Source organism: Solanum stenotomum, chromosome 7, assembly GCF_019186545.1.
Source record: "Solanum stenotomum isolate F172 chromosome 7, ASM1918654v1, whole genome shotgun sequence".
Classification (NCBI taxonomy): domain Eukaryota; kingdom Viridiplantae; phylum Streptophyta; class Magnoliopsida; order Solanales; family Solanaceae; genus Solanum; species Solanum stenotomum.
In genome coordinates this window covers 57,069,988-57,214,166 of record NC_064288.1, presented here as the reverse complement: position 1 = coordinate 57,214,166, position 144,179 = coordinate 57,069,988, and the positions used below count along the sequence as shown (strand labels likewise).

Sequence of the window (144,179 nt, the reverse complement as noted above, 5' to 3'; positions counted from 1 at the left end):
GAATATCATTACCATGGTCAATTGAACTGTGCCAGCTCAAAAATTATATTGTGTACCACGATAAATATTAGGAGTACTTAATATTTATGTATATCAAATTTTGAACACCCTTTATTAATAATATTTTTAGTGAAATTCTTGATTTTATCACGGTTCGATATATCATTATTATATGCATGTGTGAACTACACTACCAACTAGTATCAAGCAAGATCTTTTTATCGTAACAAATATAGTGATATTCAACATACATATACTAATTTAAAATCCTAAATCTTCCTTTGGAATCTAGCATGCAACATACAACTTATGTCCCTAAACAACAAAAATTTCACGTATAATCCTATCTAACGACATATTATCAAAAAAAAAAACATGTTAGATATAGATATAGATTATTGAATAATTTAGCGACAAATTAACGACAAACCTGTAAGTTTTGAGTAAGCCAAGGCCTCTATAGAGTTCAACAAAAGCACCTCTAATCATTTTTTCAGCACATTGTATTTTCTTTTTGTTGATATATTCTCTAGGTCCATCTTTTTTAGGATTATTCACTAAATCTTCCCACAACATAGATGTAACAGCAGCAATTGTACGTGTTGGTGTTGTTGCTGGAATATCAATCCTCATGGCAACTTTTGGTTTTCCACCTTTTTTTGTCTTAGCTCTTGTGCTTGCTGAATTTACAAAATTTATCCCATTTTTCTCTAGTGCTGCTATCACTTCTTCTGTTTGTGATATTGTTTCTGTCCCTCTTGGACTACCACAATCACTTGGTGTTTCTATATACAAAAAAAAATGGCATGTTATTTCGAAGTTTCGAGCTATATATGTTGGTCTGATCATTCAATAATAAAGTCAGACACATGTTGAATCTTCAGAATATGTATAGATATTGTTATTCTTTGTTTAGTTACTATGTTGATCGGACCCTTCTTGTGTTGCAATTACGGAGGTGGGGTATCAATAAGGGGGTTTATATGTTGGTTGGATCATTCAAAAATGAAGTCAGACACATGTTGATTAATCTTCAGAATATGTATAGATTTTGTTGTTGTTTTTTAGTGACTATATTGATTGAATCCTTCAAAAATATTGTCCTACGTACTTGTGTCATGGTAGTGGAGATTGGATAACTATAAGGGGGTTTATATATGTTGGTCGGATCATTCAAAAATGAAGTCACACATATACGTCGAATATTCAGAAAATGCATAGATTTTGTTGTTGTTTATTAGTCACTATATTGATTGGACCCTTCAAAATATTGTCCCACTTGTGTCGGAGTAGCGGAGGTAGGATATCAATAAGGAGTTTTATCATTTAATACATATAAATTGACCTTATATATACAGTGTATTTTCTAGCAAAAAAGATTTAGATGAACATAATTTTGCCCCAACTGTCGTGTTTGATCCTCAAAAAGTACATATTTTTTAGAGGATTATCTGGCAGACATCGAACAATACTTTGAAGAGTTTATCGATTAAACAACATCTATAGATTTCATAAAGAAATAATTAAGTTGATATTCTAGAAAGAAAGAAAAAACTTTTTGATTTTTTAAAGTTTTATGCCTAAGTAGTTGGGAAAGTAAGACTTACACAATTGAATCACTTAATTATATGTGGATTTCTGTAATAAGCTTTAATTGATAATATGATAAGACTTGATGATACGCTTAACAAACATCTTGTTAATAGTTGAACAATATAGTACTAATTAATAATGTATAAGAAATTATATAATCAACATATATAACTTATATTCTTTAGATACGTATTACGTGTCAAGTTTAAAATCTTTATAGAGTTTGAATTTCTTAGGGTGGACATTTTTATATGAAAAATGTTGTGGAATCCACTAGTATATTATCAAATAAGAATTGATTATTTTGTTGGAAGAAAAATAAAATGCAATCTTTGTATTTTGGGACCACCATAATTCATATAAATGGAGGAAACTATTCACACATATCAATCTTATTATAACCATATTATTTTTTGATAATTCATTAAAATTAGGGAAATGTGTCTTGTATCAATTCGGGATGTTTTATGCACTCAAACTATTTTTAAAAAAAATTTCAGACATTAAACCCAAGCTAATTGGACAAGCATTCCCAATAACAAACTTTAACGTGTTTAATTGAACTATTCTAAAATTGCCCTTAAATTATGCAAACATCACATGAAGTCTATTAAGAAAAAATTAACATGTGTTACTAACTTATCACATGATATGTTTAATTAGAATTGTTGTAATCAAAGGATGAAAAATTGGACAACTCACCAGAAAAATCAGAGTTTCGACCAGACGACGAGTGGGACCGACTGAAAAACCCGGTTCCGGATCCGGACCTTGACCCAAGAGTTTTCCGGCGACGGTCACTGAGAACTTGCTTGAGGTCCAATAATATTTCAAGCTGCTTATTGAGAATATCGCCTCTTTCAAGAAACTCACTCTCTTTCGTCTTATAAAACTCATTCACTTTTTTTAGCTCTTCATCCAACATCTCAAAAAATAGCCTCACCTACCCATGCAAAAAAAAAAGTTATGAAAATTTTCAATACCCCTCTTTGTAATTTCACAAAAAAAAATAAAAATCAGCAACGAACAATTTCTATCGCTAATAACAAAAGTCTATAGGATGATCATTAGCGATAGATTATCCAAAATGTTATATAAGTCAAGTGTTACCTAGTACGCGATGATTTTCGTAGCTAATTTCAGTTTTTTTAAAAATATATATATAATTTTTTAATATTATATTTGTTATTATTACCTCATCTTCTTCAGAAAACAATTGAACAAGCTCATTTTCAGTTTCATAAATTTCTTCTTGCTCTTCTTGTTCCTCTACATTTTCTCCTTCTTTAATTATACTCTTCACCTACAATAAACAAAACAAAAAATAAAAAAAAAATTAATACCAATATGGAAAGTAATATCAATAACTTTACAAATTCTAACAAAATTCCCAAATAATAACTAAATTGTCATTTTCATTTTGACCCCTTTTTTATGGTTGTTGTACTTGTTTCAACTCTTCACGATAGTTTCATGATACAAACATAAAAAATTTTAAAAAACCGTTTCATTTTATTGCCTCCATGCTAAACCACACACCCCTTGAAATCTTCTTGATTAATATCGAAACTAACGAATAATCTGGAGATGATGGGATGTATGCAGACCTTACCTTTCTGTTTCCGATATTAGAATGTATGCAGACCTTATCCTTTTGATTCCGATATTAGTATTAATATATATATATATATATATATATAAAACACAACATTTTCATGAAGGAGAAGAAAAGGTGGCAAAAAGCAAGAATATACATTTGATACTATTGATACTAGTGGTGTTGCCTAGCCATATACTATATTTTAAATTAAATATTTTTATAACTTTTACCTCAAAATAACATCGCCTTTCCCTTTCTTTTTTCAAACAATATGACAAAAACAAACTACAATATAATTACAAAAGAAAAAAAAAAGACATACTTGAGAAACTTCATGAGATTTATGAAACTTCATTTGAGATGTCATAGTGAATGAACGAATCGAGTCGAATATGGATCGACCAAAATCATGAATAAGAGAAGAGTTTCCATCATGAACATGATGAGGTTTTTTTGATATCTTGATTTTCTTAACTTGTTTTTTAAGTTGCCAATAATTTACAAAAGCATCTTTCCATTCTGGAATTAGTTGTGCTTCAAGTTCTTTAGAAAACTTCACCATTTTTTTCTTTTGAGGAAAAAAGAAAAAAAAAAGAGAGGAAAAGGAGGGAAAAATAATTATTTTTTAGAGATGAGAGACAATAAGAGGAAGTTTACAAAGATTATATAGAGGGGTACGGAATGGAGGGTGTTTGAAAAAAGAGACAAAAGTTAGTAGTACTCCACCTTTCTCCGTCTCATAATATTTATCACGTTTCATTTTTCGAGAGTTAAACCAGATTAATTATGATCAAGATATAATTTTTTTTATCATGTTAATATAATAAGAATTAACTACTAAAAATAATGTAAAAATCGATCGATGGATCTGTCCCGTCCCATAATATTTGTCATACTTCATTTTTCCAGAGTTAGACTAGATTAATCTTGATCAAGATATAGTTTTTTATCATGTTAATATGATAAGAATTAACTACTAAAAACAATACAAAAAACGATCAACAGATCTGTCTTATCACATAATATTTGTCATGTTTCATTTTTCGAGAGTCGAATTAGATCGATTTTGATCATGATATAGTTTTTCATTATGTTAATATGAGAAGAATCAACTACTAAAAACAATGAAAAAATGGATCGATGGGTCTGTCCAAAAATTCAAGAAAAAATCAATCATGTCCGTCGATTTTATTTTTTTAAAAAAAAATTAATGAAAAATTGACGGACGGACGTTGGTGGATTTCTTTTCACGTAAAAATGTGCAGAAATTATAATTTTTTAAAATTATTCTTAAAAATAAAACTGACGTAGTCCCTCAATTTTGTATTATATCTTTACAAAAAGAAGACGGACATGATCAATTTTTGAAGTGTAAAATTGTAGTTGAAATCTTGAAGAGTATGAATAAAAATGATGGAAAATATTTTATCAAAGAACATGTACGATTGAGTGATAGAATTGTCCAAAATCATAAAAAATATCTGAATTTGATTTACATAGCTATAATTTTTAATGTATTTTTGAAAAATTAGCCATTTCCATAGATTTTGGCCCTCAATTTGACTAATGTTTTAGTAGTAAGTCTACAAGTAATTATAGTATTTTTGTGTAATTTTTAAATATTTAAATTATAATTTTAAATACTGAATTTAACTCGGAAAATTAATAAATTAATTCTTAAAAAGAAAAATATATCAGTAGACAGTAAATAGTGGCTGCCTTGTTTCTTATTTTAATTATAATTAATTTTTAGAAGCATATATAATGGTTACCTTTTGACACCAGAAAAAGGGTGAATCAACTATAGATAGAATGACTCATTCAAGATGTTTGTTACACTAGTTGATCGATCAAATAGATTAATTTTTGGGATTTTCAATTTTTTTCAAAAAATACTACTCTTAATAGATACTGGTCAAAATTTTAAAATAATGTAGTTATAAAGATAAAATATGGGCGTGAGTATATATTTATAAATAATTTGAGGAAAATAGACTATTCAACAAATTGTAATAGCACGTTTACTTTTTATCAAGTTCATAAAGTAAGCATCGTGTTCGATCATAAAATTTGATTCATTAATTACCAAAGTTTTGCTATAAACAAAATTTTGACGTTATCATACAACTAAATTGATGTTGAAAATTTAAGATGGATAAAGAAAAAGTATTTTCTTTGTCTATTTTTACTTGTCTACTATATTAAAAATAAATATTTATTTTTACTTGTTTACTTTAAAAAATTAAGAGATATTCCCATAGTTCCTAATTTATCCTTGTTAATAATTAATTATAGTTATTCTCCTAAATCCTAATGTATTTCCCAAAAGATTAAATTTATTATATTTAAAAAGTGATATAATAAAGTATTTCTTTTATTTGTTTTTCTTTATATAATGTGACAAAAGACAAGTAAAAATGAACGATGATAAAAAATGGTGCACTCAAGGGTTTTAATTGAATGTCTTTCTTCTTAAATGGATATATACATATAAATTGTTGAATTTTCTTAATATAAGAAAATATTTAAATTAGGTTGTAGTTTTTTTTTTTTTAAATTCATTTGATATCTCGTATTTGTGTTTGGATTTGATTAATCTAAATTAGCATATTATAAGGTCTATTTTTGTGAAAATTCAACAAAAAAAAATTTCATTCACATAGGCTCGAACTCAAAATTTTTTACTCGTCTATTAGAAAAATGTTTTCAAGTTCTTAGATTTTTTTTTTGTTTTTTGGGAAAAAATAATTATTTAGACTAGTGTGTCTCCTTTTTCCTTATTTGTTCTTGCACTTGTTTTCCTTTACTTATGTAAATTAAAAAGAGAAAATGGAATATTATATTTAAAAAAAGGAATTTCTGTTTGTTACGTTTTGTTTCAACTTTTTTTTTGCCTTTTTGCGCAAATATAGTTTGATTTATAATTAAAAAACAATTGTTGAAGAAACCTTATGTGGAATAAAGTTGCTAATATACAAATGCTTTATCGGTGGAAGTAAACAAAAAGTCTTCATATTTTATGGAGCTTTAATTTAAAAGTTTATAATCTATAACCATATATAAACTTGAAAACCTATAAAATAAAGTTTTATGGTTTAAAGTTAGTTATTTTTTCTTTAATTGGATTTTGAGTATCCAAACATTTTCATAAAAAATAGTCATGGTAATTTCTAGATTATTAAATTAAACTTTCTCTATTATTTAGGTGAATAGTATTTTTTGGTTCTTTAAACATATTAGACCTTCAATTAATTGAATATCATATTTTTGACTCATCTGCTTGTGAAATATTAGAGGTGGCAAAATCAAACTCAGTTCATTCAATTCATCAAATCCGTACTTAAGTTTGGACGGGTTAATAAGTTCAACCCATTAAAAATTGGGTTAATATGTAACCCGAATTGGCTAATGAGAAATCTTGTCAAAATATTGTAATTTCTTTTCAATTTGATATATCATATATAGTCATATTAAAGAAAAATATTTTTATTAGGTACTAAAACATTTTAAAAGACCAAGTAAAATAGTTAATCTTAGTAAAAAAAATTAGCTGGGTTGAGTCTTGACTCGTTATAGAAATTCATTACCTAACTCATTTTGGCCCAATCTGTTTTGACTTAATAAGCAAATTAGATTGAATTGAGTCTTGACTCAATAATTATCCTAACCCATTATGACCCATCCAAATTTGACTCAACCCGCTCAATTATCACCCCTACGAAATATCATAATTATTCCTTTGGGGAATTATAACAAACATCGATCTTATTGTAAACAACCATCACTTTTCCCTTAATTTCTTGCTTTATATTTGTAAACACAAAAAAGTTAATGATATTTGAGTATTTAGGTAACTAATTACTATTCCCTCCCGTACCATATTAGTTGGGCATTTTACTAAAAAAAATTGTCTCTTATTACTTGATCACTTATTGAAGTATCATAAAATCAATGAAAATTTTCCTATTTTATCCCTACAATTAATATGACTTTAGAAGTTTAAACAAACTTTGAAGACCCGAGATTCAAGAATTTTTCAAGAGGCTAATTAATATGAACAAAGAGAAAAATAGTAAAATTGATCAATCTATTAATGATTTCTTAATTAATTATTGTATAGAATAGAAAGTGTTCATATAATATGAGACATACAGAGTAATTAGCAAAACAAACTTCTCGTCTTAATCTTCTTATGTAATAAAAATAAAATCAATCAAACTTGTGAATTTTGATCAAATGATTCGGATCTCTTCACCTTTGATCAAAGATCTCATGCTTGAGCCTTCTAAAAATGAAAAAAAAAAAAAAAACATGTTGGAAGCACCGCTCCTTTAAAATAAAAATAAAACTTACGCTCCATAACAGCCCAATAAAGCCCCAAAATTAATTCTAATCTTTATGTTTTAATGATTTTTAAATATATTATTAATTTGTATAAAATATACATTGATTATACATGTCAATGTTAAACTCCGAATATGAATTTTAGTATGTATATAAAATAAATGCAAGATTTAGAATTGAATATTTATACAAGATTTACCTTTCAATTCCAAGATTAAACCCTGAAAATTTATGAAACTTCATAATTATTGGCATCAAGTTTTAAATATCACAAATAAAACTACAGAATACTGTCATGAAATTTCATTTGTAGAATTTGAAACTTCATAATAATGACAATATTTTTTTAATTACTGAAGTTAAAAAGTGATTATTTGTGAAATTTATTTTAAGGTTTCTTAATTATTAATTTTTTTTGTTAATTTGTATATTAATTGTTGACTATGGTCCCTCTACCTACATGTAATGAAGTTGGTCAAATACATTTAATTTTATTGATTAAATTCACTTCTCAGAATATTACCATTTTTAGCCATATAATTAATTGAAGAATTGTGATTCTTCTATATACACTGTATCATTTAGCTTTAATAAAACTATCATGTGACTGTTCTAACATATTACAGTATTTTTATTATATTATTTAAGTCAAAATCAAACGTGTTGAAAATAATGGAGGAATTTCAGTCTTATGATTGTTTGAATAATTAACTTGTCTACCACTTCCCTCTAAATATTTAATTTGATTTTAAATCAAGATTATATCTTTCATCGTCCTCATTATTTTTACGAGGTAATGACAAAATTTATATAGATTTTTTTAATTCATATTTCATTTGCGGAATTGCAGTTATTGTTTATTGTGAATTTCAGGGATATTATGTTATTTTTGTTACTTAGATTTACCTTTTTCTATAAATAATGTAAATTTATACCTGCCTGTAATAATTTGACCAATTAATGATTTTCTTACACCATAAATATATATATAGTTGAAGAGGTAAAATTTTGTGTTTATTCTTTTAAACTATTTCAAGTAGTTTCAATCAATGTTCTTTATATTGATTGTATTTCGACCAAATAAATTTGTAGAGTCTTTGAGGATAATAACATATAAGCTAATGAAAATAAAATTGAAGCAACAAATTCAGATATAATATCAAGATGAGATTAAAATATGTAAATGTATACATAAAATAATTCAAAGAAAATTATCAGTGTTACTCCCTTTGTCCCAATTCCTTGTCCAATTTCCTCTTTTATTTGTTTCATTTTACTTGTTCATTTTGACGAATCAAGAAAGGATAAAATTGTTTTACCTATTATACCCTTAATTAAGTAATTTTGAAAAAGGCAGAACTTCTTAAAAATATTAAATTTTTAATTCATCCACTTCTTGATTAATAGGGGTAAAATGGTAAAGTCACTATGTCAATAATTATTTTCTTAATAAGTGTGTCAATTCAAAAGTGGACAAGTAATTAGGGATAGAAAGAATATTAAGCTAATCTTTGTCTATCAATAGCTAAAATATTTAACAGATTATACGCAAACCTTATTCTTATTTTTGCAACCAATTGTACACAAACCTTACATATATGAAAGTAAAAACAGAAAATGCAAGAGAAAACATTACTCAAAGTATGATTGGAAAAAATAAATTAAAAGGTAGTTTCCACGTTTTTATTATTTCTTTAAATCTATTTAATTTTGTTTATTGGTAACTTTAAAAATCTTTAAAAGTTACCTGCCGTGTGAAATAAAATTAATTAAATATAGGATAACTACCCACCTCGTGCTATGGTTGAAATTTACGTAGACGCATTATATATATATTTATTTATTTATTTTCCTATCTTTTTTATAACTTTAATACTTTGATTAATTATACCTTTTTAATTTGAAATTGCCCATTAGTGACAAAATGCAAATGTTATAGTCAAAATTAATGATAACCTTATCCTTATTTTGGCTATGAAATGATTTGAGTCATATCTTTTTAACATTTCGTGTATAAAATTTACAACATCCAGTAGAAAAAATTAAGTAAAATATCTCCAAATTAAAAGATATCGTTTCTATTCCATTTTTGTCCCTTGCCATATTCACTAATCAACTTCATATTTACCAAGGACATGACTCCAGTCTCTAGATCAGAAGGAGTGGAGATCACGTATCACGGTAGAAGATTAGTAAAGGGTAAGTGTTGTCTTATCTTGTGACGGATTGTGTGTAGTACTAGTCGTACCTTTGTAGTTATTGTCATATATATGTTGTTTATTGTGTTTCAATTATCACATTATATTTGTTGACGTTACTATTCTTTCTTGTAGCTTCATTGCTTTCTTCTACTCGTACTTGTGCTTGATGTACTAGAATTGAGGGTTTATCGATAATAGTCTCTCTACTTCCTCGAGGTAATAGAAGATCTGCATACACTCTTCCTTCTTCAGACCTCAGCGGAATTTTACTTGATGTCAACTCTTGAAATGTTTGTGACCAATTATTACAAAGAAACGATCCAAATAAAAGTTGAAGAATAAGTGTATGAGAAAAAGAAAAAAAACTTAGGACCAATAACAAAAAAGGAAGCATTTTTATTATATTTTATTTATTTATGATGATTGATAATACTCATTAAGAAAACCAATTTGGTGGGAATATTGAAAGGCATATAATAAAAATATTCAATTCTAGTCATGTCAGTGTTATTGAACAGATCCCACTAAAGAGGCACAAGAAAAGAATCAAGGAATTATTCTTTTATGTTAAAGTTTCTGCAAAACAGAATATTCCAATTTAAGAAATATATATTAAACTTTTTTGACATTATAATAATTGGAAATATATAGGAAAGCACTTATACATTTTCTTATTGGTCTTGTGATCCTAAGTTAATGGATTTTCATCATACAGTCTTCTACACATGATCTCCCAACTAATTGTAATCTATGTCTCTTACAAATTCAAAGTGCCATATTAGATTCATCTCAATTCATACTCAAAGGTATTTTATAAATATAGTATCGAATTCATCTAAATTCATTTTTTTATTGGTGTCATTGTAAGTTAACATATTTTCATACAATCTTTCACACATCTTTTAACTTGTAATCTTTGTGTCTTACAAAATCAAAGTTATAATACAATATTAGATTCATCTGAACGCATACTCAAAAGTATTTTATATGTGAGAATTCATACTTTAAATATAAATTATAAATTTATGTATAAAAATGAACTAAAATTGCAATAAATATAGTAAATTTTAATTCATAATTTTAAAATTACAATAAGTTTAATATTAATAATCTTAAAAATTGATGAACTTAAATTCTAGATCCATTTCTACTTGCTATTAAATCGAGTGTATGAATTGAAATAAAAACTTGACAGTTGGACTAATCACGATATGAGATATGACAGTCGAAGTTCAATCAGATTCAACTCAACAAGAAAAAGATCATTATACTATAAATGTAGATTTATCAGCGATTATATTATATGTCACTATCAAAGTTCTTCATGTGTTAGAAAGTTAAATATAGTTAATTTCATTTGCTACGTAAAAACTTACTCTACTCGTGACTCGACTTGATCTAGTATATATTGATCTATAAAATTAATTAAATTTGGTTAAGCCCAAATTTCTATGACAAGGATGTCCAACAATTTTCAAATCCTAGTATTTGGCAGGTGAATCAGAAAAAAAAATCACAACCAGTAGTAAAATATGTTAGTGCACCTAGCTAAATTAAAATTGATAACTACTTGACCAGTCACAAAATCACTAATAAATAAGTGGCCACCCAAGAATTTTAATCTTTCGGTGCATGCGAACAAGTGTACCGATTCCTGGCCATAACGTAACACTATACTCTCTGTTCTACGTTACAATTTATGTAACATTTTTTAAATTTCGAGAACGTGAAATAAATTGAGAGATTTTTTGAACATGGTGCAACGCTAAAGGAATTTATATGTAGTCTTTTAGGTAAATTACTCGATCTTCAATCAAGTGCATCATTTAATCTTCTTGAGGGTATGATGTTAACCAACACCCCTTTGCTAGAAAATTATATTGTGTAACTAGGTAAAAATATTGTTATATATAATATATTGATATCCCTTAGTTTCTATGTGATTTTATATTTTTATATTTTGACACCTCCCTTAGTAGAAATTATGACTCCATTACTGCATATGAGAGTCAACAGGTAGTATTACACTAATTTTAAAAATCATATACATATTAACATATCTAATTTTATAAAAGGATCACGAATTCACCTGCCTCAATTTTTACTTATAAATTCACTCAAGCAATCGGAGCTTTATGCCTAATCATTTTGGATAACGCTTGTATTCTCTGTATTACCGAAGCTATTGGCATAGAATTAGCAGATATTTATTTCTCAAATACCGTCATTAAATTCTCGTTCTCTAAAACTTCTTCAAATGTAAATAATGTACGATCTATATTATTAAGAAATTTCAAAGCTTAAATTTGAGATCTGCTAGAAAAAATACAAGAATTTTGACCATGTTAACATAACTTTTGGTGATAGTTACAGTTGACTGTTAATAAGAAGTTGTTTGGCACTGTGAAAATGGCATGTAAAAGAAAGTAAAAGGCTGGATGTATTCTAGTGGGGGATTTGCTGATGTTGCATTGGGGCCAAAGGTAGAAAATAAAATAAATACATACTATCTTATTGACTAATAATAATACAAAATCTATTTAGAATAGTGAAAATATATATTGTATGGTCCACCAGTAATATTATCCGCTTTAGGCTTAGATTCGCACGAATTTAAAATACATCATGAGTCTATAAGGTCTGGTTACTTATATACTCAACATCCCTTACATATTTTGTCGATGTGAGTCTTCTTATCTTAAGTTGGGACATCACATATATAAACATAAAAAAATTATTTTACATCATATATAAATAGTATAGTTTTTCACCGAAGAAACTAGACTCATTGACACTACATAACTCCGCCCCAGTATATGTGATACATCAGCTGAGAGTCTTTTAGAAATAATTTTTCTACCTTCATGAGGTAAGGATCAGATCTGTGTATACTCTATCTTTTTCATGTCCCACCTTTGAGATTTTACTGAATTTTATTATTAATAATATTGTTGATTTGTTGTTATTGTATAAAATCCATATTGCTGAATACTGACCATATATAACTTTTTGAACTAGTTTTTGGTAATGAATTTTTGGTGCTAAAAATGTTTTTTTACAAGCAAATGACAGTCCACTTAGCTATGTGTTTAAGAAAATTATTACTCCTACATTAACTTTATGTCTAAAATACAAAGTACTTTCTAGGTCATTTTGCATTTGATATGTAATGATGATTTGGATTCTCACTATTAAATACTCCTTTTTTTTCTAATAAAAAATTAAAGCAGTTTCGTGTTAACTTAGTTGTACTAACTAGTCTATAATTATTTATTTAATTAATTAATCCTAATAGGTGATCTGAATTAGCCAAATTGTATATCACTAGATGCTGTGTGTAATCCATTATATGAACTCTGCCACAAATTAAAGCTGATTAATTAGTGGTTGTGATCATCTTTTTACATCATCACCCTAGCTAAATTACAATTCTATACTTAGGAAATTTAATTATACAAAAACCCATAATCTTGTGACACCATTTTCAGGCAGGATTAACACACTTTTTTTAAAAAAAAATCTCAATCTTCACACTTTGAGAAGTGGTGCAGCGGATGGGGTTGTTCCCCTTAACCAAAAATTCCGGATTCGAGTCCTATATCTGAAAAATAAATCTTGCTAGAGAGAATCTCCTCCCCCCCCCNCCCCCCCCCCCCCCCCCCACACACACCTGGAATGGGGCCCTATGCGGCAAAAATTTAAATCAGTCCGACTCTTATACGAATACTAGACATCGGAGAAATTTTTTTTAGAGCATTTTGAGGCAACCAAAAATCAAAATATATATATATATACACTCATTTCTCATTTGAAAGAAGAAAAAATAACTTCCATAATTAATAGGATAATTGTCAATTACCTACCATAATAGTTTAATCATTTTATGCTAATTCTAAGTCAAATCCTAATCTTAACGATTTTATCTATATGCAAACCGATCCAAATTTGGATGATAAGAGAATATATTTTATATTTTTTAATATAAGTAAACAAAATCATGATGATTATGAAGAGTACTTAATTAGACTAATAAGATTTAAATATTTAAAAGTCAAATCAATAAATGGCCAAAGCTCCCAATACAGCTCTATATTTTATTGTTGCTTAATCAAAACTAAGGTGCTACTAGCCTACTAGTTATCTTTAATTAAACCAATGCGATTTAATGTTGAGTTGGAAAAGCACATATTCAAGGTAGATTTTGTATTTTTTTTCCAATTCTATGTACTCATGTATAATTTTTTTGGATAATCAGATCATTTATTAAGTACAATTACATATATATCTTGACAAATATTACCCTATTGGTAAGTTGGTAAAAATATTAACTGATAAATAAATTTATATTGTTAATTCATATACCTCCGATCAGTAGTATTAACTATTCAATTCTAAAGTAAAACAATTTATTCTTAATTAGAGGTTTCGAGTTTGAGCTTTAGAAAATGAAATTCTTTTATTGAGAGCGTCGACCTGATAAATAAACCATGCAATAAGTAAATCTTAATTTAATCGATTCCAATACACATATCGAACGACGAATTAAAAAAATAAAATAGAACAATCCCCTTACTTGTAAATGTTCCGTTGTTGGCTAAGCAACCCAAGTTAGGTGCATTTCCAATTTCCCCCAAATGTGTCACATGACAACTCATTTAATTGTCATTAAATTGCGTGATGCAGCGAATGAGATTGCTTCTCTTTTAATCAGAGGTCTTGAATTTGATTGTTGAATGTCGAAAATATTTTTGATAGGGAGCGCTACCCCCATAATGGGCCCTATGAGGCGTGAATATGAATTGGTCGAACTCTAATATAAATATCGGACACAATATAAGAAACCAAAAAGAGACAACTAATTTAATTTTCCCTTTAGCTATAAATAAATATTAATTTTAAAGTATTCAACCACCCTTGGAAAAAGGGGGGAAAAAAGAGGAGACCTTAAAAATCAAGTCAAAATTATTAATTTATTCTTAATTAATTTTTTATTTTCTTGAATGTTACATGACGATATATAGGTGTCATTGTGCTAAAAAAATGTGAATCAAAAAAGAAAAAATTGATGGTGGCTTGAAGCAAAGCAAAGTTGGTACAGAGCACTGTTAGGGAATTTAATTAATTTAATTAACATATAATTAAATAATTAATTACTTTATAAAAATAATTAGTTTTAAACCCCACCATTGTATCTATTACGTCATCTCTTTTTTGTCCTTAATACTAAAACGGTAATGGTGTTTTGAAGCTGTAAATCTTTCTGATTTAAGTGGAGACATCTTTGGCCATAATTGAAATTTATTTAATTAATTTTTTATTAAAAATTAAATTAATCATGTATTTAACATATTATAAATAAACCAGCTGGCAAATATTATAATATAATTATTTTGGTAGCTTTACTGTTCACAAAATAATGTAGCACATAGCATAGAATTTTTTGGACACATTTGCAAGATTTGATTATATATAAGTACTTTTTTGTAAAGATCTAACAATATTCTTCCAATTAAGATGTGATAATTAATTAAAAGGTAATAAACGTGATTAACTAATTATTCCATATATAAATAAATTATATTCATGTTCGACATATATAATCCTAGTTTCATGCCAAATAAGAGACCAATTTTGTCTCCCACAACGGATGTGGGATTTTAACATTTTTCATATGCTCAGTACTTGACATTTAGAGTGTGAGTAAAATAAAATGAACTCAAACATCGAATAAATGAAGAACTAGGAATGGTTAGACTTTAATACTATATACGATAAAAAACTTACCTAAATTTTTTATTTTTGGATTAAACATAGTGTTGATGTTCATAGACCAAAGAATGTGATGTCAAACACTACTACATGTTCATGAATCATGATAATGATTTTATGTTGTACACTTAGCCTTTGTAACTCACCAAAGGGCAATATTTTTTAGTTATATATCGACCTTGGCTAAACAAATTATACTAATATTTCATATGTATATATTTTATTAATTTATTTTGGGATCTTGCACTTCTGAGATATAAGATATAGTAGTAGTTCGAACACTAAATAAATTATTAATCTACACTTTTAAAGTAAATTATTAATTAATTCGAATGATCCATAAGTAGTGGGCACAAAACCTTAGGGTTATTGAGCCATAGAAAGATATATTCATAAGCAAAACAAAGTATTATTATCTTGGTTTGCACTAAGTTTGATCATCGCAATTATTGGTTGATCAAAAAATCCAATTGACAACTACGTTGATATTTAGGTAAAGAATATATATGGGGTTTGGATCGAGACTACTGAATTCTGCATAACTCAGATTGTAAATATGTTGATATTTAGGAAAAAAATGAATATATATATGGGGTTTGGATCAAGACTACTGAATTCTGCATAACTCATATTGTAAATGTTACATTCATCCCCGAGTGAAAATACCTTGCGTTTTCTATGGAAAAAAAGGTGTTAAGTGTATTAATCTAAACTTGTGTATTCAAACAACTAATTTATTTTAAATTGGGGATTGGAGAGGGATTATAAGGTGGAGAATCGAAGTCTCACCAACAAGATGAAAGATCAGATAGTTATTAATCAATTGAACTACTAAGATTTTTCAGAAACAACTATATGTGTTGCTCGGGCTCTTACGAAGATGGATGAATGTGTGTCGGATCATCCAAAATAATGTATTTTTGGAGAGTCCTAAAAAGTAACATAGTTAGAAACCTTTAATCTTCTTATAGGTTTGTCGAAATTTCTAAAAATTAATGAACTGCTTATTGGTTGGAAAGAGATATATCATAAGCACTTATGTATCTCCTTCTTATATATTATTATATCCACTAATATACTGTTTCAATCTCTCCCTTAGCTCAGGAGCACCAAACCCTAATTTCATTTGCCACACCCACCCACCCTCCACCTCTAAAGATTCTCAATAATTCTTCTATTCCTTTCCACTTGTACAAATTGTTCTTGATTCAATGGACTTCATTAGGTTAATTTGTTGAAGATGAAATACGGATTCAGAATTTGAAGTTTACGTGTTCTGAATCTGAAGTATAAGTGCAGTGGTGGAGGCAAGATTTGAAGTTAATTTAGGGTTTTGAATTTAAAGTTTAGGGGGTCAGGATTTGAAGTTAATTTATGAGTTGTGAATATAAAGTTTAAGGATAGAGGCAAAATCAGAATTTGAAGTAAATTTATAGGCAAAGGCGGAGTTAAAATTTCAAATTTATACGTTCGAAATTCTAATCCTTTTTAAGTTAGTTGGTTCTAAATTACTAATTTATATGCATTCATGGAATTTCTTAAGAAAAATATAGAATGTGGATCAAATTCACTGACTTTGACCGAACATATAATCAAAATCATTATTTATGAGTTTCTAAAGTTTATTATATATACAATATACTCGATAAATTTCTCATAAATATACAGAATTCCTCCTACTCTATCATCTTCATATATCGATAAAAATTGAACAACTTAACTTAAACACAATATAAAGGATCCTCTTGATAGTACTAGTCCCTATAATATTATCTACTTTACACATGATGTTGCACAAATTTAAAATTTAAAATGCAATAGTATAATTTAAGGCGTGTTGATTAATTTATAACTAATATAAATTATCAGGACATTAAGTGGGGAACATTGAAATTGAATTTACGGTTGTTTATAAGGCTAATAAGGAAAAGCTAAAAACAAAAAAAAAGGCATTTTGAGTATATATGTTTTAGTGGTTGCTTTTCGATAGGGACATTGGACATTAGACATTACCACAAAGCCAAAAACATTGATGAAAATTAAAATAGTGAGACCACTTCAATAATATTATAAGTATAATATAGTCAATTAAATATATCCACGCATTGGTTTTTGGTGGGTGGTTCTATTTATTTAAAAATATAATACGTTTCTTAAAAGACTCAATGATTTGAGAATACATTTTTATGATTTTTCGATTTCCTTTTTCGACTCCTATATATATATTGAATATGATGTTGTTGTTGCTATTCTTACGATTTTGAAATATGTTTGGTACTTGATTTCATGTAGATCTTAAAATCATATTGTATACTTGTATTAGTAGCATTTTTTGTTCATTAGTTTTGGGTAAATTCATACTATTTATTACATATATTATATATATGGATTAGCTTGCATCATTACTTGGTAATTTGACGATAATATAGTTCTATAAATAATCAATTATAACATCGCTTTATGGTCTGAATTCAACGAATCTCAAATCATCCATTTCTATGCTTCAAGCCTTGCAAGCTTTCAAAGTCTTGCATTCATTGTTGTCTCATTTATAGGTAGAGTGTACCTGACCCCGACATGGAGGAGCATCAAAAACACACATTTTAATTAATTAACTAAAAATTAAACATGTTGAGTCGTATATCACATAGATCAAGATAGAATCTATCAATAATTTAGGGACCAAAACTTCTATTGTCCCCATATAATTTATTATTACATATAGTATTATAGTTTAATTAATCAAATAAAGTTTATATCAAGATATAAGAAAAATATTCAAAATAGGGACCCACCCTTTGAATCTTTGACCAATGGTTTGGAGTATATATGGACTTAATGAATCATAAGCCACATACTATATTAATAATGAACCATTCTCCAATTACAGAAATAGAAACCACTAAAGAATTTTTTTTGTTATTTAAAATAATAATAAAAAAGGACACATAGTGTAAACACTAATATTGCTGAAGTCATACAATTAGTTAAAGCATATATATAGAGAGAGAGAAAAAAAATTATTGTCAGGTCCCAACTCATGATATATAATAATGTTGCAAGAGGTCAACCAAATTTAATTTCAATATTTGAATCATATTATAACAGCATACTCATTATAATATGACGAGTGAAATCTAAAAAGGATAAAGGATATGCAGATCTTGAAAGTACAAGTTACATTAATCATATAATCTCACGAGTAAAATCTGAAAAATCGTCTCCAATAGACCCTCGACTTCAAAATCATATTAGCAGTTGTAAAATATGTGTAGCAAATTATGGGCCGGGCAAAAACGGTGGAGGTTTATTTGGAGCAATCCATCAAGCTTTAATGGACTTGGTAGACACCGACCTGTTATCCTTCCACTGCACGGAGCGGGTTGTAAAATATGTGTAGCAAATTATGGGCCGGGCAAAAAAGGTGGAGGTTTGTTTGGAGCAATCCGTCAAGCTTTAATGGACTTGGTAGACACCGACCTGTTATCCTTCCACTGCACAGAGCGGGAGCTGTTCACTGCTCTGTGAAGCCAGCCTCATGCGGTCCACCCCACTTTAGGAATCAAGAAGCCCATACTTTCATTTGGGCCTCGTGATTCAACTCTGTGCTTGGATAGGGCAGGCCAAGAATAAGCCCACCAAGCCCAACAATCTGGTAAAGCCCAATATTCAACCACCTTAATGCCCCCACTTGGGTTACAAGCCCACGTTACTAAGCTCGACGTATAGCAAAGTGTCATAGATTATTATAGATGCATTAAATTCATTAACAAATGGCGATGTGGGAAAAATTGTTAATTCCATGAGAGGCAATAGAGAGAATAATATTTAGTTTAATGTTGCACCATTTCTTACTTTTATTTTACCTTGTACAACATTCGTGATGTTTAGTATGATTGCTTCTTTGCTGTATTTTTCTTTCCTACTTAATTTTGTTGTGTTATCCTTGAGTTGAGGATTTATCGAAAAGAGTCTTTTTGCCCTCACAAAATAAAGGCAAGGTTGCGTATACATTACTATTACCAGACTTCACTTGTGAAATTACATTGAAAGTGTTGTTGTTGTATTTTATTTTGTACGTCAATGATATGAGTTGAGTTTAATGAAGTGATGAGAATTCATATTGCCGATCCCAACTTATTTAAGATTGACGCATTGAAGGACCGAATTCCATTAATATTTTTCCCATTTCATTCGTGTTATGAATTATTTCTTGCTTCATTGTAAAAAGAAGAAAAAATATATATTTGTTTTTGCGATTTTGAGGCATAAGATCTTATAACATATAATATTAACTTCTTTCAAATGACAATTCTTTTGTTGTACTTCATGATTTACATCCCAACAAGCTATGTGGGTTTGATAAATCAGTTTCTTCATTCTTAATCAAATATTTCAAGTTTGAGTCACGAATACGAAAAAAAAATCGAATTGATCAGGGCTTCTATAAGAGTCTTCGCACTCAATATCTACTATATACGTGCATACAAAAAGATTAAAATCTTATACTTATAGTATAATTTTTCATCGAACAAGATTTAAATAAAGGCAAAAAAAAAGTGGTTGTTTATTTGGAGCAGCCCATCTGGCGTTACTGAACTTGACAAACACTGACCCGTTATCCTTCCACTGCATAGAGCGGGAGCTGTTCACTGCTCTGTGAAGCCAGCCTCATGCGGTCCGCCCCACTTTAGGAATCAAGAAGCCCATATATTTTCATGGGGGCCTCGTGACCCAACTCTATGCTTGGACAGGGCAGGCCAGAAATAAGCCCACCAAGCCCAACCTTCTGGTAAGGCCCAATATTCAACCACCTTAATGCCCCCACTTGGGTTACAAGCCCATGTCACTAAGCTCAGCATACAAGTATGTATTGTACATTATTATAAAGGAATCAAATTCATTGTCAAATATCGATGTGGGAGAAAAGTTTTTTATTCCATGCAACTAAGAATCTCTATTGTGTGGGATGGTAGTGAAAAACTTAGAAAAGATAAATAAATTTTTTTTCAATTTATCTCTATCTATCGTTGAATTTATTACTGGTCAATCTCTCACACTTTTTCATTAAGATATTTATGTATTTTTTCTTCACATATTCTACCCATTTGTAATTGGAAGTATTCAAAAACCTCACTTCATCACTCAATCCCTTGCTTCTTTCCTTCTCTTTTTTCTCTTGGTTTCTTTATGTCAATGTGATTTAATCTCTCGTCTCTAATCTTGTCTATCACATAGATTACTCATACCTTGTCTCAAATAGTTTCATTCCTAATCTTATTTCTTCTAGTACGTCTACACATTCGCATCAACATCCAACTTTTCACAACTCTCATATTTTGAATATAAGAGTTTTTAACTGGTCAATACTCTGTCCAATACAACATAATCGATTTTGATCTTCACTCTATAAATCTTGCATTTTGAGTTTTGATAATATTTTCTTATCAAATTTATTTTATAAATTAAATGATTTTTTTTATTTTAAAATTATTTTGATGGTAGTTTAAATCCTTTTACTATAAATCCTTGAAGAAAAAAGAAACATAGTCCAACACCCAAGGCATACTCAAAAATTAGCTGACAACAGTCCACTCCACCAGTCACCAATCTCCTTCTTCGCCGGCACAACCCGTTGCTTTTCTCCGATTTACTCCGGCGACCGGCGTACAAATATATAATAATAAAGATTTCATCTTTGTTTTAACAAAACCCTAGTCCTTTTTTCTTTCTTCAATAATTTATGTTAATGATTAAAGTAATTTTTTTTATGTACATAGTAGATATCAAACCTCCTTCGACTAGTTCGTATCTTCAGATTTTGAATCCTCTTAGTCAAAATCCTGGCTCTGCCACTTCTCATAAGTCATAAGGTAGGGATAAGGTCGTGTACACACCACTCTCACAAGACCCTACTTGTGAAATTACACCGAATATATTGTTGTTGTATTTCACTTTGTACATCAATGATATAAGTTGAGTTTAAATGAAAAAGTGAGTATTCATATAGCCGATCGGTTACGTATCAGTCGAACACCCTTCATCCAAAAGTTATACTATATATATAGTAAATCATACGAAATATATAGGTAAAAAATTATTGTTCATACATCCATGTTAAATCAATCCCAATTTGTTTAAGATTGAGAGTGTTGTTTATTAAAAAACTATGGAACTATTTTACTAAATCACATTAAAGGACCGAATTTTCCATATTTCGTGTTATGAATTATTTCGTGCTTCATTAAGTAGAAGAAGAAAAATTATATATTTGTTTTGTGACATCTATAACAAATAATATTAACTAGTATTTAACTTTTTTCAAATGACAATTCTTTTGTTGTAATTCAGGATTTACATTATTAGTGTTCTCAGTTCGATTAATAAGTATTTCATATATTTTTCACATTTTTTACTGAGGTATTTGTGCATTTCCTCGGTCTTCATATGCCTGAACGGTGACATTTGTAATTGAAGGCGTGTTTCAAATCTCACTTCATTGTTTAGTCCCTTGCTTTTTTCCTCCTCTTTTTCCTTTTCGATTATTTTTGTCAATATAATTTAATCTTTTTTTCCCTTCATTACTTGTTTTCTAGTACGTCCACACATCCATCTCAACATCCTACTTTTCACAACTCTCATCATCCGAACATAAAATAAGAGTTTTTAACTGGTCAATACTTTGTCCAATACAACATAATCGATTTCACAATCGCTCTATTAATCTTACATTTAAGTTTTGATAGTTATCAAATTTATTTATTTTATTAATGTGATTTTCTATTTTCAAAATTATTTTGATGGTAGTTTAAATCCTTTTACTATAAATCCTTGAAGAAAAAAAAAACATAGTCCAAAACCCAAGGCATACTCAAAAATTAGCTGACAACAGTCCAGTCCACTCCACCGGTCACCAATCTCCTTCATCGGCGGCACAACCTTTTGCTTTTCTCCGTACAACCTTTTGCTTTTCTCCGATCTACTCCGGCGACCGGCGAAGTTCGAGCTGTAAGTTCAATACATATATATAATAATAAAAATTTCATCTTTGTTTTAACAAAACCCTAGTCCTTTTTTCATTCTTCGATAATTTTTAATTGTAGAACTATCAAATTGTGAAAGTTTTTTTTTTTTTTTTTTGTAATGCTTTGGTGTGTGGTTGGGTGGGTAAAATCAGCTCTTAAAACTGTATAATTCAACAACAACAATATAACCAAGTGTAGTCCCACAAGCGGGTCTGGAGAGGGTAGGATGTATGGAGATGTATCGTCTACCTAGGTTAGAGACTATAGAGTTTGTTTCTGATAGATGATCGACTCGAAAGAAGACTGTCTAACTCAGTATTTCGAAAAAAACTGAAAAGCTCAAAAAAAGAGGCAATGTGCAGCACAACGAACTATTGTTTGAAGCAAAGTGCACAATTTGAAATGCAAAATTATCTTATACTTCGGATTGAGTACCTATTTAACATATTCACTGATCAATTGCAAAATTGATATCCAGTTGTTGATTGATTATCGATAAAAAAGTTAATTTGCTGCCATAATTTGGTAACATTGGTTATAATGAACTTCAATAGCTAGGGTCATCTTTTTATTTTCCAAGAATCTGCCCGTAAATTGAGATTTGAGAATAGGAACAAACAGACGAATACACGAGAAAAAGAATTGTTGACAGGAAGAGTATAAGAGAGAAGTGACGAGAAGTCAATATCGCAAGTATCAACTTGAACACAGAAATACAAAGAGTCATTTGGAATCTTTTGTATAGATAGACAAGATGTTCTTTTTTGCTGTCTTTTGGATGTAATTGCAGCAACTTCATAGTGCTGATTTTTAACTTCTATAATATTTACCATTTTAAAAAAAAAGAAGGAAAGAAGCAAATTAAGAGAACCCAAGAAACATGAGGTGAAGGAAATTCAATGCAACTCATAGAAGTGTAAGACAAGGAAGAGAACATTGAAACGTAGCTTAGGAGGACTAGTCTTAGTACAGATAGCATAAAGAAATGTATTTTTTTTAATGACAAGGGAAACCCGCAGCTGCTACCCTTTGGGTGCGCACAGGGTAAAACCCCCACTCCTATGCAATAACTCGCAAACCACATAGGAGAGGTAACCCACACTAGGCAAGCCCGGTGCGACGAGCTCGACCCAGAAGGCAAACCCCTTACTTTCACTGGCAAGGGGTTTCGAACTTGAGACCTCCACCATGGAAGTCCCAAGCCCAAACTACTAGGCCACCCCGAAGGGTGCATAAAGAAATGTATTTGATGGGAAGAGTATGCATTTCATTTACTTTCCGTTCGATATTGGCGGCAGAATCGTGCAGTGTACTACTCTCTTTTGAGGATAATAAATGGTCGCTTTTCTTACATTTTTATCATAGAGAAGATAAAAATAAAATTAGACCATTAAATGTGAATGTGTAAATTTCAAGTCAAGTAGGATCCTTATGAACATCCACTATTATGTGAATATTTTGCAAATTCGGTGAGGCTTTAGCTTATTTAATGTGCAGGTTCTGAAGTAGTGAAAATGTTATTGCGATTAAGGTTCATCTTGTTGACCTTATTAAATTGGTGTAGTTTCTCTAGATTTTGGGTTTAGGGTTTCTTTTTTGTGCTGAAACAAAGTCAATGAATTTCAGCTAAGATAAAGCTTATGTCTTAATCAGATGGAGAATCTAAACGGCTTAGTTCCTGACATCCCTATACAAGAGCAGAAAGACAATGCTGCTGCTTCTGAAAATTTCGGTCGAAGTGTTGATGAAATGGTTGGGAAGGTTGATCAGGTAACTTGGTGCTGAGGAAAATTGTATACTTGGTTGTTGTATGCTAGTTGACATCCAAATGGATAGTAAATCTGTCCAAACATTCTTTGAGATTGTCTTTTACTATTGTACTTTACATTGTTGTTTTTTCATATTATCATATAGTTTGTCCACATGATCTTAACACGCTATTTCTAGCTTATTTCTAGTGTGTTATCTGTGATAAATTATTAGTATATATTTAATAAAACAACTGTTATTTCTATGTTTTTTTTAAATTTTGTATATTGTTAGCCTGATCCATATAGCCGAACTTGTTGATGTACAAGTTGTTGTTTTAGATGATACACAATTAACAATTCAGAAAAATGATACACGATTCAATTTGTCCACTTGATAGAAGTGTTCATTCTGATCGACATTATGGTTGCCTGTAGTATGTACAATTTTTTATGTGCAAAAGCTGCATTCTAATAGGAGAAAGTGTAAGGCAAAGAGATTATCCATTGCATCTCTCAAGTTCCTTTTTACTTAAAGAAAATTGAGAAAAAAGAATATCAGAACATTCTTTTGATAGTATGCTCCACACGAGAAGATACACTTAGGTACTCACCAAGATTCTTTGGCAAGAGCGTGCAAAATGAAGATATAGGGGACCATAAGCGTAATCTCTTCAGTTTTTGAAACCTTGTCTTGGGAGTCATATATGGCGAAACAAATAGGGAAAGTATGGTCAATTGGAATGAAGCCAAACCATGTTAGATAGATAAATTAGTGCACAAGGCTTGGGCTCACGGAAGGGTAGGAATTTGTAAATTTGCTTGATCAGAGACACAATCTATTTACCATTGTATGAGCGTGACCCATAGGATTTTTGCTTTTATAGTTTACTTTTTCCTGTTTCTATATGTTTTTCTTTCAATCTTAGGCAGGAAAAGGTTGCTTGTTAAGCTAAATTTTCTTTCATAAGTGATCACCTCATAGCTTCACTCTTAATGCTCTTTGAAAAATCATTTCTGTTGGAAAGCTTTTGCTCGTAGTTCATAAAAAATATAGCAGATGTTATTTCTCTTGGTATTGTTACTCTCATCAGACTATTTCTGTTTTACCAGCACACAAACTGTATATTACCCAAAATTTGCAATATAAAAGATAGTATCTCTCAGCATCTATGCGCTGATAGCTCATGTATTTCTGTTTTCATGATTACAATTGCTCTTAAATATAATCTGGTCACAAGTTTGTTACATCAACAGCTTGAGCAGAGACTGAATGAGGTTGAGCATTTCTATTCCAATACTAGTAAAAAACAATCAAACACGCCAAGAGGTGGCTCTATTCTGAAAGACAAAGAGAAACAGATTTCTAGCTTTAGAAGGCGGCAGCAGGATGCATCACGTAGAGAAGCAGCTGGTTCCAGGAGAATGCAAGAACTTATGCGCCAATTTGGTACTATATTACGTCAGGTAATCTCATTGTTTTTTCCGTGCCTCGCCAACTTTTTGTCTGTCTAAAGCTAGTGTGCTACTAAAGCGTAACTTCTGTGATCCTTCAAACTTCTAACGATTGTTAGATGAAATCATTTTGTATCCCGAAGCAGTACTGTAAAGATCACGAGAAATTGAGAAAATACTACATAGTGGTACATGCTGAATTTGCAGAATGGAAAGTTTTCTGATATACATTGAAGCTCCTGATAAGTGTTGAAGAGATGTTAATACGGTTAAGCTAGTATTTTTTTTGTCATTGTGATTTCCTGTTACCTGTAAGAGTATACAAAGTTTTGAAATGCCTCATGTCAGTTGCTCACTTTTTGGTACCGATGATGTTTTTCTCTTTTTACTTTTTCTACGGAGGTACATATCATTGTACTTGTCCTGCTGTTGATTATGCATTCTCTTCCTGTCTCTCCTTTGCAAGTAAGCTTGCTGATTTACCAATTGAAAGATGTATTTCGTCTGATCTTAGCCTTCATCCTTCTCTGTCTTTGTAACTTTCTTTAGTTTATTTCTTCTTACCATAGGAAATAATGGTAAAAGAAAGAAGGGTAGGGCATCTGAGCATATTATGGTGATGCACCTTGTTTAAGATCGAATGTAGATTTGCTCCAGTTAATTTATTTATACTCATTACTTAGTCTAATTGTCAGATCACTCAGCACAAGTGGGCAGAACCTTTTATGGAACCCGTGGATGTCAAGGGTCTTGGATTGCATGATTACTATGAGGTAAAAGCTTTGAATTTTCTTGTCCGTGTACTTATTGTATCTATGATGTTCTTAGGAATCATATGCTCCTTTTATTTCTGCTAATACATCATGGGATTTCTAGGTTATTGAGAAGCCTATGGACTTCAGTACTATCAAAAACAAGATGGAAGCAAAGGATGGTTCTGGCTATAAGCATGTCCGAGAGATATGTGCAGACGTTAGGCTAATATTTAAGAATGCAATGAAATACAACGAGGAAAGGGATGACGTTCATGTAATGGCGAAAACCTTGTTGGGCAAATTCGAGGAGAAATGGTTGCAGCTTTTGCCCAAAGTTGATGAAGAGGTATGACTCATATCCATGTATTATCTATAGTATTTTTCTTCAGCATCTCATGTAAATTGCTAAGATAGTTGAATCATTTTCTTCTAGGCTATTGCTATATGCTAAATGAGATTTTTCATCAAGAATATGCTTGTATGAGTTAGGATATTAATCGGATTTTTAAGTAAATGATTGAGAGATTAATATATAGAACTACTGCTCGTAGGAAAAACGGCGAAAGGAAGAGGAAGCAGAAGCCCAACAAGATATGCAGCTCGCTCAAGAGGCTACTCATGCAAAAATGGCTAAAGATTTAACTATTGAGGTAGTTAAGGCTCAGATTCCTTTAGACACAAACATAAAAGTTTAGTCATATTGGCCTAACTGTTTATGGATCTTCCTCTTCACACATTAAATTTAACACCCTGTAGATAATAACTTATACTTATCTTTTTAAATCCAGCTGGATGAGGTGGACATGCAACTGGAAGAACTCAGGGAAATGGTGCTTCAGAAATGCAGGTTAGAACCTTAACAAACAACTCTCTTCAGTTAAGCTGTGCATTTATTAATTTTAAAGTAGCTGATTGCTTATAAATATACCTTGTACTCTAGTCCTTCCTTTCATCGAATGGGGTTACCAGATATTCTTTTGATAGAATCCAAAATATTACCTAAAATGATCGATGAATTTTCTCTGTTTTTATCTGAAAGATGATAGATGTTTCCATGGTACAACCCTTTTCCTTGTTGAACATTGGGGTGTTTTTAAGAAAATCCCTGTAACATATGGTGCTAGTAATTGGTGAAAACCCCATGAACATGATTTTTTGTTGGCAAAAATGGTCAGACACTGGAAATAAATATAACTAATGCCTATACGTTGGCCCAGTTATGAAGGAAGGTGGAAAAGAAATGAAGTTTAGGAGTCTTGTGCCTGGATAGGGAGGGGAGCAGTTGTAATGCCTGTTAATTGGTTATAAATTGTAATATATTAAGAACAAACAATTCTAATGGTAAAGGAAAAATCTATGCTATGACCTTTTTCCAATAGTAAGGAGATGGATAAGCATTGGCTGGGAAATCAAAGTCAATAGTGATTGCCTGCTCATGACACGGTTTCGACAATGAAGCTTCTTTTGTTTTGCCTCCTGGCTCTGGTTGGCTTGCTTATGTGGAGTGTAAAATAAGTATGTTGGACAAACCGGTCATTGTACAAGATGCAGATGCTATAATACTAGACACAGTAGAGAATTCGCACCATCTGTAATTACACCTGATGCGCAGGCTTAATGGAAGTTTTTATAAGACTTGTTATTACTTGTTAAAAATACTATCTAATAGCAAAAGTAGAAGTCATAATCAGCGAATTTAGAATGAAAGGTGAAACACTAACATAGCAGGCAAACAGGAAATGCTCCAAGTACAATTTGGGCCATAGATATGCTTATGCGATACATTAGTATGTCACACTCATGCTCCTGATTCAACAAGGAGGCAGGGAATGTGGCTAGCCTCTTAAACAACTCGCTTAGATGTGTGTTGCATATGTGATTTATTGATATATTCTGTTTTTATGTGATTCGAATTTAGGTTTACTGCAGTATTTGTCGCTAAGTTTCTAATACATATTTCAGAAAGATTTCAACGGAAGACAGGAAACAACTTGGGAATGCGCTCACAAAGCTGTCTCCTGAAGATCTTAATAAGGCACTATTGATTGTGGCACAGAATGATCCTGCTTTCCAACCAACAGCAACAGAAGTGGAACTTGATATGAATGCTCAGGTCATCGGTCGTGATCATTTCATATATGCAGCATTTCTAGTTCTTAATCTACTCTTGCTTTACATGACATGAAGTATTGACCTTTATGCAGAGTGAATCCACATTATGGAAGTTGAAATTCTTCGTACAGGACGTGCTACATGCACAGGGAAAGAGCCCCTCAAGCGTCAAAACAAACAACGTCAATACCAGTAATCTCCTTAACAACAACAACAAACGCAGAAGAGAAATTTACGATGTACTTGCCAAATCTTCCCAAAAAAGGGGTAAAAAGCCATCCTGATTTGTCATAACCAACTTCTTCTGATCACTTTTGGAGGTGTAAATGTTTTGAGTCGTTGGGGACACGATAATCGATCTATCGTCAACGTTGTTAATACCTCAGAAAGGACAGAGATAGCCATTGTAGTAAGTAGGTTTTGTATAGGAAATTCCTGATGGATATATCTTTACTTGGATGCCTTCAATTGCAGAAATACATAGCAGTATTGCATTAACAAGTTCTTGAATGCCTCGTTATAGTATAAAGTCTTATCGACTGTACCAATTTCTGGCCTGCTTGACGAATGTCAGTGATCGAGACAGGTGAAACCACTAGGCTATAACAGCTTGTTCTGTTAAGGGTGTATAAAATATATTATTTAATTATTTTGTGTATCATATTACTTGTATATACGATATTTTTTTTCTGACCACCTCGGAAAAAATAGTAAAACTAGAATATCATTTTGTTTTGAAGACTGAAAGCACACCATGATATTGAATAATAGGGGACCATGAAGATAACAAAGGGAATAATATTGATTTTTCACCAAAGTACATATTTTCAAAATCCTAGTACTAGAACTAGCAAAGAGCTCCACAAAATAATATGCAAAACTAGTAAATCAGAATTTTAGAATAAAAAAAAAATCATTTTGGGATCCATATTTTTTTTAGGAAAAGACACGAATAAGTCCTATATTTTTTTTATCACCGACTTTTAAGATAGTGATTGTTTTTCTTGATATGCTAATTCAACTGTTGTATAATTAAATACCAGAAAAAAAAATTTGACTAATGGGGGGTTGGGTAGGACGGAAAATAATTTTTTTATGAAAAATATTTTCAAGAAAATAAATAATATATACGTCAGCAAAAGATACTGATTATGGGAGGTGGTGGGTTAGGAATAGGAATAAAGATGAGGTGTGTTAAATTTTACGAGAATATAATCAATATGAACTGACATTTTGTAAAACTTATTTTTCTTACTGTCATTAGAGAAGTCATTTTCGTAATTTTAAAAATAAGCCACATCGAATGAGACAAAGAAAATAATATTCATTCGTCTCATTTATTTTATATGACTGTATTTAATTGAAAAAATAAGTTTTAAATTAAGACTTGACTTGTCACATATAAGCCAAAATTTAAGGATAAAATTATATTAAAATACTAATGTTAAAATTTTTCTAAGTTTGGCATTTTTTTGTCCTCAATTGCTTTCAATAAAAAGAATAAAGAAAAATAAAAAAAGGTTATGGTCACTATAAATTACGTAGGACTTAATATTCTCATATTTTGCCATCGAGTCTATCGATTTATTAGAATATTTTAATCGAATATATTATTATATATTTTCACTTGACACAGAAGAATAAATAAGCATTTCATTTTATCGCGATATTTTTTATATCAAAATCAAAATAATTTATCTCGACTATGCTATTGAAGACCCAAAAATAATTGGAATAATTTAGTTTTTGAAAACCCTTTTGGGTTTCATTAATTATCAGAATACTACGTCTTTTCAATCAAACGACTTTAATTTACTTATGAATTTTTTTAGAAAAAAACGTTTTGAAAACTTTTATTAATAATCAACGGGCCCTACCTTTTTATTGTATGGTCTAAATTATTGGATATGCATTAACACAAGTCACTTTCAAATATGTGAAGCATGGCTTACATATAATATTTATTATAAAAAATTATGTTCGAATTATTTTAGATAAAACTCCATAAATCATTTATAGTGTGTTTGGTGGCGACTTCAAAGCCAAAAGAGCGACTTTTTAAGGAGAGAATAGCAAAACGAATAATTCTTTTGAAAAAAAAATCGAAACACATAAATCGCTTGAATTTCAGAACATTATAAAAATATTTTTCCGAAATACCATTGTGTTTGCTAGTATATATTGCTATCGATCTTTAATTAAATATATTTTTTGGTGATGATTACATACATGACTTTCACTCTCCAATCAAATTTATATAAAACACATTTTCTAAAAAAAATAATTCATTATACTAAAAACACATAAAATGTGTGTATATAGATGCATTATAATATTTTAGCTAATATTTATGACTAGATATACTTAATTGCGAAACTTAATTACAATGAGATTATGGTAGCTTATGTTGCACTAATTTTGTTTTCTTGTTCCATTAGGTTTAGTTTATTTTCATTAAAATTAAAATGTTTGACTTTAAATATATATTTAAATATTAAAATATGCATTAAAATTTAAATAATTAAATCTAAAATCTAAATAATTAAGATTAAAATCTCTATTAAATACAAACAAATAAAGCCTTAAATATTAATATCAATATCTTATTGGTTACTACTTTTGCTCTTTACAATTCACATAATTGTCTTAATTTTTTTTATTGTGGAATGACCTGAGAGACCCTTGTACTTGATTTTTTTTGTAAGTTAGACCCTTGTACTTATGATTTTACCAAATATTCAAACACAATATTTTAAACTTTTTTCTCATCTGATATGTGTGCGTGTATATACTCATTTTACACATAAAATACCACGTCATTTTTTAATGACACGTCATTATTATTATTATTATTATTATTATTATTTTTCCAATGACATATAACAATTAAATTTTAAAAATAAATAATATTAGAAAATAAAAAGTTTTCTCTCTCTTTCCTCCCTTCCTACTTCATCTTCTTCATTCCCACCCACCCTCTACGCCTCACCCCAAAAATAAAAAAACCATCATTTTCATCTTTCTTCACAGTTCACGCTCATTTTCTCAATCATAAAATATGATAGATTGTAATTAGCTCTTGCACATGCTTTAGATTTTATTTATTTTAATTTGATAAAAAAATCAAGAAAACTTCAAGTTGGAAAAAATATATTTATGAGTAAATTCAATTAATAGATCTTAAATTTATGAAAATGATGAATGATATGTTTTCTTGCAAAAACTTTTTTTTAATTTTATATTTGATGATTATGGTGATGGAGTGTACGTCAAATTAAAGAAGAAGAATATAAAGGATCGAGTAGGGGTGGGGGTGGGGGGGGGGGGGTCTAGGGCTGAAGGAGGAGAGAAAAAGGGTATGGTTGGGGCTGAAGAAGAAGAGAGAAGGGGTGGGGATGGGGTGGGGTGGGCTGAAGTAGAAAGGTTTTGAGATTTTTTTTTCTTTTCTTAATTTATTGTTATTATTATTTTGTCTTATAATTTTGATAATTTTTAAATAAAAATATTGCATTCACTTGCTAAATGTGTGAGGTCACACATTTGTCCAACTCAGCCATTTTAATGCCACATAAGCTCGATCAATGGTCATAGAGGTTTAGAAAATAAAATTTTATTGAGTTTAAGGGTTCATTTGGCAAAGTGATGAGTAGAAGGGTTCAACTGACAAACGGAGTCAAGTACATGAGCCTCCTAGCTAGGTCATTCAGCCTTTTTATTTATTTATGTTGCATTTGTATATATTTTTTTAATGTTAGTTACTATTGTTTCTATTTTATCAACATTCCGTAAAGTTATATCATTGTCATATCACACCAAATTATCGGAGAAGTCATATGATTATTTTATGAGTATTTTCTTATTAGTTAAACTGAAAATCAAACCATTAAGGATCAAAATCGATAAATTGATAAACAGATAAAAATATTTTATTAATTTAGCGATTTAAGAATTAAAAACTGATAAACCGATATCGACCGTAGAAAATGTGACTTCCTCACTTTTGTTGGCGTTTATCGTTTCCTTCGCAATCAACATTTAAATCTTTTTTTTTTTTGGTAACAACTGAACGTTTAAATCTTATTATCAATTTTTAATACTCAAAATTTACATCAAACACTATTTGATGTATATATATGCTAACACAATTATTTAATGAAATATTTTCCACTAACTACCCAAATAATAAACATTGTTTTCTTAAAAAATGACTTTGATAGTAACAATTGACAAGCAATAACTTTGACGATAAGTTCTATCAAAATTCTAGTGATCAAAGTTATTTGATATTTTTACAAGTAAAAAAGTAATAAATATTCTGTAAAATTAGTTAAGATGTGTAAAAACTGATAAGAATATCACGTTTAACACAATAAATATTTGATATGGTCATATGGCCTTCCACCACCCGTGATCAATTAATACTTCATCTGTTTATTTTTAATTTTCATGTTATGCTATTCAAAAGTCAATTTGACTAATCTTTAAAGTTAAATTAGATTATATTAATTTAATATTTTAAACAAAAAATTTAGATATTCAAAAGCTATACGAAAAGTATTAAAAATTCCCAAAAAAAATTCATATCAATATGATGAAAAATACATCGTATAAAATATTAGTCAAAGTTATTATCATTTGACTCTAAAAAAGAAAACTATGATAATTAAAAGTGGACAGGGATAGTATTATCTACCATAAACGACATTATGATGACAATCTATAAATTAGCTAAGATAATTATAGTTAGGATAATTGCCTAACTTGCATATGTTCCAAAAAAATAAAATAAAATTTGGCGTTACGTTAGCTCACAATTTGTAAACGTAGGAAGTTAGATAGAGTAGGATGGACCACAATTTAATTTCCTTTTAATTAATTAAGTTTGAAATTGGAATTTAACTTGATTCTACCTAAATAAATAGGCTAAACATATCGATAGTCCTTTAAATTTATCAATATTTTTTTTAGATATTAAACTATGATTTATTCTAATCAATTAGCATCTGAACAAATAATAAAATGTTTTAATTAGATATTTTGGCTCCTATTTCAGAAAGAAAAAAATATGTGCACGTGTTCGTAGATGTTCATTATGTAATAAGTTAACCACTGAAAATATGTCACCTCCTTTACCTATACGCATTAGCCATAATAAGTTATAGAATCTCCTATTTGATCCATCTGAGGATGATACGTACTATTAAATATGTCACCTCCTTTAATTATTTAAATTTTAAGTATGACAATATGACATAATTTATAGGTATACGATAATGTCGTAGTAGTTTGATTTCGGTTTGATTTTTTTTAATAGTTAAAATTGAACCAACCCGCCTAAAATCAGTTTTTTTTAAAAAATACTAAATCAAACAATAGTCAGATTTTGTTTTTCTTCAGCTTGACTCAGCTTATCGATCGATTTGGTGATTTATCGATTTTCTTTATACTTCTTCAACGGTAGAAATAAAATCTTTCTATTATCTCACCCTCTTATATATTCTAATATTTTTCAAATTATATTGAGTATGTTTTATTACGAAACTATCAACAAAATTTGAATATTTTATAAGAGTGCAATTATGACTTGGCTGATCCAATTTTGAATTTGTAATAAGTGTATTTTGAATGCATGGAAGCTTGTGGGGTAATAATATAATAATTTCTACAAATATTTTTGTCAGTTTTTAAATCTCTACGTGCCAACATTTTTCTTAGCCTCCAACGTTATTTTCATGCCTAAATAATTATTCATATGTAGTTCTTGAAAATAGTGAAGTCATGGGTGTGTACGGAGAGTGTGGATTCGATCGAATTCAGTATTAAATATGTATGTATACTATTAATTTACCAAGTTACAATTAATTTTAGAATTCAATTATTTTTAAAAATTAAAATCTATAACTCATGAAGCTTCAAGTTATACTTTGTCTTTAAACATGATATCATAATTGGGAAACTAATTTCGTTCAAAGTATCAACATATTTTTTTTATATTTAAGATTCGAACTCGGGATTTTTGATTAAGAATACAAAAAAAAAATCTTATACATCCATACGACCAATCCTTGTATTTTATTTTAATTTATTGTCTTATAGGAAATATTGAAGCTTTGCTTATTGAGAGAAAAAAAAATATTTCTTTACTTTTTTTTTGTTTTGTTTTTGGTCAGAAATACGACCAAAATATAATATATTGCATACTGACTAAAACTTAAAATATCTACAAGAAAATTAATTTTACAAGTAAAAAGTTCTTCTCCTTCAAGAATTGATTAATTCTGGAAGATTAATTCAAGATGGTCAAACTTTAATCAAACCAACTATATTAAAAGCAACATAAACCAATTGGGACAAAAGAAACACGTAAAATGACGAATAATTTGGACAAAAAGACCGTTAAAGTATGTGGTGCAAATGGATGAAGTTGTTTCTTTCTTAATCAGAAATCTCGAGTTTGAATCATGAATATAAAAAAGTTCTTAGTAGGGAACATTTCCTCATGAATAGGGCCCTACACGGCACGAATATAAATATAATCAAACTGTATTGAGTATCGAACACCTAAAAGTTGGACCAAAAAGGATCGAGTTCTTTTTTTCTTCATATTTTTTCTTTTTTTCTCTTTTGATCAATAAGTTGTCATCTTCCTATCTAGCTTTATAGTTGGTTTGTCGTTCTCCATGGTTCTAATTGTAATAATCTTTCTGATGTAATGTATGCGATGTGCTTTTTTTTAGCTTTTTCATTAAAAAAAAAAGTCATTTTTTAAATTTAAAATAATTTAATTTTGATTTAACATTTCATCTGTAGTTTGATGATTTATATAGTCATACAAATATTTCAACTTATTGATCTCAAACAACAAGTTTCCAAAGTCATTATTTTTTTTCGTTTTCAATCCGGCACACCGCCACATAAATTGAGACAATTCAAGTATATATCACTATTTAGTACTCCCTCTGTTCTAATATATTCATGTGTTATAATTTGAATCTGTAGGTGATTTAAAAAGGAAATAAATAAAAACATACAAAACTTATGGTCCAATACTTGTATAGCCAAAAACTTTTGAAATGCATATGTAAACATATCTTAACATTTGTACGGTTATAAAAACTACTCATCAAATGTAAATTTGGAAATAAATGTAAATAAACTTAAATTGTTTCAAATTTAAAAGTATCTCATTCTTCTTCACACGAAATTAAATGAAAAGTGTGTCACATACGTAGGCTGAAACAAAAAGAATAAATATCTATGTAGATAGTAATGACCAACAATGTGGCCACATAATCAACTGAATGAAGAATAATTAATTAAATACTCTTTATCGAAAAATTATATATTCTTAAATAACAATAATAAAATTTCTAGCTTAGCTATTGGTGAGATGACTACTTTTTACTTTTAGGTACAAGAAATTGATTAATAATCATAACTTTAAACTGTGTCCAATTATACTCATTTCCCCATGAACTAATCAACGGATATATCGATCATCAACATACAGAATATTTAAACATAGAATTTCACATTCTACCAATCATCTTACATAATATAACTAAAACATGAGCAGTTCTCATTTATGATCATAATAATAACTTTGAGACTTTTAGTTAATGAAATAGAGTTATTGGTACGGTGTCTGGTCAATTTGAGCGCATTTTAATTATCATAAAACATAGATAGTCTATTTGTTAGTATATCTTTGGGTTATTTCACTCGCACAAGTAATGTCCAGCCCTCTTTTGCTATTGTTATTGGTCCTTGACTCTGTCGGCTCGGTATTTTGCAAGGACCTACTCTTACCCAATAGTGTTTAAAACCCAATACACATAATTGAAATAGGATGGATTGACTTGAATCCTACTTCTCTTTAGTAGCTCGAGTTACACATTTAAGAGAAGATGAGTAGTGACTTGATTTATGTTTCCATTCTTTGGGATCTTTGGGACTGACCGTCTCTATCTTTTCACAATTGAGAAGGGGAAAGGAGTCTAAATCAATGAAGATCGGGAGATAATAAACCATTATTAATAGATATTGCATATGACATATCAATTCGATTTAAGCTCTGACTCTAACAGAAGTTGCTTACTTTCCCGGTACCAAAGCAAAGCACATATTTTATTTTTTTTTCATAGTAACTAGCACGAATATTAAATATCTTAAATCTCTATATACTAAATTGAGATATAAAAATAAATCATGTAATATCTCATCTCACCCCCCACACCCCACCTAAACACATACACACACTCCAGTCACTAGCTAGCTAACCCTGTCTTCAGCATTCTCTCTTTGCAGTTACGATAAAAGACTTCGGACATGGCCAGCTCCTGTCAGTGTATGCAAGGTTTAGAAACAAATTCACAGTCATATAATTGACCGACGATTACTAGCAATTCTAACTTCATATAAACGGATTACAACCTGCAATCCATACTAAGGACGGATTTTCGGGATTAGCTCACCCTCACGGGACACCATCCACACACCCACCCACCCAAGACACATTTACACGTCCATGCAAACGGTTTGCATGCACATATGCGATGATCGATGCATGAATATAGTGGTCTGTACACACATCCCAAAATCATGAAAATATCATGACAAATTAATAACAACCTAATATCTATATATCACAAATAAAATATACAGTAAAACTCATTAATTAAAGAAATAAACAATATAATAGTATATATGAAAGCTGGCCGTCTATAGCCAGCACATAACATTCATGAGTCATCTAATAACAGCAACACAAAATTCATCAATAACCAAAATCATCAACATAAACAAAAAAGTACTTAATAATCAAAACAACAATAACAATAATAAAACCATATGTTTTTTTTTTTTGCTGCATTTCGTCTCATCTCACGCCTCCGCCTTTTTTTAAAATGTCACATCTGAATCCACTGTGCCAGCTGCGTCGGATTGACAATACCAGGAATGTGGGTCCCATCACTCCTCAACAAGGTCGCTATCTCAACATAATTCTGATTCGGCTTCGGGTCCGACTCTTCCGGGCTGGACTTTCTCTTCTTCGGGTCAGCTAAAGCATTAACCGGAGCAGCAGCTCTAGGTCGAGCCGGGTCAAATTTCTGACCCAATAAAGTTCCTTTAGTTAAGTACTCATAAGCCATATACCCGGCTAAAACTGAATTAGGCATTTGACCCTTCTTCTTCGGGTCGGGTTTAGCGAACGACGTCGTAAGATTAGCATTACTAACGGGCGTTAGTGGATTTGACGGTCTTGGAGACGAATAAAACGTGTCTCGGTCTTTTCGCTTCCGTGATGACTCGTCAAGAGTTAAGATTCGCCGTGAGTGATAATTCATCCTAGCCGTCCAATCTTAATCTACAGCATGCCACGTCACCACACTTTTAAATAAATAAAAAAAGCGATAAAAAAGGAAAAAAAGGTGAAGTTACGGTTAAGGAATTATGGGGTTTGGAAAGATACAATTAAAGCAAAAGGTTAGAAAAGTAAATTCACTCCAACAGGTACATTTCTCGTTGAGAAGAAATAAAATAAAAAAGTAAGTAAATAAAAATATATATATATATTTTTTTCAATTTAAAATACAGTAAAAAAGAAAAATTGAAGAGAAATTACTGGAGAAGAAGAAAAGAAAGAAAGGGCAGTGAGTTTGACGGTAAGTCGACGAAAGATCTAGACAAAGATCGCCGGATTCCGGCAAGAAACGGTAGATTCCGGTGTACGGACGGTGGTTTTAGCGGTGGCTCCGCCGCGGTAGAGGAGGAATTACGACCGGAGAGAAATAGAGATATAGAGAGAGAGAGAAGAGAGAGAGTTTGGGGGAATGAAAGATTTATATAGAGGAAAAAAAACTGAAAAGGGCAACAAGTGTGTATATATATACCTAATTAATGAATTTACCCTTGGTTTGTTAATTAATATCTAAAATGCCATTGGGTTTAATGGATTGGAATGGATAATGAAGTTTGTTTGAAATGACATTAAAGTCCTGGCGTTTTTGCCGCTAGAAGGGTGTTTTGGGAATTGAAAGATGATGGATATTTTTGGAATTATGAATTAATTAAGGGGTATGGTATTTTTGTAATATAATGTTGAATTGAGGGTAATGATATTGGGTGTAATAGAATTTAGAGCCAGCGGTGCTAGCTCCGTGTCTTTAGCATTGCTCCTGGAGGTCCCCATTTTAGTACCTCTTTGTATTTTTGTAAAACTAATGGGGGTAAAATTAAAATAAATGAAACTTTGGGAACTTTTGTTGTATTATTGAAAGAAAAAAACTACTACTTTATTAGAGGTCAAGTCAATTAATATATGAGGAAGATCTTAATACATAAATTATTAAATACTTATAAATACAAAAAATAATCTGATTACAAAAGTGAAGTTTGGAGAAGATAGGTATCGTTTGATCATATAGTTATTCAATCGAAATTTACGTGAGATCTTGAAATAATTTATTATTATTGATGTAAATATTAATCGCGTATAATTTTTGTATAATCACTTTACAATATGGTGGTAATTGGAAGATAAATGAATTATAAAATATGTCTAAGAAAAGGGAGAAATGGGTGGAAGAGAAAGATCTAAGAAATTATGAATTTGTTATTTTATGATGATTGTAATAAGTGACCAAACGATTACAATAATCTTTTGTCAAATAATTGTTGTCTTGGTGTGATAGATTTAATAAGTACGAGGAAATAATTTTCTATAATTTGAATAAACTAAAAATAAAAAAAAGTTACAAAAAAATTCTACACTTTATTTATCAATTTCATATATTATATTCTATAAATCTCAAGGGAAAAGAGTCATAATTAAAACAACCTTTATAATGCATCATGACCTAATCTCCTATAAGTATAAAGGTTAAATCTCAATTAAATTACTTACTTCTTTTATTTTTAAATAAAAAAAATTGATCTTCTATATTTATTTCATTATTTGTCTTGATTTTTTTTTTTTTGGTGGGGGTGGAGTGGAGTCCTCGGAATAGACAAATTTCTCATATGTAAGCACTTTGCTTTTCAGATGATTAAACTTTGGTAAGGGGGGGTGGGGTGGGGGGGGTAGAGTTTTCAAAATTATTAAACTGATAAAAAAGAAAATGAATTGTTATTTTACTTTAAAAAATCTTTAATTATTTAAATAAATAAAAGAATAAAGTATTTATTCGCTATGCTATTCAGGATTTAGAGAATATGAAGCAATCCTTTTATTAGTCAAAAATAGTCAATTTAAAATGTTTTAAGTTACTTCTTTGGTGTGGTAAAATAACCTAAACAAAAAAAAGAATAAAAATAAACAAACCATCAATAAAAAAAAAAAACAATTAAAAAAAAGTTAGTAAGAGACTTTGGGTTCCATAAGAAAATAATAATCTACTAAAGTTAGTGGGTAATATTTCACGTGATGTAAAAAAAAAGCATGTGACCCAAATTAAAAAACTATTCCCTCTATTTAAAAGAGTAAATTCAATTAATAATTTAAGATAAATATCTAATTTAAGTCAGAACGATTTAATTATGTTGAATCTGTATTTTCAATTCAATCTAATCCATTTATATAGCAAAAAATTGATCTAATAATAATACAATTTAAATTGTGTCATCTTGACTTGAATTGTTTCTTTTCCTGTCATGTTTACCTCACTAAATATAATTTTAAATTTTGTTTTAAAAACTTTGTCATTACTAAGAAGCATGAACTTTAGCACAACAATGAAGTGACAACATTTTTCATGTGATTGATTTCTAGTTCTTATCATAATTCTTTGAAAGATATGGATTTTTTTATTTATTTACTTTCCTTTTCTATTTTTCATTTCCTTTAATTTTCCAAGTTTTCAATTAAAATTAAATCTTCCCTAAAAAGACAAAAATAAATAGGGATAACATGCCAATCACATGAGATGAGGTCCTAAAATGTTGGTTTCTTGAAGGTGGGGCCATTTGATTGGAACATTTTCATAACAAACATTTATAAAAATGAGGATTCTTTTTATATATAATTTACATAATAAAATTTTAGATCAAACATGATAATAGGAGGTAAAATAATTAAAAGTTATTAAGATCGAATGGAGTACCTGTTTAAGTCTTTTTGAATCGTAGACAAGTAGACAAACTGGATATTCCTATCTTGTTGTGACGGCGTCTATGAGATGACAACCTCACTCTATCTTGTTATGATGACGTCAAAGAGTCAAATAAGTGTCTTATATAAGAGTTAGAGTGGAGTACCTAATTGCAAATGATGAAACCTAATGGGCCTTCTCATTGCGGGCTTTATTGACTGAGCTTACAATATCATCTCACTAAACTTATCAAGCTCGTTAGGTATATAACTTAATCTTCAATTATCATATAGTTGAAATCACATTTTTGATTTGCTATACAACTCAAAATAGTTAAAACTATATGTAGAATATTTTAAATATCGTAGGCACATTTTCCCAACAAATATTTATCATTTTTAGATTGGATAAAAAAACTTTACCCGCATAATGATTTATAGTTGTTGCTATAACTTCAATGCATAGTAATTACATTTATGTTTCAAATTTGTTTGACTTGTTTCGTAAAGTGAGAGTCAACTTAACTGATGTTAGGTGTGAATTTGAATATAAATTTTTTATTTTTTTAAAGAGAATTTACATATCTAGAAACTATATAAGAATTATTATAAGTCGCAATAGTTAATAATGCAAAATATTTATAATGTATTTGAAAAAAATATGGTAAAAAAAATATCCATTAGTGATGAATTTATTCCATGTTTGCATTGGATAAAATCGCGGAATTACTTATTCTAAAAATAGTTATTAAGGGATTGTCGTGTTGTTTTTATCCCATGTGAATGATAGAATAACTAATTTTACAATAATTATCTTGAAATAACTTATTTCCTAATCAAACGAGTGTATAATTGGTAAAAAAAATCAAGAGAAATACTTGTGGGGATTTTATTTTTTTTTATTTTTCATTTAATGATTTTCACTATTTGATTGTCTCAATCAACTTATCTTTTAGAAGTCATTGTTGATGTTTAATATCCAAACAAATGTGTTTTTTGGCTTTAATATCATACTCTTCTATATTTTTAAAATTCAAATTCACTAAAATTTTAAAGTATTTCTTGACATCACACCTCTTTGCTTTCCTTTTTCAATATCTTATCAAATTTAAGGGCTAAAAACTAGATTTATTTAATTCAATTTTCACAGTTTATGAAAGTGACAAAATTTACTTGTTAGGATTTTACTTTGATTTTTTTTATCCTTCTTATCATATTGAAATTTTACTTTTTATTCGAGGAAAGTCAAAGCATAATTATCATAATTGTTTTTATTCAGAAAAATATAATCTTCTTCCATATTTGGTTATTCTTTTCTTGGAGAAAAAAATTGGAACTCTATAATTTGAAGACATCTCTTCCCATACCACAACATTAGAGCATCCATAAAATAGTCGTTAAAGAGTTTTGTTTAAGGAGAGAGTTTTTCTCCGAATAGTTTTATACTTTCTTTTATATTAGGTTTTCATACTTATGCCAATTGGCCAAATCATATAATAATATTATGTTTTATAATCAGATTTTGATTTTAAAAAATCGGATTTGAAAAGAAATTTGATAAAATCGGTTATGTAACGACCGGGTTCCGTCATTATAGAAAAGTCAACGGGAAAAAAATTTGGGTCGAAAAACTTTTTCGTAATAACTTGGAATTTCTCAACCTAGTCCAGATTTGGACTAAATTGGAGTCATTAAAGTCTAGAGAAATCTGGTAGCAATTTGGTGATCTAATTATGATTTTGATCACATGAGTAGATAGATAAGTCGTTAAGGAATCCGTACGACTTTATAGAATTAAATTCGGGTGAGTAGAACTCCCAGAATTGATCTTAGCGTGAACGGGGAGTTTCTGAGTGTCGTTGGTTAAAGGTGTGTTGTGAAATGGGGGTGTAGAAATTATTAAAATAGCTCACTGTTTCGTGCAAGCCGCTTTGGCGGTGATTTCGATCGCCAGGGCAGGGCCGCTGTAGCGAGGTGAGGACCACTGTGGTGGGCCAGACGCGACTTAAAGTCGTAAATAAACCCCAAAAATATTTTATTCTGTAATTTTTGAATTTGAGAGCTAAGGAATGAACTCAGATCTTTTCTTGACAACTGTCCACCATTCTTGAGGCTAAAGGTAAGATTTTAACTCCCCGAATCTATTTTTCGATCCGTAGAACGTAATCTAATGGGTAATTATCGATGGGGGAGGGTTTTGATCTGGAATTTATGATGGAAACAACCCTAATTGGGAGATTGGGATCATGAGTATGATCTAGGGTTGTTAGAATTGTTAGTAATTCGGGTAATTAGTGATTGTTTATTGATTCTCGTATTAGATTGATTGTTTGTAGACTAAGAACAAGCGGAACGAATCCGGAAAGGGAAGGATCAAGTTTCTTAGGAAAGTTTCAAGCTTGTTTCGAGGTAGGTGATGACTGTGATTCTATGATTGTGTGATGTATGTTTGTTTTTGCTTCATTATGATACATGTATGTATGTGAATGTTGCATTATTGATCACATTAATTATAAATGAGGATATATGAATGATGGATGCTACGAATCATGACTTGATTGTATGATTATGAGAATGTACTTTGTGATTGTGATTGTGGCTTGTTGAATGGATTGGGTGTTGCGTTTCTGTCACGACCCGAGCCTACACCCTGGACGTGGCCGGCACTCGAAGACCATTGCTGGTCCCCAAGCGAACCCTCATCCTGGCTGACTACAAGTGGAAAACTGATTCAAGCATACAAAGCTTAAAAACTGAAATAAAAGTTCATAAGACTTAAATACAAACTTTAAGTCCAAAGAAAACTATGTATAATAAAATATATACAACTCGCCATAAAAAGGCAACTTTAGTCTTTAAAACATTTAACAAAATAAATGAAGACTTCTAAAACTCTACTGTCTATCTATGAAGCCTCTAAATGACAATGATGGAAGTCTGGACAATACCCACGACCTCCTAACAACTGAAAGTAAATGGAATCCTCCGGAAGCAATGAGGCTCACCATAGCTAACTCGAACTCTCGGATGTATCAACGAAGCTCCTGTTGATGATCCTGAATACCTGTGTCTGCATCATGAAAAGATGCAGGCCAAATGGCTCAGTACGTGGAATGTACGAGCATGTAAGGGGAATTCTAAAACATAAACATAAGCTTGAAACTTGATAAAAAGGAAACATACTTGCCTCTTTTCAATCTTACTCAACTCAAGGAATACTCCAAACTACTCAAACTTACTCAACTCAGAAGTACTCAAGGATAAGATACTCAACTCAGAGATTAGATACTCAACTCAAGGATATGATATTCGACTCAAAGATATGATATTCGACTCTGGATACTCAACTCTGGATACTCAACTTTGAATACTCAACTCAATATGACTGAACTCATTTCAATATAAAGCAATTTAAAACAAGTGCAATATAAAGAAACAAACTGTTTAAAAACATGCTGTGAAATCTGTGTGTATGCAAGGATACAACATAACTCTGAAATGTATATAAAAATACAATAAACTGATGTATATAAAAATACAATAACTTCTGTGGGAGTTTCTCTAACCGACAACCATCACATAAGAGCTATAGTGATGATACAGCGATCTACCTCACGCTGCCAGCGCATCCTATACCCGGCCAAAGGTATAGGACCTGAACTGCCTAATGGATCCACTAGTCTATTTCGAAAAAGGTTCATCTAAAAAGTATGACCCTTTTCTACCCATGGTGGCTACATGGTTTATGGAGGCTGTGAGTTGTCTAAACTCTCCCCCATATCGGTGCTCAATACTACTCCCAAAAATATACTAGCTCTTATGTTTTAAAAACATACTTCTTTCTGCTGATTTGAGATAATTGCTCAAAAACTTAGCTCAAAGGCTATCTTGGAAATCTCAGTTTCCCTGCTTGCTTCATTTAGAAAGCTATTACTCTTTTCTGAAAACTAGCCCGAAGGCCCTTTGGAAATCTCAGTTTCCGTTCTTATTTAAATGTGAAAACATTTATAAACTCTTTGGGAATACTTAGTCCCCATATACTTTTGAAGAAAAAGACTTCAAACTTTACTCTTTACTCTTTACTGAACTCAAAACTTAAGTCTTAAAACAAAGTTAAAACGTTTGTAAAAGACTTCTTAAAATATGGTTCATACCGAATTATGGACATGAACTACTCAATGCAAGGTTTTCAATAACCATAGATAGAACTCAAATACTTGGAACTCAAGAACTTCAATGATATTACTAATTTCAAGAATGCTCAACTCAGAGGGTTCGTGCGGAATTATAAGCATGAACGACTCAACTCAAAGACTCAAAGATACTTCTCTTCTCAAGACTGCTCGACTTATAGGATTCATGCGGAATTATGGGCATGAACAATTCAACTCAAAGACTTTATGGGTAACATGTAATAGTCCCATGCTTAGAAATATAATCTCAAAGGGGATTAGGAACTCAATACTCAAGACTTAGAACTTGAAGATACTACTCCTCTCAAAGATACTCAACTTCTGGAGTTCATGCGGAATTTATGGGCATGAACGACTTGACTCGTAGGTCTACATAACATTATGAAACTCATGTATGTGACTCTTCTCATTCTCTGACTTACTTCCTCAAAACTTAGTTCAAATCGATAGTTGATCTCAAAGGATTCACAATTGAACTCAAAGGCTTCCTTGAACTCTACTCTTAACTCTCTCTTGAATTTGAATTATGAATTCAAGAGTTATGATTCATGATATGAAGGATCTCAATAACAATATAGCTATTCGATAATTAGGAATATAACTTTTAAAAGAAACGTGAATTCAAGAACTCAAAATCAACTTATCTCAAGAATACTCAAATCTAGGGAAAGTTTCCTAGATTACTCTTTTACTGATCTGAAAGTAGATGTAGGGTGTGAGGACGAACTAGTCCAACACTATGATAGCCTTACATACCTAGAAGAACAAGATTATTGAAGAATCTTGAAGAATCTTTAAGAATCTTGAAGAAGAACTTGATTAGAAGCCTTGAAACCCTAGCTTGAAGGTAAACAATCAAGAAGACCTTTCTTGAGATTCTCGAGTTAGTTTCTTAAAATCTCTATAGCCAAAAATTATGATTTTCATGAGTGAAGATGAAAATCTGATTGTTTTGAGCTTTTTATTAGTCAAGAAATTCGTTGATGGTTTTCTTGGAGGTAAAAAGACAAAAACCGATTATTTTCAATATTTTCCCGTCGGCTAATTCGTAACAGCACTGTATAGGTTACTAAAATAGTCATAACTTTTTACTCAGATATTGGATTGACGTGAAATTGGTGGGGTTGGAAAGTAGATTCAATTACCTTTAATTGGATAGGTTATGGCTCACGTAACTCTTAATATTCTAAGAGATATGGTCGTTTAAAGTTGACCTAAGCAGAATCTTACTTCAAAACTTAATAAACTTCAAGAACTCATCAAGAACTTAAATCCATAAATTTCAAGAACGAAATTACGCTGAATAAATCATGATTGGCGTGTGGGTGAAAGAACCCAACACTATGGAAGCTTACATACCTCTTAGGGATCAAATCCATGGCGAAAATCCGCTACAACACGCAAAAATCTCGACGAACGCTTGATCCTCTCCTCTTTTCTCCTCTTTCTCCTCTTTTCTCTTCTTGAACTCTCAACTAAAACCCTAGGTGTATTTTAGAATTATAAAACTGAACCTAATCAGATTAGACCCCTAAAATATTACTAAAAACGAATTAAATTTGTTTTGGTAAGGAAAAGACCAAACTACCCCTCTAAAACCCGGTTTTGACTTTCCTTAACTGGACAGCCTAACTTCAAAAGGCCATAGCTCACTCATCCGACCTCGAAACTTATCAAACTCGGCGGCGTTGGAAAGATAATTCAAAGATGTTTCCTACGGTAACTGGTAGAACACCTAAATCATCCTGAGCTAGGAGTTATGGTCGTTTGAAGTCAACCCAAAACTCATACTTAGCTTAACTTGTAAAATTTCAGATTTTGCTATTTCCAATTTAATTCTTTTTGGAACTCAAGGTGCTACATCTAGTGACCTTAACACTTAAGAAATTTTAAATTCCTCGGTAAAATCTCACTCACTACGATGAACGGTTCGAGTCTTAGTTAAAAAAAATTTCTGGGGTGTTACAGTTTCGACACACTAACTTGGATCGGTTGCCACGTTCCGACATAATTATGGGATTGATTACCATGTTCCGGCATAAATATTGGATCGGGTACCACGTTTCGGTATGCTATCAGTTTGGGTTTGGGTTTCATGAGAGGACCAATGATTTGATATAATTGTGTATCTTAAGAAATGTGAAATTGTTCGTTGTTCGTAAATGATGATGATATTGTATATGTTTGATATATGCATGTGATTATATTGTTGTATTGACTTATGTATGTTACACTTAGTGGGATAGCCGTGTGATCTTATCAGTATATTGTGGTTATGTACTGATATTGCATTTGCTCTTTCTTTGTTGAGTACATGGTATCTTTAGACGGCTATTGACAGACATCGCTTAGAAGATCAATGATCGCCGATCAAATTCAAGGGTGAGCCAGTTCTTCCAGGCTGCCATGAGTTCTTCTTTCGTCTATGCCCACATTTCAGATTTAGACTTTTCTAGTTAGTTGTTAGTTCATTAGTTGGGGTTGTCACCCTTTTTGTTTAGACTTTGGTTCATTGTTAGATGTTTTGGTACATTGACTTTCAGGTTCTAGATATATTTTTTGCATTGTGTAGTTGTTAGATCTTTTGGAAGTTTATGGGAACTCCAATCTTTAGCTATTTAACTTGCTTCCGTAACTTAAATGTTTTAGTTTTTTGTTTAGTTGCTTGGTTTGGGTTGTAGTAATGGTTCTCCCACCGGAGAATTAGTTTGGGTGCCAATCACGACGGTCTGGGTCGTGACATGTTAATAGTGAATTTTCTCTTTTGGCATGAAAATCTAGGGTTCTCTCACCTTATTTCGCTTATTTCAAAGATTTTCGCAATACGTTTCACAGATTTATCACAATTACAAAATCGAGATTTTCACCATAATTTGTATGGACGAAATAGTGAGTACATTTATATCTTCTACTTAAGTACTAAGTATGAATTAAGAGTATAAATCATGCAAAATGTTATTTAGGGTTGAGATTATAAATATTCCCTTTACTTGTAAATTTAAAATCTTTTATTCAGTTTTTTTTTCATTGCAACAAAAAGTAATACTGAATGAAATTATAAGTAAATTTGAATCCACTAAATTTTGATTTGCTAAATCTATCTTCAAGTATATTATATACAATACTCCCTCTGTCCCAATTCACATGACTTACTTTTCTTTTTTTGGTCAGTCCCAAAAAGAATGACACATTTCTATATTAAGTAATAATTTAACTATAAAATGTCTATTTTACCCTTAATGAAATGATTTACAGCCACACAAATTTCTATCATTCATTTTGGACCACAAGTTTTAAAAGTCTTCATTTCTTTCTTAAAGTTCGTGCCGAGTCAAAGTACTTCACATAAATTGGGACAGTGGGAGTATATTTTATCAAATTAAATAACTTACTTTAACAAAATGTTGACTTTAGGAACACCCTCATCTCAAATTCCTTCTTTTTTTGGGGCAGGTTTGGTATTTGCACATATTTTAAAAAATAATAATTAATATTTCATTAATTAATATTTAATTTTAAAAAATAATTTTAAACATAAATAATTGATATTAAAGATAAAATATTTTTAAAACAATATTTTTTAATATGATGAACAATTAAAAATGAACGAAGAGTAGAGTTATTCAACCTCTTATTGATGGCCTCTAAAACGTGATTTAACGTAAAAACAAATTATTCCAAATAAATCATATAAAATAAAAGATGTCATTTCTAATTTCCTTAGTTGTTGATAAATTTTGGTTTGGCCTAAGTATATTAAAATTTTTAATTAATTAAATTGAGCAAATATTTTTTGTGTGTTTTTGCTCGTAAATATTCTTAAATTTATCATAATTGTTAATAGCTTTACCACTTAATTAATCATGTATTATATTAAATGTATACTTATATAATATAATTCTATAAATACATATATCGTCTGTTACTAAATAATTCTTGTTCATTGGTCTACTAAAATTGACCATCTATGGTTCATCCGAAAGAAATAATAAACAAATATTAGTCAAAATTTTAAGGTTTATAAAAGAAAAAGAAAAAAGACCCTTTAAAATAGTTAATGAGAAAATTAATTACTCCGATGTAACAGCTGACTTTTAATTAGACTAGGGATAACTCTAAAAAATATCCTCTTAACTGTAGAAGGTTACACTTTCACAATCAAATTAAAGAGATTTAATGATTGTGCAATTGATCAAAAATCAAATAGTTTTGAGTTATTTTACAATTTTCTTTGAAAACAAGATAAGCAATTACCCCTCGATAAAAAAATAAATTCAGAATTTAAAGTTTATGAGTTTCTGTAATAATTTTAAATTAATTTATAATAATAATCGAGTTCACAATTATAGATTTATAAAACTCAAATAATTTTTTTAATTCATATACAAAATACGAATAAAGACTATTAGATTCTCGAAAAGTCATACTCGAAGAGCTGGATCCGCCCCTGCCTCAACTTCCACCACACTTACTATTTTGAATAAATATTTATTTTTTTCTTTTTTAAAATTTATGAATATTGAATTCTAGTCCTTTTATAGTTACTAAATTCTAAATCAATAACATATATGTATTCAATAAATCTCTTAAGACAAAATAAAGAAACTGGATCAAAACAATAGCATTCGACTGAATCTATATTCTAGCTCCGCTTTAGTCATATTTGAAAAATAAATCGACTTCATATTAAATAAAATGACTCGTAAAGTAATTTTTTTTTTACCGTGTATATATAAATTAAAATCCTTATTATATATACCTAACTTTTCTCTGTAACAAGTATCAAAATTATCCCATCAATTAATCCTTTACATGTTCTATGTCGAACTATTCTGATTACAATTAATTAAACTTTAGACCAAACTTTTTCTAATTAATTATCAAAAATTTGGGCTATTCTACTGTAGCCTGTAGGTACTACCTACCAGAATTTAATTATTTTCACCTCATAATTGATTCCTCTAAAAAGGGAGATGTGACAAGTAAAGTGCTTAAATGTTCGTATGAAATTTCCTAATATTGTTTGTTATTCCATAAAAATAAAAATAAAAGGAAAGAAATTAATTTATGTGTTAATTAAGCAGCCAAAAGATGATGTAGGATATTTCTAAGTATTTAATTTTTGTTTGAAAATTTTGAGAAATGAAAGGAGCAGGACAAAAATTGACCCTCGAGTGCAAAGGCAAAAAGGAGCTTGACTGCAGATCTACCCATCCTATGATCCATCGAGCAGGGATGAAAGTTGGTCTTGGTGATCCAGTGTTACCGAGTGAAAGAGTCGTTGTTGACAAGTTGATCATCCCAAGAGCTCACATCGACGGAAGGATTAGGCACTTCAATTTATTTACCAATTATAGCGATATGTGAGATGGGTTCAGAACGTTAAACTTTCATAGGGTTTAAAATGTCAAATTTTCATACTTGATATACCAGAATGACTATTTATTTTTACACCAAATGAATCTGATCACAAGTGAAAGAAAAACATGTATTGAAACGAAAATGAGGTATCACCTATTTATCGTTCTCGTTCACGAACCAAAAAAATTCCAAGATTTTATACATTGGATTCACACAGGCCCATTAACAAATTAAATTGAGCCCATTTTATATCTCTGCCAGTCCACTTTAAGTCTTGGAGTTGTAGCCACATTACATCCGGTAGCTAATTTTTAAATTACTATTTAATATATAGCCAGTTTAATAAAATTATTTAACTTGTAGCCTTGGACAAATTTCATAGATTTTTATTTAATTTTGACTAGTTTCGATTGAAAAGGAATAAACTAAATTAGGTTATCGAAATGAATAAGGTAATCATGAGTGAAATGAAATGAATGAATTGTCGAAGTTCAAATAAGAGTCGGAAGTTTTTGAACGACAATTCAAATTTGAAATAAAAGTATCTAAATATCTGAAGTTTATTTACACAAATAATATACTTAACTTTGGATATTTTTATAACTAACTTCAAATCCTGTATATATCTGAATTTTGTAACTTTATACGTGACCTTTTTTTTAAAACTAGACAAAGTTTTACTCTAATGGTAATCACTCAAGTAGTAGTAACTCTTAATTAGGAAGTACGTAAAGCATAAGAAATTAAGAAATCAATTTTCAAACGTATTTCTATTTTTGAGAAAAGAAGTTTTCAGAAAGTAAAATAGATAAAACAAATTTCTTTTTCTATAATAGGGAAGAAAATTGAAAGACACAAAAGAAAATAGGGTGGAGCTAGAAGTACGGATACAAGTTCAACTGAATCAATTTAATAACTTTTGCTCAAATAGTATATGTGTACCGAAAGATTCATTAAATATGTATAAATATTACGTTTAGAATTCTTACTCAGATATCTCAAGTTTGAATTCTTACGAATAAAAAAATTGTATTAAGAACATCGCCCTCAGAAAAGGATCCTGCAATACATGAATCCAAATTTAGTTAGAGTGTATAAATATCAAACAACGAGTGAATCCAAATTTAATCGAATCCTGATATAAATATCGAATATCGAATGAAAAATCAATGATTATATTGAAGAGACTCTAAAGGTCTTCAATATAAGAAGGGAGTTGGTACTAATTGTACAATTTTCTACCAAAAAAATGAAATTTCTTCAACAAATATATATGCCTTTTCACATTAACATATTGTCATCTCTTTCTTAAGCATCACAAGTGATGTATACTTCATACTTGTAATGGTGACTATCTGACTTTTAAACAATAATAATTAAATGCATTGATATTAGGGATTTGGGATTTTAATATTTTTAGTCGGTTTGCGAAAAATAATTTTACTTGCATAGTCGTAATTGTAAAATATTATTGTTGTCGGCTTATATTCAATATATAACAAATGTATGATAAATTTATACTCACCAATTATATAAGTACTATACAGTACTATATATCGACTAAAATTTGTAAATAAAGTTAAACTCAACATATCTCATATATCATTTGATTGAAATGTCTTTTTGTATATGCATAAATTTATGTATTATTTTATGTTCGATTGAATGTTAAATAAAAATATTAATAATGCGAGAATTAGATCGTTTAAAGATAAAAATATGTTAAATTAAAGTAGGAAGTTCTTGTATTACAATTTTTACATTATTAATTACCATACACAACAATCTACCTAAACAATTCCTATATTACTACTAATTAGAGTTCCCGAATAACTTGTTCCGAACAAAACAACCCCTAAAAGTGTGTAAGGCTAAAATCTACATTCTTTGAACCCCCTCCCTCCCTCCCCCATCCTACCCCCACCCCCACTTCAAATTTAAAAAGTATACTTAATTAATATATCAAAATTGAGAGTCCTTTTACTAATGAGATCAACTATTTTGGGACAATTGTTTCGTGTAAGATTTTCATTGAGTGAATAAATGAAAAATGATAAGTGCAATACAAGCAAGATAACATTTTGTTTGGATGAAAATACAAAGTATTAAAGTATATAGGTTTAAAAATAGCTTATCCATGAAGATATAGTCTACACAAGCCAACTGAGTAAAGTCGTATTCGTCGTATCATAGAAGATAGACAATAATAAAAATATATCTCGTATGATATTATACGTGAAATTTGAGGATCGAAGGATAAATTATATATAAATTTTAGCTTTGCAGAATAGAAAAATCATTTTGAAAGACGCAAGATATAATAAAGTGATTTATAAAACAGACTTGAAAAATACAAAAATTAAAAATGTGATGAAATTAACTTAGGAAAAAAAATAATGGCAAACATAAGTAGTAAATATAGCCAAAGTATCCTATAATTAAATTATTATTGGAAAAACTTCCTGCTCAGATTTTATTTTTTTTTGAAAGGTGTAGTGAATTTGATAAGAGCTACATTTGATTTTTTTTTCTTTAAAAAAAAGTAAAAATATTAGATAATACTACCTAAATTTATTTTCTACATTTTTCACAATTATAAAAATAGGTTGTATTTATTATCATATGCCAAACAGTTGTAACCATGTGCTACACAGATTTTTTTTTGAAACAAATATTTGTTTTCTCACCGCTAAAATATAACACTATAATTGCAAAAATTATTGAATAGTCGAGGTTTACGCAAGTTAATCTCGAAAACATAAGATATTGCCTTTCAAGTACGTACTATTTTTCTAGATCATTTTTTAAAAATCAATTAGTGGGGTATTAATTAGATGTGACCTTTAAAGATAGATAATGAGTAATTTAGACAAATGCACTCATGATTAACATGATTAAATATTTTTATTTAAAGGTGTATACAATTTTAAAAAAATATATAACATTAACCGAAGCAAGTACTATATTACCTACTTGCAATAGCTCATATATATTATATTGGTCCTGAGTTGGGAAATTAAACTTTATGAGATCGAATTTTTGTTGTTTCTGAGTAGCATAATGATGTAACAGTCGATTGTTAACAAATTGATCATAGGTTTGAACCTTCTCGGAGAAATTTGATCGATTTTGATTTTTTTAATTTAAAATAAATGGATCGAATTTGCTTTATCTTTTATTTCTATTGCATATGTTCTATTATGTGTGATAAAAAAATTACTGTCAATACATCAATCTAGATTCGATCAAGATATACATTAATTCTCTGTACATAAAATGTTTTCTATTAAAATGATTTCATAATCAGAATTTGAACTCGAGAGTAAAGGTGATAATAGTAAACACTAGATCACAGCAATGCCATACAATTATTTTAGTCTGAGCTCATGACTAACGTGATCTTCATTGTTGATCTTCCATGCCATGTGATCATTTACTGCCACCAATATAAATTTATTCATAGGGTTCAATTTTTCCATTTTTCAAATAAATTAATATACTTTTCTTCCATTTATGTACATTTGTACAAAATGAAAATGAACATGTCTGATTTATAAGGGGAATTAAGTAGTTGCAATATTGAATTAATTAGTACCCAATGGCAAAATACTAATTCATAAGGCTTATTAACTATTAATATTTGAAATCGAAGGATGTAATAATTATATATAAAGGATAAAATTCGGACCGGACAAGCAAAAACAAGTAAGATATGATTCAACAAAAAAACATCGAATTTTATTCTTGTATATGGCTAATAAGATCAATGATCTTGCTCACGATTAGATTTAGATAGAGTTGCATGCATGTTATAAACAAAATTAGTAATGTGGTGGTATAGCCTATCTAACTTTGGAAGTATGAGATTGGGAATCAAAAAATGATCGATCAGAATAAGTTTATGATTTCAAGTTTTCAACCGTTCTCGAGAACAGAATCAGAGATCTTCTCTCATTATTACGCAATTCAACTTGTAACAGAAGCAATATGTGTAAATAAATCTTTATGAGGACGAGATTCACCTATAATGTTTTCTAAGACTTAGCTATAAATATACACATATTTATCGAGCTAGGATTTGATTCTGATTATTCATTAGCGAATACTTTTCTGATGGCGTCACCAATAAATTCATAAAAAATCAACTTTTATCTTTGAATGAAGTTAGATAATACAAATAAAAGTGTCAAATAAATAGGTTAAAATGAATTTAAACAAATTGAGTCAATAAATAAATGAATCTCTAATATACAAACTAAAAAATACAGCTTGTCTTGGAACTAAAGTAAAAGTGAAGAAAACCATAAAAAAAGTGCAAAGCATTTTTGCAACTCTCCAATTGGTACACAAAAAGAGAAAATAATTGGTGATTGTCTTTATTTTAGCACCAGAAAGTCAATGTGTGTTTGCTGGAAAAGGTAAAGAAAATAAATAAAATCAGAAAGAAATTAGGTTGTCTTAAGTCATTCTATTGGGATTTTGATGTATAACTATAGGCAATTACTTCTTAATTATCTTCTATTTTTTTTACATACACTTAGTTCTCTATTCATAATTGATTGTCACATTTCACTTCTCGAAAGTCATTTTACGTAAATTATGGAAGTATAAACCCGTCTTAGAAGTTGAACGATCTAGATGGAGTTTTGGAACTAATTTTCATCGAAGAATTTCAACTATTTTTTAACCATATATTATCCGAAAATTGCTAGTTTGACAAATTCAAATTCATGTCTTGTAATGTCTCCATTTAAGAGAAGGTTTGCTAACTACTAGAGATTTCTCCATTTTCAAGACTCAAACCTGATACTTTTAATAAAAAATAAAATACTGAATTATAAAGCCATAATTTTAAATTTCCAATGCTTTCAATGATATAAATCTAACTATTAAAAATATTGAATTATAAATTCTGAATTTGTCTCTTATTCCATAGTATTTCTTGATGATCGAACTATATGATAACTTTTTAAAAATGAAAAGAGACAAAAAGAAGGTGAATATAAATTAGAGCACCATTATATGAAAATGATGGTTAATGATCTCACTGAAATTGTTGAAAATTAGTTAAGTAAACACATCTCAAATAAAAAAGAATAAACATATTAGTTCTACTAGAAAAGAACAAATGTGAATTTCCCAATTGGACTAAAAAGTATTATTTTCATAGAAATTTATTATGAAGTATAAAGATAATCTAAATGGAGTTTAGGAACTTATTATTATTTAAGTATTTCAACTACCTTCTAAAACTATCTATTATATGAAAAATGTTGGTCTGACTAATCCAAATTCATTGTGTATGATTGGTCACTGATTGTGTTCCTACAAAATATTTTCTCATCACCTGTGAAATTTCGTGTTAAAAGCTAAGAAATCCCATCCATCTAACCATATCAATCCCTTGTATTTTTGAAATTGAATAAGATAGAAAAGGACGAGTACAAAATAAAACCCCATTATATAAAAATGATGGTTAATAATCTTATTAATTTTCTTGAAAATCCATAATTAAGCACATCACGATAAACCAAAGTTGATATTCAAACTTGTTAGGCCTTAATTATGAAATATGCATATAAATATCCATAAGAACTCTCTCCGTTTCATTTTAATTGTCCCTTTAACTCAAAAGAAATAATAATCCAAAAACAATTGTTATATTAGGAATTTAGAACTAAAAATGATAATATTATTTTCAACTATACACTTGACACTAAAAAACATTAATTCTTTTCAACACTTCTCTATTTTCAAAAAAGCATCTAAATAAGGACAACTTATAAATATACTATACTTTATATTTTTCGAACGTAAAAAAATAAAGCGACAACTAAAATGAAACGAGGGAAGTGCATAATATATATATATATATATATATTCAAATTGGCTTATTTTCTCTTAAATAAAATTAATGATGTAGCCACATAACTGCATAATAGAAAAAAATTTGAGTGCGATTAATTAATTACACATAAATTAGGTATGGAAAAGGAAGCTCAAAACTTTTATGAGAGGCTTTTAAGAACCTTTTGATCATTTATTTTTACCTCCTCCGTCTCAAATTATCTGTCATAATTTAAAAAATTGTCATTTTAAATTATTTTTTATTTTTAAGAAGTTCACAATAAAATTAATTAATCTTTTTTAAAAATTTTTTTACTCTTAATATCTTAATACATAATAAAGGAAAAATTATCAAAATCATTTCTAAATATTTATTTTTTGAACAGATGTATAAAAAAAACACGATAAATAATTTGAGACAGAAATTGAAGAAATCATGAAGCTATATATTAGCATCTTAGCTGACAACCATAAAAAAATTAATCAAGTGTTAATTCAAATTGATGAAGCATTAACAAAAGCCACTACTGCTGTCAATTTTAGAACCCAGAATTAATTTTATGCTGCCAACAAACTCAAAATCACATAAATTTATTATATTCCACCGTATACCCCCATTAGGCATACACAATATTACTTTAAAAAAATGGTTGTCAAATTAAATAATTTTAATGTATATATACTAATAATGCACATAACTTTTTTATATATTAAATATTAATGTAGTTTAACTTTTGTGCTAGTAAATCAATTACCGTTCACACAAAGGTGAATGTAGTGTTGTGGTACCTGGTTCGTTTGAATTTAGTATTTTTACGCGGAACATAAATTTAATAAAATTCACTAAAATTATATATAAACTCATTTAATTAAAATTACAATAAGTTTAATGCTAATAAAAATAAATACTAAATTAAATTCAGAATTTGCTTATGCATTTATATTAGATTACCTAGCTATTAATGTTTATAAAAAATAGTTGACTAGTAATTATTTTGAGCTAGTAATTTAATTGTGTAAATAATTTACTTTGACTGACATTGCGTATAACTTAAATAATTTGACTCTACAAATAAGAGAAATTCTAGCATTTAATGCAAAATGAAAGAAAGCACTACTTCAATTCAATTATAGGCAGACAATTTTTGTTTTTAACATTGAATTTTATATGGACCAATGAAATAATGTTTGACCTTGTTGTCTGAAAGCAAAATGGTTTTGTTTCAAATTAAAGATCAAAATTGTTTTCTTATGATGAATAGATAAAATAGTCATTAAAGAAAACAGGTTCTCATAATTATGTATGAATCCCAACTCTGAATGTGGCAAACAGGTAGTAGTTGAAGCAAATTAATGCAAAAATATATCATCAATGCAAGAGCAAGAAATGTCAAGTTTTCTTGCAAGTATATAAAGCCCTTTGGATCTTGATGCCATTTGCTCACATTAGTTGTCTGAAAAAAACTGAAAAAATAAAGGTGTCACATACAATTCAAAATTTATTCTTTGAAGATGATAAGTGAGGGAGTGATGAGGGTAGGGGTGTTAGCATTACTTTGCTTTTATGTTCTTGTGGGAAGTGTGGCTTTTGCTAGAAATGTGAAAGATTTTGAGGATGAGAAGTTTTTTACTATTGGTGAGGGAGGGGGATTTGGTGGTGGTTTTGGTGCTGGTGGAGGTTTTGGCAGTGACGGTGGTGGAGGGTATGGTGGAGGCGGAGGAGGTGGTATTGGTGGTGGGTTTGGAAAAGGTGGTGGAATTGGGGGAGGTGCAGGAGGCGGGGGTGGAATAGGCGGAGGAATTGGGGGTGGTGCAGGAGGCGGAGGAGGAATAGGTGGAGGCATTGGTAAAGGTGGTGGCATTGGCGGAGGAGTTGGTGGCGGTGCAGGAGGCGGAGGAGGAATAGGTGGAGGCATTGGTAAAGGGGGTGGAATTGGAGGAGGAGCTGGGGGTGGGGGAGGAATAGGTGGAGGCATCGGTAAAGGTGGTGGCATTGGAGGAGGAGTTGGTGGCGGTGCAGGAGGTGGGGGCGGAATAGGTGGAGGTATTGGTAAAGGTGGTGGCATTGGAGGTGGAGCTGGTGGCGGGGGAGGAATAGGTGGAGGCATTGGAGGAGGAGCTGGTGGTGGTGCAGGAGGTGGGGGTGGAATAGGTGGAGGCGTTGGAGGTGGAGCTGGTGGTGGGGGAGGAATCGGTAAAGGTGGTGGCATTGGAGGAGGAGCTGGTGGTGGGGGAGGAATCGGTAAAGGTGGTGGCATTGGAGGAGGAGCTGGTGGTGGTGCAGGAGGTGGAATAGGTGGAGGCATTGGTAAAGGTGGTGGTATTGGAGGAGGAGTTGGTGGTGGTGCAGGAGGCGGGGGTGGAATAGGTGGAGGCATTGGAGGTGGAACTGGTGGTGGGGGAGGTATTGGTAAAGGTGGTGGCATCGGAGGAGGAGTTGGTGGCGGTGCAGGAGGCGGGGGTGGAATAGGTGGAGGCATTGGTAAAGGTGGTGGCATTGGAGGCGGAGCTGGTGGCGGTACAGGAGGTGGTATTGGTGGGGGAGCTGGAGGTGGAAAAGGAGGAGGAATTGGTGGTGGTGCTGGTGGAGGAGCTGGTGGTGGTGTAGGAGGAGGTATCGGCGGAGGAGCCGGAGGTGGTGCAGGAGGAGGTATTGGAAAAGGTGGTGGCATAGGAGGTGGTATTGGCAAAGGTGGCGGAATTGGTGGAGGAGTTGGGGGTGGTGCTGGAGGTGGAATTGGCAAAGGTGGAGGCATTGGAGGTGGCGTAGGTGGAGGTGGTGGTATAGGAGGAGGAATTGGTAAGGGTGGTGGTGTAGGAGGAGGAATTGGCAAAGGTGGTGGTATTGGTGGTGGTGCAGGAGGAGGAGTTGGTGGTGGCATCGGAGGAGGTGCCGGTGGTGGTGGTGGACGAGGAGGAGGAGTTGGTGGTGGTGTTGGAGGAGGTGTCGGTGGTGGTGCAGGAGGAGGAGTTGGTGGTGGCATCGGAGGAGGTGCCGGTGGTGGTGGTGGAGGAGGAGGAGGAGTTGGTGGTGGCGTCGGAGGAGGTGTCGGTGGTGGTGCAGGAGGAGGAGTTGGTGGTGGTGGTGGTGGAGGTGGAGGAGGAGGAGGAGGAGGAGGAGTTGGTGGTGGCGTTGGAGGAGGTGTCGGTGGTGGTGTAGGAGGAGGAATTGGCAAGGGTGGCGGCATTGGATTTGGTGGTGGTGGTGGTGGAGGAGGAGGAATTGGTGGCATTGGAGGAGGTGCCGGTGGTGGATTTGGAGGCGGATTTGGTGTAGGAGGTAGTTTAGGTGCAGGTATCGGAGGTGGTTTTGGTGGAGGAGGTGGTGGTGGAATTGGAGGAGGTTACTAAATATCCTCTCATATCATTGAACACCAAATTAAGTTGCTGCAATGTTATTATTATCATTATATTTTCAGAATTGTAGTTCATTAAAATTACATGTAATGAAATGAAATTCCTACATCAATTCTATTCATTAATAGATACTATATGGTTACATGCAATATTCTTTTCCTTTATGAAGCACATAACAATCTCCATCAAATTCATGAAACTGAAATATAATATTTAATGTGCAAGAAATTAAACATGATGCCAAAATGAACATGCTATATTATAAAGCAAAAAATAGCTAATAACATTTAAATTGTTTTCCTCTAATAAATTAGCAGAAAATTTTGAGATAACTGTCTCATTTGCACTAGACGGCAACGATCTTCCTAATATTTCAGCGAGAATATTTTAAATGTCGCGGGTCAACGATACACACAATAAAATTGTCATGCTTAGTCAATATCATAAATATCACTGAAATCCCGTAAAGACGGCTTGACTCAATCCTATATTCTTATCATAGTTTTCATTATCCATCTGTCAAAAGGCAATAGGCATGGGCGGAGACAGAAGGATGCAAGGGAATTCAACTAAACTCCTACGTAAAAATATTATACTATGAAGATAGAGTATTTTCTTTTAAATCTATATAAATTATTAAATTTTCTTTAACACAAAAATAACTTTTTTAATCTCCTTGTTTGAATTAGCGACTCCGCCAATGACAATAAGAATTCAGCTTAATTAGTATACTGCTAAATCTTCATTTCATTGTGTACTTAACATAAGTATATCTATAATTTTTTATTTATTTTTGGTTAATGATGATATCGTACTCAACTTGAAGGCACCTCGATTATTCAATCACATACTTATTACCTTACACATATACATACAATAAATTAATGCTATTATGCTAATGTCTTGAAAATGGTTGTTGCATGATAAATATATATTCAATTTTTGCAAGAATTAGAGATGATTTAAATCTGATTAAGTAAACATTTACTAGTTAATCTAGATGTTATATGAGTCCAATATAAAAGACATTATGTATGTTGATAATTTTCAGGCTAATTTATTTCAGGATGAACACACAATTTTTGTTATTATTATTTTTTTAAAAGTAAAACTAATATAACACCTATAATTCAAATTCTCAACCAAAATCTAATTTTTGAGTCACCATTGGCATTTGGCATTGCACTACAAAGGTTTTATTACCAAAGAGATTCAATAATATTTTATAATTATTTTTAACTTGATGTACAATATCTAAAATTCATTTTCTAAAAAAGACAACTTTAATGTATATTTCATTTGAATTGACTCAGGAAATAATCAAAAGAAAGAGATAATAGCCAAAACTATATTTGAATAATCATTTTTTTAAAGAATTTCATATCTAATTATCATTTATTTTTTTACGAATTTCATATCTAATTATCATTTAAGTGTGTTTCAATACATAGATAATGATAGTTCAAGAATGAAAAAAGAACAATTAATATTTAATGGATAAAATTCGTGAAAAAATAATAATAATTCAAGTGTGTGTTTTATTATTATCTCTACAAGAAAATAAGTATCATAAGTGAATCAAGAAACATGAGATCATCTCAAGTTCAACAAACATCAGGTGATTTCTTCCCGTCTTTAAATTTTGATGAATAAAATTACGTGATAACTATATTGATTGAAAAAATCAATTAAAATGCTTGCGGACAATTAGACCAGACACCATAATTATAAAAGAGAAGAAAAAGGTTATAGCCCTAAAACCCTCTTTAAACCCTTTACATTTCAGGGACTGGGGAGTCCCCATTTTCATTGCAACAAAATCTCTGTTATCAAAGGTAAAATTACTAAACAAAATTCTATCTTTCTGTAAATCCCTTTTAATTCATACCTCTCCATGTGTTCAAAAATAGTAGAAATTAACAAATAATTTTTTTTATATAAAAAAGAGAAATGATTTCAGCTTTTCTTCTCCTTTAATTTGGGGTTGTTTGTTCTTGTTTTTTTTTTTTTTAATTTTTTTGTTAATGGTCAGTATATTGAAGCACTAAATTGTGGTTGGTTTCAGATTTTAACTATATATATTCAAGATTGCTCCTTTTTCTGTGTTTTTTTTAGAATCAAGAATGTAAGTGAACATATTAAAAATTTGTTCTTTTTCCAGGTTATTGTCATTTTGTGCAAAAAGGGGGTGTTTTTCTAATCTATAAGAGTTGTTCTGGTGATTTATTGAGTTGAAAAATGCCGGATATTGAGAGACTTGTGAATGATTTTGTTGCAAAGCTCAGCAAACGGTTAGTACTGCAGTAATAGGAAATATCTGAAAGTATCAGTTGTTTGATTTGATTGGCTAATATGGTTATCTGCTTTTCTGTTTTTGAATGATAGTAAGGTTGAAGGGTCACAAGCAACTTCGCGGCTAACAGCAGAGTTGCTTCGTTCTGTAGTTTCGTTGCAAAGATTGCCACCTACTAACTCAGGTGCAGTGCTCATTGAGGCTGTGAGGGGTATAGGTGTTAAACTGGTTGCTGCCAACCCCGTTGGTAAGTATTTTATCAGCTAATACATGAATGAGGATCTGCTTGTAGAAATTCTGTTGTTCTAGATTAGAATTTATTTTTTGAAGTAGTTTATGAGTTATTCAATCCTAGTTGGTAGTGGGAATTTCGTTTGGTGCAGGTCATTTGTCTCTGTTATGCAATCTTCTTGTGTTCCAAATGAATGAAAAAATTCTTTTAATGATATATTTGCTTTGTGTCTAGTTTGATACCAGTTGCTTCACTTGCTCGAAATATGGCAAAAATTCGATATGCCTGATTAACTAGTTGTGTTAACTTTGTTTACTAGTCATGTGTAGGAGTGGGACATATTTGATCTATGGTTTAGTGTAAGTCATTAACTGTAGCTGCTGCTCCATTTGTTTGTTTCGTTTTAGGACTCAAATTCTGCTAACATGTAGTGCTATACTTGTTTCTGTTGAAATGGTAACAACTTTGTATTAAAATCACAAAAAAGCTGTGAAAGCCATAATAAAGGAGAAACTGAAGAAAAATATAAACTGTGAGTTCCCAGTGAAATGATCTGAGTGTGTTGAGGAATTCAGTGACTCTGTACACCTCCCAATCATTTAAGAGTCTCCTGAAACTGAAGTTCCAACCTTGATTGCTCCAAACTTCACTAATGATAACCCTTTGTTGTTGATTTAAGATGAAATTCGGATATAAGAGCTTGAGAGAGCTATCTTCTATACAGTTGTCCTCCCAAAAGGATGTTTCAAGTCGATTACCAACTTTAGTGCTTATCTTGCTACTGAAAATTTGCCAGAGATTTCTGATAGTCTTCTGGACACTGACCCCATACACAATGTTGACTGATTTTGTCTTCTATGGTCTTCATCTCCATAATTATCTTTGATCACCTTCTTCCACAAAGATTGATCTTTGTTGGAATATCTCCATAATTACTTCATGAGCAGACTTTGATTCTGCTTTCTAAGGTTCTTCATACCTAGTCCTCCTTGCTTTTTACCGAGGGCAAGAGTTTTCCACTTCACAAGATGGAAGCCTCTTCTTTCCTTGCCATAAAAGTTTCCTTGTTACTCCCCTCCCTCTGTCAAAGCTAAGACATATACCTCTGCTATGCTAACTGTTTGCACACATGCACATATAGGGAGAGGAGGAGGAGAGAGAGATGGTGCCCTAGTTTCGATTTATTTCAGTGTGTTGGGTGTGCTTCTGCACATTTTCTTAGGCATGAACCCCATGTCTCATTATTCGTCACTCCACTTACTAAAGGATGTGTATATATATGTAAAATGGCCCAGTGCATGAACATCCTGCATTCATGCAGGGTCTGGGGAACGGTCACATCATACACTTGGTGTAGTGTAGGAAGCCTATCTGGACGCAATTATCAGTCACTTAATTTCACTGCTTGAACCCGTTGATTTCATGCAAGGATTGTCATCAGTACTTCAAATTGAGAATTTATAGTAAATTAATGACCTCTGATAGCACTCTAGATTAAGTAATCATATTTGTTTATGCCAAGAATGATATAACCAAAATTTGATGAAATTGCAGAGCTTGCTGTTGGAAATATTGTTAGGCGTGTTCTTCATATTATCCGGGAGGAGGATCTCTCTCTTTTGACCAGTAAAACGAGCGACTTAGATTTATCAGCTGCAAGTGATGATGAAGGAACCATAGACCAGGATTATGACCCAACTCAGTCTGCTGCCGCAGCTGCAGCTGCAGCTAAAAGTTTTCTGCGGCCTCCTTCATTGCATGCACTTCTGGAGAATATGTCGGATAAAGCTGTACCGAGTAACAATTACACCTCCTCTTCCGGTGGAGATTCTGAAGAGAAAAGCAAAGGTAAATGCTCCTGTGCTACATGAATTTGAAGCAATCTAGTCGTTTTTTAGTTTCAGTTCTGAATTATCTGTTATTCTGTGTTGCAGCTGATAAACTTGCCAGGACTCGGAAGTTAAAGCATGATGTCATTGAGGCAATTAACATTCTAATTGAAGAAATTGATACTTGTCATGAGCTGATCGCGGAACAGGCAGTTGAGCATATTCACCAAAAGTATTTACCTTTCGCACATACTGGAAAATATGTCTTTATTTTGTTATGCACACCACATATTTCAAGTAACATTGTAGCATGATTTGAACATGCAATGGATATTGTCGTTTCACTGTTCCCCGTAGTTTGTTGTCCAAGGGTTTTCCCTTTGGAGTTCACAAAAAAAATTGTGATAGGTTACTCAGAACTTACAGCTTGGGTCAAGCAAAATGCCACTTCCCTTAATGGATAGACATTTTATCTGATAAATTAACACATTTTGTTCATCAATAACAAATCTACTGTTCCAACCTTATTGTGAAAATGACAAATATAGGTTTGTAGCTTAAACATTTTACAAAATATGTGGTTGCTGTCCTTCTTTACATTGCTACGGGGTGATATAGTTGCAACATTATTGCAATGCAAATGCTTTTTGTTGTTTTGACTTTCACCTCTAATGTATTTATTTGTTCTTTTTCACTCTCTTTTGTGGGCATATGCATAGTTGTGGCGAACGCATTTTTTTTAATCAAAATGTGATAGCTAATTAACAAATGCAATTTTTTCAGTGAAGTAATACTAACACTAGGTAGTTCGAGAACTGCCTTTGAATTCCTCTGTGCCGCAAAAGAGAAAAAACGGTCTTTTCGGGTGGTTGTTGCAGAGGGTGCACCGAGGTTTGTGGAGTATTCTGTAATTTCCAAGAAATAAATGAAACATGAACCATCTTTTTCATTGTAACTGTAAAATATTTCCTCTTTGTTTGTGCTTGATCAGGTACCAGGGGCATGCTCTTGCAAAAGAGCTGGTATCAAGAGGTCTACAAACTATAGTTGTAACAGATTCTGCTGTTTTTGCAATGATTTCTAGAGTAAATATGGTAACTTTCTGGATTGGCTATTTTATGCGTAGTACCAATCTGTAACCTTGTTCTGCTGCTTCGGCTACCTGCGCTCAGAACCGTAACCTTGTTCTGTAGGTTATAGTGGGAGTTCATGCAGTGATGGCCAATGGTGGTGTCATTGCACCTGTTGGAATGAACATGGTTGCACTTGCCGCTCAAAAGCATGCTGTTCCATTTGTCGTAGTTGCTGGCATTCACAAGGTATCTGAGCTTTATTATCTCTACGTATTACTCCCTCCATTTCAATTTGTTTGTCTTACTTTCCTTCTTAGTTTTTCAAAACAAATTCCTCTTTCCTTTTTTGGCAACTTCTTAATTCTAACTTTCCACATGACATATTTAAGGCCACAAGATTGAAGGGCATTTTGGTACATTCCACTCATCTCAAGTTTAAGACTACAAGATTAACAATCTTCTTTATTTCCTTAAATTCCGTGCTAAGTTAAAACCAACCAAACAAATTAAAATGGAGGGAGTTATTTTTTTCCTTACCCCTCCCCAGGGTTCCCAGACTTTTGCTCCTTTGGTGACTCGACCCTCAATCTTAGAGTTGGAGGTGAGAGGTGCTTACCATTCGTGCAACTCTGAGTCTGAAATGGAGGGACTAACTATCAAAAGGTATTATTAAGGTAGAGGGGAGAGGGGGGAGAGAAAGAAGTCATGAGAACTATCAACTTGTACAGTTCAACCGCCTAAGTGGCTATTCTTTTAACTCTTAACTATTGGCTATTTTTATACATCTTGCTGATTATCATTCTCAATTTAGAAGGCTCTGATAACATGAGAAGAACTCAGCTTTTCAGGTTTACTAAATGATGTTCAGAACCTTGAAATGGTGTATAATATTGATGTAAGGCTTTGCAGATCCTTGAATTCATTTTGAGTTGACCATAAAGTTATCCTTTTTACGCTTGCCACTTGAGCAGCAAACTCTTTTTCTACTTTTCGCTGTACTTGTCATGAGCTAGTCCGTTTAGCTGTTTTCTTTCTGCTACAGTTGTGCCCTTCATATCCACACAATCCAGAGGTTTGTCTGAATGACATGCGATCCCCTGCTGAACTTCTCGAATTCGGGCGATTTTCAAACTTCATGGAATTTGGAATGGATAGTGAGGCTCCTCTTCAAGTTGTTAACCCTGGTTTTGATTATGTGGCACCTGAGCTTGTCAGCCTTCTCATCACCGACATGTGAGGATTCTTTACCATTTTCAAATTTTTATTTGTCTTTGCAACAACGATGCCTCAATCCCAAACTAATTTTGGCTTGCACATAACAAAGTAGCTTGGATAATACAGTTCTACATTGTATCCTCTACTAATATACGGGAATCTTTTATTTTGTTATGTTTAGGATTGGTTAAATAATCAATTCATGTACCATTCCGTATTGATGAAGTTCAATTTACTTTTCAAAAAAAAAAAGATTACTGCATTTTAACTCCACCATAGTTTATAGTACATGAAAAAAACTTGAGTCAAGGTTTTACATGCAAAAGTTAGGTGTATTTGGACTTAGACAGGCTTAAGGGAGCAACATGGACCATGAGGATTCACGTAGCCGACCCCACCTTGCTTGGGATTGAGGTTTAGTGGTTGTTGTGTTTAAGAGGGCGCGCTGTATTATTTTGCCACTTTGGGAATTAATAAGCAGTTTTATGATAATAATACTCCTTGCATCTTTCTGATTTACAGTGGAGGGCATAACCCGTCATATATGTATCGTCTCATATCGGACTACTACTCAGCTGATGATTTTGATTTGCAAGGGAGGATACATAAATGAAGGTGATTCTTCCTTTAAATTCTGGCTTTGACTTCCAAATAATCTTTCTGAACATTGAACATGTTTGTTGGCCATTTTTAGGAGAAAAAATTGACTGCTTCAGCAATGAAAGCTACTTTTATTATTTAACCCTGGTTAATTTGCTATCTTCTGTACATAATGTCAAATAAAAATATAAGAAAATGAATCTTTTTATAAAGCGTCTATAAACGCATCAGAATCTATAGCATAGCAAGAACTATAAAGAAGGAAAGAAAAGCAAAACAAAGTTTTATCTCAATTTCAGACTACTGCATTTCCTAGCCTTGGATTAACTTGATTCAGTGCTTATATTGGGTGCGAGTAAGTTTTTACCTTTCCTGAAATCAATCTTTGTTGGCGAGTTACTATGTATCTTTCGTCTGTTAGACTCTTACTATGACCATACAAAAACTTGTGTGATTGTTGCTTTAATGAGTTTTTTGTTTTTGCAGAAAGTATCTTGAAGCTCCTTACTGAATTTAAGCAATACATGCTGATTTCAGGTATCTTTTGGAGAGCTGTAGTTGACTGATGAAGAGAAGTGGCAACCAAAAAATCAAATGGAATGTGTTTGTTATCTACTTTGGTGGATAGCTTTAAATGAGCTTTTTAGCATAAACACTTTCTGAACATACTGTACTTTGTTCAGACTAAGTTTTGACTTGTTTAATGTAATGTAATGTGTCAAAGGTGGTAATATTAGTTTGTTTCGTTCTTGTTATAGGTGAATGTTTAGATGAACTTTACCTCTTGAATCACATCAATCCTTCTATGCGTTTGTTTCTTGAATGTAAAGGTTAAACGAGTATCTAACGCAAAAAGGACCTTTCATTCCCTTTTTTGCTTGTGCATAACCACTCTTCAGAAGCACCCCCAGCATAGAGGGACCAAAAAACACCTTTCGTTCTTCACCCTTAGTCCGCGACTAAGTGGGGATTATCTGAACTTCAGAAGCAGTGTCACTTTCACAGGGCTTATTAGTGAACAGCCTGCATTTCCAGACTAAATTGTTCTTTTTTAAGATACGAGAGAATATTGTTGATATTCATCGAAAGTAGGTGATCAAGATATGCTTGGAGAGTAATATCATGAAAGCATATAACTACAAATTAACAAGCAATGCCAAAAAATAAAGTTATGGTTTTTGAGGGCATCAAAATTAGTGTCCAAACAAATATGCTCTCAGGTTCCAGGTTCTACTTCTTGCTGAGATCAATTCCAGCTTTCTTGGCTACAGCATCAAGTCCATTTTTCTCAATGGTCTTTATGGCCTTTGTTGAAAGCCTCAGTTTCACGAATCGCTTGCCTTCCTCCCACCAAATTCTCTTGTATTGAAGGTTTACGAATTGCAACTTTTTCGTTTTGTGGTTTGAATGAGAGACCTTGTTTGCCCTGTTGGACTTCTTGCCAGTGAAGGGGCATATTCTACCTGAAAAAACAGAATGTACTCTTTTAATATTCTATATCGTACTTATCACAAAGAGGCGCCAAGATATTTGAGCACAACCGACAAAAATGCAGGAAAGCAGGGGGGAAAGGAAAGATCATGATGATGCAAGGAAAGGATGATTCAATGGGAATATTTGATTACTCTTGTCCCTAAAAATTTTAACTTTACCTATTAGCTCAAAGGCTTTAAGTAGTTTTGGACTAAAAAAACAAAGGAATTAAGGCAGTTTGACAAATGCAGCAACTTAGAAAGGGAGTCAAAGCAAGCAAGAGTGTCAGTGATATAGTGCTCCTAATGGCTCTCATAATGAGCTTTCTGATTAGTAAACTAAAGCTTCATCAATAATCTAAAAGCCAAATACTGCCATTACTGGACTTCACAAAAGAAGTCAACCCTTCACAATTTGTTGTCATACAATGAGCACGAATTAACCAAGCTGTTATCATCACATTCAAAATATAACGTACACCAGAGGGGCAAACACACCGAAGATTCAATTTCTGTAGATTTTTCCTTCCAAATCTGCAGCTAACACACACTCTCAGGCTCTCATAATTGGTTTCGCCTTCCATTTCACTAGTTTGGTCACTAAGGATAAGGACACAAGTGGGTAAATAAATATTAAAAAATTACACAGTGCAGAAGGTGGATTTGAGAGGTAAATGAATTTACCATATTCTTGATAGCGAGAAATCTACTTTCATCAGCTTTGGATCTCATTAAGCTTTTATTTCACTATTAGGCTGCAAGTTTCATGGAGAGAAGAATAGGCAGATGGCAAGCTGCAGACAACGAAAACTTGACAAAAGGAAATCCTGTTCATTATCAGGAGAGGTGAAAGCAAGAAAATGAAGCTCCGTCTTTAGGCTGCACTCAGTTAATGAGACCTAAAAGGCCTCAACAAGAAGTAAAATATCTTCTCATGCATATAGTATTTCTTTTGTAGCTTTGTCTATAAATTGCAGCACAGGAATGCAAACTTTGTTAACCAAAAAACTGTTGATACCATCTATATAAGAAATTTATCCTAAAATACTTTATAATCCTTTACTTGGACAATCTGTTATGTCTTAAATATCGGCAATCCCTAAGTCAGAGAACAAAGAGCCAAGGAGGAAAAAGCCAGGGATCATTTAGTATATGAAGACAACTATGGACAAACTTCCAAACTACATATCATATTCTATCAATCTTGTTCTTATTAATGCAGTTCACACTGCAACTCCCTTAAATCAGTTTGATGTAGTCCATCAAGCTCTTCCCAGTTCTTTAATTTTGCACATGATGAGGTTGTCCTATCCCTACTTCTTGAGACTGGACTTTTAAACCCCTGGAATGATGACACCCCTTTAATCTCTTGAAGTAAGAAAACATAAGAGGCTGTTTAGATAGTAGACTATAAAATGGTTTTTAATCATTGATTTTGATGTGTAACTTAATGATATGTGAATTATAGTCAAGTGCTCAGTTTACCATACGACAGATTTCAAGAAAACAATACATTTAGTTTGCAAATTGCAACTTAATTAAATTTTTCCAACTTTAGCTATGTCTTCGGATCCTCCACATTGTAAGGGATAATTTACATCCCATATCAGCAATACTAACTTTCACTTGTTACTGAACAATCTAACGTGATGTGTTGTTAACACAAAACAGACATCTGAATTCTAGACACCAGACTACTAAATGGGGACTCTGGTATGGAAGTAGCAATTATCTGAGTACCAAACAACCTCATGATGATTTAGGTCCTGTGACCCTTCGAGTAAGGCCACTTCACACACACACAAAAAAGGCTCCCTGCACCAAAATGATGATTCATTGTATTAACATTTTAAAGTTATCATCTTTTCTTGTTTCCCCATCAATGTTCAAGAAGAACTTACTATCCCTAGTTCAAGGGTAGAGGGACTGAAGGTGAATACCATACAGTATACCTTTACATTTGATCCAATTAATCGAAATTCAAAAGCTGAAATTTCACCTCTACCATCAATAGGTCTAAAAGATTAATATTTCCGCCCCTCAAACTCGTAACCTTCAGGTCAGCAAAGGAGCAACCTTGTAATTGCACCAAGACTTTTTTTTATTTTAAATAATGGTAATGTCAGGGTCAGTTTGCACATACTTCAACAACCATTACCTTAAGTAACAAGTACTTGAGAAAACTTCAAATACTCAGATACAATTTCTTTTTGACAATTGTGGTGTATGGCCCGTATGTGCGCACCTCGACTAATTCTAAGGTTACCTAGCCTCCCACAAGCACAATTTCTTGCACATAATTCACATCATAAACGAAACCCAACAATTCACTCCAACAAACAAAACAACAAACAGTTCATGTGCACATCATTAGACCAAAAAAAAAAAACCAACAACTAAAAACACAAAGAACACAACAAAATGGTAGAGAAATTACGAGCAACAGGTTGAAGGGCTGTCTTGAAAGGAACAGAAAGTGAAGCAGGAGAGCTCAAATTGGTGCTTGAAATCTTGATACCACTCAATTGAGAAGTGAGAAAACTCAACTCTGAGCTCAATTTCAACTTGGGTAAAGCCCTTTTGGTTACTGCAAATGTCCTGTTACCACTGACTACTGGTCCTCTGAGGCTTATACCTGCCGTGATTGTCGCCATTTTTGCTCCAATTCCTCAAAGCAAGAATCTTTTTTTTTTCTCAAGAATGTTGTTTTTTGATGAAGTGAAGAGTGGATAACGAAATGGATGTGGGTAATGGTTTTATTTCTTGGCCTTTTGTTTTTTAGCCTTATGGGTGCAAAGGGATTATTTTGGCAATGCTACTTTCTTTTTTCTGTTTGGTATTCATATTCGTTGGACTAAATTTGAATTTGTGCATTGCAAGATTCATTTATGGAAATAGCATGTGTTGCAAAAATAGAAATGCTTAGACGGATGTGTTCTCATATATGATTAGATAAGATTAGAACGTTTGTCAAAAGGTGCAAGTAACACGCATGTGAGGTCGTTTGAGATGATGATTTGTACTGATTTGTATGTGTGAGACTATGGTAAGTGAGTGTGTTAGATGGAGACTAGGTAAACGTAACTCCACCCGAAAGAAGTTATCTTGAAAAAACTATAAAGATGTTAGCACAATGTAAAGAAAAAAATCATTTGTATAGGCGATAATTATTGGTTGAGGATAGATTTGAAATTTATTAAAGAAATACTATTATCATTATTATATATTTAACTTTTTCTTTTACCTTAGTATAATGATATAAATTGAGTTAAATAAAGGAATAAGAATTCAAATAGCAGACTCCAACTTAATTGGAACTAAGATTATATCTTAGTTATGCTTTTATCTTATTTCCCAATACTTACTCACGTGGAGTCTTATATCACAAACCAAACGAAGAGAGTATTAAGACTATACCAAAATCAAATCATTACAATATTGAACGTCTTTACCCTCTTCAAATCCTACTTATCATAAACCAAACGAAGAGAGTATTAACACTATACCAAAATCAAATCATTATAATATTGAACGTCTCTACTATGTTCAAACCCCACTTATGGAATCACACTAAGTATGCTATTGTTGTAGTATATTAGGATTAAATGTCCTTATCTCTCGAACCAAACAACCCCTAAAAACTATCATCTCATCAACTGGCCAACATCAACTAGAACTACAGGCACAAGATATTTAGGAAAAATAACATGGCAAATAAGTAGAAGATTTCAAGAAGCCATAAGATTGTGCTCCTATATATTGTAACTTGTAAGTAGTAGGTAAACTGTTGCAACCTAAAAACAAAGTTGTTAATTTTTAGATAACATATTACAAATGGCTCATTCCTTCATCCCATTCTACTGGGAGAAAACATGTATTCCGCTTCAAATCGGGTACGACTCTCGCACTAGCAAAAGGTTAACCAAGGCATCTCAATATGGTAGAAACAAACATTCAGTTAAGCATCGTGAAATCCTATGTTAATGTCGTTCAAGTTTGGGGAGATCTGCGTAAGGTATTGAATGGGCCAAAAGAAATTAGTTTTGTTTAGCAAACTTTGTCTGATAGAGATCAAGGGGAACATACTCCACAGTCACTATCCGGTCATCAAACAGTCGTCCATGTAAACAATGAGCAGCCATGCTTGCAGCTTCTGCTCTTCTAAACTCCACAAGTACACAGCCAGGATCGAACACCTCAGTAATAGAAATTTCTTCCTTTTTCTCAAGTTCCTCTGGAGCATCCAACTTTTCTTTCGATGAGAATTCTGGTTCAGAAGCTCCATCTGCATTTCCATTGTCTTCCTCTGACTTAATTGCTTCCTTAACTGGTGATTCATTGTTTATCTCAAGATGCTCCAGTGGACTGGGGTTAGCATTTTCATCTTTCCTTTCTGAAACCATACCAGTATGGGTAACCTCGAAATTTTCTTGGAAGTTTGTCTCTTGAGCAGAGACACTACTGTCATCTGGTAGAGGGTCAGAGCTGTCGTCTTTTATTAGCTCCTCAGAAGGTCTATCATCGGAATGACTGCCACCAGCCAAAGCATCGTCATCTCCAGCCTTTAGAGAATCACCTTGTGAAGTTTCTGATATATGTGTTTTACTATCAGCTTCCTCATCACTATTGGTTTCCATGGGTTCATCACTGTTGGGGAAGTGTGGCCTACCAACTTCCAACTCATGATCATCACTGTTGGGGATGTGTGACCCACCAACTTCCAACTCATGATGATCACTGTTGGGGAAGTGTGGCCCACCAACTTCCAACTCGTAATCATCACTCCTAGTGATCGAATCATTTCTGTCACACCCTTCCCCAAACTCCATATTGCTATCATTCAACGTAGAACTAGTATCCATAGCAGCAGGATCAGATGTGAGAGAACATTGACTTTGCTTTACAACATTAATTGATTTAACAGAGCCAAACCTACAGGATCGAAAGAACACTTTCCAGATCAGTGAATAATTGACTAGGAGAAAAAAAAAACAATGACATTAAGAAAAATGACTTTTCATAAATAACCTGGCACACTCCAATCTGATGTCTTCCAGTAATTCTTCAAGTTCTGCTTCAGACAAAAAATTGAGTACATTTGCATCCACCTGGACAGGGCACGATGATTGGAGGAAAGACTTTAGTAACCCCTTGGTAAGTTTTTTACAACATCTAAGAAATATAATCCCAATTACAGAGTTTTTAACAAAAAACATCCCCAAAATATACCTCAAAGGTCAACTACATCCTTAATATATCACTGTTAACAAGTAACATCCTTAAAGTATCAAAAAGTTAACAAGTTTAGTTCAAAGGTAGTTTTCATGTCTAAAACTAACAGTGAAGCCAAGCATACACATTACTAGTGACGAAAAAAGAAACAAAATTGAGAATGAAAAAGTGGTCGTGATCCCATAGTCTTCTTCTTCTGCAAATTAGGCATCCCACGAAGCATTATTTTTCTCTATACCCAGTGAAATTCTTCAAAAGTTTGCTCGTACTGGGTATTTTTCAGTGTTGGCTTGCTGCAAGTGTACTCCCTAAGTATTATATTGAATTTCTTGGTGGGTTTGGCATTAACCTAGCCCAAGTTTCTTGATTTCACAGGTTATGAACCAAACCAGTTACGGGGAAAAAGAAGACCAAACCAGGTAAAGATGCCTTTGTTTTACTATTTCAAAAGTTGTCCAATTCCTCATTAACAAAAAGAAAATTTCTAGTATCTTGAGGCAGAAACTTTAAAAGAGTACAGAATAATAGGAAATGAACTATTGAACTCTACAGACAACATGCAGTGCCTCTCTTTCCATTCGAGTGCCTGGTTATTCTTCAAAAATACATTCCCTTTGTTAAATAACTAAGTCCAGAGAATATACAAAGCAGGTTTTTGCCTAATTCTAAATTCCGAGCAAACACTTTCTATATTTTTCTTTGTTTTTCACCCAAAACAGAACCTCTTATACAAAGCTTAAGATTGATTTGGAAGGATAATAAAAAGATTAGAAAAGTTGAGCATGGAGTTGAAGAAAAAGCAATGGATTTGCATAAAGGCAACTGACCGACGTATACAAACTGAAAAAATAAGCAATTAAAAAAGCTAGTGGGTTGACGAATCCAAAGCAACTCGGGGAAGAAACACCAATGTGTTTCATGAATCCAAGCTTTCTTGACTTTCTTGACTTTTTTTTGGGTCACATGTAATGCGTTTGCTTGGCTTTTCACCATTAGTTTAGACAAAAAACTAACTTTGGACTAAACTTGTTTACTTTATGATGCATTAAGGATGTTGCCTGTTAACCAATGTCATATTAAGGATGTAATTGACCTTTGGGGCATAATCCAAGGATATTTTTCATTAAAAACCCTATGAAAACAGTAACGCCTTAGACCCAAGCAAGTTGGGTTCAACTATCTGAATATTAAAAGTTTAAGCTCCTCGAGTACAATATTATAAAGTTGAATTTCTCTAGCACTAGAAATTCTCTACAATTTCTACTAGCATCTACATTTTTTACTGGCATAACAAGCAGAATATTTATTTAATGAAAATGAACTTGACGTCACAAAAATAATAAATACATACCACATTTTTCAGCTTTAGAACTTCCGTGTGCTTCTCCAAAAGTGGCTTTGCATGCTGCGGAATCCGGTATAAAGGTGTATTTTCATCTTTGTCCTGAGTATTATGTGTATCTTTTGGTCAAACTCGTATTTCCAAGAAAAAGATTAAAAAATGTACCTAAAGCCAAAGTAATCTGGATAAGAGGACTTGAGATAAGTACCAGTAAAGCAGTATCTGGGACAGCCTGAACAACAGTTAACACTTTTCCACCCAACTTCATACCATTAAGACCAGTGCAAGCTTTAAGAGTAACTGAATGGTCAACATACTGAAATGGTTGAAATAATTACTTTAAGATCAAAAAAAGACGCAAGAGGAACTTGAACTTGAAGAAGACTTGAGAGTTCACAGCACTTGATTCATGGAGAAATACAAGGGACGGAGAGGCTCATTATGTAACAAACAAAGGTATCTAGCCAATAAGTTTACTGTTGAAGCGATAGTGATGCATAATCCAAAGCATGGTAATAAAATATTATAAAAGGAATACTCTACCTGCAAAGAAAATTAAGTCAAGCATATATGAAACTTGTGTGTGCCAAGCTACTTTTGGCACTAAAAGAGTTCCACTGGAGAATTGACACAATCACCAGTACAAACAGGGTTATTCATTCTCAACTATTAAAAGGGATGAAGAGGGCTTGCGAAATGCTCTGCAGATCATTGAGAAGGAAAGGAATTAAAGAGTCTGATGGCTAGAAAATCTAATATGAATAGTTAAGAGCTCCTCCAATCCTTCTGATTTATTTCCGTCTGAAAGATGATATCTTTTTGGTATTGGCTCACATTGATAGAATTGATGTGGAAGCTCACATATGGATCTGAAGCGGTATTGGTTATTCTAGAGCAATTGTTTGACAAATGTGTAGAAGTTTTGGCATGTCTTTCTAAAAAGAAAAAGTTTACTTGTCCTACCTTAGAGAAGAAAAGTAGCAGAATGAGAAGAGAAAAGTTTACAACACAAAAAGAGTTCAAAGAGGATAGCATGCCTCGGCCTGAAAAAATTGATAACAATGCCCTTTTAAGGTATATTTTATTATTAAAATAAAGATAAAGTTTTGTCAATACATAGTAGCAAGATGGTGCATGATACATCCCCTTTCTATGCCAAGCACAAAACCACGTTGTCTGTCAAGCCAACAGGTACGAAGTCATAAACAATCTTTCCTTGGACAATTTCTACAATGCATTTGCATACATGTCTATGATTCAACTTTATTCTCTCCCATGCTCTTTACATGCTTAAAGTGTTAAATCAATTTGTTTGGCGCGACGGACCAACTCTTTTTTAAACATGTAAAAAGAACTACTTTTTCTTCATTCACCCTTCAACCCAGAGAAGATTGTTGAAGAGGAAAATGATCTAACTTCTAGTAAAATGACAATTTGCTCATTTTTTCTACACTTGGTACTTCCAGTAATTCACTAAAATGAAAAATAATCTTAGCCAGCAAAATACGATATGTATAAGACTGTTGCATAAAAGCTACCTTTGAACAAGAAGGAAAGTGCATTTCTGTAAAGAAAAGGATGTTTCATTTAATATGAGAGAGGTATATACAATAATCCAAGAGTACCTCAAGAAATGCACAAGGTTCATTGAGATCTGAATTCATCCTGAAATGGTAAGCTTTCAAAGGTCCAAAGGCTTTAGCAATCTCCATAAGCTGAAATAGCATCAGGTAAGATCAAAATCACTAGAGAGTACGATATTCCATTGTTCCTTCTTTTTAATTAAGGAAAGGTTTCAAGACATTTTTCAGTCTTACCATCTCTGATGAAATAGTTCTTGAAATTCCACCAACAAAAATCTGCAACACAAATAAAACAAAATTGTTATGTAAGGGGAAAGGGAACCAAAGGACTGGAACAGACTTGAAATATATGGGAAGCATTATGTAGAAGCATTCGATGACAAATAGACAACAAGTGAAATACTGTATGACCAAATTCCAAAGAATTCCTTGTGGAAGCCAAATTAAAAAAAATATTCTGAAGGTCACAAATGTGACTCGTCAAGGAGTTAAGGCAACACCAACAAAGAAGAAAAGCAATCCAAATGTGACGTCCTCACAATCCCACAGGTTCAAATGAGGAATTTTGTATCTCAACTTAACAGTGAGGGAACATTCATACATCAACATCTAAAGAAAATCGAAAACATACATCATAATCTGTAACCTCACTGTCCAACATATAATTGACCTACATGAATTCATGCATTGCAGTAGCATAGAGCAGCTATTGATGAGTTTACTCAACAGATGGATCATTGATTTCTGTATATACGAGTCTCATATGACAACATACATAAAAGTGCAGCACACAGAAGAAATTATTGGTCTCAATTCTCAAATATGTTGTCCTATTTCAATCAGATCAAGTGTTGATATTAGTTATTACGCCAAGCTGCTGCCATATTTACATCTTTTTCATATTACAGTTTAAAATCATTTGAGAGACTGTGTTTCTTGTTTATGCTACAAAAAAAAATGCAAGCAAAAGAAAACACAATTAAGGCTATTAGCTCCCTTCAAAAGTACTTCCATTCCTTTCTCAGACTAAAAGCTAAAATACATGTAACATTTTAAAATACCTAAGAAGTTCTTTTACAACTATAATAAACAGAGCTCAAACTCTTGAACGTAAACTCTAAATATTAAGTAAAGCAACCAACTTTTAAGAAGTCCTGTTAAATCTGATTAGACCAAACTAACTGAAACTGACAAGACAAGTACTACTAGCAAGAATAAATAGGAGATTTGTACTTTATCACAAGAAGTAAAGATTGATGGATATTGCAAGTACAAGGACAACACATGGCACAAGTGACTGTTGCGTCCAGTTCTGACAGGCAGGACTAAAGGTCAATCCCAAATCATTTGTGTTGTTTCAGATGCATACCTTATAAGAAGAATCCTCTACAGTGTCATCTATCCTATCAGCTGCAGCCACTGACTTCTGAGGAACACCAGTCTGCATGAAAATAGCAACTGTCTGAAAACCTGCTACATGAATAATGACCACAGTATACCTCAGAAACTGAATACAAGAGCAGAATAAATCACAGTTTCAACATAAAGAGGTAGCACCACCTTCCTACGACTTAAAAACACATTTTAATGCATTGTCAAATTGTAGAAAATACAGAGCAACAAATGTTCTACATTAACGGAACTCCCCTACCATAATATCCATATTTTACTATTTTACTTCATTTGATATAACTCAACTATATTCTCCCTCCATATTATATGCAGTGAAATCCACCATCCTCATTAGCAAAGCACCATCGTCATCCTCCAACATCCAATTAAACAGATGATCAAGTGAGTTAGCATCCTCTGTACTGAGATATGAGCTGAAGGGTATTGAGGGTGCTATAAGAAAAGATCAGAAGGACTTCATATCAATACATCCTAAACATAGGATATACCAAAATCTTGGTGCCTATATTGTTGCTAACAACAACTAAGGGACTCTACGAAATTTGTATCAGGTCAGAGGTTATCTTCCACACTGAACAATCCTTCAAGCATTGCGGACAAGTCCAACCTCTCCATGCATCCTACTCTTTGACTAGATAGAGATCTTGACTTTTATTTCTGATAAAGATGGACACCTTGATTTTTACCTGCAAGAACACATTTTACTGGGGAATTTTGTTTGTTGCCTGTCTATTTAATCTTTAATCATAGGTCAAGAATGGATTTAGAGTAATATGTATTAATGGGGAAAGAGCAGCTAAGACAGTCATACTTAGCATCCCTTGCACAACAAAAGACAAAATTCATACAATAATCAAACTCCAAAAGTCATATAATAAAGAAAGGAAGGAAAGGGAGAAGAAAATCAGATTCATTTTAACTAAGAACACAATTTTTTTAACTCCTTATTTGTACCCACTTAGACCTGCTCATTAAGATGATAAAATAAGTACACGACTCATTTCACATGAAGGGGTGCTTGGGTTTAAAATGTGGTGTACCATTTTTCACATCCTCTTATGAAGATTACAATCGAAAGAAAAGACATTGTTTCCTCCCTTTATCTAAGGGTTTTCAGGAAATTTAGTAACCTTGAGCAAACTTTCTTCAGCAAAGTCTATATCAGTGGACTCCGGAATTTACTGATTGTTACATATAATGATCAATAAGAATTGGCAACCAAACTTCAATTCAAACCCCTTTTAACACAACACTGACAACCAAATTTTAACTCAAACCACTTTGACCCAATTCAATTTTAGCCCTAGTGGTATCCAGTAGTTTTCTTTTTCAAATCACTTTGAACCTGCACAGATTTTAACCCAACTACACAAACGATAATGAATTGTCACTTTTTAACCAACACTAAAATTTAGATAAACTACATATTGCATAACTATAACATGTTACATAAGTTAATATGCAAAATACCATCAACTTCCCACACGTTCCATACAATAGCAGCAAGAGAAAAGCAAAAAAAGGTCAGTCTGAAAGACGAGCACAATCTACAAAGAGTCTCATAGTTATAATTCTTACAGCCACTTCCACGAAGTCTTTTGGGCGTCTGATTTTAAGAATAGAACCAGAGAAAGATCTTCCATCAAAAGATAGTGCAGCAGAAGCATCCTCGGGGGTTAAAAATTCTAAAAGAGCTTGACACTTCTCCTTGTGTATCTGCAGTGTAGAAACAGTAAGCAACGGAAACCTCCATCCTGCTTAGAACAAGAATAGAAGAAGAAAGCATACCATACAGCTGATACATGGTTGGGTTCCTTGAATGCGATTAACTCCTGAAGACATCAAGAAATTATTAATCCAGTCCAGAATTTCTTTCTCAGAGGCGGAGTTTGGCAAGTTCTCTACATAAAGCCTTCTCATAGGTCGTGTGGCTTGTGTCAGCTGGACGGAATCAATTGCATGTATAGATGACGATAAGTAATTATATGAAACACTGGCGGCCTTTGTTGTGTATGCACTAGCAGGAATCATGCTAGAGATCTGGTGTGTATTTGGTATTACATACTGCATTGAAGACATAACACTAGAAGGAACAGAACCAGTAACACTGGTACCAGCTGATGCAGGTGGTAGATCCCACCAAGCAGCTTTTCGTTCTGGAGAGCGGTTAGTTGGGGGAGGAGTTTTAGCAGCAGCCTCTGATTTCCTCTTTCTTGGTGAATAGCCACCAAGACCACTTGTAGATCCTTCATGGCGGTTGGATTGGTTATCTGAACCATTGCTGAATATCTTTTTATCCAGATCATAATGTGATCTTCCAGATTTATCTTTGGAAGAATGAGAGGAAAACTCACCACGCTCTCTGAGATCATGATCTGAATGCTTATGTCCTCTCGGTGAACCAGAACGAGACCTTCTACCCCGATCTCTATCATTCTCTCGACTTCTTGACCTTCTTCTCTTTGGTCTTTCTTCCTCTAGATGAGCCCGAGAAGCTTCCACTCTTCCAGTAATTTCAGAAACTTTCACTGAACTGTGTTTTCTATCGGCATTCTTGTCTCTATTTCTCTCCTCCTCATCACTTTTCCTTCTAACTGATTCAGACTTTTCTTTAGTTCTGTCAGCATAACTATCTCTCCTCCCGTGATTTCTTAAATGCCTTTTCTCAGCCTCATTCAGAAGAGCACCATTTCTCTCCTCATCATCACCTCGGTGCTTCCTTCTACCTGATTCAGACTTTTCTTTAGTTCTGTCAGCATAACCATCTGTCCGTCCGTGATTTCTTGAATGCCTTCTATCAGCCTCATTCAGAAGAGTATCATTTCTCTCCTCATCATCATTTTGGTGCTTCCTTCTTCTTGATTCAGACTTTTCTTTGGTTCTGTCAGCATAACTATCTATCCGTCCATGATTTCTTGAATGCCTTTTCTCAGCCTCATTCAGAAGAGAATCATTTGACATTTCCATATCTTTCCTCTTCCTGTATGACTGTCTCTCATCCTTACCAGGAATTTTGTCTTTTCTTCCCTCTCTGTGTCTGCCATCAGTCTTATCTGCCGATTTCTCCTTCCGGGTCAAATCTCTTGAATGTCTTTTACCAGTTTCATTTCCAGAATCATCAATAAAATCCTGATCTTTTCTTCTCATGACAAGACAATCTTTATCAGTGTTGCTACCAGCTAGTCTCTTATTGCTTACATCTTTATTCATTGACGTCTTCAATTTGATTTCAGATTCTCTACTTTCTCTGTGTTTATCCCTAGCATATTTATCAGCCCTCATATTATCCTCTGTCGGAGTTGGCACTAACTTCCTAGAATTCTCCGAATTATGCCTGGAAGCACTAGGTAATGACTCGTAGCGATGTCGCTCAGGTTCCAAACAATCAGTGGTTTTCTTAGGCCTGTCTTCTTTATGTGATACACTGTCAGCTCCTACAAAATTGTTCTTAATGTCCCTTTCCTCTGCTTTACTTTTCCTTCTAAGCATAATTTCATCAAAGCTGAGAGGTCTTGTCCTAGCTGATGTGCCATCACTGTTGTCACCCTTTGATGAATTATGTTTACCATTCTTATCTTTTTGTCGACTGGATCCCATAATACTAACCTACCAAGAAGCTAGCAATCTTTCAATCAACTCCTCAGCATATGGGACACAGAAGGATATGCCACCACCTGACTAGATGCAGAAGTCAGAGACTCATGGTCATGCATCCAATCGAAACACATTCAAAGGAAGAAAAAATAGCTGCACACAAGGAAAACATATTCATCATACCTTCTAGGTAATTAACCATGTATCTAGTTGTAAGAAACAGTACAGTCATGGGTGCTCATTTCTTTTAACATAAAGTTGTTAGACAAGAAGGGTTTCTTTCTTGAAGCTTACTAATATTTCTATAGTTTAGTTAGTAAATGAAATACTAAAAATACACAAAAGTGAAAAACAATAAAGAAAATATTAGTAAATAGCAGTGAAAAGGTAAAAAAAGAAGAGTAAGAAAATGTAAGAAAAAGCTGCAGTTTGCTTTTTTCAATCAAAAAGATATGTTGTTTAACAAGATTCAAACTCTCGCTACAGGGCATCAGCATACTCAAACTTCAGCTTCAGAGCCAAAGCACCCATCGGACCTTTTAGTTTATGGATGCTTGCAAATAGGTTATAATCAATTTTCCAATATTTTCTATATACATATGCAAAGAGAAAACAAACCATGAAAGAAATGTTAGGCCACAATAAATGCTTACTTTTTTTTCGACAACCAATAAATGCTTAGTGGTAACCAGTAGACCTAGACTAAACATGTAAATATCCAGGTGTCCTGTTTTTACACCTAGGTTATCCGTCATAGTGTCATTCAACTTTCAACATATCCAACATATGTTTATTTATAAGAATGTGTTCTGGCATATTCTAGTTTCTTTTTATGGTACACTACTTTTAACCACTTGTTATTTGCATCTATTTAAAGCCAAACAACATCCCATGCAGATAACAATCCTCAAAGCAAAAACTCTGGTTTTTTATTTTCCGTACTTGAACCATAATTTTTATGAAAAAGATGGAAGCTTTCAGAAACGAAGAAAATTTTCTCTTCTTTTTTCCTTTTTCAGGAGTTCAGAAGGTTGTGTGCAATGCAGAGAGCCTGAGCTTGCAAGAAATGCACATACTTCAGAAAAATCATTGAAATACCAAGACATCCAGAAGCTAAAAATCTCAAATATAATCACCACTCTTGAACAATGAACTATGTGTTACTTCATTAACAAGACGACCTAGCATAAATGACTAACTAAGTAACCAATCTACTCAAGCAAAGAATTGAGCTACTGCACCATTTTAACATATCCTTAGTCATTCCCTCCTAAACAAAATTCTGCCTACGTGCACATTGCTGATGCCAACACCCAATAAAAGACAGAGGTGATACCTAGCTCAAACCAAGATAATTTATAATGAATCTCAAAATATTCCCACCTTAACATACATTTTAAAAAATCCACAAATTTCACTCACAACTATAGAATTCTTCAATGTAACACAGCCAATTCCAACTTATATAAAAGTCCTCACAAATGAATTTTTTTTAAAAAAAATCAAATGTCAAATGAAATATAAAATTGCAAAATGATAAACTTTTATAAGGAAATTCCAATCGCAAATACTGAAGAAATCAAAAACAAAACTTTAATCTAACTTAACACGAATGAAATTATCGTCTGCTTATTCAAAATGTACAATGAGAAATTTATCGGCATATGAGTAACGAGCAACGTGCAATAACAGAGAGGGCTAATTTTAAGTAGATAAAGCAGCTAAAAGTAATGAGCAAGAAGTTAGCTTACCGGAGATACGAACGGACGGTGTGCTAACTCGCCGGAGAATCGCCGGAAAAGTATGGAAAGAACCGATAAAAGTGGTTCCGGGGATTATCGATTGGATTGAATGTCTGAGTAGAAAGCGTAGGAAGAAGAAAAACCTAGACATGCTAAGATATTATGCATATTTATGTTTCCAATTATACCCCTATAATCACTTTTTTTAAAAAAAATTTAATACAATTTAGCAAATTAAAAGGACATTAATTTTTTATTATATTTTACTCTTATCATTAATCAAAGATTTATATTTCACTAATATGGATAACTCTGTTAAAGTTTTATTAGATTATATTATAATTTAATTAAAATAAATCGCTTATTTGTTTTTGTATTTGTTGAGATTAGAAATTTTCTTGTGATTTTTGTTTTACTTTCATTTTTTTTAACGAGTTTCTTAATAGTATATTGTAGTTTGCATATGCAAAATCTCACAAAAAGTCGATCTGTAGTAACCCTACAAGTTGCCTTAGGTATAGAATCTCCTGAAGCTAACATGAATAAGTAACTTGTAATTTCTAAACCATAATCTTTACTTCTCAATGATAATACCAATTGAGTGGAGTTCGATAGCCGATTGATGACTGTTTTTTGGGGTAACTTATGTCGATCGAGTTGTAAACTATTTAGCTCATACCTATGCACAAGTTGAATCACATATCGAAATGACTAATAGGTCACACCCTTAACGAGCAAATTCTTTTTTCTACAATCTCTTGTTTAGCTTACCTTTTAAAAAATGAATGTAATGTTCTGATTACTGTATTTCTAGAAAATGTGAACATATTGCCTAAAGTTTTGCATTCTTTTACATGGTGTAAAATGTTAATCATGACATATATAGTACAATCTTTCCATTTTATGGCATCTTTTGAAATTCCTAAGGTGCAAAAAGGAAGAGGAATAAAGAGTTTTTTAGACCTAAGTAAATGAGTAAAGAGAAGTAAAATTGATTGTTCATCCATCAAATACATACCTACAACAACATATCCAGGAAAATCTCATAGATGAGGTCTAGGGAAGATAGGATATACGTAGATCTTATCCTTACCTTTGTGGACAGAGAAATTGTTTCTGATATACCCTCAGCTAAAAAAAGTGCAATCAAAGGACAAAAAGTAAAATAATGACAAAAAAATGAAGAATAAGTTACTATCGAGGCAAGACTACTACCTAAAGAGAAGATGAGAAGAGGAGACTAGCGCCCTGCTTCTCCCTAGTAAAAGTACTACAATCTAACACACACACATATATATATACCTGTTGAACATAAATATCTTGGCAACTGAAGAACATACTTATACATTATCAAATCTTGGCAACTCAAACATACATATACAAATACAAATACCATATCTTGGGATTTGACATTTTGAAACTCCACAAACGAGTGAGTATTATTCAACCAGGCCGAAACATAGATGAGTGTAAAAAGAAGACAAGTACATATTCAGACTTTATTGGCGAAAAAAGAGCAACAGTTTGCAACAGAACTGCTTATAGTAACTATGCTTATTCCTTTCGCATCAACCTTGACACCATATGCTCAGTTTTCTGCCAAAAAAAGAGAAGACATTAGCAAATTGGTATCACTCACTGTGCTATAGAACAAAGCTATGGAATTCAAGCAAAAAAGTCTACATGACTATTTTAAGCAGTGACTTGTGCATACAAAATCTGTTTCATATGATCCCAAAGCCATTCATTGTAAATCCCACCGTTAAAGATAACAGAAAACGGTTTATTTCTGGTTCTGTTGGGATATATATCCCAGCAGATGCACAGAAACCACCATCTAGCCCACATACAAACCAAGGACATGTGTCCTAGCTCAAGAACTCGGAAGTTCAGATCTTGTCTTATTTTCCTGATCCGTTCAACTTTAGTTAAAAATCACAATTCACAGACATGGTTATAGACGTATTAATAATTGATTCTATAAGCACACATGCATTAACACATCTTAATTATCACATTTATAAGGCCCACGGTTGCTTAAACAGATTATCCCTTCAGTCTTGCAATATTTTACACCACACACCTTGCTTTTGTATGACAGTTGAGTTCAACCACGAAGATTTTAACTGTTATTTTGCAAGATAAGTTGATAGGAAATTTATTTTGGCTTTGTAACATTTCATTGATGATATCTGATTTATGTAAACATATTACACCACATTTTCGACTTGAATATATGATATCGTGTAAGTACCATCTTGCAGTTTACAATATGAACCGGTTCAAACTGTAGAAAAGCTAAGATAGGATATGAAATGCTAAAACTAGGAGAAAAGAATGTGAAAGGAAGCTTTTTATTTTACTGATTGCTGGAGCAACGAGCTCTCTGATTACTTAACTAAAATACAAATACAGGACACTCAGAGTTGAAATCATGCATCAGTTTGCTTGGCTCACACAGAATATGCACGAGGGTACGGAAGCCTTTAATATCAGACCTTACAAATCAAAAATCAGAAACGTCTACTTTGTTGCACCTAGCGGGTGGGGAGTGCGTGTGGAGAAGGAAGGGCGATTGTGACAAAGACCTAGTGGTCAGTCATCTTTATGGACAATAATTTGGAGAACAAACTTTACAATTATGAAATGTAAAAAAGGAAACTTACCTGCTCAGTGTGTGGCAGATACTTTCCATCAAAAGTCAAGACAACACGATCCTTTCCATCCACACCTTTGATTTTATCAACTGAGCAGAAAAAGTCTATAGCTGACATGCTAAACATTGAGTCAAAAGTTAAAATCTGACATATCATCTCAGTACAAGTATATCATGTGCAGGATGCCAAGTGAAAAACAACTAACAGTAACATAAACTTGCATGAAACACTCACATATAAACTTGCATGGCTCATAATATCCTCTGCTCTTTTTTTTTTATAAAAGAAATATGTGAAGACTCTTCTGCTCTTTTTTTTAGTTTTTATAGATCCGAAGGTGGTGGTGCCAGCCAATTATAATCTGTATAGTGTACACAACATGTGTGCAGCCGCGACAAAATAGTTCATGCTAGTTGTATAAACAATCTAATATGCAGAGAGGTTGTGTGATTCACCAGAACAAGAGAAAGTCACTATATAGAATCACAGGATTATAATAGGATAATGAATGAGACTACACTAAGTCACTAAGTGCATCGGGTTGATGATTAACAAGGACATAGTGGACGAGCCGGAAAAAAACTTTACACTTGACTATCACTGACCTGTGAAATTGTAGTTAGAATTTTCTTTTCCCACTACTTATCCATTAAAAAAATCGGGATGAGATGGGATTAGAGAGCTTGGGTTTGTGAACGAGAAAGCATAGACAGACGAGTGAGTGCTAGAAGGCAGGTAATATGGCTTAATCCTAAGGAATACCAATATCATTCCTAATTCCCTTAGCAAAAAGCACAAAACAAACAACAGATAATGAAGAAGGGATTATAATCCCCCTGTTATCTATAGATCATTTATACAGTGATCAAACAACCCTATAGCATAGCGGCTTGTTGACTCTATACACACTGTGCATGCTCTAGTTCATCTTCAAAAGACTTCTTACGAATCATGCTCGCAACAAACCAGAGATAAACTTATGCAAGTCAGAGTAGTTAACCATCGGAGGCAATTCATTAAGGTTCACAAGATCCGGAACTCCTGAAGTTTAAAGGCAGAGAGCATTTCCAGAGTATGAATCTAAAGTTCTAAACACATGCAGAGATCCACATACAAGAAAAGATTATATCTATCACCACAATATTTTTTGAATCAATAAAATAAGGACAAGTATTTAATATGTATGCTAAATGGAGTGACTTACATGCCATCACCAAATTCTTCGTTAACAATTTCCTTGATACTCTCACCAAAGTGCATGACAGCCTCATTCAATCTGTTGAAAGAACACAATAATCAAATTAAGTATGAAATGCAACAACACAAAGCTTTCCGAAAAGCTTTGCCCAATAGATCTGGCTTACAGCTTCACAACTTAAGCACTACTATATGCTATTACCTAAATAATGTAAGGATAAAAGATGGATATTCTCCGCTCGTAAGTTAGCTTTTGGAGTTGAGTTAGACCTAAGATTCATTTTTCTTTACACATCTTTCTCTAGCCCTACCAACTACCATACACCATAAATATCAAATCTTTACATCAAAAAATCAAGAAATGGGTGAAGTGGGTCACCTGTAAACAGTCGGGTCTTGAATCAAGTTCGGGTCATAAGACCTCAAAGGTGCCTCCATCATTTCATTAAGCTGTTGATCAGATAGAAGGGGAAGTGCAGCCTTCAGCTTTGGTGCAGTTTCAGGTTTAAGCTGAGCTTGACGTCTCAAAAGCTGAGCAACATAGACATTTGTGAGACCAGTTTCTTCAGCTATTTGACTAAATGTCTTGCCAGATTTTTGTTTCACTGACATAAGAGATGCCACCATGTTTGCTTTGTTCTCCATTTCTGCTTTTGCTTACTGCAAAACAGTAGAAGAGTGATTGTGGATATATATAGTAAGAGAAGATGATTGTATTTTTGCTTTTTTAGGGACCCAATTATCCACTTGACAAGTCCAATTTGGTTAGAAATTTTGAATGGAAGAACAAGGGCTTCTAATTTTGAGTTTTGCCTCTTTGACTGCTAATTGGATATTTAGTAGATATTAAAAATTTATAAAAATAATTCGTTCATTTTATTAAATTAGTCTACTTTGATCAAGCCAAATTCAGCTCATTTGACACCTTTTAGTCATGATTTATTAATGTGTAATCGTAAATTCTTACTTTCAAACCATTATTTAATCATAATAAACTGATATATTTTGATGTGAGCATTGAAGAAAATCAGACAAGCCTATCAATAGGTGTGTATAAAGTTTCTATTTCTTGCTTTTTTTTACTACGCATTTTGTTGAATTTATGTTTTTGTATGCATGAAGGGGTGTTTGGTACATGAGATAATAATAATAATCACGAGATAAAATTTGAGATTAGCTTTATTTCATGTTTAGTTTGACATATTAGCTAATCGGGGATTATTTTATCTCAGTATTTGTACTAAAATGGTGGATTATTATCGCATAATAGAAGGTAGGATACAATAATTTCATGGGATATTCTTGCTTATCTGATCGCGTGTACCGAACAACTACTTAGGGATAACTAGGGAATCATTAGTTACTAATTTGAATTTGTTGAAAGGCAGTTGTTGTAAATGTATGCAAGGTGTTTGTTAAAATGCCTAAATGAGTTTTAGAACAAGAAAACATTTTTCTGTTTCTAGTTTCTTTGTTCCATGGTGAACAAGGTATCACTTAATTTTGGGAAGTTCGACTGGCTTTATTGGATACCGTATACTCTTGGAAAATGTTGCTTCTGAAGTGTGGATGTCATTGTTTATCTGTGTTTAGAATTCCGGTTAATCATTCACTGATCTTGTTGGCTTATTGCTTTTCAGTGCCAGGTCGAGTTAGCTACAGTTGCAAAGATGTGTAGACAAATCAGCCAACTTTCGTTACAAGAACTTGTACTACACTTACAGTTAGGATATACTGGTATGATTAATCATTATCAGCCAAAACGAAGATAATTTAGGATCAGAAATTGGTAAACATGTACTAGAGAATCCGGCTTTGAAGTATTGCCACAAGAAACCTTAGACATGTCAATATTTAAAAGATAGCTATGTCATATGAAATTCCGAGCTGGTTTGAAAGGACGGATCATGTATTGGGAAGTCATTGGACTTGTTTCCTGATATGAGGAGTTGAAAGAATGATATGCCATTTTTAACATTCTAGATGATTCTAAAAGCAGTTAGCGAAACTCATTATGTCCTGACGCCCTTAATGCAAAAGTGCAGAACTCTCAACCATCTAAAAGAGATCCATTGCCAACTCCTCAAACTCTACCTCCCTGAAACCCCATCAGCCATTGCTCCCCTTCTTTCATTTGCTGTGAATTCTAGGATTCCATCTTTCTTCAACTATTCGCGTATTGTGTTTCAAAATCTTGGCTACCAAAGTACGTTTTTGTGCAATACCATGATCAGAGGATACATGCAATCAGAAATGCCAATACCAGCAATTATATGCTACAAAGACATGCTGAGGGATAAGCTTATTGTGAATAATTATACCATTCCACCATTGATGAAGGCTTGTTCAATGGTTTTAAATGAGTTTGGGCAACTTGGGTTTTCAGTGCATGCCCATTCACTGAAGTTGGGATTACAAAATGACCGGTTTATTGTTGCAGCATTGCTTGAATTTTATTCCCTAAATCTCAAGATGGACAGAGCACGTATGTTGTTTGATGAAATTCCCGACAGGGATGTGGTTTTGTTTACTACCATGATTGATGGATATGGGAAAATAGGGGAGGTGGGAAAAGCCAGATTCTTGTTTGAAGAAATGCCGGAGAGAAATGTGATTTCTTGGAGTGCAATGATGGCAGCATATTCACGGGCAAGTGATTTTAAGGAGGTTCTTTGCTTGTATCGGAGGATGGATGAAGACGCTCTTAAGCCCAATGAGTCTGTTCTTGTTAGTGTCCTCACGGCTTGTGCTCATCTAGGTGCCTTAGCACAAGGTTTTTGGGTACATTCATTGGCTAAGCATTATAATTATGAGTCGAACCCAATATTGGCTACTGCATTGGTTGACATGTACTCTAAATGTGGGAGAATGAAGTTGGCTTCATCAGTCTTTGAAGAGATGACTTATAAGGATACTGGAGCATGGAATGCCATCATATCAGGCTTTGCAATGAACGGAGATGCAATGAAATCCGTTCAATTGTTCTATAGGATGTTAGCAAGTGGGAATCAACCAAATGAAACTACATTTGTTGCTGTGCTCTCTGCTTGCACTCATGCAAATATGGTTGACAAAGGTCTTTCACTGTTTGAAAGAATGGGCAGTGTTTATGGGGTTGACCCCAGGTTTGAGCATCGTGCATGTGTGGTAGACCTGTTAGCAAGAGCTGGTAAGCTCGAGGATGCTGAGAAGTTCATTGATGAGAACATGGGAGGGCTAGAGAAAGGGGATGCTAACGTGTGGGGAGCTTTACTTGGTGCTTGTAGGGTCTACGGTGATCTTAAAGTAGGTGATAGAATATGGAGAAAGTTGTCTAACATGAAGGTAGCTGACTATGGTACTTACATACTTGCATACAACATGTACAAGGAAGCTGGTTGGGAAATTGAAGCCAACTGTGTTAGGAAATTGATTGAGCAGATGAGAATAAAGAAGCAGCCTGGATGTAGTGTCATAGAGGTAAATGGTGTGGTTAAAGAATTCCTCGCGAGTGATCCTTTACATCCCAAGTCACGACTAGTCCGCAACGTGCTTGAGTGCTTACCTAATGTAATGCATCTTATTGATTGAACATGATTTCGTATGGTCAGATTATAAACAAAAGTATTGGTTTCTGTTCGTTTTTATGTATTCTGAAGCGAAAATTGCTCCATGTTATGTAAAATGTCCAGTGGATATTGGTAATGAGATCAAGAATGGTTCTTATGCAGAGCTATTTGGTTCCCAAGATTGCTCCAACTCTACGAATTAAGGGGTCGTTTGGTGGCTGATTTGGAGGTGAGGTATGCATGTATTAAATCCTGCATAAGTAATACTATATTTGGTAGTTGTTAGTAGGTGAATTAGTCATGTATAAAATCAATATAGTGTTTGGTTTGAAATTTAGAAAGCTGCATGGCTAAGACCATCTCCAATCCACCTCTATTTTACTCTCCATTCTCTATATTTGGAGAGTAAAATAGAGAATGGGCACTCCAACCCACCTCCAAATCACCCTCTATTCTTCAAATCTAGAGAGTTGAATAGTAGTTCTCCAAATTTGGAGAACTACTATTCACACTCTCTATTTCACTTTTTCATTATTTTATTATTATTTCTATTACTTTCTAATTAACATATTATTTTACATATAATTCCATTAATTAAATATCTAATATTCATAATTTTTTTAAAATGTAATATAATATTTTAAAAAAATATTATTTAATATATACTATTTTAATTTCAAATTAATAGTATTTTAATTTTTTTTTCTAATTTTCGTGAATAATAAAATTTTATTTTATTATTAATTTTCATTATAAAGAATATGCAAAATTAAAATGGCAAGATGAAAAAAATTAATTTAAAAATACAATACATGATATGATAATTTAAATACAAGATAACAATACAATACATAACATAATAATTTAAATACAAGATAACAATACAGTATAATACATAACATAATAATTTAAATATAAGATAAAATACAATATATTACATAATAATTAATTGATCAAACAATAATTTAGAAATCCGGTAGGTCGTTTCTAGATTTAGCATTATTCAGAAAAAAATTAGGATATGATTCTGAGAATTGTTGTGATTGTGGTTGTGATTGTGGTTGTGATTGCGGTAGTGATTGTCGATTTTTTTTTCAAGTATTCGTTGTTGTTCTCGTTGTAGGTAATCACGAACATTTTGATCACTAATAGTTTCTAAATTTTTCATTAAAATTTTAGTTTCGTCTCTAAATTCCTTGGCCTTGATATATCTATCTAACCTTTCGCCGTCCTGTTGTTTGGATGTAGCAGACTCTGATAACATCTTCCCAAGTCAATTATTTTCAATTTCGAAAAGTTTCATAGCTGACGAAAGAGCTTCATCTTTTGATCTCTTTAATTTTGATTTCTTCACCCCAATACGCCGTTCAGATGAAGTGTAATGACTTGAAAAATTCTCATTTAAATTAAGTGAAAAAGATGATAAGTTAAGAGATGATACTATAGGTGATGTAGGACTAGGAGCCTCGGACTCCGATGATTGCAAAGTAGAGCCTTGTCCTCGAACTTTTTGCAATTATTGCAGGACCGTCACGATTTTGGAGAAAGGAAGTGCTACATGATATAATGACTGCATGTATTATACTGCACAACATGTTAATTGAGGATGAACGTGATCTCAATGCACCAATTAAAGATGTCGTAAAGGCTCCAACTCCAACTATAGAAATGGTGGCAGATGAAAATCTCCAATTTGAACAATTTTTAGCTAGACATAAAAAAATTAAAGACAAAAATGCTCATTTTGAACTCCGTAATGCATTAATAGAGCATTTATGGGAGCAACGTAATAATTTTGAAAATTGAGTGTTTTATGTAATTGTGTCACTTTTATTTGAATTTGTCCCCTAATTTATGTATTATATTATATTTTCTTGCAATGTATGTTATTTAAAATTTTAGAATAAAATATAATTTCATATCACATTAAAAATTATATAAAGTAATTATTTGGGAAAAAAGAAATAAAGGATTTATATTATGAAATAAGAAAATAAGAATGAAATAAAAATAATAATATAATATTAAGGAGAGAGAAAAAAGATTCATTTTTAGAGAGTAAAATAGAGAATTGGGTTGGAATTGATTGTCTGAAAAAATAAAGAACTCTATATTTGGAGAGTAAAATAGAGGATTGAGTTGGAGATGCTCTAATACATGTTTAAGTTATAAGGGTATCTATGTGTTATTTTATGCAGGATAAAAAGTGAAACAACTAATACATGAATAACATAATTCTGCATAATTAAAACCTGCATAAAATATAATATAGATAAACTCATAACTAATCCCTACATTACTAATACTTGTATAACTGTAACCAACTACCAGACCATACATGTTCTATCATTTACTTTCTTACAACTTATGCCCATTAATACAACCTTGTACCATTGTCTCTGTGATGTGACTTGAGTGGTCCTAGTATCCAATAGAGAAAATACAAAAATGGTTCATTATGTTTGGAATAGGCTTAAAATAATCCCTTAAGTATACTTTCTTAACAGCTTTGGAGTTTTAAGTTTGTCAAAAGTGAGCATTGGCTGTTAGATTTAAGAGAAATTGTTGAAAAGAAAAAATTAACAGGAACTCGCATTTGATGGTATAGTTTTTTCAGTTTCTGCTAGTTTTTGTTTTATTTTTAATGTCTTTGAGTGGCTCGAAGATTGCTCTACCTCTTAAGGTTGGGTTATGTACCCTCCCCAGATCCCACTTGTGGGATTACACTTAAGCAGGGGCGGACCTACAGTGGCTTCGTTGAAAAATAACATTGTATATATATGTAATTTAATCAGTTTTTAAAATTTTATATGTATATATTAAATTTTGAACCCACTAACACAAGTCTGAAGCTTAGCCGAGTGGTTGAGGGGGTTCAATTTTCCCAGTCAACCTGGGATTGAATCCCCATTGCCACATTTTAGTTTTAATTTGTTTTTTTGATATATAAAACATTCACACATAGTCAATAACTTTTGTCCTTTTTGTTTTTAATTTTTTTTTTTAAAAAAAAAACTCAACCAAAAAGGCACTAATCTCTATTATTCTCAATTCTAAAGACCTTTTTGTCTTCTTCTTTGTTGAAATCTTCTTGAAACTCTCTTACTTTTCCCCCCCAAATTTTGAGCATATTTTTTTATTGAAGGAAAAAAACTCTCCCCGTCTCTCAAATCTGGCATCAATAGTCAATATCCATCAAGTATGTTTTTCGCTCTTGATTCTAATCTTTATATATACATATATGATTATTGTGGTTATTTTTTATTTCTTCAACTAAAAAATCCCTTATCATTCTAAAATCAACAAAAAATTACGAATAATATTAGGAATATTTTTATGTATTTGATTCTGAAATTAAGGTTATAATTATTTTGTTTAATATTTTGTTTTTATTTGTTAAATGTTGAATGAAGAGAAATCATTCATAATATTCTTTTAGCTTCTTAGTTTATATTGAAGCCTAGTTTTTCGTTCATCTTGTTATTTACCGTTTCATTCATAAGTCAATGTAATTTTTTTTCAAATGTATTAACATTGTTTACTATAGTCAGATATGTATGTTGTTAGCCTCGTAAAAATTACAAATAATATTAGTTATATTTTTATATCTTGAACCCACTTCATGAAAATCCTGGATCCGCCACTGCACTTAATATTTTGTCGTTGTTGTTTGGTGAGGGACTGGAAGACAAAGTCAACAAAGGACACCAAGATAACATATCAGCCTCATGTTTCATCCCATATGTAAGTTTACTTCTCGAAATATCCAGGACAAGTACACTTGAAATGGCTGAGGCTGCTATAACCAAAGCAATATCAAAAATCACAGAACAAGCAATATTCCTATATGGACTGAATGAACAAGTAAGAGAACTTGTTACAGAGCTGGGACGTATGCGAGCATTCTTGAAAGACGTTGATACAAGAAAACAGAAAGGAGAAAGAGTAAAAAATTGGGCTGATGAAATTAGAGACCTTGCACAAGATGCTGAGGGCGTAGTTGAGAAGTTTGCTGCTGAGGTAATACAGAGATCAAACGAGGAAGACACTGTTTATTGTTTCTGTACAATGTTATCTAATGTTGTGAAAGAGGTTATTCCAAGGTACAAAATAGGGTGGGATATAGGAAAGATAAACAAGAGAATAAAAAGCCTCACAGAAAGTTTAACAACTTATGGTATAGATTTGCATGATATAAATGAAGGAGAAACATCTTTTAGAGAAGAGAAACTACAGAGTGGAGCTATTGGTGTTGAGAGATGGGGAGGTTCTGGAGGAGGGCATTGGAATTATAGGCCTAAAGGTGTAGTGAAACAGATAGTTGTAAAGCATGGATTGATTATAGATTCTATCATGTTTAAGAGCATTGAAGAAAATGGTGTCATGGAATCTAAAACATTTGGTGGTTCTGGAGGCCATCTCACAACTGAGGTAACATTAATGTCTACTTTTTGTCTATGTTGTTCGGACTCTTTAAACATGTTATTGGATCATGATACGTGTGCGGTGATGTTTTTGGAGAGGCCTAACAACATAGTTTTTAGATCTTATTTGTTTGCACTTAATGAATATCTGAATAGATCTTAATATCATTAAGTGGTATTTTTGTGAATAATTTTCACTACCATTCTATCCACACAATCATCGGCCACTTCACTAAACACCAACTACATCTGTCATCACAACCCCTATCATTGTCAACCACCATTACCGTCAACAACTAGGGGTGTAGCCTGGTAATGTTGAGTGGATTAGGATGAAACCACTTTGGGGGAAAATTACATTACTTATACATTGTTTTAAATTATTTTACATATATATAGTAGATGTTGAACCTCCTATGGCTTCTTCATGTCTTTACTTTATATTTTGATCCCCTTAGTGAAAAATTTTGATTTCACCACTATCGCCTAGAACCAACCACCTTTGTCATCACAATCACCAGCGTTGTCAACCACTACTATCAGTCACTATCACATCTACCACCTCAATATCATTATAACTATATCCATTGTCGCCACCATTATCAACCACTACCACCACTATAGTGTTTGATCTTTACTATCAACCATTACCACCACTATATGTTTTATCCTTACTATCAACCACTTCCACCATCACATCTAGCATTGCCGTCAACTACCACCAACTAGTATAAGTTTTATTAGTGTATCCCATATACAAGATCTTTTCTAATCGATATCGCCTTCGAGAATGAATTTAATATATATATATATATATTTCAAGTGAAATAATAATTTTTTTCTTTGTTCCCAACCATCATTCAATATTCTCCTTGTTAATAAGGCTAATTAGCTTTTTCTTGAATTTTTGTAGATCAATATAGACAGTCCTTCAGAGTATTTGACAGGCTTAAGTGGGACATATGGACTCTATGGTCCCTATCTTATAATAAAATCCATCAAGGTTCACACTAACCTTAGCCATCATGGCCCTATGGGTTCAGTAATTGATACTGATACCAACTTCTCATTTATTATGCAAGGTGGGGTTGTTGTTGGATTTCATGGATTTTCAGGCTTATTTCTTGATGCCATTGGTTTGTATGTTATGCCAACAAGCGTAAATTTACCTTCTTAGTAGGCACACCATCTCATTAATTCGAGCTAGCTTATGTAGATAAGCTTTTAAGTATATTGATCAATAACATCTTGCTTGGATGGTAATTGTTACTCGTTGTATTGTATCGTTAGTTTAAATACCATATTTATATTTTGTATGATGTTGTTTAAATTCATCGTTAAGTAATGACGAAAAGTCTCATAACCATCAGTTTGGTGCGTGATCGCGCCCGTTATATTGTATTGTTAGTTTAAATATCATGTTTATATTTTGTATGGACGTATCGTTTAGATCTATCATTTCTCATTTTATGTAACCGTGATCGCGTCGTAATCTTCTCATTTTGTCTTTACTAATTATTTAATAATCTTATTTTATTTTTTACCCTACCTTTTTATAGAGCTCTACTTCATACCCTACTTTTCTTATAGGTTTATCATTTTTATATGTTTATCATTCAAATTGTTGATGTGCGACATTATGTCTGCTTTTCTTAAAAAAAAAATAGACAGAAGGATGAATCTTGCAACTTTTTGAATAGTTCAAGGATGTTTTTTGTTCATTTATATAACACAAGGATGTACTTTAAGTTTAGGTCATACTTCAAGGATGATTTTAGCCAAAAACTCTCATTAATAAGTGTATTTGTTTACATTAACATCTAAACACTTATTTGGTATGAATAGGTCTTAATATCATTAAGAGGTATTTTTGTGAATAATTTTCACCGCCATTCTATCCGCACAATCACCAAGCACCACCACTAACTACCTCTGTTGCCATCACCACCACCATTGACAACCATCACTATCGTTGGCAATTAGGGGTGGAGCCACATAAGGCTAAGGGGCTTTGGATAAACCCCTCGGCGAAAAATTACACTATTTATACATACTTTTAAAATTCCTTATTTCTTTCGTATATATGGTAAATGTTTAACCTCCTTTGGCTTCTTCGACACTATCGTGAACCACCAACCACCTTTGTCATCACAACCACCACCGTTTCAAGCAATACTGTCAGTCGTTATCACACCGTGACTCAATGTGTTTATAAATGAGGCATTCGCCTTAGGCCACTAAATTTGAGGGCTGCCATTTTTTTTAGTAATAATAGAATTATTATAAGTATTTTTAATAAAAATAAATAAATTGTATTGTATATTTCTTTTAGATTGTTTCGAAACATTAAAGAATGTTTCTTTCTTTTTTGTCAATTTTTAAATTTAACTTCCACATGACAAGTTTAAGACCACAAGATTAAAAACTATTTAAATAATATATATATATATATAAACCAATGGCAATCTCTAACCTACAAATTAGAAAAAATAATTTGATGATAAAAAGTCTCATTTTAAATCTTATCTTATGATCGCTAAGACGACTCTTGGACTCGAATCTATAAGATAACAAAGGCGACTCCACGGACTCGAATCTCTAAGATAACAAAGGCAATTCCAAGACTTGAATCTATAAGAAATTTAGTTAAGAATGATTAACAACTGATCCTAATTTGAATCGAGGCATATTAACCTCTCCATGGATAATTATATAAGTCAATAAATTGACTTGATCGGTCTATCAATAATCAGTCAACTTGTGTACTCATATGTGCCACAATTAGATTAATTACATCTTTCATTTGCAATAACAAAGAAATGATAGGAATTTAGAGATTCCAATTTTTTGTTGCCATAGTTAGCTTAATTACATCTCTAAATTCCAAATTTTTATTACCACAATTAGCTTAATTACATCTTTCATTTCCATAACAAAGAAATGATAGGAATTTAGAGATTCCAGTGTCAATACACAACCTAGGCCAACATCGAAAGCATAACCGTAAACTCATGCATGAAGAAATCAGTTGTAAAAATGAATAAATGCGAAAAACAAATTGCATGTATCATTAATGTGACTTAACTACAAGTAAAAATAAATTTAACAAATGTAACTTAACTACAAGTAAAAATAAATTGCTTCTATCATTAACAAACAAACAGAATTAAAAAGAAAAAACATACTAAATCTTACCATCATTCGATAAAAAAAAATACCAAATTCATAATGCAAGGAAAACGAAACGCGTCCTGATCGGGTATCAACGATAAAATGGACCAGATGGATCGACTTGCCTGCACAACGTTAGGTATGCCAAAAAAAGAACACGATCCTTTGCACCCGTTCGATGATTATCAGTATGTTCACAAAAAAACTTAAGTTCATCGAGCGTACAACAGCCCAACATCTGACCAAGTAACAGAAACAACCAATTTATCTTATTCTTATCTGCACAAATAATCGGTTTCACACTATTCTCTTGTTTACAAAATTGACAAGTAGGAAGAAGAGGAGTCATCCATATAGACGGTGCACGTTCCTTCAGTAAAGTCTTATTTTTCATCACGTAAGATCCAATTTCAACAAACTTTTCTTTCAAATCGAATTCCATAGTGTATCTCCTTTCACACCTCTTGCATTGAACATCTCCGCTTATCATGAAAAGTTGCTTGGATAACAAGTATTGCAACGTGTGGACTGTAGCTATTAAGTTAGTCGCCCAAGGAAATGGAGGAGTGATAGTCTCAATAATCACCTCTTTAGCATTACCCGGCTTTGGCTTTAAGGAGTTACGTCTTTTACGCTGACCAGTTTCTTTTTTTAGAATGGTTGGTGTTAAAATCGCGAGTTGTGGGAGGTTCAAAGTACTCGATTCGTGATTTTCAAGTATGAGTGGTGGTGAGAGAGATTCGATATTTTCACGAGGTTGTATTCGAGGTCTAGTAGAACGAAAGGGTGTCATTAATGAAAGTTTCAAGAGTTCATCATCTTCTTCTTCTTCTAGTAGATTTTCGCAACGATTTTCGAAATGAGTATGAAAATTCTTCCTCTTTCTATTGATTTCTTCATTGTTTTCTTCATTGTTGTGGTTGTTCATTGCAAAAGAAAGAAAATTTATACCATAGAAAAAGATGTCAAAAAAAGGTAAAATGAAAGAGCTATACATATACTTAAAGAGTTGCGTTAGAGATAAGTCAAAAGAAACAGAATTATAGTAATTTCAGCTAAGTTAGAAATCTTTTAAATTCAAAAGAGTTACACCTCATTATAATTACCTAGTTAAATTAGACCAGAATTTTAAAAATTTCAATAGAGTTTGAATTTTTGATAAATCTAAATAATTAAGATTAACACGTTCCTACAAACGATTGACGTCTTGCTCATTTAAATATGTAAATTTATATGAAATATTAATTAGTTTGATCAAGTCAAACAAATTGAGATGGAAGTAATTATTTTAAAAATGGGTATTACAACTAACTGTGAGATACACGGACCAATATTAAAGGAAACTTATTATTGCAATAAAATAGCTACGGTCAAATAAATATACATTTTAGTTAAAATTATCTGAATAACACGACTCATACATAAAATAATTAAATGAAAAATTTATTTCAATAGCATTTTAAATTATGTAATTTTCACTTCTTCTTTGTTAGTTTTCTTGACAATGTAATTAGTAATGGTGGAGAGTCAAAAAAGTATACTGTTTATACCTGATTAAAATTATTTTTTTAATGTATATATATAAAATAGATATTGAACCATGAACCTCTTTGACTTTTTTGTGTATATATTTTTAGATGTAAACACAAAATGTTATAAATTACACAAAATATAAAAATTAATGACTATATATACATATTTACGTTGGGTTGTTAGAAGCATACAGAAGAAACTAATACAATCCTAATTTCATTTGAATTAGGAATCTTTCAAATTCAAAAGAGACAAAAAATAATTAACTATCTTATTAAATTCTTAGCGAAAAAATAGTTATTACATTTCCTTTTAAAAAACAAAAAAAAAAAAAAACTACAATATTTTTTTTAAAACCAAAACTCTCCTATATTCTTCCTTAAATTAGAGTCATAATTATACAATGCACCAACTTATATTAGAAAGAAAATTATAGCAAATCGTTATCTCGTTTGAGATTAAATTTGATTGTTGCAATATGAGTAATTAATTATCTTGACTACTTAATGGGCCGAGTTTGCATGGACCCGCCCTGGTTCATTAATGGCTACATATTAAGGATTGGCCCAATTTGTTAAAGGGCTATGATGGGTATTTTTTAGGGAAAACAACACAAATCTCACTAGTTTAGGAGCTAATTACCTTCTATCCCATGAGTTTGCAATATTACCAAGCCTACCATAATTTGTTCTGCGGATACACGTATCTAACGCGCCTAGATACATGTATCTTGATAATTGCATCTAAATAAGGAAGGTAACTGATACATGTATCTCGATAATTGTTTCTAAATAAGGAATGTAACTGATACATGTATTTCGAATACATGTTAATTAATCAGATACATATAATTAAGTTTATTTAAATAGGGAATGTAACTGAAATACATAAATTAAGGAGGAAATCACACGTATAACATCTTTGGAGTATCTAAGGCTCATAAGAAAATATTTTAAAATTTGAATTTTTGTGTATATGATATGTTCATTATATGTATCTAAATTATTCTTTTATGTATCTGACGTTTCTTCTATGTATCTAATATATATTTAATGATTAGATGTATTGATCTGTCCATTCTATGCACCTAAACTGTTTTTCTATGTATCTTATAACCAACAAAAAAATGTCCAATTTTAGCGGCAATGAAATGGCTCCCTTCTTCGACTTCCTCGATGTTGTGCGCCATAGTTGATAATGAAGTCAATTGTGTTGGTTGCTATGACTGGATTTTTGGATATTTATGAATTAATCATAGTTGTGATTATTAATTAGTACATGGGTTAACCCCAAAATCAATTCCTAGTATCTTTTTGATAGATATCCTCACCTTTCCTCCGATCTTACTTGTGGTCTTGCTAGCTTCTCTGTTGGTATGGCCATCGGAGTGTTAGTGACGCTAGGAGAAAAAATGTGGAAGAGAAATAATTAATTTGGTGTCAAGGTATAAATTATGGAGAGAATTAAGTGAGTAAATAATTGAGGACTCTATTTTAGGTTAATTTTAAAGTGATTGATCTCAATGTATTTTACTCCAAATTTGGTATTAATAAATCCTAGTTTTATGGAATTGTTTATTTGATTGTATCTTTTAAAATATATGGTATAAAATATTAAAAGTGGTAATATATGTAATTGTTTAAAAGTAGAGATAAAATTAGTATATATGATAGTGGTGTATGTCTAGTTAAGTAGTTTTTCCTATTTTTTAAGGATTGACCCAATTTGTTGAGTTATTTATATAATTTTTAAATAGGTAAATTTACATGAAATATTAATTAGTTTGATCTAGTTAAACAGATTGAAATGGAAGTAATTATTTTAAAATGTGTATCACAAGAGATACAAGGACCTATATTAAAGGAAACTTATTAGAAGAACTTGTAGTCTTGTTTGTTTGAAAAGATAATACGAAATCTTGTTATTTCAATAAATAGCTATTGTCATAATGCTTCTCAAATAAATATACATTTTAATTAAAATAAAAAATTATATGAATAAGACGACTCAGACATATAATAATTAAATGAAAAATAATTTTTGACCGAGTAATGGAAAATTATACATGATTAAAAATAATTTATATATATATATAAAAAAATAGAGGTCGAACACTTGAATATTTTTTACCTTTTCGTTTGACTCACCTAAATCTCACTAGCTTAGGAGCTAATTACTTAGATACACGCTAGTTTGCGATATTTTGGTGCGTTTAGATACACGTATTTCGAGATACATGAGGTCAAAATTAGGTATAATTTGTTCTAGGTACACTACATCAAAGTAATTCACCAAATTTCACTCACCTCTCATCTCGCTCGCCACTCTCCTATATATTTGATATTCAAATACATGTTAATCACACCAGATACATACATATACATGTATTTAGAGTGATTAGCATATGTATGGAATACATGGCGATCTCGCTCGCCTCTCTCCCTACTATATGATAACAAAAATTAATAAGATACGTAATTATTTGAAAATATAGATATAATTGATAATAAGAGTGAAAATCCTAGATGGAAAACACAAAATGTTAATAAATTACACAAAATATTCCTCCCAAGTAACTACTTTACCTAGAATATTTCTCTCAATTCCTAAATTTACGACAACTTAACTCATCCAATCAACACAAAAATTAAAGACAATATAGTGTTTTTCAAATTCAAAAGAGAGATAAAATAATTAATTACCTAATTAAATTACTAGCTACCAAATTTAATTGTTAAACTCTCTTCTTCTTTTAAGAAAACCTACCAGATTTAGCTACTACATTTCAATTTTTTTTATTGGGTTAGTTTTTTTCGATTTCATCTAAAACTTTTAAATTAGATTTAAAACTCATAGAATGTACCAATTTATATTAGATTTTTTTTAAAATTGCAAATCGATTTGTAATTTGGTTTGGTTGGTTTGGCACTAGAATCTTCCTTTTTTTTTAATTACTTTTTTGCAGAATTTTCATCCTTGTTTTAATGGAATTATTATACAATAATTATGCTAATTGTATTTAATTTATTAATTGCTACCAAACTTAGATGTCTAACTCTAACCCCACCTCCTCCTGCCAACAAGAAGAAAAACTAATAGAGAACGACTTGGTGTGTTGGCGTGGAGAAAAATATTTTTTAATTTTTTTATGATTGATGATTAATCAAACTTTTTGAAAATTATTTTTATTAGGAAAATAAGTTCTTTAAAGGTAAATAAAATTATTTTCATAGTGAAAATAGAAACAATAAATTTTACAAGTGGCATTCTTCCCACCTTTTAACATGCCTCGTCTTCACTCTCATGTCCATAGCACGCTCCCAGGCCCCAGCCTCACCACCCTACACACCCCTGTCCCCTCCTCAACCCACTTTTCATAATATTTATCTAAATTTTATATAAATACTAATAATATTTTTTTACATAACGAAATAAATTTTACATAAATACTAATATTATTATTACTAAAAAATTCATCAAATCAATCTGTGATTTGCTTATATTATTATTATTATTAATAATAATAATCTTTAATTTATACTATATATTTCTTCTAGTTACTAGTTTTCACTCGGAAACAAGACAACATAGAAGTATGTTTTCTATTAAAAAAAATGTCGTCGTACTATACAAACTCAAAATTCAAAATTACCTTTACATTGTTATTTATTACTACATAAGTAGAGATTATGTATTATATATACAAATCCTATATTATATTATTTGTGTCAGTTAAGAAGTTAAAGACAAATTACCATTGTAAATTGTAATATTGAGTACGAGGATTATTGTGATAGTGTGGTAAATTATAATATTGAGTACGATTTATTTTTTTAACCGCCAAATCAACCAAACCAAATTACAAATTAATTTGTTTTTTCATTTGATTTAATTCATCGGTTCGGTTTGACTTCTACACCTCTACTTATGCCCATTAATACAACCTTGTACCATTGTCTCTGTGATGTGACTTGAGTGNATATGCTGAATCGTGCTTTATATTTTATCATTTTTGGTCAATAATGGATCATGAGGCTCCTTTATTTAATTGAATAAATCTCTAAGAAAATTAGGCTAAAGAGCCCAAACATTCTTTTATATATCAAAACATATATCAAAAACACATTAATTTAACTTTAAGTTTTGTTCTATGCAACATTTTAAAGATAATACACACATTCTCATGTTAATCAATTTGTTGTTTCAAAGCAAACTAAATTTGATCCTCATAATTTTAATTGAGAGCAACGGATGACATTGTTTGTATAATTTCAAACATGGTGGAGTTTGAATCACAAAATATTTGAAAGTTTTATTCAATACACGTTAATTCAAAAGTTGTAAATTTTAAACAGAGTTAATTAATCCTATCATATGTAATTAATTAAATTTTAATTATTTAAAAAATTATATTTTTATGGTGCTGACATGTGACACTCTCTCTCTCTATACATATATATATAGTAAAACCTCTATAAATTAATGCACGGTAAATTAATAATCTCTCTAAAATAATATTTTCCTTCGGTCTCGACTTGGGCCAATGGAAAAAGTCACAATAAATTCAATATTTAATAGTTAATCATTTATGTATTGTGATCTCTACATAACTAGCTAGATAATACCTGCATAAGTAATATCTGCATAACTAAAACCTCCATAACTAATACATGCATAACTAAACCCTGCATAACTAATACATGCATAACTAAACCCTGCATAACTAATACCTGCATAATTCTAATCAGTAACCAAACGACCCCTAAGTATTTTGTCGTTGTTGTTTGCTGAGCGACTGGAAGACAAAGTCAACAAAGGACACCAAGATAACATATATATTAGTCTCATGTTTCATCCCATATGATATATCAGTTTACTTCTCTAGATATCCAGGACAACACTTGAAATGGCTGAGGCAATCATAGAACAAGCATTATCAAAAATCATAGAACAAGCAATATTCCTATATGGAGTGGATGAACAAGTAAGAGAACTTGTTACAGAGATGGGACGTATGCGAGCTTTCCTGAAAGATGTTGATACAAGAAAACAGATAGAAGAAAGAGTCAAAAATTGGGCTGATCAAATTAGGAACCTTGCACAAGATGCTGAGGGCACAGTTGAGAAGTTTGCTGCTGAGGTAAAACAGAGATCAAACAGAGAAAACACTGCTTATTGTTTATGTACAATGTTATCTGATGTTGTGAAAGAAGTTGTTGCAAGGTACAAAATAGGCTGGGACATAGGAAAGATCAACAAGAGATTAAAAAACCTCAAAGAAAGTTTACCAACTTATGGTGTAGTTTTGCCTGATATAAATGAAGGAGAAACATCTTGTACTAGAGAAGTTAAATTAGAGTGTGGTGTTGAGAGATGGGGAGGTTCTGGAGCTATTGGTGTTGAGCAATGGGGAGGTTCTGGAGAAAGGCATTGGAATTATAGGCCTAAAGGTGCAGTGAAACAGATAGTTGTAAAGTATGGATTGATTATAAATTCTATAATGTTTAAGAGCAGTGAAGAAAATGGTGTCATGGAGTCTTCTGAAACATTTGGTGGTTCTGGAGGCGAACTCACAACTGAGGTAACACTAATGTCTACTTTTAGTCTATGTTGTTCGGACTCTTTAAACATGTTGTTGGATCATGATACGTGTGCGGTGATGTTTTTGGAGAGGCCTAACAACATAGTTTTTACATCTTATTTGTTTGCACTAAATGAATATCTAAAATAGGTCTTAATATCATTGAGAGGTATTTTTCTGAATAATTTTCACTATCACTCTCTATCCACACAATCACCGGCCACTGCCACTAACCACCTCTGTCATCACAACCGCCATTACCGTCAGCAACTAAGGGTGTAGCCAGGTAACGCTGAGGGGGTTAGGATGAACTCCCTTCGGGGGAAAATTACCCTATTTATACATAATTTTAAAATATTTCTTACATATATATAGTAAATGTTGAACCTCTTTTAGCTTCTTCTGTGTGTACTTTATAATATTTTGACCCCCTTAGTGAAAAATCCTAATTTCACCACTATCGTGAAGTATCAACCACCTTTGTCATCATAACTACCAGCGTTGCAACCACTACTGCCCGTCACTATCACACCTACCACTTCACCATCATTATAATTATACCCATTGTCGCCACCATTATCAACCACTGAACCACTACCACCACTACAATGTTTGATCCTTACTATCAATCACTTCCGCCATCACATCTAGCATTGTCGTCAACTACCACCAACTAGTATAAGTTTTATTAGTGTATCCCATATACAAAAAAAAAAATCTAATCAATATTGCCTTTGTAAATGAGTTTTTATATATGTATATTTCTAGTGAAATAATAATTTTTTTTCTTTGTTCCTAACCATCATTCAATATTCTCCTGTCAATAAGGCTAATTAGTTTTTTCTTGAATTTTTGTAGATCAATATAGACAGTCCTTCAGAGTATTTGACAGGCTTAAGTGGGACATATGGACTGATCTGCGATTCCTATGTTATAATAAAATCCATCAAGTTTCACACTAACCTTAACAATCATGGCCCTATGGGTTCAGTAATTGATACTGACACCAACTTCTCATTTATTATGCAAGGTGGAGTTGTTGTTGGATTTCATGGATCTTCAGGGTTATTTCTTGATGCCATTGGTTTGTATGTTATGCCAGCAAGCATAAATTTACCTTCTTAGTAGGCACACTATCTCATCAATATATATTTGAGCTAGCTTATGTAGATAAGCTTTTAAGTATATTGATCAATAACATCTTGTGTGGATGGTAATTGTTACTTGTTGTGTTGTATCGTTAGTTTAAATATTATATTTATATTTTGTATGATGTTGTTTAAATTCATCGTTAAGTAATGACGAAAAGTCACATGTTATGTAACCATCAGTTTGGTGTGTGATAGCGCCTGTTGTATTATATTCTTAGTTTAAATATCATGTTTATATTTTGTATGGACATATCGTTTCAATTTATCATTTCTCATTTTATGTAACCATGATCGCGTCGTTATCTTCTCATTTTGTCTTTACTAATTATTTAATAGTCCTATTTTGTTTTTTACCCTACCTTTTTATAGAGCTCTACCTTATACCCTACTTTTCTTATATGTTTATCATTTTTATATTGTTTATCATTCAAATTGTTGATGTGCGACATTATGTCTACTTTTCTAGTTTTCTTATAGGTTTATCATTCAAATTGTTGATGTGTGGCATTATGTAACGACAAAGAACGATACAATCTATCCAAATATTGTATATATTCATCAAAATAATACAAGTGCGATAAATATATAACACAAAACAATATCTTGTCTTCCTCGTTTGTAATAATAATTGTTATTTGGCATACTAGTCATCGTTCCTAATTACTTAAAATTTTCGTTTGTAATAATCATTGTTATTTGGCATACTAGAAATTGGTGTCATGGAGTCTTCTAAAACATTTGGTGGTTTTGGAGGCAATCTCACAACTGAGGTAACATTAATGTCTACTTTTAGTTTATGTTGTTCGGACTCTTTAAACATGTCGTTGGGTGTATTTTTGGAGAGGCCTTACATAGTTTTTGGGTATTATTTGTTGCACTTGATGGAGGTATGAATCTGACAGATAAGAATTTTAAGTCATTAAGTGTATTTGTTTATATTAACATCTAAACACTAATTATTTGGTATGAATAAGTCTTAATATCACTAAGGGGTACTTTTGTGAATGAAACCATTCTATCCGCACAATCACCAACCACCACCGCTAACTTACCTCTGTTGCCACCACCACTGCCATTGACAACCATCACTACCCTTGGCAATTAGGGGTGGAGCCACATAAGGCTGAGGGGCTTTGGATGAAGTACTCCTCGGCAAAAAATTACACTATTTATACATACTTTTAAAATTCCTTATTTCTTTGACTTCTTCGATACTATCGTGAACCACCAACCGTTGTCAAGCAATATTGTCAGTCGCTATTACTCCTACCACCTCCATCACTCCATCACTCAATCACTCCATCACTCCATCACTCCATCAATTGGTACCACCTCCATCACTCCATCAATTGCATTTTTTTGTTGACACAATTAGCTTAATTACATCTTTCATTTGCAACAACAAATAACTCCATCACTCCATCACTCCATCACTCCATCACTTGATAACAAATTTTTGTTGACACAATTAGCTTAATTACATCTTTCATTTGCAACAACAAATAACTCAATCACTCCATCACTCAATTGGTAACAAATTTTTGTTGACACAATTAGCTTAATTACATCTTTCATTTGCAATAACAAATAACTCAATCACTCAATCACTCAATCAATTGGTAACAATTTTTTGTTGACACAATTAGCTTAATTACATCTTTCATTTGCAACAACAAATAACAAATAAATGATAGGAATTTAGAAATTTCAATGTCAATACTAGTCAACAACGGAAGCAAATGAATAAATTAACAAATGTTGATAACAAATGTGACTTACAAGTAAAAATAAAATAAATGTGACTTGACTACAAGTAAAAATAAATTGCTTCTATTGTTAACAAACATAACTAAAAAAAGAAAACATACTAAAATCTTACCGTCATTCCATAAAAAAAATATCAAATTCGTATTGCAAGGAAAATGAAACGCGTCCTGATCGGGTATCAACCATGAAATGGACCAGTTGGATCGACTTGCCTGCACAACGTTAGGTATGCCAAAAAAAGAACACGATCCTTTGCACCCGTTCGATGATTATCAATATGTTCACAAAAAAACTTAAGTTCATCGATTGTACAACAGCCCAACATCTGACCAAGTAACAGAAACAACCAATTTATCTTATTCTTATCTTCACAAATAATCGGTTTCACACTATTCTCTTGTTTACAAAATTTACAAGTAGGAAGAAGAGGAATCATCCATATGAATAGTCTCAATATTCACCTCTTTAGCATTACCCGGCTTTGGCTTTAAGGAGTTACGTCTTTTACGCTGACCAGTTTATTTATTTGGAATGGTTGGTGTTAAAATCGCGAGTTGTGGGAGGTTCAAAGTACTCGATTCGNTATTATTATTAATATGTATCCGAGATACATATCTTGTAGAAGGAATGTCAGATGCAAGCATCATCGGTTTCAAAATGCTTTGTTGCCGGAAGAATTTTGAATTTTCTTACATTTTTGGATTAATGATAAAACAAACACTCTACCATCGTGATTTGTTCCTAAATTAGTGTGTTTCAATTATATTCTATATTTTGATATACATAATTATATGTATATGTTATTATGTATCCGAGTTACATGTTTTTGAATATAATGTATAAATTAATACTAGATATATATAAAAGATACATGAAATTAAAATTAGATCATATAAATAGATACATGAAATTAATATTCAATCATATAAATAGATACATGAAATTAATACTAGACCCCTATAACAAATGCACGAAATTAATACTAGATACTTCTATGATACATATGAATATATTTGTTTGATACTCATGTATCTAAGTGTTTAGTTTGTTGGATACATTATATATTGATAATAGATACATCAAATTAATGATTTATTAATTTAAGAATAATAAAATGAAATTAATCAAATTACATAACCAAAATATACATGTTTTTGTCTTTTATTAATAATATTAATGAATTTATTATTTCAAATAATAATAAAATGAAATTTATTAAACATAGATATACTTCTTGATTTCTACCTTAGATTTAAAGGATTTGATTAATTTAATTCCAAAATTAATCGTCCCTCAATTACTCCACTAATTAAGGAAATCAGTTACAATCAATTAATTTAAATAAATAAAATACGTATCTTAGTTTTAAAAATTCAGCAGATAAATGTATCTCACAGATTCAAACTCATGTATCCTAATCATGAAATATGTTAGAGGAAGTAATATTTAAAACTATTGGGAATCTTAGTAATTAAGACCTAAACTAGTGAGATTTATGTAGTTTTCCCTATTTTTTAAGGATTGACCCAATTTGTTGAGTTATATAGTACTTTTTATATAATTTTTAAATAGGTAAATTTACATGAAATATTAATTAGTTTGATCTAGTTAAACAAATTGAAATGGAAGTAATTATTTTAAAATGTGTATTGCAAGAGATACAAGGACCTATATTAAAGGGAACTTATTAGAAGAACTTGTAGTCTTGTTTGTTTGAAAAGATAATATGAGATCTTGTTATTTCAATAAATAGCTATTGTCATAATGCTTCTCAAATAAATATACATTTTAACTAAAATAAAAAATTATATGAATAACACGACTCAGACATATAATAATTAAATGAAAATTTACTTAAATAACATTTTAAATTAGATAATTTTCACTTCTTTCTTGACTGAGTAATGGAAAATTATATTGTTTATACATGATTAAAAATATTTTTTAATATATATATATATATATATATAATAGAAGTTGAACTTGAACATTTTTTACTTTTTCGTTTGTGAAACTCACCTTAATCTCACTAGTTCAGGAGCTAATTACTTAGATACACGCTAGTTTGTAATATTATGAATCTTACCATATTTTGGTGAGTTTAGATACATGTATTTCGAGATATATGATGTCAAAATTAGGTATAATCTGTACTAGGTACACTGCAACCAAGTGATTCACATGTATCTGAGATACATAACAAATCTCACTCACCTCTCATCTCGCTCGTCACTCTCCTATATATCTACATGTGAATCACACCAGATACATACGTATACATATATTTAGAGTGATTAGCATATATATGGAATATATGGCGATCTCGCTCGCCTCTCTCCCTATTATAGTATATGATAGCAAAAATTAATAAGATACGTAATTATTTAAAGATATAGATATAATTAATTACCTAATTAAGTTACTAGCTACCAGATTTAATTGTTACACTCTCTTCTTTTTTAAAAGAAAACCTACCAGATTTAATTACTACATTTCATTTTTTTTATTCAGTAGTTTTTCTTGATCTCATCTAAAACTTTTAAATTAGATTTAAAAGTCGTAGAATGCACCAATTTACATTAGAATTTCTTTAAATTGCAAATTGTTTGTTTGAGATTGAATTTGATTGTTGCAGTATAGTTGAAGTAAGTTGTCACTTTTCAAATATTGACTATTGAGTTGAGGTTTGTACACATACCTGACTACGCTGTATAAGATGTAATAACTTCTCAAAGGCGAGTACACGCTGTATAAGATGTAACTCCTCAAAGGCGAATAGACGTTGTATAAGATGTAATTTTTCAAAGGTGAATAGACGTTGTATAAGATGTAATTTTTCAAAGGCGAGTAATGCTAAAGGGGTGAATAACGAGACCTTGTTCTCTTAGCAAACTTTTCATAATAAACGAAAAGTAAGTGGAGACATCCAAGATAACTTTTCATAATAAACGGAAATGTTCAATGCAAACTTTTTTCATAATAAGCAGAAACGTAGAAACGTTCTATGCATAAAATGTAAAAAGTGACATAATATTTCAACTTGAAAGAAAAGTTTTTTGACTTACCTTAACCTAAAATTGTAAACTGACGAAGCCCTCTTGTTCCTACTTGTCAAATTTGTATCCTTCCTACTTGTCAATTTTGTAAGCAAGAGATTTGGACGAAGCCTCCTAGTTGTTAATTTATAATAAATTGGTTATTGTGATATTGTACGCTACATGAGCTAGATGAACTTGAATTCTTTTTTGTGAACATACAAAAAAAATAAAAATAAAAATCATATTCTTTTTTTGTGAATATTATCCGATGATATCCAACACGATAAAAAAGATAGCACCCAATTTTGAAACGTCCCTAAATGGGTCTGGTTGGGTTCACGAATCCAGGTTATAAAGATTATAATTTATATACATTGAAAATATAAAAAATATTTGCACCATCAAATTTATCTTACTTTAGGTGACCTAATAATATAAGCAAATAACAACTAAAATTAGCTTCTTTTGCCCTTTTTTTTAAGGATAAATTTATATCCTTGTGTTATATTGAAAATCGTTATTTTGTTAAGGCCAGTACCACTACCGCCAGCCCCTTTTTTTTTTTTTTCAGAGCTCAGCGCTAAGAGAGACATGAGCGGTACTTCAGGTCTTCTTCAGCTATGGCAAGTTCCGTCCTCATCACTGTTTTTCGGCGGTTCCAAGCTTTCCAAAGGTACTGTTTTGTGTTTTTCAATGCAGTGAATTAAACCTAAAACACAATTTTTTCCGGATTGTTGTTACTCCGTGCACTTTGGAGACAAATTGATTTCTCTATATAGTCTCCCTATGTACTTATATTGGTCTAACACGAGATTTTGAAATAGCATGAATTTTGGTACGGATTTGATGATTGAACTTTTTGTTTGGTCATTTCTCCAATAACAAATGTGTCTTTCGTTGCGGGGTGCAGGTCTGTACTTGGTTCCTGTTCGTGTTATGTATCCAATGTCATGTTTCTGTAAGCAAATGCAAACTACTACGTATGCAATTGTTAAAGGAAGCTATGTATCAAATCCACAGAACCAACAAGAAAACAAAGTATAGCTACTCCTTTACTTTCATTTTTAGATTTCTATTACCATTTGAATTAGTTGGATACTTACTGTGAATTACCTCTGTCCTGTTCTATGAATGAATGCTGTTCTTTTATTGTTCACATTGAAAGTGAATGCGACTACTCATTTTTTTGTAGGAAAAATTGACACCTAAGGTAGAAAATGTAGGTGCATTTCAAAAATTACCCATGGTAATGCCGTCTGTAGATATTCTACATTCAGCACTGAGGAAAGCAAGGAGGGTCTCGCCTACAAAGGGTAATCTCGTGTTCTGCATATATGTACTTTTTACTTCCACCTCATCATTGTAGTATCAATTCTTGTACTTGACTCAAGCATGCACAAATGAAAGGAATTATCGCATTTAGTTAAAATGTTTAACAGGCATTGCTAATGCTGCAAAACGTGAGAGAAATAAAGGCGCAAAACAACTCGATGCATTAATGAAGGTGAGATTCTCAAACAGACTAATGCTTCTCATTGGAGGATACATCTATAATTTTGATATTCTCATACGAAACAGAATTTACATTTATCATTCATTTTGTATATGCAGGAATTGGCTGTGCCCTTGAGGACATACAAAGAGAACTTCCCAAACAAAAAATATTTGCACCCTTATGAACGATCTTTGATTGAGTTAACGCTCGGAGACGGAAACTATGAAGATGTAACTTTCAATCACTCTAGTATCTTGTTCCAAATAATGGTATTTCAGGGAAATTTAGGTCATCAGTAACTTTTCCTGCAGGGAAATAGCTTTGAATTTTGAAAAATGATTTTTTGACTCTTCAGAAAAGTACATGTAGTTAAATTGGAAGTCTTAAATGTCTCTGTCCTGAAAATTAAAAGATAGTAAAGAAGAAAAAAAGGATCAATGCTAGGAACATATATCTTGGGGTTTGTTGTGTTTTATGTCGTTTTTAGCTAATCTAAGTAAAGCTTTGAGTTTGTGAAGTTATTTGACACGTATATTTGACAGACATGAAATGATTCTGTTGGGTCCTTCAGTTGGATGGAGTGATTTTCAGGGTCTGGATTTATGTTTCAATATTCATTGAAACTAACATTTTAGATATCGTCAACCCCTCTCAGGAGGTTTATGGTTTTCATTTCTTGCATGTTTTAATGAAAGGTTCAACTGTTGAAACTCTAAATTTATTTGAAGTTTATCTTTATTACATTTTGTTCAACATTTGGGACGTAATGCTGGCACCGTGCTAATTTGAGTTAATTGATTGAGAAGAGAAACTAATGTATGTAACTCTGTGATTTTTCTGGTGAATTGAGGTGTCAACATTTAGTGGTACATCATTTTTTTCTCCGTTCTTGTATGGCTTTTTTTTGTCTTTTCCTATCAATAGAACTATCATCTTTTTTTCCTTCTCAAAAAAGAAAAAAAAAAACAAGAAGATGTGTATCCATTTTTTTCCTTTTCTTCTCTACCCTAGATATTTATTTCAATATTTTTGGTTTGTCCCTCTCATGTCTTACATCTAAGTAACTACACTTTTGCAGGTATTGGGAAAGTTAGAAGCTTTAAGGAAAAAGGTGGTATCAGTTGGAAAGGAACATGCATCATTATGTGCTAAGGTTGGAAAACTAGTTGCATAAAATAGTAACCTACTTTGTAATTGTATGCGGCTATTCTTCTCACCTATCCCCGCTCTCCGGTTTTTTATTTTGAAACATTCTTAGGTAAAATAGCCCTCTAGATGACATTCTTCTTTTTGCCCCGTAGGTATTCCATGTAATTAGAAAATCTTCCATAGGAGCTATCGGTATAGTTTGACTTGCATATAAGATTAGGCTCCCATCCTGCCACCCTTTCTAAATTAAACAAAATTATCTATCTCCTAGGTAGGTCAGATTTCTGTCTAATCTCCTTAATTCATGCTTGTGGCCAGCTTCTTCTTTTCTTTGAGTCTGATCCACTCACATCCCTACCCTGCAGTGGCCTTATTGAACCTCTTTAGCCAACATCTTTAAATCATACAGATGCTGCAAATAAAAATAGACCGCTACTATCGCTATTGTTGTGGAATATTAAGGAGAAAAATTAGGCAAACTAGTCAAGATGTTGGAAGTATCTTCAATTTGTTATCTCATTTATGGTAACATCTTTTGCATGAGCCATAGCAACACAATTTCTTAATTTCAACTTGACTAGGTCCTATATTGGTTTGGACTAGTGATTAAAAAATGAAGGCTATGTCAAGTATGCGAGAATAGATGAACAAGAATTGCAGAGAAAACAGGGAAAATTCTAAAGCTCCATCCTCTCCTGATTGCTTATTTTCATGGAAGGTAATAAGAGGAAAGACCTGTATAAAGTCTTTGTTGAATGAGCTGGAAGGTTTGATCATAATCTGGTCCTGGAATGAGCTGACAGATTTGATTGTGATCTGGTCCTCTAAATATGGGATAACATATAATTTCAGGAGAAGTTGTTAGGAGTGGTTCTATGAAAAATTGTTTAGATGAAATCTCTTGATTCGAGGATCCTCTAAGAATTAGGAACTGGTTAGTTTATTTTGATCATACTTGTTCTCTTATAAAATTAGAAATCTCAACAATGATTGAGAGAAATCAAGGATTGTATTCAATGATAAACTTTTGAGTACATGCGCCTTTATATAGGAGTTGATATAGAGTTGTAGGGTCCTAGGCTAGCTACACTTAGAGTTATACTATAATACAAATACAATTACAAGAGTAGAGGTTAAGTACAACTACTACACTTACATAGCCTAGTCCTAGTCCGACTCTAACTCCTTAACAGCCAACAAGACTTCTAACAGTTGTACCATGCTGATCAACTCGATCCTTATCTTCCGCTTGATCCTTACCTTCAACACTTCCCCACAAGCTAGTGAGTGGTAGAACAATTATTCCTAGCTTGCTTCTAAAACCATCAAAGATTTGCTTTGTCAATGCGTTTGTATGAATGTTAGCTAATTGATCCTTAGACCTCACAAACTGTGTAAAAAGTTTACTTCTGGCCACCTTTTCTCAAACAAAATGATAGTCTATTTCTACATGTTAGGTTCTAGCATGCATAACTGGATTTATTGTCATGTACAAAACACTCAAATTATCACAATACAATGTAGGAACTGTCTTGAGGTACACTCCGAGATCATGAAGTAGGTAGATGATCCATGTCATCTCTACTGTAGTGGAGGCTAGTGCTCTATACTTAACTTCAACAGTTGATCATTCTACTGTTGTTTGTTTCATGGAAGTCCAAGAAATACAGTTTGCACCTAGGTAGATGCTATAGCCTGTAGTGAATTCAACTTCAATTTGTCAATTTCAAGTGCAAAGTTGAAAAACCCAAAAACTAGAAAGTGTTCCTCACAAGATAAAGTGTTTTTCTCTCTTCAATTTTTTTAACACTCAAACTCTCATTTCTCACGTAAATTCTCTGTCCTCCAATTTCTCTCTCCTTTGGGCTATTTATAATTTCCCCAAAATCTGCCCCAAAACTCACTACATGACCCATTGGGCGACATTAGTCGGGCTCGCCAATCACGTTGGACGAATCGCCCTATGCTCTTCAACTCGCCTTTTCTTGCTCTAAGTTTCTGGTGTTTGAACCTCAGTTGGCAAGCTCATTCAAATCCACCTTTCATATTCGACGTATCGCTGAGTACCACCTTAGTTCGCCTTTCGAGCCTTCACTTTTTCTCCTTGTACTGTCGCCTTCGGCGATGGTCAACCTGTTCGCCCTTTCTCATATGGCGAGTTGCCTTTCCGTTTGGAGTTCGCCGACTTGCCTGGATAAACTCAAGTGTTGTGCACTGTCACTTTGGGCGAGGCCCTGCTCACTAGGCGATCCACTTTTCTTGTTTGGCGATCATCAATGTATAGTTTGCACTTCTTACAATTTTGGTCATTCTTTCAAACATTCATCCTTGCCTTGTTCATTAGCCTTCATAGCTTCAATCATCAAAATATAATTAGAATAGGACATAATTAGGCATTGAGGACACTAATCGTTGAGCTATTAGGCCTCAAATGAGTGTAAATCTACCACTCATCAACCCATACACGATCTTGAGAATGGATGACATGCTAACAGCTCATGTTTGTTACAAATGTTATTATGTTCTATTTTCTCATTATTGATTTGATGAAATATTTAAGAAATTGTTACTTTCTACTTTTATGGTTTCTGTTTCTACTTAAGATGCAAATCAAGTAATTGATGCAATTTGTGCCAGTCATTATCTAAACGAGAAGCAGAGGAGCGACTGAATGAGGTAGTCTGATAGTTTCAATTTTACTGAATTTTATATTTATCTGATATAATCCATAAGTTGATCTGTGAGAGAGTGTCTTTGTAGGGATTGAAAAGAATTGAGGAAATATTTGATGGTGATGGAAAAGCTGTTGATGAACTATTGAACATTGCCAAGGTAAGGCCAGTTGGGGATACACTATGAGTCTTATAGATGAACTAAAAGTAGAAAAAGAAGTGGTTAGATCTATGCTGACATTAGTATACTGAAAACTGAAATGAAGTTTCAAACAATTATTATCGCGAACCTTCATTTAACACATCAGAAGGATGTCAAGAAAAAAAGGGACATGATGCAATTACATCCAGTTTTATCATAAGAAAAAAGCGCACAACAACTTCAAGGTCCGTCGGGGCTTTACGCACAAAGTGCAAATAAAGCGTAGGCTTTAAAAAAAAAGTTGCAACTGGAGAAAACATACCAATATATATGTTTAGTCCAAGAATAATAATTATAAGCATGAATAAAAGATATATGGATAAAGAAACTGATTATTTGTTAACGGTAAAGTGAAATAACAACTGTTTAGTGTCGCCTCTTCCTGAAAGTATACAAATATATATGTTTAGTCCAAGAATAATAATCATAAGCATGAGTAAAAAATATATGGATAAAGAAATTGAATCTTTGTAAACGATAAAGTGAAATAACAATTGTTTAGTGTCGCCTCTTCAGGAAAGTTTGTCTTAGAGCCTTGATGATGACATTGAAGCACACATTAAGCGAAGCAAAACACTCAACATGTTTTGAGCCTCGCTTTAGGGCTTAAGCACGCTCCTTTGACAACGCTGATTACATCAAACGTCTGTGTCTATGATTTTACAACAAATACAGTAACATTACATGTCATGATAGCTAGCTTCCTGATTGTGTGGAAGCTTTTTAGTTGGATTTCCTAATAGATGATTATTAAACAATGATCTTTGCTTGCGTAATCGAAGAAAGTGGTTTCTGCCAGTCTCTGACAAATTTTACTGGTGGCAGACATTACGGGCAATGCCAGTTGTCGATCTGGAAACACCAACTCTCTGTCTTGTTGGTGCTCCCAATGTCGGAAAATCATCTTTGGTTCGCGTACTTTCGACAGGGAAGCCTGAGGTACGTACTAAGTTGGCTGGCTTTCATTCCATTTTTACTTGTGTTTTATCTGGGATAAGGGATTTCACCCATCATTCTTTAGATAGTTATACGTAATAATATGTATGCTCTTGAGGAAGGCAAATTTTCTAGAGTTACCATCCATTGAAAAAAGTCTTGGGTGTGAAGAAATTTCTTATTCTGAATCTTGGTTTGCCTTCGAATGCTTTTCTAAAATATGACCCGTATTTAGTTTGGCTAACTTAGGTCTCAAATGTTAGATCTGTAAAAGTAATAGTAAGGAAAAAGTGAAGTGGAAGATAAGCAATGAGATGGAAGCTTATGAAATGACCAGATATGATTATAAACTAACAAATATTACCAATCAATTTAGTTTCCTCTTTACCTAATCACTGTTTCGTCAGTTATTTTATCTGGCTTGTTATAAAGATGTTTCTTATAGTTTGGCAATATCATAGGCATGGATGCATTGGCAGACAGGTGAATTTTGAGACTTGTCTACAGCTTTACGAATGAGTAAAAGGAATTTGGTTTGATGTTTTGACTAGAACTAAATCCTAACTATACGTACTTTCTTGCATGCCACTATCAACCATATAGAAAGTTTTCGATGTACTTTCTCCAGTTGATTGCATCTTTTCATCACATACTTTTTTTTTCCTTGATTGAGTTCCCAGTAATGTCACTGAATCTTATCAGATCTGCAACTATCCCTTCACTACTAGAGGAATTCTGATGGGTCATATTAATTTGAGTTACCAGAATTTTCAGGTTAGTCTTTATTTCAAAGTGAAAAGGTTTTCTCAAATGCTTCATACCTTTTTGCTTCTTCTGCTATTTTACTGATTAAGCATTTTTATCTTCAGGTTACTGATACCCCTGGTATCTTAAGGAGATCTGATGGTAAAAGTTTCTTTGATTTACCATTTGAATAACGTGAATATTTTTTTTATGAATGCCTTTACTTTCTCCTACATAATATAAAAAAGCCGATGACGCATCGTCACTTTTGTTGGTCTAAAAGATTATTTGTAGGATACGAATTGTACAAATTCTCTTGGTTTATCTGTGAATAATGATGTGTTTATGGGGAAGAGAGTTAGTTGGACTAAAACTTGGTATACTATTGACAGAACTTTTACCTTTGGCATGCAAAAATCTTTTGGGTAAGTGTACTACTTAGACGACAAATTATTATACTAATAGCCGCAATTTCGCTTATCCAAGTAACAGTCTAGTTCTCCAAAGAACTAGAATAAAATTGGCTTGTTTGAGATGAGAAGGTATTGCTCAATTTCTACATTAGAATGAATCTAGTGATGGAAAGTTGTCTGGAATGGGTGTAAATAGAAATTCCCACGTTTTGACATAAAAGAAAAATAATGCAACGACAGTCTTCTTTTTGCTAGCTGCTTAGCAAACAGTGAGACATTACTTATACTTCTCTGAATTTCTTTCTTATGATCTGGATTTTTGTATTTTGTTGTAGACCCACTTAGTGGGATTTCACTGGGTATGTTGTTCTTGTGTTTTGTTGTCAAGGATTACATCTCTTATCTTTTTATATATGTTTTTAACAATTTTTCCTTATTTTGATTGAACTTGCAGAGGAAAGGAATAACTTGGAAAAGTTAACACTTGCTGTACTCACTCATTTGCCAACTGCAGTACTTTATGTTCATGATTTATCTGGAGAATGTGGGATGTCACCTTCTGATCAGGTTTCTCAATGATTTCTATGTTTCTGTTTTTACTGGAACTTTGATCTTCAAGTCCACTAGTGGAGAGGGGTTCTTTATTGTTTTATACCGGAATGGTTTAACCTGAAGGTGGGATCTATTATATATCTGAAGTAATTATGCATGTGTTAGAACTTGCGTATTCATGATTTTGATAATCTATTTTATTTTATTCTCTAAATAATGAGAAGATGGATAAAATGAGAACCGTCATGTACTAGTAGTGTATATGGACAAAAAGTTGACGTACTTGCATATTGGTGATTTAGGATGAACTATTCTTCCCAATAATGAGAAGATGGATCATATGAGAATGGTCATGAGCTAGTAAAGTGTTCATATTTTCTCTTTCAGGAGCTAGTAAAGTATATAGTAGGCAGTAGCTGTGCTATATAAGAGATTCCAGTGAATGCTTCCCGTTGCTTTCGAACTGTTTTATTGGTTATAAAACTGTTTTGTTGTTTCTTCTATTTGATTTGGGGATTGGCTGTCCCTACATAAGAGCATCTGTCTGCTATATAAGAAACTGTTTTCTTGTTTCTTTTGTTTGATTGGGGGATTGTATATCCCTCCCCAAACATGTAATGTTGTAAATGTTCATCAGTAATCTGGAAAGCTTAGGGGAATGTCAATACGCTTTGTGATACTGGTTTTTGCTACAGCCAATTTTTAGTCTTCTCTATCTTTTCTCATAGTATAGAAAATGTTTGATTTCCAAGTGTGGTTTATGCAGTTTGTGATCTATAAGGAAATGCGAGAGAGATTCAGCAGCCATATTTGGCTTGATGTCGTGTCCAAATGTGACTTACTGCAAGCATCTCCTGTCATCTTTGCAACAGATGATTGTAATGTTGATAACTTTGAGCTGGTGAGGTATAGGAAGATGGGACCTGATGGAGCCCTAAATGTGTCGGTAAAGAATGAGATTGGTCTTCATGAGGTACCATTCTGTTCCCCCTCCGGCATGTTGCTAGTCATTTTTAGCTTGGACACAAAATACATAGCTTATGAGCACCTATCTGAAATTAACCGTGAATTGTTAGTTTGTTTTTATAAAGATTTCATTCTGTGTCAGAAGCAGAGGCAGAGACATAAACGTGGATGTTGAATTTTTTACTTAAGTTTCTTCAGACTATTGTAATAATCTCGCCGGAGTTGCTTTCACTATCCATAGTTTCACCCTATAGGCTAATAGAACTCAATAGTCAGCATGAAGTGCTATGTTATTTCCCTGAAGCTATTTCTTCGTTAGTATGTTCTGACATGTTCGTTTGGGTTTTTGTAGTTGAAGAAAAGAGTTTACGAGCTGCTTGTTTCTCAATCAGAAAGGATCAAAAATCAAAAGAGCAAGGAGGAAGAGCTGGAAGTTCCAAGCTAGTTGGTCTTATGAATTCCTAACAGATCTGTAAACTGCTGGAAATTGGCTGCAGGTTTTTGCGCTTGGTAATTAGCTGGATCATGTATGTACACTTGTACGATAGTGAGTCGATCTGTGGTGACACTAACACACATTTGCAGGTCCAAGAATCCAGCATGTTTCTTGGCGTATTTCTCGGGCAGTTGGACAATGAGGTCGGTCCTCTTTTGCTTCGCTCCAAATCTCATCTATAAGATATTCAGATCATTTGTCAAATGGTGCAGATGGGGTTGCCATATATGTCACATTCCATTCTGTAAGCTTAAGTTATAGCAATCTTTGATAAGTTTTCAGTCTGGTTTATGGATATGATATGAAATGCATTAGGAGGGAACCATCTTATATTTACAAGTAGAAATTGAGTGCATCAATGAATAAGTCCTCTGTAAAGTTAAGTTGATGTACATTATTACTCTTGAGCCTTGTTCTTCTCAGGAATTCTATAACCTTTGAGGTGTGTGATTTTACAAATTTTTGCTAATAATGATAACATGCATTTAGAACTCCATTCAACAAGTGTCTTTTTTCTATTTTTTTGTGAACATGTGCATACCTGCCCTTTGTTTGAATTTATCCTACTTTAGGTGACTTAATTAATAATCAAACAAATAATAACATCACTAAAATTGATAAATATTACTCATAAAATTAAAAATCTCTCAAATGCTTTTTAAATTTGATTTATTTATCTTTTTGGATATTTTGTCAATGTTCATAAAAATTCCTCTTATTTAGTGGATGGAGATATAAAATTTGAAATTTTTTTACAAGAATTTATAAGCATTTACTTTTCTGAAATAATAATGGACGCTTTAATAAAATCAGTAGTCTGAATACAAACTACACTTAAATCTTATAATGTGTCATAAATATGAATAATAGCATCATTGATGCCACTATTGTTAACATGGTGGTTACTATCATCTTCTCTGGATTCAAATATGAAAATTGAAAAGTCATTTTAGCATATAGTTGGCATTTATTATGTAAAAATAAACAAATGAAAAGACAAGACGAAGAGGACATTTTAATATGGGCACATGAACTTTTTCCAATTTTTTGTTATTCCCAAATTGACAGTAGGCTCAATGTGAGTTGAATCATTTAGTTACGCTTTATGATAAAGAAAAATGAACATTGTAGAAATATGTCATTTAATTAAGAAAAATAACGTAAAGTTCATCGAAATGCATATTAAATACTATTCTAAATCATCATACTTTATTAATTTTCTTTTGTTTGACTGGTAGAAGTCAAAGTTCCTACCTTGATTGATACAAATAAATGGATATTTTTTCCATCTTGGAATTAATTATCAAGAAATGTTACCTTTATTTCCATTGAAATTACTCCTTCTATAACATAGAGTCGTTTTTGTGGAAGAAATTGTTGGAATTTTATGACAAATATTGATTTTTTTAAAAAAAAATATGTCAAAAAATTAAGCAAGGAAAAAAGAGGAATCTATTGGCTAGGGTACTTTTATTTTATTCGTTTCACTTTGACGGAAAAGTTATATTTAAGATTATAGTATCGTTGAGAATAAAATAACATTACAAAATTAACATAATACATGTATAATTTAACAATTTACCAGTTTATAAATTCATCAAGTTATGAAGATTCACAAGTAGAAAACTAAAAAATTATGTTTTAATATTAATTGAAAAAATTAAATATACTTAGTTAAATATCATAAGGATCTACTCTAAGAAAATATTATATGAGAATAATTTGATGAGTTCCAAGAGATAAAAAGCAAGTAATTAATGCGTCTTAAAAGCTCTAAATTGACATGATAGAGAAGTCATAAGAGCTATCTACGTGAATTATTATGGGATGATTCAGAATCTCTTCATTCTTAATCAGAGTTTTAGATTCAAATATCTGAGAATAAAAAAGTATGTAGGGAGCACAAGGGAATCGTATCTATCGGGCACAAAGTGAAATTTAATTAAATTTTAATATAAATATCAAACGGCGAGTGGAAAACAAAAACATTGAATGAAAAACAAAAGAACACATTAAAAGAGCCTTTTGACTAGGTATAGGCTTACTGTACGCAGTGTGGCTGAGATTTCAAACAAACAATAACTCATCACCAGTTGACTTTTTTTCCTTTTTCCGGGTGTTCGATATTGATATTGAAATCCAACTAAATTCAAATTTGCGTTAGAAAGTCCTGGAGATGAAGCACTCCCTGACAAAAGCAACTCCGTATCCAGAGGAACTCAAACCCAAGACCTCTGATTAAGAATGAAGGAATACTTATCACTTCATCACAACCTTGATTAGTATTATTAGTTGTTATCTAATAGCGGATAGCGTCCCTTCATGGACATTCAATAAAAGTGAAACGATACATAGAAAATCAGTATAATCCCGGAATAAGAATGACATGTACAAATCGATAAATGATCTATTTTTCATTTAAAAAATCTAATTAATAGACTTTTTTTTTCTTTTCATTTTTTTTAAATTTAATTATCTAATACTCAAAATTTTAATCAATTTGATTAAATCAGATTTGCATCATATAAAACTCATTAAAGAAAATTGGTTCATACAACAAAATATTCTTCATTCACATAGGCTCAAATTCAAAACCTTATAACCGATTAATTAAATTTGCATCATACAGAACCAATTACAAAATGCTTCATACAAATTTGAGGAAAATTATTCTCAAAGGCTTTAACTCTAGACCTTAATCCAAGCGCTTTAATTAGAGTCTACCAAAAAGGGAGAGTTCTAAAGTTCATCGATTATAATAAATACAATATTTTTTAATGTCAACTTTATTTTATCCTATATTAATTAACACACCTGCAAACTTAGAGATATATAGTAAGAGAGACAAAACTCTATATTTCTAGGCTCTCTATTGAGCCAATTAAATTAAAATTTAGACTATGATTTAGAAAGTCGTTGCTTTTATATATTGTGTCAATTACCATCGACTAGTAATTTTAGTTGCGATTCATTTTAATCTTTTAACTTTTAATTTATGAAAAACATGTAAGTTCTTTGTTTTAATGTGTTATATGTTCATTCATAGAAAAACCAAAGAATTAGAGGGAAAAAATGTTATTTTGGAGTCTGAGAATTGACTATACTTGCACATGTTTTTGCATGGTATATCTAGAAGCATGGAAATATAAGTCAAAAAGGAAAATGAGTGAGAGTGATTTGTAATAAATATTCAAATGGAAGAAAATTAATAATGTCATATTCATTGACTATTAATCAACTTTATTCCAAACCCTAATGTGAAAGCTTATTTAGCAATAGAATCATTTTTGTACTTTTTTTTTTGGTTTAAATCTCCCCACTTTTGGGACCTTTAATAATTATTAGTATAGTAGAATCTCATACCTTACCATCAAACGATGTGATGAGGTTGTTTCTTTCTTAATTGTTGGTCTCGAGTTCAAACGTTGAGTATGAAAAAATCCTTGGGAAGAAGCGTTCCCCCGAGTGGGCCCTATGTGGTGTCGATTTAGATTAATTGAACTCCAATATAGATATTGAACATCAAACGAAAAACGAATAAAAGAATTTGATCCCTTTACCATGCTTATGCAAATATGCGAATAAAAGAATTTGATCCCTTTACCATGCTGATGCAAATATGCTTTTTTTTTTTTTTATATTCTAGTTGAATCTTGTTATATACACTCTTCAATCTCGTATAAAACATTTTTGAATAAGTGAGCGCTTTATGATGAGAATGTTTCACATTGGCTCGGGATAAGATTCTGAAACTCATTATATATAGCTCAAATATTCTTCCTTTCTTTGAGTTAGTTTTTTGAAATTAAGTTAAGCTAAAAATATGTCTCATATATATGTACATAAAACCATATATATATATAATATTTCTATTTTGGTCCCATTACTCATGAATTCCAACTTCCAATAGATTTACTTTGTAAAGTAAAAATAAATAAATAATAGTAATAATAATAAAAATACACCTATATACTCCCTACTTTCTGTTTTACTGGTCAAGCATATTGAAAATAATTTTTTCTACTTTTTTTTTTATCCTTATCATTAAGTTACTATATTTCCCAAAATTGGCGTACTAGTGAGCATATTTAAAATTCTAAAAGTATGGCAAAGTAAAAGAAAACGGTGGAAGTAAATAATTTCCCAACTCTCAGAAGCTTCCGCATTTTTTTTCCTTCGTTCACTTTTATTTGTGACTTTTAATATATTAAAAATAATTATTTTATTTTAACATTAATTATTCANGATTTATGTGATACAAATGAAATTTCAAAAGTCAATAGATTTTTTATAAGTTTTTTTTTTTAAAATTAACTTGTCATTTATTGTGATTTATAATATATTTACGTAAAACATACTCTAAATAAAAATAATTAGCAACTTAAAATATATAAAAACATACTAAAAAATTGATTAACTTCAAAGTTCATATGTACCACATAAATTAAAACAGAAACAGTAACAGTAACATATATTGGGCCCCGTGCTGACACGGGGTTCCACATCTAGTATATATATATATGAAATATAATATTTCTATTTTGGTTCCGTTACTCATGAATTCCAACTTCCAATAGATTTATTTTGTAAAGTAAAAATAAATAAATAATAATAATAATAATAAAAATACACCTATATACTCCCCACTTTCTGTTTTACTGCTCAAGCATATTGAAAATATTTTTTTCTACTTTTTTCTTTTATTTTATTTTATCATTATCATTAAGTTATATATTTCCCAAAATTGGCGATCTAGTGAACATATTTAAAATTCTAAAAGTATGGAAAAGTAAAAGAAAACGGTGGAAGTAAATAATTTCCTAACTCTCAGAAGCTTCCGCATTTTTTTTTCCTTCGTTCACTTTTATTTGTGACTTTTAATATATTAAAAACAATTATTTTATTTTTAACATTAATTATTCAATCTTCAAATTATTTTTCTAGATCTAAGATTATACATCAACTAATAAGATATTTTGATAAACTATTCATATTAAGTAATAATATTTTTTAGTGAGTGTATAAAGTTTAAAGTTGGACAAGCAAAAGCAAACGAAAGAGAATAGTTGAAACTTTGAACCTAGACAGTAGACACTAATTAATTAATTAATTAATTTCTTGTTGAAAATAATGAGATAGAAATTACGTTTAGGATTTAATGTGTATGTGTTTTTGACTTTCATATATTACACCAAATTAACCAAAAAAAGACAAAAAAATTACATATGAAATCATGCCATAGTTTAGGGTTAATTACTTGTCTATTACGGAGCATCATTATTATTTTAAGCTTCTTTTAGAAAACACTAAATTTGATTAAGACGGCCCTAACTAAGGAAATATGAAGTTGCCTATGATAGAGAGCATTTTATTTTTTAAAATATAAAAAAATTTCGATATGAATTTGAATTAGTCGAAAATCAAAGTAAGTATCAAACAAATAAAATAATTAAACCAACAAGGTCAATTTGGACTGTCCGACAAACCTTTTCTTTATATCTTAAAAGTGAAAATTTATTTTTTAAAAAGAAATAGTACTATTATGAAAAATCCCTTTTTAATAATATGGATAATAGTCCAAACAGAAATAAAGTCCATTGCATAAAATGTCAAGGCTCTACTAATAATAAATAACAGACTCAATTGGACTATGGCTGGTCTAATTAATGAGATATTAATAGATAAATATCCAAAGTCAAAATAATATGGTTATTCCGTTGAGGGTTACTATGGTACTCAATATTTGTTTGAATTTCCACCTGATATTTGGTATCCACATGAATTTGATTAAATTTGAATTTGCATAGAGAAGTTTTACATTGTGGATTCCGGCGAGACGACTTCATACCTAGAGGGACTTTAAACCCTAGACTTCTGATTAAAAATAAAAGAGTATTTACCACTCTATCACAACTATCCGCATACTCAATATTACAATGGTAACTTGCCTTTAATAATATAATATAGGATTTGTATATATAATACATAATCTCTACTTATGTAATAATAAATAAAAATATAAAGATAAATTTGAATTTTGAGTTTGTATATACGACGACATTTTTTTTTAATAGAAAAACTACATTTATGTTGTCTTGTTTCTGAGTGAAAACTAGTAACTAGAAGAAATATATAGTATAAATTAAAGATTAATAATAATAATAATAATAATAATAATAACAATAATAATATAAGCAAATCACAGATTGATTTGATGAATTTTTAGTAATATATTATTAGTACTTATATAAAATTTGTTTCGTTAGGTAAGTAAAAAAGTATTAGCATTTATATAAAATTTAGACAAATATTATGAAAAGTGGATCGAGGAGGGGATAGGGGTGTGTAGGGTGGTGAGGATGGGAGTGCGCTATGAATGTGAGAGTGAAGAGTAGGCATGTTAAAAGGTGGAAATAATGCCATTTGTATAACTTGTTTTTTCTATTTCTACTATGAAAATCATTTTATTTACTTTTAAAGTACTTATTTTCCTAATAAAAATAATTTTCAAAAAGTTCGACTGATCATCAAATATAAAAAAAATTAAAAATATTTTTCTCCGCACCGAACACACCAAATCGTTCTCTATTAGTTTTTCTTCTTGTTGGCAGGAGGAGGTGGGGTTAGAGTTAGACATCTAAGTTTGGTAGCAATAAATTAAATTAGTATAATTATTGTATAATAATTCCATTAAAACAAGGTTGAAAATTCTGCAAAAAAAAGTAATTAAAAAAAAAGGAAGATTCAAGTGCCACCTAGCATATAGACTAATTGTAAAGAAATGTGCTTATAAAAAGAATTCAATCTTTAATTTAATATTTTAGTCAAATCAAACACTAATATCTACCTAAAAAATTACTAATTATTTATATATAAGTTTGGTTCGATTTCCATCCTTGGCGGTTGTAAAATCAACGTAGGATTTAATTAATATCTCTTTTCTAATCAGTTTTGAAATATTTTATTTGAGTCGAGTATCTATCATAGACAATTTTTCTATTTTTATAAAATAGGGGCTATACGTATATCACAATCTTCACAAATTTACTTATTATGAAATTATATTAAATATATTATTATTAATTTAATTTAAATTTCTTCTAAAAATTACAGAACGATAGTGGATTATGAAATAAAAGAAGGAGAATGTCTATATAATCAAACAAAATTGAAAATTTTAATATGGCTCATTAGAAAAATAAAATTTAATATGGCTCCAGTAATTCAGTTGAATTTTCTGGAGGTCAAAATTAGCACAAGATTTTATATATGGAATTTATCAACAGTGGGTCACCAAAATTTAGAATCTTAGGTGGGAAAATTAAATCAAATGAGAACACTTCTATAAATATGAAATTTCTCTCAACAAAGTCAAAAGAAATGAGTGAATGGTCAACATGGCAATTGCAGTAGTATTTTAGTGGCGGAGCCAAAAAGTTTTATTAAAGAACTTAAAATATGAAGAAATAAATATACGAAAAAATTGAAAGAGGTTTAATATTTAGTACTTATATATATAAAATAAAATAATTTTAATCGTGTATAAATACTATAATATTTTGATAAAAGAGATTCGAATGAAATATTCGATCCTATTAGGCTCCGACCCTGAGTACTTGATTCAACTCTTTTTTGTTATCAGTATAGATTTGTGGTGTGATAGTCAGAATCTCTTCATTCTTAATCAGAGGCTTTGGCTATTTCCTTAAAAAATAAGTTCTATAATGCGTTAATTTAAATTTAGTCGAATTTCAATATGAGTATAAGACATTAGATGAAAATAGTGTTTTTTTTTTAGAACTCTACTTTTTGTTTCTCATCCGTGTCCAAAATTCACATCAAAACCCTGATTAAATTTAAATCGCGCACTACATAATTTATTCGAAGATGACGCTCTCAGTAAAAAATAATTCCCTACACAGGACTGAAACTCGAGAACTATTTTTTTCCTTTGTCTGTCTGTGTTTAAAGGATGGCAGAGTGAAGAAAAAGATGTTTTCTTAATTATACTCAACTTGCAAAGACCATTCTTGGCATTTATGGGTAATAAGACAGTGAACAACTTTCAGTTTTAATCTTATTTTATGCTACTAATTAATTATGTTTTGATGCAAACGTGAAGTTCAATATAATAAAAGGAACCGTCTTATATTATGGTGAGATGAATAAGATTTTCATTTTAAATTAGATATTTCAGGTTTGAATTTAGAGAATTGAAAAATCCTGATGGAGACTCACTTTTTCAGAGTAATCTAAATAGACGTTCATCCCACTGCTTAAATAAAAAAGGAAAAAGGGTCAAAAATACCCCTTAACTTTGGTTTATTAGTTGACTATACCCCTTTCGTTAAAATAAAGTTATTTATACCCTCGCTGTCACTAAATTCACCATTTATATCCCTCAATTGACGAAAATCCCCAAATTAACTCAAATTAACCCAAATTTTAAAAAAAGATTCATTCCCCATTTTAAACCCAATGCCTGACCCGTCTAAAAACCTAACCCAATAAACATTTTAACCCATTTTCCTTACCCATTCTTTTAAAAGATCTCAAACCCCACAAACTCAAGAACTAATAAATCTTTTACTTTTTCGCAAGTAATAACCTAGATGCAGATGTAAAATTTTCAACTGGAGTTATTGTATTGTTATGGTGTTGAATGAAAATGTAAGGTTTGAGACGGAGTTTGTTTCTGAAGTATTTTTATTTTCTGGGTTTTCTTTTGTTGTTGTTGGGATCGTCCCGAGTTGTGTTGGAATAATGAACAGGGGATAAAGAAGAAGGAGAAGATTCTCGTTTGTTGCTCTAACACAATGCGTAAGGCCTGCAAGATTATTGTTATTTTGTTTGACTCTAAGAAAATTAGCAAACAATATCGATTTTATCATTAAACATCAACCTTCTTAGACTAGTATTGCTTTCCATTCTAATGCTCTGAAGAAAAGAGTCAAATGAATATGGAAATGGGGAATTTCTCGAAGACCCAAAAACTCAGATCTATGACAATTTTATTTAATACATATATAANNGGAATAATGAACAGGGGATAAAGAAGAAGGAGAAGATTCTCGTTTGTTGCTCTAACACAATGCGTAAGGCCTGCAAGATTATTGTTATTTTGTTTGACTCTAAGAAAATTAGCAAACAATATCGATTTTATCATTAAACATCAACCTTCTTAGACTAGTATTGCTTTCCATTCTAATGCTCTGAAAAAAAGAGTCAAATGACTATGGAAATGGGGAATTTCTCGAAGACTCAAAAACTCAGATCTATGACAATTTTATTTAATACATATATAAGCAAATAAAAAAAAAAAGAGAAAAGAAGAATATTCATATGCGTTGCTTTAACTTAGATCTGTGATATCGCTGGATTAATAGCTGGCATGCCATACGAAGGAAATTAAAGTAGTTGTGACCAGTTGGAGGTGCAAAAGGCATTCTGACTCTTTGATACTGATGATGAGAAGCTGCATGCCATACTAATGTTAGGCTTCTCAAAATCCTTCTTCTTCTGCTTTGAAACAATGTGATCATCTCTAACAATGTACTCCAACAAAAAAATTTCAGCAGATGAATCCTTCACAGATTTGCCTAGAACATTCCATACTAGTTGTTTGGCTTCTTTTAAAAGAATGGATAAAAAGGTTTATTGGGTTAGGTTTTTAGATGGGTCGGAGTATGAATTTAAAATGGGGATGGTTTTTTTTTTTAAAATTTGGGTTAATTTGAGTTGATTTGGGGATTTCCGTCAATTGAGGGGTATAAATGGTGAATTTAGTGACGACGAGGGTATAAATAACTTTGTTTTAACGGTAGGAGTCTAGTGAACTAATAAACCAAAGTTGAGGGATATTTTTGACCCTTTTTTCAATAAAAAATTATTGATACATGTACAATATGATAATTATTGATAAATCAAGAATCAAATTAAAAGAGTTGAAGAAGTATTCTGTATTTTCTTATTTATAATTAATAAACTAGAGACATATTTATAGTTACAGGCATAGCATTATGTGTTACACTATATCAAATCATATCTTACACAATATTAATATTAAAAATGTGATTTCTACATAATTAATTAAAACACAATATTCTTCTCGGACTCTTAGAATCATATATGATATTTTGAAATCACATCATATGATCAACACAATCCATGTTTCCTTAGTTATTTATGTACCCCCACCCCCACCCCCAAAAAATAGTACTGACAAAATTAAGCATATGGTTGATTTGAAAGTGAATTTAAGTTAAATTTTTTTATTTGATTATCCTATCAGGTTAGTAGTTATTTATCATTGAGATTTATCTATAATTATCTTTTTTTATAGTTCGACTGTATAAATATTCTTTTATACTTTTTTTAGTATTTGATATTCATATTAGACTGATCATAATTAATTAATCTAAATTTTCGTCACATAAGATTCATTTAAGAAAAAAAAACTCGTTCTAACAGGATCTAATTTAAATTCAAAAGTCAAATTTAAAATCTCTAATTAAGGGTGAAGATTTTTTATTCATCCCGGCAGAGACCTTTTAAGTACACCTTAAACTCTTGAATGACTCAAGATAGAGAAAAAGTTGTGGTCTATATAAAGGTAGTAGTGATAACAAACTTTCTATACTTTCTCAATAATGTTTTTATTTTTTTTTGAAGTTTTAGCATAACATTTGACTAAAGGTGGTTTTATCCATTTCTCTACAATTATGACAACTTCTCAATATGTGGATGAAAATGGACAAGATGATGGATACACAAAAGATGGAACTGTGGATCTCAAAGGCAATCCTATACTTAGATCCAATACTGGTGGATGGAAAGCTTGTTCCTTCATTGTTGGTATGTTATCTTATTAGCTCCCCCTCCCCCCTCGCGGTGCTATAGCCACATATAGCTTAGGGTGGCCAGTCATATATCTTTCGTCAAAAAATTATAGGGTGGCCAATCAAATATTTTTCGTCAAAAAATTATATTACGCCTCGATGTTGTAGACACACAAATAGGCGTTTGTATATAGTCGACACTCTTTGAAGCCTAGAAGAGAAAAAGTTCATGAGTTATGTTAATGTCATATCTCCATGAAAGCCATTCTAAGTGTAGGAATCATCCTCTACACTTACTTCTTTCCACTTGATCAATCCTTTTTTCTTAAATGTATGTGAATAGCAGAAGCTTAGTGCATCCGACTAATCTTTAATGTAATATGAATATATTTGTTTTAAAGAGGTTAAAATGGATAAATTTCTCGTTTCCACAGAAAAAGGAAAATCTTATAAAATTTGTGGTTTCAAGAAAAACCTCAAACATTTATACAATTATAAATCATTTTTCAAAATTTTGAAATTAAATTATTTCTAATCAAGAAAATATAACACTCTGTATCACATAAATTTAGACAATTTTTTTTTTATAAATTGGTACCTAATATTTTAGGAACGTGGCCCTAGTTAACCATTTTCCTCAGTTTCAGTACGTGGCTAGACTTTGTCCGATCATATAAGTAGAGCTCCAAAATCATAATCTCATCTAGAAAAAGAATAATGGGCGAAGTCATAATTTTCATTAAGAAAAAATAAAATATATAAAAGTAAAATATATATATTTTTTCTTTTTACCTATGTTAAAAATACTAAACGACAAATATTTTATTTCAAAATGCTATAAGTATAGAATATCATAAGATATTGATCTTTATAACTTGTTGTGTTTTGATTTTAAATATATTCAAAGCTAATGATAACAACATTTAACCAACCGGCTGAAAAACTAGTCAAAAAGTAAAAATAAATAGAGTCTACAAAATATCTTTTACTAAAACAAATACTATCTCCAAATATATTCTTTGATACTTCCAAATGGATAATGGAGATCATATTTAGACAAATCCTAGTAGAGTACATGCACACACGTTTTAAAACTCCCTTCCTTACGAATTTAGTCGCTAATTCATCGTTATTTTATTCGTAGCTAATAAAAATATGTTGTTAATTCGTCACTAAATAGAATTAGCTTGCTTAACTATAAAATTTATGTCGCTTAATTATTTTTATAGTAATGCTCTAATAATGCATATAGATGTCCCAAGTTACTAAAGTAAAATCTATGTCCGATACCAATATAGGTGGTGATGGTCTTAATCAGATGTTTTGAGTTTAAGTGCTAGAATGAAAAAAAGTTCTATTACGACTGTTGTCTTTAGAAATGAATCTTGCGTAATTAGAATTTAATCGGAATTTAATTGCGTACCAGACAGGACGTCAGGTGGAAAACAAAATTATAAGATTTAGGACTTATTTCATACGGTAAATTAAGACTGATTTGGTAGATCAATTGTAGAAGCAGAGTTAGAATGTTAAATTTATAAGTTCTCAAGAAAACAATTTATTTTTAATATAAATATAAAGTTTATGTTAAGTTTATTAAATTTTGCATAATTTATAAATGAAATTGTAGATCCACCTCTGATTAGTTGGCGTGACAAAATCATGAAGTTGCATTTTATCAATGAGTATACTACGTAACTATGTGGAACCCATAATCTAAATAAAGAAAATGCTCTTAAAATTTGGACTATATAATCTTAAAGATACATATTATATAGTTTTTTTTAATAATCTAAAAATATATACTTTATTTAAATTGAAGAAAGAAATGAATGTCCGTTTGATCATATCGAAAATTAAATGCATTGACTTCTCCATCAATCTTTTGGCAGTTGAATTAATACCTTTGTCCAATATTTATTTTGAGTTCAACCAACCCTTAGTTGCAACCAACTCAACCATAAATAATACTCTAAGTTAGAACATTGAATGTGGTGCAGCGGATGACGCTAGCTGTTTCTCTCTTAACAAGAGGTTTCAGTTTTGAATTTTGGATATGGAAAAAATTTCTTCGTCAAAAGCGCTTTCACGTATGGATCCCTACACGGCGTGAATCCAATGCAGATTCCAAATAACAAATAAAAAATCATTAAAAAAATTAAGTTAGAATAGCCCAAGACCGATGAACTCATTCTCAAGTGAGAATCTAACTTAAAAGTTACGAGTTCATACGAACCTAGTAATTTCTGCACAAATTTATATAAACAATAATTGTATATCAATTATTATTAAAGGCGCAACTAAAATTTATAGTTTATCATACCATAATTTTTTTTACATGTTGAATTTAAATAAATTATTTATACAAAATAAATATTATTTTTTAAACACAAATATAATATTTAAATAATGTTATTGAGTTTAATCAAACTCGTAATTATTACTATGACTTCATCCTCAATTATTTGACTTTATTATTATTGTTGGCAATATAATATTTTTTTTTGATGAATTTGCAGTATATGAAGTTTTCGAACGTATGGCATATTATGGTATATCATCAAACTTGGTAATATATTTAACAGAGAAATTGCATCAAGGCACTGTTAAATCATCAAATAATGTCACAAATTGGGTTGGAACTGTATGGATGACTCCTATATTGGGCGCCTACTTTGCTGATGCTCATCTTGGACGTTATTGGACTTTCTTGATTGCATGTGGCATATATCTCTTGGTACGTATCGATAATTTCCGTAGCTAATTTCATATTTTTTAGCAATAAGGACACTTATCTAAACTGAAATATTCCTTTAGTTAAGATGACACTTAGTTTGAGACAGAAGAAGTCTATGACTAAAGCCTAGGATTATCTGAATAAGAACAGATTAAAATAACCGAGTTAATAAATAGATAAATCCTCAATTTGTTAGAAAATAATGTGTTGTAATTTTGTTATACCAAACTTCTTGACTTAATGTAAGAATACTCATATCCAATTATTGGGTAAGAAAACACTCTTATCTTGGAGTATATATGTCATCAATATGAAAGATTGACCTAGGACGAATTGTCATGTTCATGTATTTGATTTCAAATAGTATAAAAGTAAGGAAAATGTCAGAAATTATTTATTTTTCTACTTGACAACTTGATGTGACGTGATTACCAAAAAGATTATAAAACAAATAATAATGAAGTCACAACAAAGATATAATAGGACCACTATTATATTTTCTTGTATTTACTTCTTCCGATTTAAAATAATTGATGATCTCGATTCAAAATAATTAATATTTTATAAAATTAAGAAGATATTTATTTTTTTTCTCAAATTTGTCCTTGTCATATTTCTAATTCTCATGATAATTATATATCAAACTGAAAAGAAAAAATTATAACTGGTGATATTTTAATCAAAATTCTTCTCTATTTTTTAAGAGGGAATAAATTTCTTAATTTATGTGCTCGATTTTAAAATATTAATTATTTTGGATCGAAGGGAGCAACATTTGTCAGTTCAGTCTATATTATTGACTCTAGAGAGTCTATTTTTGGAATTTTGCTTGAATTTTTCACTATATACAAATACCTTTTCTTTGTTTTTTTCTGCAAGTTGCTTTTTCCTCTAAATTATGTTCAAAGTTGGTGTACTTGTCTAGAAAATTGGTTCAAATTAATTTGGTTGGTTAAAAACTTGCTCTAGTAGAGCCCCCCACCATTTTGGTGGAAGCTAGCAACACATGATGTGAAAATTATATATATATTATAAGTATTAAAAACTTGATATTTAAATGAAAAATAATAAAATTGATCAATAATTATCTATCAAGTTTGAGTCTTGAGCTAGTTAATCTCAAAGATTTCTCAACTATAAAAAATAATGAGAAAAGTATCGTTTTACGTATGATGAAAAGAAATTCCTAGACAAGTCTGAAAAGGAATGATTGAGTCAGGCCTATACAATTTGACCTTGTCTTGAGAACACATTATGAGAGATGTTGAAACGGGCTAATTGATTGGTCGTATGCATGCTAATGGATCATGTATATTATTACAGTTCTAAGAAATTTGTTTGGTGTCTCGAAATTGTAATATTTCTATCGATGATTGTGTCAACTTTATTGTTATTGCATGTTAGTACTAACTAAAAATCCATATTTTCTAACAATATTTTGATAGGAACGTCCATTAGAAGTTCACGTTTTTTTTAATAATTAACCAAATTTCATTAAAAATTGTCACAGGGTATGTCACTACTAACATTAGCAGTATCAATCAATGGCCTAAAGCCTCCTCATTGTGCCAATCCAAGTTCAATTGACTGCAAAAAAGCATCCACACTTCAACTAGCTGTGTTCTTTGGTGCACTCTACACCTTAGCCGTCGGCACGGGTGGCACGAAACCCAACATATCGACGATCGGAGCCGATCAATTCGACGAATTTCACCCTAGGGAAAAATCCCAAAAACTTTCATTTTTCAATTGGTGGATGTTCAGCATTTTCCTAGGGACACTATTTGCTAATACTGTGCTTGTTTACATTCAAGACAATGTGGGCTGGTCACTTGGATATGGGCTTCCAACATTGGGCCTTGCTATATCTATAATGATATTTTTGGCTGGATCATCTTTTTATAGACATAAAAAGCCCAGAGGAAGCCCATTTACAAGAATGGCTAAAGTCATTATTGCTTCATTAAGGAAATGGAAGATTAAAGTCCCTAATGATCCAAAAGAGTTATATGAGCTTGATTTGGGAGAATATACCAAAAATGGAAAAGTTAGAATTGACTCCACTCCTACTTTAAGGTTTGTACATATTATACTTGTTCGACAAAATTTCTGGGAAGTCAAAAGTGTTTATTTTAGAAAGTCAGAGTCGTTTGGCCAAGCTTTAGGGAAAAAAGGAGAATGTTTTTGAGTACTAGCATTTTTTGGTAAAAAAATACTTTTCAAGATAAGCAGATTTTAGAAGCTTGACCAAACAGACTATTAGTTATATACACCAATGGTATACAAAATTTCTGAGAAGTCAAAAGTGTTTATTTTAGAAAGTTGAGTCGTTTGACCAAGATTTAGGGGAAAAAAGAGAATGTTTTTGAGTACTAGCATTTCCAACGAAAAATACTTTTCAAGATAAGCAGATTTTAGAAGCTTGACCAAACATACTAGTTATATACACCAATAGTATACATAAAACACTTTTATACAAATAGTGTAATTTAACCAATAATAGCAATATGTTACTTATCTTATTTGTTTAGAACCTACCCTTACTATAAGCAAGTACTGGTATTTTACTTGACACGAAGTTTAAGATATTAGTTTGGCGCGCTTATATGATATAGGAGTACTAATGATGATGGAAGAATATACATAAAAGTGTGTAGTTCAATGAAATTTAATACGATTTCTCGATATGGAAAGAGTGTCATATAAATTGGATATGACGGATTTTCATGTTTGATGCAGGTTTTTGAACAAAGCTTGTGTTAAAGTAGATACAACTAATCCATGGATGTTATGTTCAGTTACTCAAGTAGAAGAGACTAAGCAAATGCTAAGGATGATACCAATTTTGATTGCTACATTCATTCCAAGTACAATGTTAGCTCAAATCAACACACTTTTTGTCAAACAAGGCACAACTCTTCAGAGAAACATTGGTAGTTTCAGCATCCCTCCAGCTAGTCTAAGTGGATTCGTTACAATATCGATGCTAGTCTCCGTTGTGTTATATGATCGTTTCTTCATGAAAATTTCCAAAAGATTGACAAAAAATCCAAGAGGTGTAAACATACTTCAGAGGATGGGAATTGGAATGGCTTTCCATATTGTGATCATGTTAGTTGCATCGTTCGTTGAGAGGTATAGGCTTAGTGTAGCAAGGGATCATGGACTAGTCGAAAATGGTAAACAAGTACCGTTATCCATTTTGATTTTGTTGCCTCAATTCATTCTTATGGGAACTGCTGATGCATTCTTGGAAGTAGCCAAGATTGAGTTTTTTTATGATCAAGCACCAGAAGGCATGAAGAGTCTTGGAACTTCTTATTCAATGACTAGTCTTGGTGTTGGGAGTTTCATTAGCAGCTTCTTGCTTTCGACAGTTTCTCATATCACCAAGAAACACGGGAATCATAGAGGATGGATATTAAACAACCTGAATGCATCTCATCTTGACTATTACTACGCGTTCTTCGTGATACTCAACTTATTGAACTTCTTCTTTTTTCTGTTTGTGAGCAAGTTTTATGAATACAAAGCTGAAGTCTCTGATTCACTGTCTGTGTTAAGGCAAGAATTGGAGATCGAATCGAGACATCGGGTGACTAATAGCCAAGAAGCTTCAACCAACACACAGGTTAATGGTTCTACATAGGATTTTAACTAACATATATATTTTGCTCCAAACTTCTTTTCTGTTTTATAGCTAGGTAGTGTACTATATTGTCTATGGCTCGGATCCTCCATAAATTCCGCTGCACCCATGTCAGATCCTCCGAAAATGCAGCCTCACTGTCGGATTATTTTGCATTTTTGGAGGATCTGACACTGATGCACCAGTATTTTTTGAGAATCCGAGCAATATAGCTATACAGGGCAATACTTTTGTGCACCTCCTTTCTCTTTGTTATGATTTTCACACGATTGTAATGATAATCAGTTAAATATAGTTGTTACGAGATATGCAAAGCCATGCTTGTCTTATTGAACAGCATTTTCAATTTCATAGCTGATATCTCTAAATGAAATAGTTCATAATCTGAGTAGAATTTTATGGTCTATTTTCTCTAGAAATTTCGTCTCCAACTCGTATGCTAGTATAATAATATTCACTATATACAATAATATGTGGTCAAAATAATGATCTCTCAAGACATACAGAAGATAGCAGAAGTATTTTACATTAGCGTGTTCCACCACGTAGAGTAAAGTACTGATAATGCCTAGTCGAATGAGGAAAAGAAGAAGAAAAAATAGTACACTGCTCTCTCATGTGACTCAGGGCTTTTTAACTTATCATCCATCCTTTGAAATCCTTCAAATGAATCAATCTTATAGCAGATTCTCTGTAAAAATCCGTCTTTCTTCCGTTTTCTTTACCTTTCCTGTTTATTTTTTTTGTACATGTGATATTTTTTTTATGATTTGTTGGCATGTTTTCTCTAATATGGCCTCCTTTTTGCTAATTGGAATGTTTTCTTCAAGAAGTGATTAGCAACTTTGTCATTTCTATGACAAACTACCCTCAAGATTGTATTGGGATCTGCTCTATTCCATCTTCCTGTTGTTGGAGGCATAGGTAGTTTCTGTCCTGATCCCACAACTCCCATTCCACTAGCTTCACATGCCACAATGCTGAAATCTTCAACCAATTGCTCAGTTGATTGTCCCATTAAAGCTATCACCCCCTCGACCGTCTCAGCTTCTGTGTCCACAACATCCTCTACTACCAATCCTTCACCACAAGTACAGAACACCCTCTTTAGGCTCTCAAAGTCCTCTTCTATTATCTGATGATCAGCTCTTGAAAAGAGTCTTTTGCTTCCTCCGGCTAGTAGAACCATGAGGTAGGCCTCGAATGAAGCCTTCATCACTTCTTTTAAGGCCAATGGCTGAGCCTTGTCAGTGAGGATCGCGCATAAAAGAGTGAGGTTTTGCTTGAGTGCCCTTAATGCTGGTCGTATACGTGTGCTCTCAACGTCCCTGATATAGAGGTTACCATAGAATACACAGTGAGAATCAAAGAAAATGAGACGATAAGCAGCAACTTCTGATACATGTTGTACAGCTACTTGGATGGCTGAACGCGTGTGATCAAAGTAGGAGTAGCTCCCTATCTGTCTATTCTTGCTGTGACGACTTCTTGGAGTAGGAACAGTTTTCGAGGAGATTGATAAAGTTTTATCAAGGGAATGGAGTTGTAGAAGAAAGTAATGCAAAGTGTTTAGCCTTATATATAGGCGTTGTGTCCCTCGGCTCGTTGAAAGGCGGGGATGATTGCCTTCATCTGCTATATGATGGTTTTGTTCATCTGCTCCTACACTGCAAACAGCAAATTTCCACAGTTTGGAAAACCTTGAATCTTGGCTACATCTTGTTAGAGGAGGAAGTGTAGGAATGTAGCTTTGCTTTGACCCTATAAAAGGAACCAAAGACAAAAGAACAGATTAACTATTTGAGCACCATAGTTACGAGTTTAGCGGAACCTAGTAACTTTGGCTCAAACTCTGTATATTCGTTAAAACATTTCATTTAATATGTACTTATTCAAAACTCAAACTAAAAAATATGGCGTTGCCTCGGTCTTGAGGTATGAAATGAAATGAGTTTTAGGAATTGTGTCCTTACCACATGATGTGACAAAGGTAACATATTCCTTGAACAGATGCTCAAAGCCAACAGCAAGATCCTCTACTAAGTCCTCTGACATGGCCATTGGGATTTCAAAGAAATTGTCCACAGCTTCCTTGGCATGTCTCATTAGATCAACTGCTGATTGTGCATATGGCTCACTTTTGGATTTTGGATTCCATGTCTGCATATCAAAGTTTACTACAGTATCGGAACCAGGATTTTCACTAAGTAAATTCAAAACATAAAGAAGTAAACACACGAAGAAGCCAAGGGGACCGCTCCCCTAACAGAAAAAGACTTACTTCAGTTTCTTTTGCCCTCATAATAATCTCCTTTCCTTTCTTCAACCTTTCTTGTATCCATTTTCTCAGAAGATTCATTATGATTGAATCAGTTTCATAAGGAATCATCTCTGACAATGTGGCTTTGCCTCCATCCTCACATTCATCCGAATCCTCCACAACCATTTGGATTAATACTTTTTCGAGTTTTCCAGCCTTCTGCAATACCGAAACTGTTTGTTTTGTGAGCAAAGTCGCGCCCGTGAGATATTGCTTCAACAAAGTTCCATAGCAAGAATGTAATGCCACAGCTGCTACTCCTGCTGCAATAGGATGCCACTTCTTGAGTACAGGGCTGAAAATTTCTTTCTCCTTAGTTGCTAATTCTTCAGTTTCATAGGCTAACTTAATTAGTGTCTGACTCACTTCTTCCAATTCAAAACTTGCTCCATCTATGCTCATTTCTTCCAGTATCTATTTTACACAATAAGGAAAAAAATTATTACATCAAAGAAACTTGAAGATAAATAAAACTAAAAGGACGTTGAGAACCATAAGGTCTCAGAATCAAATTCCAACAAAGACGAAAAAACACTAGGTGATTTCTATCCATCTGTCCTAGCCTTGGTGGGCAGAGTTATCTGGTATATGTTACTAGTGGTAGGTGACAGATATCTCGTGCCCGGACACCATGGTTATAAAAAATAAACGAAAAGGGTTGAAAGCTATGTTTCTCAAACCCTCCAAAAATACTTCAACGCCTCTTTCGGATCCTCTAAAAGTGCATAGCTTTTGAAGGATTCTACAAACACCCGATTATATTCTGAAAGAGTCCGAGCAACATAGGTTGAAAGGAAGGCTAAAATGCTAAAGTTTAACATCAATGACTCAACTTCAAGTAAAATGGAAACTAAGGAATGTGACATGCTAACCATAATGTAGAAACTCTTTATATCGTCAGTATATATAACTTAAATCCAGAATACTAACCTTAGCAAATGCATCCCTCATGGACGAACGAATAAAGTAACAAACTTTATTTCCATCTGAATCATCCTCCGCGAGTTCATCCCTTTTCTCAAAAACATCAGATGTATATCCCGGAACATCTTCCTCTAATATCTTCATGGCCGCGAAGAATAAAGGAAGATTATTCTCCAACAATCCAGCACTCCCCCTATTGAAACTATCATGATAGTTAACCAATCTTTTCTCCGACCATTCCCTCATCGATATCAACACATTTGCCAACATCTTAACATAAAAAGGCTCCATATCAACTTTCTTAGCATCAGTAGCAACTTCAGTACTCAACATGATCATCGCTGCGCCTAAAAGATCAGGCTCAACCTGGCCAGTGACGATGTACTGCTCGAATAACACCCAAGTGAAACACAAGTTATGAATTGACTTGTTGACACCCAAAATCACCCATGTTTTTTTCATCAATTCAAGGAGCTCGTCGACTTCATCAAGAACCATTGTATCGTCTTTTAAGTCGAAAACAGAGGATAACAGAGCAGTATAAATGTGGATATTTAAAGGGAATCCATCAGCCCAATGACAAATATCAGTTGCTGAACCATCACTTGTTCTCCAGGCTAAGGACACTACTGAATTGCAAAGTGCTCTCATTGTCTCTGAATTCTTGCCAGTGTCGATGGCTTTCGTTTCAGCTGATCTTATGATCTCTCTGAAGCGTTTAGCGGATGTGTTTGATTTTTCTACTGGAAGTGAAGGGTAAAGGAGAAGGCCTGCTTCAAGGATTCTAAACTGACGTTTTTGCCATTGATGGTATTCGTGAGAATCGTTGAATTCGGATGGTTTAAGATGGCGTAATAGCTCTAATGGTAAGATTATTGTCTCTGCTCTTCTCCCCATCTGTACAAAATTTCACAAATATTTGTTCAGTTTGTCATAGTCTTCAAATCTTGAACTCATCCACATAGAAAAGGTCTTATATATGAGCTTGTATTGCTCGAACTCTTTAAATATGTTGCTAACTGTGTGCTCGATTCTCTAATAATAGTGTATTTTTTGAGGTTCTGATACAGGTGTAGCAACATTTTTGAAGAGTCTGAACGACATAGCTATGGACGAGTACTCTGTACTCCATCCGTATAATCTATATTGATCAGACTCTCCAAAAATATTGTCGTATCCTTATCATCAAACCCTAAAACAATGCACTACTTTTAGAGGATCCTACATACACTCAGTGACATTTTTGAAAAGTCCGAGTAATATATGTTATAATTTATATGAACCTATTTGATTGAGAAAAAAATTAGGTATACTAAGGGTGTGTTCGGTATGGAGTAAAATATTTTCCTTCGTACCGAACATACCGATTGAGCTCTACAACCTAGTCATTTTCCTTTTTTTTTTTTTTTTTTGTGTGTGTGTGTGTTTTTTTAAAATGCATGCAAAAAGACATTAAACATGCAAAATAGACATAATGTACGTACTTGTCCAACAAGAGTTCTCATGAGAGTTTTACGTAGCCTACTATCACTTTGCTCCGACACCCTCATTTGCCGCCTCATAATCTCGGCCGACGTCATCGGTCTCCGTCCCCTCGAATGGGGCACGGTGAATCCCACCTTGGGGCTAGCACCGCCCCCAGGGGATGAGGGGTTGCCTCCATAAGAGCTAGCTCTTCGTGAACGTGACCGTTTCAACATCTTCAACCCTAGCGCGGTTTTCACCTTGCTAGTCACGGCCATCCCTACCCCAGATGGCTTCACCGGTGATCCGGGGCTAGTAGATCCAGCCCCAGACCCGCTTCCATCTCCTCCTTCAGACGGATTATGATACGAGATAGCCGTCCTACAGCCAAACCCTGGTGATGACCGACATGCGGTGAAGAATATCTCGTAAGCCGCGTCACGGAAATGGTCACGATGAAGACCGTCAATATTTTCAAATGGCCAAATAAGGTCAATGTCAACGGACGCAACATCTTCGCCAATAGTATTTGCATGGCGAAGATGTTGTGTCATGGTGGTCGTAGTAGGTGCCATTATATATGAGCTAGCTGCTATGACAAACTACGCGACGGATATGTAAATTTGTCAAATATCCGGCCGTAGAGGGCGGAGAGAGAAGCCGGTGAACATTAGAATTATTATTATTTTTTTTCGAGGCAAAGAATGAAAGAAGCGAGAAAGAGAGGAAGAAAAACAAATAGTAGACAAAATAATAGATGGTTATGTGAAACTCTTAATTTGTATTTCTCCGATAAAAATGAAGAACCAAAGGTGGTGAAACAAGAGATAATTAGACACACTCCCAATATTTTTTTAAAAATAGTAAAGAAAAAAAATGATTTATCTTATATTTATTTATTTTCTAGCGGATAATTATTACACACATTTTGTTTCTAATTTGGTTTGTCGCTCGATGTCTGATATCTTTATTACCGTCCTACTAAATCCAAATTCTAGTTGATTAATGTCGATACACATAAGGATGTCATGTACACATGACACAACTAGTTATTGTGCCGAGAAGGAGTAACAAAATTGAAGGCCTTTACAAAGATGGATTTGGGACCCAGATCCAATAATTAACAAGTATCTAAAAGGAGGACGGATGAGAAAGAGTGATTTATGTAAATTATTGAGAAAAATGTCTAGTCCTTTCATCTCTTTTCTCCGAGTTCTGCTTTTCATCCCTTTCTTCTACCCGTGTTCTTCAATTTCCCTTTTAGTTCTTAAATTCCTTTGTAATTCCAATTACGAGTTAATGAAATATATCTATCAGTTATTTGAGTTTGAATTGTGTTAGCCTAGTTATTGAATTTGTTACATATTATGGCAATAATATTCAGTTTCTTAGTTATTAGTAAAAGTCTAATATTTAATAGTAGGAAGAGTCTACTACTTTATTTTATATGCCTATATATGATTAATGAAACTCAAACTCAAAAGCAA

The 144,179-nt window shown here is 31.9% G+C and overlaps 14 protein-coding genes and 1 non-coding gene across 23 annotated transcripts in view; 6 read left to right on the top strand and 9 right to left on the bottom strand.

The window, feature by feature from the left end:
- The window catches only part of LOC125871526 (cryptochrome-1), a 258,924-nt gene extending 255,867 nt beyond the window's left edge, over positions 1-3,057 (bottom strand). Inside the window, exon 1 of the mRNA XM_049552138.1 lies at positions 3,047-3,057. The gene's annotated coding sequence lies outside the window, so the exon portion shown is untranslated. The remainder of the gene's footprint in view (positions 1-3,046) is intronic.
- The window catches only part of LOC125871522 (phosphate transporter PHO1), a 10,201-nt gene extending 6,369 nt beyond the window's left edge, over positions 1-3,832 (bottom strand). Inside the window, exons 1-4 of the mRNA XM_049552132.1 lie at positions 3,516-3,832; positions 2,789-2,896; positions 2,296-2,536; positions 431-785 (exon numbers count right to left, since the gene is read on the bottom strand). Of these exons, the coding sequence (XP_049408089.1) occupies positions 431-785; positions 2,296-2,536; positions 2,789-2,896; positions 3,516-3,755 (944 nt within the window). The 5' untranslated portion in view covers positions 3,756-3,832. The remainder of the gene's footprint in view (positions 1-430; positions 786-2,295; positions 2,537-2,788; positions 2,897-3,515) is intronic.
- Positions 3,833-21,056: 17,224 nt separating this feature from the next.
- LOC125871738 (transcription factor GTE1-like) lies at positions 21,057-29,060 on the top strand. Of its 2 annotated transcripts, XM_049552396.1 has the most exons (10): positions 21,057-21,157; positions 22,487-22,515; positions 24,186-24,302; positions 25,538-25,747; positions 26,431-26,508; positions 26,612-26,836; positions 27,042-27,140; positions 27,279-27,337; positions 28,453-28,603; positions 28,695-29,060. In XM_049552396.1, exons 3-10 carry the CDS (start codon positions 24,186-24,188, stop codon positions 28,884-28,886), a joined length of 1,131 nt encoding a protein of 376 aa, XP_049408353.1. In that variant the 5' UTR covers positions 21,057-21,157; positions 22,487-22,515; the 3' UTR covers positions 28,887-29,060. The 2 variants fall into 2 exon arrangements, with proteins under 2 accessions (XP_049408353.1, XP_049408352.1); XM_049552395.1 differs by lacking the exon at positions 21,057-21,157 and having other exon boundaries at positions 22,468-22,515.
- An 8,215-nt stretch (positions 29,061-37,275) lies between these two features.
- On the bottom strand, positions 37,276-38,444 carry LOC125870878 (uncharacterized). Its single transcript, XM_049551427.1, has one exon. It carries the CDS (start codon positions 37,947-37,949, stop codon positions 37,512-37,514), a length of 438 nt encoding a protein of 145 aa, XP_049407384.1. The 5' UTR covers positions 37,950-38,444; the 3' UTR covers positions 37,276-37,511.
- A 19,209-nt stretch (positions 38,445-57,653) lies between these two features.
- LOC125870088 (uncharacterized) lies at positions 57,654-59,402 on the bottom strand (the record flags this gene model as incomplete). Its single annotated transcript, XM_049550448.1, has 1 exon — positions 57,654-59,402. A coding segment is annotated over one exon (1,749 nt), but the record flags the coding sequence as incomplete, so codon positions are not given.
- Positions 59,403-61,173: 1,771 nt separating this feature from the next.
- Positions 61,174-67,499, top strand: LOC125871792 (uncharacterized). Of its 2 annotated transcripts, none has more exons than XM_049552461.1 (11): positions 61,174-61,283; positions 61,610-61,739; positions 61,834-61,988; positions 63,528-63,821; positions 63,908-64,034; positions 64,586-64,693; positions 64,794-64,896; positions 64,996-65,121; positions 65,918-66,108; positions 66,613-66,705; positions 67,228-67,499. In XM_049552461.1, exons 2-10 carry the CDS (start codon positions 61,687-61,689, stop codon positions 66,701-66,703), a joined length of 1,248 nt encoding a protein of 415 aa, XP_049408418.1. In that variant the 5' UTR covers positions 61,174-61,283; positions 61,610-61,686; the 3' UTR covers positions 66,704-66,705; positions 67,228-67,499. The 2 variants fall into 2 exon arrangements, with proteins under 2 accessions (XP_049408418.1, XP_049408417.1); XM_049552460.1 differs by having other exon boundaries at positions 67,177-67,499.
- A 276-nt stretch (positions 67,500-67,775) lies between these two features.
- Positions 67,776-70,894, bottom strand: LOC125871710 (50S ribosomal protein L28, chloroplastic). Its single transcript, XM_049552357.1, has 2 exons — positions 70,600-70,894; positions 67,776-68,153 (listed from the first exon to the last, which is right to left on the bottom strand). The coding sequence occupies exons 1-2, from the start codon at positions 70,814-70,816 to the stop codon at positions 67,921-67,923; spliced, it is 450 nt and encodes a 149-aa protein (XP_049408314.1). The 5' UTR covers positions 70,817-70,894; the 3' UTR covers positions 67,776-67,920.
- A 945-nt stretch (positions 70,895-71,839) lies between these two features.
- Positions 71,840-83,215, bottom strand: LOC125870251 (uncharacterized). Of its 3 annotated transcripts, none has more exons than XM_049550635.1 (10): positions 83,078-83,215; positions 79,521-81,479; positions 79,311-79,448; positions 77,689-77,760; positions 76,554-76,595; positions 76,362-76,451; positions 74,945-75,052; positions 74,746-74,838; positions 73,191-73,270; positions 71,840-73,094 (listed from the first exon to the last, which is right to left on the bottom strand). In XM_049550635.1, the coding sequence occupies exons 2-10, from the start codon at positions 81,327-81,329 to the stop codon at positions 72,200-72,202; spliced, it is 3,327 nt and encodes a 1,108-aa protein (XP_049406592.1). In that variant the 5' UTR covers positions 81,330-81,479; positions 83,078-83,215; the 3' UTR covers positions 71,840-72,199. The 3 variants fall into 3 exon arrangements, with proteins under 3 accessions (XP_049406592.1, XP_049406593.1, XP_049406594.1); XM_049550636.1 differs by having other exon boundaries at positions 79,521-81,406; positions 83,078-83,206; XM_049550637.1 differs by having other exon boundaries at positions 79,521-81,410; positions 83,078-83,203.
- A 1,146-nt stretch (positions 83,216-84,361) lies between these two features.
- LOC125871719 (cyanate hydratase) lies at positions 84,362-87,725 on the bottom strand. Its single transcript, XM_049552369.1, has 4 exons — positions 87,302-87,725; positions 86,930-87,001; positions 85,735-85,843; positions 84,362-84,664 (listed from the first exon to the last, which is right to left on the bottom strand). The coding sequence occupies exons 1-4, from the start codon at positions 87,565-87,567 to the stop codon at positions 84,623-84,625; spliced, it is 489 nt and encodes a 162-aa protein (XP_049408326.1). The 5' UTR covers positions 87,568-87,725; the 3' UTR covers positions 84,362-84,622.
- An 840-nt stretch (positions 87,726-88,565) lies between these two features.
- On the top strand, positions 88,566-106,093 carry LOC125871721 (pentatricopeptide repeat-containing protein At5g66520-like). 4 transcript variants are annotated; one of them, XM_049552373.1, is made up of 3 exons: positions 88,566-88,719; positions 88,788-90,699; positions 106,038-106,093. In XM_049552373.1, exon 2 carries the CDS (start codon positions 88,906-88,908, stop codon positions 90,490-90,492), a length of 1,587 nt encoding a protein of 528 aa, XP_049408330.1. In that variant the 5' UTR covers positions 88,566-88,719; positions 88,788-88,905; the 3' UTR covers positions 90,493-90,699; positions 106,038-106,093. The 4 variants fall into 4 exon arrangements, with proteins under 4 accessions (XP_049408330.1, XP_049408329.1, XP_049408327.1 ...); XM_049552372.1 differs by having other exon boundaries at positions 88,788-90,704; positions 106,038-106,090; XM_049552370.1 differs by lacking the exon at positions 106,038-106,093 and adding an exon at positions 95,808-96,121.
- On the bottom strand, positions 98,157-98,993 carry LOC125870087 (uncharacterized). Its single transcript, XM_049550447.1, has one exon. It carries the CDS (start codon positions 98,991-98,993, stop codon positions 98,157-98,159), a length of 837 nt encoding a protein of 278 aa, XP_049406404.1.
- A 5,614-nt stretch (positions 106,094-111,707) lies between the features above and the next one.
- Positions 111,708-121,210, top strand: LOC125871337 (nucleolar GTP-binding protein 1). 2 transcript variants are annotated; one of them, XR_007446993.1, is made up of 15 exons: positions 111,708-111,808; positions 112,046-112,173; positions 112,328-112,448; positions 112,575-112,639; positions 112,747-112,860; positions 113,709-113,783; positions 116,417-116,455; positions 116,540-116,611; positions 117,479-117,592; positions 118,292-118,363; positions 118,459-118,495; positions 119,201-119,313; positions 120,065-120,271; positions 120,617-120,774; positions 120,850-121,208. XR_007446993.1 is itself a non-coding variant. In XM_049551925.1 (14 exons), exons 1-14 carry the CDS (start codon positions 111,727-111,729, stop codon positions 120,707-120,709), a joined length of 1,332 nt encoding a protein of 443 aa, XP_049407882.1. In that variant the 5' UTR covers positions 111,708-111,726; the 3' UTR covers positions 120,710-121,210. The 2 variants fall into 2 exon arrangements, 1 of the variants encoding a protein (XP_049407882.1); XM_049551925.1 differs by having other exon boundaries at positions 120,617-121,210.
- Positions 121,211-123,074: 1,864 nt separating this feature from the next.
- On the top strand, positions 123,075-123,177 carry LOC125871959 (U6 spliceosomal RNA). The gene has a single exon (XR_007447073.1). It is a non-coding gene; the product is annotated as a U6 spliceosomal RNA (small nuclear RNA).
- An 8,240-nt stretch (positions 123,178-131,417) lies between these two features.
- LOC125870612 (protein NRT1/ PTR FAMILY 5.2-like) lies at positions 131,418-138,403 on the top strand. The gene is made up of 4 exons (XM_049551079.1): positions 131,418-131,614; positions 134,118-134,335; positions 135,846-136,411; positions 137,075-138,403. Exons 1-4 carry the CDS (start codon positions 131,482-131,484, stop codon positions 137,982-137,984), a joined length of 1,827 nt encoding a protein of 608 aa, XP_049407036.1. The 5' UTR covers positions 131,418-131,481; the 3' UTR covers positions 137,985-138,403.
- A 16-nt stretch (positions 138,404-138,419) lies between these two features.
- LOC125870611 (protein unc-13 homolog) lies at positions 138,420-143,391 on the bottom strand. The gene is made up of 5 exons (XM_049551078.1): positions 142,713-143,391; positions 141,235-142,125; positions 140,266-140,718; positions 139,958-140,144; positions 138,420-139,745 (listed from the first exon to the last, which is right to left on the bottom strand). Exons 1-5 carry the CDS (start codon positions 143,265-143,267, stop codon positions 138,772-138,774), a joined length of 3,060 nt encoding a protein of 1,019 aa, XP_049407035.1. The 5' UTR covers positions 143,268-143,391; the 3' UTR covers positions 138,420-138,771.
- Positions 143,392-144,179: the final 788 nt, after the last annotated feature.

Bases quoted from the DNA above. Each gene is read 5' to 3' on its own strand.
- LOC125870878 (XM_049551427.1), bottom strand. From the start codon at position 37,949: ATGAATTATCACTCACGGCGAATCTTAACTCTTGACGAGTCATCACGG.
- LOC125871721 (XM_049552373.1), top strand. From the start codon at position 88,906: ATGATTCTAAAAGCAGTTAGCGAAACTCATTATGTCCTGACGCCCTTA.
- LOC125870087 (XM_049550447.1), bottom strand. From the start codon at position 98,993: ATGAACAACCACAACAATGAAGAAAACAATGAAGAAATCAATAGAAAG.
- LOC125871710 (XM_049552357.1), bottom strand. From the start codon at position 70,816: ATGGCGACAATCACGGCAGGTATAAGCCTCAGAGGACCAGTAGTCAGT. The intron at 68,154-70,599 runs GTAATTTCTCTA...CTGTTTTTTCAG, and splicing joins AGCCCTTCAACCTGTTGCTC to GTAGAATATGCCCCTTCACT.
- LOC125870612 (XM_049551079.1), top strand. From the start codon at position 131,482: ATGACAACTTCTCAATATGTGGATGAAAATGGACAAGATGATGGATAC. The intron at 131,615-134,117 runs GTATGTTATCTT...ATGAATTTGCAG, and splicing joins AGCTTGTTCCTTCATTGTTG to TATATGAAGTTTTCGAACGT. The intron at 134,336-135,845 runs GTACGTATCGAT...AAATTGTCACAG, and splicing joins CATGTGGCATATATCTCTTG to GGTATGTCACTACTAACATT.
- LOC125871738 (XM_049552396.1), top strand. From the start codon at position 24,186: ATGGAGAATCTAAACGGCTTAGTTCCTGACATCCCTATACAAGAGCAG. The intron at 26,509-26,611 runs GTAAAAGCTTTG...TGGGATTTCTAG, and splicing joins GATTGCATGATTACTATGAG to GTTATTGAGAAGCCTATGGA. The intron at 26,837-27,041 runs GTATGACTCATA...TACTGCTCGTAG, and splicing joins TGCCCAAAGTTGATGAAGAG to GAAAAACGGCGAAAGGAAGA.
- LOC125870251 (XM_049550635.1), bottom strand. From the start codon at position 81,329: ATGGGATCCAGTCGACAAAAAGATAAGAATGGTAAACATAATTCATCA. The intron at 76,452-76,553 runs GTAAGACTGAAA...ATGCTATTTCAG, and splicing joins GAACTATTTCATCAGAGATG to CTTATGGAGATTGCTAAAGC. The intron at 73,095-73,190 runs GTTATTTATGAA...TCGATCCTGTAG, and splicing joins ATCAGATTGGAGTGTGCCAG to GTTTGGCTCTGTTAAATCAA.
- LOC125870611 (XM_049551078.1), bottom strand. From the start codon at position 143,267: ATGGCACCTACTACGACCACCATGACACAACATCTTCGCCATGCAAAT. The intron at 142,126-142,712 runs GTACGTACATTA...AATTTTGTACAG, and splicing joins TGAGAACTCTTGTTGGACAA to ATGGGGAGAAGAGCAGAGAC. The intron at 140,719-141,234 runs GTTAGTATTCTG...TGTGTAAAATAG, and splicing joins TGAGGGATGCATTTGCTAAG to ATACTGGAAGAAATGAGCAT.
- LOC125871337 (XM_049551925.1), top strand. From the start codon at position 111,727: ATGAGCGGTACTTCAGGTCTTCTTCAGCTATGGCAAGTTCCGTCCTCA. The intron at 112,861-113,708 runs GTAACTTTCAAT...ACACTTTTGCAG, and splicing joins GAGACGGAAACTATGAAGAT to GTATTGGGAAAGTTAGAAGC. The intron at 119,314-120,064 runs GTTTCTCAATGA...TGGTTTATGCAG, and splicing joins GGATGTCACCTTCTGATCAG to TTTGTGATCTATAAGGAAAT.
- LOC125871719 (XM_049552369.1), bottom strand. From the start codon at position 87,567: ATGGAGAACAAAGCAAACATGGTGGCATCTCTTATGTCAGTGAAACAA. The intron at 87,002-87,301 runs GTGACCCACTTC...TTCTTTCAACAG, and splicing joins CAAGACCCGACTGTTTACAG to ATTGAATGAGGCTGTCATGC. The intron at 85,844-86,929 runs GTAAGTCACTCC...CTCAATGTTTAG, and splicing joins GAAGAATTTGGTGATGGCAT to CATGTCAGCTATAGACTTTT.
- LOC125871792 (XM_049552461.1), top strand. From the start codon at position 61,687: ATGCCGGATATTGAGAGACTTGTGAATGATTTTGTTGCAAAGCTCAGC. The intron at 64,035-64,585 runs GTATTTACCTTT...CAATTTTTTCAG, and splicing joins GTTGAGCATATTCACCAAAA to TGAAGTAATACTAACACTAG. The intron at 64,694-64,793 runs GTTTGTGGAGTA...GTGCTTGATCAG, and splicing joins GTTGCAGAGGGTGCACCGAG to GTACCAGGGGCATGCTCTTG.